Source organism: Hyla sarda, chromosome 5, assembly GCF_029499605.1.
Source record: "Hyla sarda isolate aHylSar1 chromosome 5, aHylSar1.hap1, whole genome shotgun sequence".
Classification (NCBI taxonomy): Eukaryota; Metazoa; Chordata; class Amphibia; order Anura; family Hylidae; genus Hyla; species Hyla sarda.
In genome coordinates, this window is record NC_079193.1 from 283,763,255 (window position 1) to 283,907,433 (window position 144,179).

Genomic DNA, 144,179 nt, shown 5'->3' on the forward strand with positions numbered 1-144,179 from the left:
TTCACGGCAGACCATATAACCTTTGATGAGAAATCTGTGTTTCACCTTAAATTCGCTTTACAATCAAAGTGCACTTTGAGGTGAGGAGATTCCTGCAGCAATTCTTGATAGAGACCATCTGTTTATAGATCATTTTTTCCTGGCTCCGGGCACTAAGCTTTAAATTCTTCTCTGTCTGTACTTGCTATCTAAACCTTAAAACCATAAAGCTCCTTTTGAGCTTAACAGCAGGTTTCTTTATGTTCTTCTATAAAATATATGCACATAGGTACTTTGAATTACTTTGGTTTTACTTGCAAATGTTCAAGGCAGAATTTACAGTTTAAGTGAGAACAATCATTTAGGATGATCTCATCAGTATATGAATGTCATATATATATATATATATATATATATATATATATATGTGTGTATATATACTGATCAGCTCACTGACAGGTGAAGTGTATAACATTATCTTATTACAATGGCACCTGTCAAGGGATGGGATATATCAGGCAGAACGGGAACAGTCAGGTTCTTGTGCTACAAGCAATACAAAAGCCAAGTATATGATCTGACTGACTTTAACCTCTTAAAGGTAAATGGGCTGTGTCCTTAACCCCTTAAGGACGCAGCCCATTTGGGCCTTAAGGACGCAGACAATTTTATTTTTACGTTTTCGATTTTTCCTCCTCGCCTTCAAAAAATCATAACTCTTTTATATTTTCATCCACAGACTAGTATGAGGCTTGTTTTTTGCACGCCCAGTTGTCCGTTGTAATGCCATCACTTATTTTACCATAAAATGTATGGCTTAACGAAGAAAATACTATTTGTGTGGGGAAATTAAAAAGAAAACCGCAATTTTGCTAATTTTGTAAGGTTTCGTTTTCACGCCGTACAATTTACGGTAAAAATTACATGTTTTATTTGTTCTTTGGGTCAATACGATTAAAATGATACCCATGATTACCTACTTTCCTATTACTGTTGTGCTTAAAAAAAATCACAAACTTTTTAACCAAATTAGTACGTTTAAAATCCTCCTATTTTGAAGACCCATAACTTTTTCATTTTTCCGTATAAGCGGTGGTATGAGGGCTCATTTTTGCGCCGTGATCTGTACTTTTTATTGATACCATATTTGCTTATATAAAACGTTTAATACATTTTTTTATAAATTTTTTTGGGAATAAAATGTAGTAAAAAAGCAGCTATTTTGGAATTTTTTTTTAACGTTCACGCCGTTCACCGTACGGTATCATTAACATTTTATTTTAATAGTTCAGATATTTACGGACGCGGCGATACCAAATATGTATATAAAAATTTTTTTAACACATTTTGGGGGTGAAATAGGGAAAATGGGACAATTTACGTTTTTATTACTTTATTTTTTTACTTTTATTTTTACACTTTAATAGTACCCATAGGGGACTATTTATAGCAATCATTCGATTGCTAATCCTGTTCAGTGCTACGTATAGGACATAGCACTGATCAGCGTTATCGGTCATGCAGGAAGGCAGATCAGAGCAGAAGACTCCCGGAAGGTAGCGGAGGCAGGTGAGGGGACCTCAGTCTGCCGTGCTGGACGATCGTATCGCTGCGGCAGCGCTGTGGGCGATGCGATCATCCATTTAAGTGACCGTGATGCTGCAGATGCCGTGATCTGTATTCATCACGGCATCTGAGGGGTTAATGTCGGACATCCGCGGGATCGCGGGTGTCCGCCATTACCGGCAGGTCCCTGGCTGCGATCAACAGCCAGGACCTGCCGCGCATGATCCGGGCATCGCTCCGATGCCCGTGGTTATGCTTAGGACGTAAATGTACGTCCTGGTGCGTTAAGTACCACCTCACCAGGATGTACATTTACGTCCTTTTTTTTTTTTTTTTTTAAATGAACTGGTGCCAGAAAGTTAAACAGATTTGTAAATTAATTCTATTTAGAAATCTTAATCCTTCCAGTACTTATCAGCTGCTATATGCTACAGAGGAACTTCTTTTCTTTTTGAATAATTTATTTTCTCTCTGACCACAGTGCTCTCTGCTGACACCTCTGTCCATGTCAGGAACTGTCCAGAGAAGGGGCAAATCCCATTAGCAAACCTCTCCTGCTCTGGACAGTTCCTGGCATGGAAAAAGGTGTCAGCAGAGAGCACTGTGGTCAAACTGAAATTAAATTCAAAAAGAAGAGAACTTCCACTGGAGCATACAGCAGCTGATAAGTACTGGAAGGATTAAGATTTGTAAATAGAAGTAATTTACAAATCTGTTTAACTTTCTGGCACCAGTTGATTTAAAAAAAAAAATTTCCACTGGAGAACCCTTTTAAGGACACAGCCCATTTGAGACTCAACCCATTAACGTCAATTGACGTAAATGTACGTCATGGTGCGGTTGTCCTTAGTGCACCATGACATACATTTACGCTCTGTAATGACCGCGAGCGCCATACATGTCAGGTCCCGGGTGCTGTCAGCGATCGCGCTGATGTCCGCCATTAACCCCTCAGATGCCGTGATTAACCCCTTAAGGACAATGGACGTACTCCTACGCCCCCGTTTCCGAGTCCTTAAGGACCGAGGACGTAGGAGTACGTCCTGTCCTTTCCCGGCCCCCCGCCGCTAGCCGGAGGGGAGCCGGTGCCCGATGCCTGCTGAAATCGTTCAGCAGGCATCGCGGCATATCGCCCAGGGGGGTCATTATGCCCCCCCATGTCGGCGATGGCCGCAGATCGCTGGACAATTCAGTCCAGCGATCTGCGGCGATTCCGGGTCAATCGGGTCTCCAGTGACCCGGTGACCCGGAATTACTGGCTGATCGGGGCCGTCAGAGACGGCCCCGAACAGCCAGAGCCTGCAGGGGTGAGGTGGCACTGGTGCCACCTCACGATCGCCCTGATTCGTCGGCCGGATTACCGGCCGACCAATCAGGGCGCCTGCTGCGGGTGTCACTCCCGCACCCGCTCCGCCCCTCTTCCGGAGGACGTGAGCGGGTGCGGGACGTGCACCCCTGGTGCTGGGGACCCCGATCCCCGGCGTTAATGTTGGGATCGGGGCCCCAGGAGCGACGACGGCGGCGGCAGCGGGACTGACCTGTGCGGCGTTCAAGCAGCAGGAGGTGAGTGCAAAAAGGGCATGCTGGGAGCTGTAGTTATGCAACAGGAGGAGGCAGACCACCACAACTCCCAGCATGCACTTATGGGCATGCTGGGACTTATGGTTTTGCAACAGCTGGAGGCACATTCTTTCTATGGAAAAGTGTACCTTCAGCTGTTGTGTAACTACAACTCCCAGCTTGCACAAACAGCTAAAGTGCATGCTGGGAGTTGTAGTGGTGCATCTGCTGGTTGCATAACTACAACTCCCAGCATGCCCGTTGGCTGTCGGTGACTGCTGAGAGTTGTAGTTTTGTAACAGCTGAAGGCACACTGAGTTAAGTAGCAAACCAGTGTGTCTCCAGCTGTTGCATAACTACAATCCCCAGCATCCCCAGCCAAAGTAGTATGCCTCCCGCTGTTGCATAACTACAACACCCAGCATGCCCTTCCGCTGTCCGTACATGCTGGGGGTTGTAGCTTTTGCAACAGCTGAAGGCACACTGGTTGCAAAACACTGAGTTTGTTGCCAAACTCGATGTTTCACAACCTGTGTGTCTCCAGCTGTTGCAAAACTACAACTCCCAGCATGCACTGATAGACCGTACATGCTGGGAGTTGTAGTTTTGCAACAGCTGGATGTTCCCCCCCCCCAATGTGAATGTACAGGGTACACTCACATGGGCGGAGGATTACAGTAAGTATCCGGCTGCAAGTTTGAGCTGCAGCAAATTTTCTGCTGCAGCTCAAGCTGCCAGCGAGAAACTACTGTGACTGTACCCTAAAAACACTACACTACACTAACACAAAATAAAATAAAAAGTAAAAAAACACTACATATACACATACCCCTACAATAAAAATGAAAAACGTCTGGTACGCCACCGTTTCCAAAACGGAGCCTCCAGCTGTTGCAAAACTACAACTCCCAGCATGCACTTATAGACCCTACATGCTGGGAGTTGTAGTTTTGCAATAGCTGGATGTTTCTCCCCCCCCCCCAATGTCAACGTACAGGGTACACTCACATGGGCGGAGGATTACAGTAAGTATCCGGCTGCAAGTTTGAGCTGAGGCAAATTTTCTGCCGCTGCTCAAACTGCCAGCGAGAAACTTCTGTGAACCCCCCGCCCGTGTGACTGTACCCTAAAAACACTACACTACACTAACATCAAATTTTGGGATTTTTCACCAAGAAAGGATGCAAGTTACCATGAAATTTTACCACTAAGTTAAAGTAGAATATGTCACGAAAAAACATTCCCGGAATCAGAATGATAACTAAAAGCATTCCAGAGTTATTAATATTTAAAGTGACAGTGGTCAGAATTGCAAAAATCGCTCTGGTCCTTAAGGTGTAAAATGGCCTGGTCCTTAAGGGGTTAATACAGATCACGGCATCTGCGGCAGTGCAGCATCCAGCATGGCGGCCGGAGGTCCCCTCACCTGCCCCCAGCCGTCTCCAAGTGTCTGGTCTGAGATTGAGCAGACCAGAGCAGAAGATCGCCAAAAACACTGATCAGTGCTAGGCCCTATGCATAGCCCTGAACAGTATTGCTATAAATAGTCCTCTATGGGGACATAAAAAGTGTTACAAAAAAAGGAAAAAATTTGAAAAATCCCCTCCCACCAATAAAAATGTTAATCGTCCCTTTTTCCCCATTTTACCCCCAAAAAGCGTAAAAAATAAAGATTAATAAACATATATGGTATTGCCGCATGCGTAAAAGTCCTAACTATCAAAATATATTGTTAATCATCCTGTTAGGTGAATGGCGTAAACATATGAAACGTAAAAAATTTAAATTAAGTCCAAAATTGCTGCTTTTTTTGTCACCTATTTAAAAAAAAAAAAAAAAATTTAGAAAAAGTTAAATATAAGCAAAAGTGTTACTGATAAAAACTACAAATCACAGCGCAAAAAATGAGCCCTCATACCGCTCCATATACGGAAAAATTTGAAAGTTATAGGTGGTCCAAAGGATAGGGGATAAGATGTCTAATCACAAGGGTCCAGCTGCTGGGGACCTCTGCAATCTCGACTGTGGCACCCCAGACATCCGGTGCTCTGCACGAACTTTGCTCCATGCCGGATGACTAGCGATGCGGGGAGGCGGCTCACGACGTCATGATGGCCGTGGCTGTGACATCACGAGTGGGGAATAGCTGTGATGTCACGAGCCTCCATCACTGCCACCCAACGCTCTAAATGAATGCCGGGTGCAGCAGGAAGATCGTGGGGGTCTCCAGCGGTGGGACCCCCGCATTCAGACATTTTATTCCCTATTCTTTGGATAGGTGATAAGATGTCTAGGGGCAGAGTACCCCCTTAAGGACACTGTCAGCTTAATTTTGCATTTTCATTTTCACCTTCTCGCCTTTTAAGAGGCATAGCTCTTTTATATTTCTATACTAAGACCCATATGGGGGCTTTTTTTTTTTTTTTGCGCAACCAATTGTATTTTGTAATTTCCTCACTGATTTTACCATAAAATGTATCGCATAACCAAAAATATTATTTGTGAGAGGAAATTGAAAACAAAATCTATTTTGCTAAATTTGTGAAGTTTCATTTTCGTTTTCTTTATTTATTTATAAGATAAATATGTTTAAAATTGCCCTATTTTGACCATCTTGACCAACTTTCTAATTTTTTGCACCATGATCTGTAGTTTTTATTTGGACCACTTTTGCGTATATATGACTTTTTAATAATTTTTTATTAAATTGTTTTGGAATGTGAGGTGACCAAAAAGCAGCACTTTTTTTTCCTTATGATTACACCATTCACTGCACAGGATTATTAACATTTTATTGTGATAGTTCTACATTTACAGATAACAAATATGTTTATGATTATAATTTTACCGTTTTTTAAATGGGGACAAAGGGGTGATTTAAATTGTGATCCAACATATGTAATGTTTAATTCCACCCTGTTGGAACATCACAAATGAGGGGTGTTTGAGGCTAAACCGAACACAATCTTTCCTGCATGTAGCCAGCACATCCCTGAGACAAGATTTAGTACATGCACCATACACGGGGAGTGTGTCATGCCACCTAGACACCTGTTTGTGCCGTTACCAGTCACCATTTTTCCAATCTCTGAATACAAGTAGAGAGCCAGGGTTAGACTTCCTGTTGTAGACAGGGCAGCAGGTCCTCCGCTGAGTGGCTTTTCTCGCCCAGGCTTAGCAGATGTAATACTGCATGGCCGTGATAGATACCCCAATAGATATCTGACAGGATAGGAGGACACAACACTGATAAGGACAAGGCAGAGAATGTGCTACGTGTGAAAGAGGCCTGACTGCTGCACGGTTGCGAGGGATGTGAGGAGCAGCAGGGGCAACATTTTCGTCACACTGTGCGGCGTCTCAACTATCCCATGTGGCCTTGTAATGCAGCTCCATGTGCCTACATAGAGATATAGATGCAGGGAGATTTAAAAAGCTATCCTGCCACTGTACCAACATCAGAATTATGTTTTTAGTTATAATAAATATGTTTCTCACTTACCAAAAAGCAAGTAGGCCTTTTATTTCCAGGGCTGGATTTTAGTCCCAGTCCAGCCTGTCTGCTTGAGTGATTGGGACCCATAGTCACCAATACATTTAAGTTGTGTTCCTGTCACGATGCCGGCTGGCAGGAGGTGGATCCTCTGTGCCAGAGAGGGATTGGCGTGGACCGTGCTAGTGGACCGGTTCTAAGTCACTACTGGTTTTCACCAGAGCCCGCCGCAAAGCGGGATGGTCTTGCTGCGGCGGTAGTGACCAGGTCGTATCCACTAGCAACGGCTCAACCTCTCTGGCTGCTGAAGATAGGCGCGGTACAAGGGAGTAGACAGAAGCAAGGTCAGACGTAGCAGAAGGTCGGGGGCAGGCGGCAAGGTTCGTAGTCAGGGTGGATAGCAGAAGTTCTGGTACACAGGCTTTGGACACACAAAACGCTTTCACTGGCACAAGGCAACAAGATCCGGCAAGGGAGTGCATGGGAGGAGGTCAGATATAGGCAGGGAGCAGATGGAAGCTAATTAAGCTAATTGGGCCAGGCACCAATCATTGGTGCACTGGCCCTTTAACCCCTTAAGGACCGGAGGTTTTTCCGTTTTTGCATTTTCGTTTTTTGCTCCTTGCCTTTAAAAAATCATAACTCTTTCAAATTTACACCTAAAAATCCATATGATGGCTTATTTTTTGCGCCACCAATTCTACTTTGTAATGACGTCAGTCATTTTGCCCAAAAATCTATGGTGAAGCGGGAAAAAAAATCATTGTGCGACAAAATTGAAAAAAAAAACGCTGTTTTGTAACTTTTGGGGGCTTCCGTTTCTACGTAGTACATTTTTCGGTAAAAATGACACCTTCTCTTTATTCTGTAGGTCCATACGATTAAAATGATACCCTACTTATATAGGTTTGATTTTGTCGGACTTCTGGAAAAAATCATAACTACATGCAGGAAAATTAATACGTTTAAAATTGTCATCTTCTGACCCCTATAACTTTTTTATTTTTCCGTGTATGGGGCGGTATGAGCGCTCATTTTTTGCGCCGTGATCTGAAGTTTTTAACGGTACCATTTTTGTATTGATAGGACTTATTGATCACTTTTTATTCATTTTTAAATGATATAAAAAGTGACCAAAAATGCACTATTTTGGACTTTGGAATTTTTTTGCGCGCACGCCATTGACCGAGCGGTTTAATTAATGATATATTTTTATAATTCGGACATTTCCGCACGCGGTGATACCACATATGTTTATTTTTATTTTTATTTACACTGTGTTTTTTTTATTATTGGAAAAGGGGGGTGATTCAAACTTTTAATAGGGGAGGAGTTAAATGATCTTTATTCACTTTTTTTTTTCACTTTTTTTTTGCAGTGTTATAGGTCCCATAGGGACCTATAACACTGCACACACTGATCTTCTATGTTGATCACTGGTTTCTCATAGGAAACCAGTGATCGACGAATCTGCCGGATGACTGCTCATGCCTGGATCTCAGGCACTGAGCAGTCATTCGGCGATCGGACAGCGAGGAGGCAGGTAGGGGCCCTCCCGCTGTCCTGTCAGCTGTTCGGGATGCCGCGATTAGCCGCGGCTATCCCGAACAGCCCGACTGAGCTAGCCGGGAACTTTCACTTTCACTTTTAGCCGCGCGGCTCAGCTTTGAGCGCGCGGCTAAAGGGTTAATAGCGCGCGGCGCCGCGATCGGCGCTGCGCGCTATTAGAGGCGGGTCCCGGCTTCACTATGACGCCGGGCCCGCCATGATATGACGCGGGGTTACTGTGTAACCCCGCGTTATATCAGAAGAGCAGGACCAAGGACGTACCGGTACGTCCTTGGTCCTTAAGGGGTTAAGTCTCAGGGAGCTGGCGCGCGCGCGCCCTAGAGAGCGGAGCCGCGCGCGCCAGCACATGACAGCAGGGGACAGGAACGGGTAAGTGACCTGGGATGCGATTCGCGAGCGGGCGCGTCCCGCTGTGCGAATCGCATCCCCGACGGCCATGACAGTGCAGCGCTCCCGGTCAGCGGGACCGACCGGGGCGCTGCGGAGAGAGAGACGCCGTACGCGCTCCGGGGAGGAGCGGGGACCCGGAGCGCTAGGCGTAACAGTTCCTACTGTGGTTTTACTGTAATTTGTGTAATTGTGGTAAAACCCAATGATGTAATTATAGGGGTCGCATCTGCAACCCAACCCCTTCACCAGGGGGGTCCGTAGGGCCCTCTCACCACAATAAGACTGCTACCTGTCAGCTCCTCCCTGTATGAATGGAGCACTCCTATTGGCAGCACAGAGGAGTGATTGTAACAGCCGAACATCAGGCTGTGTGTGAGGACCTTTGATGATGCCATTATCATGTGATCAGTCACATGGGTGAGAGGAGCCTGACTGCTGTATTGTGCAGTCCCTGAGGTTCCTGTATTGGAAGATGTGCTAACAAGGTATAGTGCACACTCCTCAATATATACACACATACACTGCAGGTCACACACATCACTATATACATCACACGCACTGCAAGATAGTTACCTCTCTTGAACTACCGTACGTCCTAGGATGCCTCCAGCTGTTGCAAACCTACAATTCACTACAGGATTACGGTATCTACCTCTTATCCAGCAGTCACTCCACTCCATGGAGGTGAGCTTGCATGTCACAGTCATGCCGGTGCATTGGGCCCATCTCCAAATGTTACTACACACAAGGCTGCAGCTGGGTAGTCCTGTTTGTCTGCTCATAGCAGAAGCCACAGCATTTTTTGCACTGGCCAGTGGATTTCCTGCACCATGAACTTCCCCTTTTTTTGGGATAAATAGCCATATTTTAATATATCCTAACTACTAGCCTTCTGATTATATATATTAATAGATTTTAAGAGAAAATAAATAATAAACTAATGAAAAGTGACCCAAATATAAAGTAAGGTAGCACAGACAAAAAATTATTCCCATAGGGATGCAAAGTGCAGAACGACTTCATATTTATGGTAGCTGGAACACAGATACAGTTACTAATAACAGAAGTTAAGCGGCATTCACCCAATGCATAAGAATCTTCAGTTTATTTTCAATTAGGTACATCAAAGCAGACTTTGTACTGGCAGCACATTTACAGCCTGTGGCCTTTTATCCAGCAAGTAGGGGAGACAGTAAGTAGCAATATATATGTATAGATTGCTGCTTAGTGTCGGGCCCCTGAAAAAGTTAAGTGACAATGCACATCATCACCACTTAATTCCTTCCTTGCTGACTTGGCAGACCAAACTGAGGCCTATGGTTGTACAGCCACAGGCCCAGCTTATGAGCAGGAGCCTTTTGCTTTGCAGTAGAAAACCCTGTTTAAAATAGAAAGTCCGGCTCCTATTCATTAAACAGCGGTGCACAAAGTGAAGATGATGGGTCTTACGTTCTGTGGAGTGTAAAACCATTGGAGTTGCTTTGAGCTGTGCTATTTACCGCTGTCTAATATATGGCACGTGAAGGCACGTGGCAAGAAGAATTTAATCTAATAATTCTCTACTAAAGTATTTGAAGTTTCTTCCATTTTATTTTTCTTATGACATTAGAACTGAATATATAGAACTGAATATATACTTTCCCCTTAACCCATTACACTGTGAAAAACAGTAGATTTGTTTCGAGCTAGTAGCATATTTGCTACCCTCCATAAGGTGATTTTAGTACTTACCTGCCAGACAGCAATGGACATGCTTAGGAAAGATCCGTGCTTGTCTTGGAGCTAAACGGCTATGTTTTAAGTAAACCATAGCATTGTGACTATCTTTTTGGGAACTGGCTATTTCCTGTTGGAGTTCACTCTCTTGAACTCCGTCCCAGGACGCCTCCAGCTGTTGCAAACCTACAATTCACTACAGAATGATCTACCTCTTACCCAGCAGTCACTCCACCCATTGAAGCAAAGACAGACCCCCTCTGAACACCTGACTAGTGATGTAACGTCTAGTACCACACTGCAACCTGGGAAAACCCTAAGATGACACTCTCAGGTTATGCTGTTAAAAATAAACATTGGGCCAAAAATCTAAGAAGAATTGCGAGACCACCATGAAACACAGAAACTATATTATTAACTCCACCCACTTTACAACCCCTGTAGCATAGTCAAATAAAAAAAATACTGGAATACTCCTTTAACCTCTTAAGGACCATGGATGTGTATACACGTCCAATGGGCCTTAACCGGGTATGACGCGGGCTCCTGACTCGAGCCTGCGTCTGTTACGCCGAGCGCTCCGGGTCCCCGCTCCTCCCCGGAGCGCTCGCCACATCCTCGCTACTGCAGCGCCCCGGTCAGATCCACTGACCGGGTGCGCTGCGATACCGCCTCCAGCCGGGATGCGATTCACGATGCGGGTGGCGCCCGCTCGCGATGCGCACCCCGGCTCCCGTACCTGACTCGCTCTCCGTCGGTCCTGTCCCGGCGCGCGCGGCCCCGCTCCCTAGGGCGCGCGCGCGCCGGGTCTCTGCGATTTAAAGGGCCACTGCGCCGCTGATTGGCGCAGTTGGTCTAATTAGTGTGTTTCACCTGTGCACTCCCTATGTATACCTCACTTCCCCTGCACTCCCTCGCCGGATCTTGTTGCCATCGTGCCAGTGAAAGCGTTCCCTTGTGTGTTCCTAGCCTGTGTTCCAGACCTCCTGCCGTTGCCCCTGACTACGATCCTTGCTGCCTGCCCCGACCTTCTGCTACATCCGACCTTGCTCTTGTCTACTCCCTTGTACCGCGCCTATCTTCAGCAGTCAGAGAGGTTGAGCCGTTGCTAGTGGATATGACCTGGTTACTACCGCCGCTGCAAGACCATCCCGCTTTGCGGCGGGCTCTGGTGAAAACCAGTAGTAACTTAGAACCGGTCCACTAGCACGGTCCATGCCAATCCCTCTCTGGCACAGAGGATCCACCTCCTGCCAGCCGAATCGTGACAGCGTCATTCCAGCTGGCCCCCATCTGATTCTTGTAGCTGGGGGCCGGCGTTAATAGCCGTCCAGTGGGGTGGATCGCCCCCCCCCCCCCCCCCCCCCCCCGCAGCACGATCCACTGCTGAGGTAACCTGAGGGCTTACCTCTCCTTCCGTGTTGGCTCCGGCTCTCTGAATGATACAGCCTGGCAGGGCCAGGTTTTATCATTCTAGCGCAAAGCACACAGATGAATGGGATTGTATGTTATCCCATTGATCTGTATGATTCCTCCTAAAAGTCCCCTAAGGGGACTAAAAGTGTAAAAAGAAAAAGTTTTAAAAAAGTTTAAAAACACACACATTAACCCCTTCCTTATTAAAAGTTAAAATCACCCCCCTTTTCCCAATTTCCATATAAAAAATATATAAACATAATAAAAATAAACATATGATATCGCCGCATGCGTAAATGTCCGAACCATAAAAATATGTTGTAAATTAAAGTGCATGGTCAATGGCGTATGCGCGAAAAAATTCCAAAGTCCAAAATAGCATATATTTGGTCCCTTTTCATACCATAAAAAAAGGAATAAAATGCGATGAAAAAGTCCGATCAAAATAACAATGGCACAGTTTAAAACTTCAGATCACGATGCAAAAAGTTAGCCCTCGTACCACTGTGAACGCGGAAAAATAAAAAAGTTATAGGCGTCAGAAAAGGACAATTTTACATTTTCCTACATGTAGTTATGATTTTTTCCAAAAGTACGACAAAATCCAACCTATATAAGTAGGGTATCATTTTAATCGTATGGACCTACAGAATAAAGATAGTGTCATTTTTACTGAAAAATGTACGGCGTAGAAACAGAAGCCCCCAAAATTTACAAAATGGTGTTTTTTCTTCAATTTTGTCACACAATGATTTTTTTCCCATTTTGCCGTAGATTTTTGGGTAAAATGACTGATGTCATTACAAAGTAGAATTGGTGGCGCCAAAAATAAGCCGTACAAAAAAGAAAGTTGCAACAGCACTCTAGGTCAACAAAAATTGAGGCTCTTAGCGCACTTTTCGATCAAAATGTTTTAGGTTGTTGTGCTGGCTATTTTTCCTTTTGTTTTTACTTTGTAAGTTGGGGGTGTGGCACCCTCTTTAGCCGTGCACCCCACCCCTCTCAGACTGGAGGTGGTTTAGTCAATGGCTGATCCAACATGTCACACAGTCAGAGGCTATATGCACAGCAGAGGTGAATTATCATCTTAGGGTCCCATCCGATATGAGGCCACCTCCGCGTGGTGGATGGGGGGGACACATTTTGATCAAAAAGTGCGCTAAAAGCCTAAATTTTTTTTACCTAGAGTGCTGTTGCAACTTTCTTTTTTGTACATTTTGTATTTGCCACAGCAGCGGGCACCTGTGTTTTAGGTTGTTGTGCTGGCTATTTTTCCTTTTGTTTTTCCTTTGCAAAAAATAAGCCATCATATGGATTTTTAGGTGCAAAATTGAAAGGGTTATGATTTTTAAAAAGTAAGGAGGAAAAAACGAAAGTGCAAAAACAGAAAAACGCTTGGTCCTTAAGGTTAAAGTCAACAGTCAGCAAATCCGCTGCAGATTCTACATAACTAAATGCACTGAGTGAAATCTGCTGGGGACCTTCTACATGTGAATATACCGTTAAAAAATATTAAACTTTAGAGAATTCTGCTTGAGGAAGAGCAACAAAATACTTTTTTTTCTGTGTGTATTGTGTTAGGCTCCTTTCACACTGCCATTTGTGCCTGGCAGGGTGACGACCGTTAGTAGATAGAGGGAGAAAACTTTGTGTTTGCAGCGTCCTTTTCTCCCGCTATCTTCCGGTGGAATAACGGCTGCAATAACGGATGTCCGAAAATCCCATTAAAGTGAATGGGATCCTCTGTGCCCGTTATGCCTCCCATTGGGCTCCGTTGAATAACTGCCGTTAAAGACAAAAAAAAAGAGAGCCTTAACGTCCGTTTGTGGCGGGCCCCAGCGGCAGTGTGAAAGTAGCCTAATTAATGTTTTTCACAAAAATTTACAGACATTTTATAAAAATTCCTGACTGGTGATCTGGTGCAATATGCGGAAAGTGAAATATGAGACGTCAGGAGATTGAGAGCGTGACATCAGATGGACTATCCGATGTAGCTCTATAGCTGTAAATCATATTGTCACTAGTTATGGAAACAAGGCCTTTGATAACATTTATATACAAAATGTATTAATACATACAACAAGAAACAATGAACAAGGAGGCTCCTGAGGGAAAGAGGTAGAGGAAGCAGGATGAGAGAGAGAGTTTCGGGGAGGGAGGGAACGGGTTGGGTTTAAGTTCCGCCAGCGTACAATGAAAAGTATGTAAAGTAAGTTGGTGTAAGTCTGTTCTGTTCCCTGCAGCAAGTCAAACAGTTAGTTTGGTCTCCACCCGGTCTTGCAGAAGTCCAAACTCAGGAAGTGCCTGCTGGGCATGGTGGGGCACAGCTTCAGTGATGTCGCGCCTGTTGGGGAACCACTACTCTCTCCTGCTTGGAGCTCAGACAATGTGAGCAAAGGGAAAAGATATGATACCCAGCTTTTTAGAGCTTGGAATTTTTTTCAGGGCAGGAGTGGTGTTAGGAGTAGTTAGGGAATATAATCTAAGTTTAGAAAATATGGTTTGATGACAGGTGCTCTTTAATATTGAGTGATACTGTATTTTTATTTATTAATTTTTTGTTTACTTGATCTGGAAAAAATATGCCATTAATTAAAATTAAGAAAAGTAAATTGTTGAGGTATATTCCATAAAGACAGAATGTTTAACTATTCACCTAAAATTGTGTATTTACAATTAAATGAATATCTCCCTAGTTTGGTGACTCTATATTTTTGCCAACTTTTGTAGCTATTATCATATGATTCATTATTAGTAACAGTTATAAATGATTTAATAACTATGAACGTGTTGTCCTCTTACTGATAGATGATCGTTTTATTTTCTATAAGCAAATCTTTAAGTCTGACTAAATAAGCAGTGATACGATTGCTAAATGTCTTCTTGTCACAAACAAATTGGTCTAGACAGGAAAGCAATTTGCCAAAGTATTCTACAGCAGGCTAAAATGGGTTGATACTCAGGGTGTCTTTGACTTTGTAACGCCATGGGTAAAATTGCTGATAATTTGCTGAGAAGCAAGAGAAAAATAATTACATTTGTTTGTGCTATAATAAGTGTTTAGTACCAGACTGATTCTCTATACCAAAGGTTACACAGTTTTCTTCCTTTTAGAGGTGAGATATTTTGCATGCATTTATACATTCTATGTATTCAGTTCTAATGTTTAAGCAACATTTGAGAAATTTTAAATAGCTTAGTAGAGAATTATTAAACACAATTCCTCTTTTTCTCCAATCAATAGGCATTTTCTTCCCCCACATAAATTCATTATTCACCATGAAAACCTACTAAAATCAATCTTAAAGGGGTACTCCACTGAAAAACATTTTTTTTTTTCAATCAACTGTAGGTTTGAGCAGGATAGGTTTGCTATGGGGGGGGGGTGTTCATTCTCTGGACAGTTCCTGACATGGACAGAAGTGTCAGCAGAGAGCACTGTGGTCAGACAGAAAGGAAATTAAAAAAGAAAATAACTTCCTGTGGAGCATAAAGCAGCTAATAAGTACTGGAAGAATTTCGATTTTTAAATAGAAGTAATTAATAAATTTGTTTAACTTTCTGGCACCAGTTGATTTAAAAAAATGTTTTCCAGAGGAGTATCCCTTTAAGGCAAATCTCATCACTGAGGGATCAGTTACATGCATCCCATAAAGGTCTATGGTAAGGGATAGAGATGAGGAGGTGTTAGCTGTGGAGTAAGACAAAAGCAAAGAGAGACACAGAGGCTACAGCAGCTCATAGTAAGTATTATATTTCATCCTGTACTTTACTCACAGCTTACACTACTCAGTACTGCTGCTACTGTTTCTGATAGTGTCCTATAGATATAGAGAAGCAGTCCTCGTGTGTGTGTGTATGTGTGTAGGGGAGACGGTATAACAACTAATCTCCGACCACTAGCTCAGGGACATCTAAAATTAGAGCTGGAGCTTGCAGAGGAGCTAACTGCAATTAAAATTTATATATTGGACAGAAAAAGTGCTACTTCTCATGTACTAACAAAAGACAATTTATCCTGTAAGGTTTGTTGAAAGGTTAAAGGATATATGACATACAAAAAAAGTATCCCCTATCGGCAGGATTGCGAGGGGGGTCCGTGCACCACGCCCCCTCCATATATCTCTATGGGAGAGCTGTTCGGCTATCTACGGCTCCCCAGAGATATATGGAGTGGACAAGAGGCACCATTTCAGGGGAGAGCCGAGGCTCTGTAGAGGAGATCTCCTTTAACCACTTAGGGACCACGGGCATACAGGTACTCCCTGATGCCCTGGTACTTAAGGACCAAGGGTGTACCTGTACGCCCGTGGGAATTTCGGTCCCCACCGCGCACTGGGCGGGGACTGGACTGGGATGCCTGCTGAAATCATTCAGCAGGCATCCCATGACAATGCCCAGGGCAGTCCTGAGACCCCCCATGTCGGTGATCGCTGCAGATCGCCGGTGAATTCACACCGGCGATTTGCGACGATTCCGGGTCATACGGGTCTCCGGTGACCCGGTGACCCAGAAAATAATGGGGATCGGGGTTGTCCAAGACACCCCGGATCCCCCTGAAGGGATAGGAGTGAGGTGGCAGGGGTGCCACCCCTCCAATCCCTGCTATTGGTCGGTCAGAAGCGTCCTACCAATAGCAGATCAGGGACGGGGGGGGGGTTAAAGTTTGGTTTCACTGCTCTGCCTGCCCACTGTAGTCCAGGCAGAACAGGGGAACCAGCAGTGACTTGCCATCAGCAATCGTCGGCGGGCGGCTAACGATGGCGATGCGGCTCCCTGGTGCGGCGATCCTACGGAAGTCGGAGAGTTGTTGCCTAGCAACATCTGGAGGGCTACAGTTTAGAGACCACTATACAGTGAACTCCAAACTGTATCCCTCAAGATGTTGCAAAACTACAATTCCCAGCATGACCAGATAGCTGTTTGCTGTTTGGGCATGCTGGGATTTGCAGTTTTCCAACAGCCCGCTCCCCTGGTTAATAACTTCTGATCGCATCGGGTCTCAGAAGTGAGACTCGGTGCGATCTATCCCTCAGCCCCTGTACTACTACCCCCAACATGTAACAGACTTTGTTCCATGATGGGGGTTGTAGTACAAACACTAATCTAGCCTCCCAGCCTCCTGCAGACTCCCGCAGCCAGGGAACTACTACTCCCATCATGAAAAGAAGTATGTTCCATGATGAGAGTAGCAGTAGACCTGTCTGCAGGAGTCTGTAGACACCTGATACTAACGGATGAAAAACTGATGCAAACGGATGCCACTAAATAGCATCCCTTTGCATCAGTTTGCACCCGTTAATAGAACGGTCCGTTTAGGAGGCAATAATGGCCAAAATCTAGACAGGGACAACAGCTGTACGAACATAGCCTAAACTGTGGCCCCTCAGATCTTGCAAAACTACAACTCCCAGCATGTCCAAACAGCTGTCACGGCATGCTGGGAGTAGTAGTTGCATACCTCCAGCTGTTGCATAACTACATCTCCCAGCATGCCCTTTGGCGATCAGTACATGCTGGGAGTTGGAAGTTGTAGTTATGCAACAGCTGGAGGCACACTGGTTCAAAATACTGAGTTAGGTAACAGAACCTAACTGAAGGTTTTCCAACCAGTGTGCCTCCAGCTGTTGCAAAAGTACAACTCCCAGCATGCACGGTCTGTCAGTACATGCTGGGAGTTATAGTTTTGAAACAGCTGGAGCTTTACCCCCCCCCCCCCCCATGTGAATGTACTGGGTACATTCACACGGGCGGGTTTACAGTGAATATCCTGCTTCAAGTTTGAGCTGCGCCAAATTATCCGCTGCAGCGTAAACTTCTATCGGGAAACTTACCATAAACCTCCACCAGTGCGAAAGTAACCTAAAAACACTACACAACACTATCACATAATAAAGGGTAAAACACCCCCTTACACTGTACATATACACCCCCTTACACTGTCCCCTCCAATAAAAATGAAAAACGTATCGTACGGCAGTGTTTCCAAAACGGAGCCTCCAGCTGTTGCAAAACAACAACTCCCAGCATTTTTGGACAACCACTGACTGTCCAGGCATGCTGGGAGTTTAGCAACAGCTGGATGCACCCTGTTTGGAAATCACTGACGTAGAATACCCCTATGTCCACCCTATGGGGTCACATGTGGGGAGGTCCATTGTTCTGGCACTATGGGGGCTTTTTAAACACACATGGCCTTCAATTCTGGACAAATTTTTTCTCCAAAAGCCCAATAGCGCTCCTTCTCTTCTGAGCATTGTAGTGCACCCGCAGAGCACATTACATCCACACATGTTCTTACTAAAATGGGGTTACAAATTTTGGGGGGCTTTTTTCCTATTTCCTCTTGTGGAAATGAAACATTTAGTGTAACACCAGCATTTTAGTGAAAAATTTTCTTTTTTTATTTTCCCACCCAACTTTAATGAAAATTTGTCAAACACATGTGGGGTGTTAAGAGGGTGTTAAGGCTCCTTTACCCCATGTGTTTTTTTTTTTTTTTGCTGTTCTGGCACAATAGGGGCTTCCTAAATGCAACATGCCCCCCAAAAACCATTTAAGCAAAATTCACTTTCCAAAATCCCATTGTCGCTCCTTCCCTTCTGAGCCCTCTACTGTGCCCGCCGAACACTTGACATGCACATATGAGATATTTCCTCACTCAAGAGAAATTGAGTTACACATTTTGGGCGGCTTTTTTCCTATTACTCTTGTAAAAATTCAAATGCTGGGTCTACAAGAACATGAGAGTGTATAAAATGAAGATTTTTGAATTTTCTCCTTCACTTTGCTGCTATTCATGTGAAACACCTAAAGGGTGAACAAACTTTCTGAATGTCATTTTGAATACTTTGAGGGGTGCAGTTTTTATAATGGGGTCATTTGTGGGGTATTTCTAATATGAAGGCCCTTCAAATCCATTCAAAACTGAACTGGCCCCTGAAAAATTCTGATTTTGAACATTTTGTGACTTTGAAGCCCTCTGATATCTTCCAAAAGTAAAAACATGTCAACATTAAGATGCCGACATAAAGTAGACATATTGTATATGTGAATCTATATAAAATTTATTTTTTTGGAATGTCCATTTTCCTTACAAGCAGAGAGCTTCAAAGTTAGAAAAATGCAAAATTGATGATGCATGTATCGACGAAAATTCACCACTATGTTAAAGTACAATATGTCACGAAAAAACAATCTCGGAATCAAATTCACAAGTAAAAGCATCCCAGAGTTATTAATGCTTAAAGTGACAATGGTCAGATGTGCAAAATATGCTCTGGTCCTTAAAGGGGTTCTCCGGTGCTTAATCACGGGATGCCTGATCACGGGAGTCCCGCCGCTGGGGACCCCCGGGATCCTGCACGCGGCACCCCGTTTGTAATCAGTCCCCGGAGCGTGTTCGCTCCGGGTCTGATTACCGACGACCAGAAGGCCGGTGGCGTGTGACGTCACGCCTCCGCCCCCGTGTGACATCACGCTCCGCCCCTCAATGCAAGCCTACGGGAGGGGGCGTGACAGCTATCACGCCCCCTCCCGTAGGCTTGCATTGAGGGGTGGAGCGTGACATCACACGGGGGCGGAGGCGTGACGTCACACGCCGCCGGCCTTGTGGTTGTCGGTAATCAGACCAGGAGCGAACACGCTCCGGGGACTGATTATAAACGGGGTGTCACGTGCAAGATCCCGGGGGTCCCCAGCGGCGGGACTCCCGCGATCAGGAGAAAATTCCTAAACCCAGGTGTGGATTTTTGAATTTGGGCATTATACCAAAAAAGACTGGAGGTTGTAATAACTGCCAATGGTGCTTTACCTAGGTGCTTAGTAGAGATAAGCGAGAGATAAGCGAGCTGAGCCCAGCAACCCTGGTTTGGTTCAGAACTTTGGGCAAAATGAGGTTCGCCAAACATTAAAACTGGCAATGGTGCTATGGCAGGAGAAGGAATGAAGAACACATGGCGTTTTGGCTCCATGTCAGCTTTAGATGAGGAAGTAGAAACACTGAGATGACATGAGGGTAGCTCAACATACCTTGCAGCAAGCAGCAATATCATACCACTGCAAGTAAGCCAATCATTGTTTGCATACTGCCACCCAGGCCAATCAGGGGACAGCAAAGGGGTAGGTTTAAGAGACTAATATAACGCTGTGCCTTGCATTGCAGCAGCTATCTTGGAGAGAAAGCTGACCAGTGAGCAGTGCACAAAAGTACTCATGGTGGAACTACTGATCCCATTATTTAAAATATATTTGTATTTCTAGCATTGAGAGTAAACATGGAATCGGCCTTCTTTGGCAAGTTACCTGTATTTTCTGGGTTAAATCAAAGACAGAGTATATATAGCTGGTTTTAATATAAATCTGCACTTCTAATATTGAGAATAAAAAAATAAAAATGAATTCATTTAAAAAAAAAATTATTAATAAGCAACGCATTTCAGAAGTTACAGATAACAAACACCTCCTTCATCAGGCATAATAATCCACATAACATGCATTACTTATACACAGTGAAAGATATCTCACCCTTAGCGTTCCTCCGAGTATGCTCTGGTCAGCGCCGCGTGGAAGAAACATGTCACATGATCCGCTATGCGTTCCAGTTATCTGTATTTCATCCTTCCATAGCTTACTTCCTGGATTCCGTCCAGTATCAATATAGTGATACATTCCACCAGTGATGGAATATGATGTCACTGGAACACATAGAGGATCATGTGACCTGGCCCAGACCGGAAGTGGGCATGTCTTCCATGCAGTGTTGACCGGAGCACGCTCAGAGGAATGCTAAGATTGAGATATCTTTCCCTGTGTATAAGTAACGCATGTTATTTGGATCATTATGTCTGATGAAGGAGATGTTTACTATACGTAAACTCTGAAGCAAAAAAAAAAATACCCCAATCAAGGTGATAGGTATTAACAAAACAAACCAATTGCCAATGGCACAAATTACCCTATATCTAACTTGATAAAGCTTTACTGTTACTAGTGTGCATTAAGTAGATGATAGAACATTAAAAAGGGACTTAAATTGCCAGGTGTTTTCACTATTACCAACAGTCAGTGTGTTATTACTGGGGGAGGGCATAACTCCACAGCCAACAATGTGGTTACACTGTCATTTGTTTTATTTAGCAGGCTGCAGTCCTGCATATGCATGTAACACTTTCCGGCAACACTAGACTTTAAAATGATACGGTCACATCTCCCCTAAAGTCTAGTGATGCCAGAAAGTGCTACATACATATGCAATGACTGTTGATAAAAGTGAAAGAACCCAACAATATAAGTTCCTTTTTAATGTCCTTTCTATACATAAACTCCAAAATGCGTTGCATATTAATAAATTATTTTGGAATACATTGTTGGATGTTGGTGACTGGTACTGGCTGGGATTCCTGTGGAGCCCTATGTATACGGATATTGCAAAAACTGGGAGGGGGGTTGTGTATATTTTGTACCAGGGCTGGACTGGGGATGAAAACCAGCCCTGGAAATAATTGCCTACCAACCCCACAGCATTGCGTCAGCCAGATTTACCCCTTTACAGTACACTTTATATCTATCAAGGAAGTATATTGCTAAGGTATTTTTTTGTATACATATATACATAATTTGTCAATTTCCCATGCATTATAATACTGTATACGTCTAAATTAGTCATACATTTACCAAGTAACAATAGTATAAGTAGGAAAGGAAATATTACCATCATACTGTTACTGACCAATTCATGTATACTGAGACCAATATTATCACTAATACCAGTATACAAGGAAGAATATTATCACCATACATATTACCATCATATTGTTACTGACCAAATCCTGTATACTGAGGCCAATATTACCAATAATACCAGTATACAAGGAAAAATATTATCACCATACATATTACCAATATACTGTTACTGACCAAATCCTGTACACTTAGACCAATATTACCCATAATACCAGTAGAAAATATTACCCCATACAGTGACCATATAGTGATAAATATCAGCTCTACACAGGCTCTGCAGACCATAAAGGATTACATACTTCTCTGATCAGAGTCTTTCACTTTCCTTTTTCTTCTCCATCCAGCCCAGACCCTCATAAGGTTTTCTTCCAGCCACAATTCGTCTCCACTGAACCTGTCAGGCAAACATTTTAGACTCTGCACTTTCCCAACTATAGTTCTCTATACAGTAATAATAACCCTCTTAGTGTCCTACATAGTAGAGGGAGTAGATATGTGGGTTCGCATTGAGTAGGTAACCCCCCCCCCCCTCAGTAGGTAGATAGTTCAGTAGGTAGACAGGTCCCTTCATGTGGTTTTCCCATTATGGAGGTCACCCAAAAAGGTAGGTTTCCATGTAGACAGCTTTCCCCTGTAAATAAGATGAATTCCAATAGTAGAATATAGCATACGAAGCACTCACCAGGCGGAATCTTCACAATATATCTGTCTAAACCTCGTGGATTTTGATCCATTCACTCTAATGCTGCAGACTTAAAAGCTTTCACTTCACCTCCATGACAGTCGTTCATATGCTGAATAAACCTGGTGGCGCCTACCCCAGTTCTCAAGGACCAAATATGTTCTCTTTCTATGTGGAATAACGGTCTAATGGTCTTTCCAAAATAAAAATGACAGCATTCACAAACTAGGGTATATACAGCAAAATTAGAACTACACGTTACGGATTGTTTTGCTTTGACTGTAGAACCTCCTAAACATATTTCTTTACCGTTAACATTCAAAGAGCAGCAAGAACAAGTCCCACATTGGAAGTTGCCTATAGGTTTCAATTCAGACAACTAATGCATTTTTTAATTAAAACTATTCACAGAACTTATTCTTTTTAGGTAATCTCTTACTGTTTGGCTTCTTTTATATGTAATGACGCTGTAAATAGTTACTCTCTGTAGTAGTAGAAGCCCCCTTTAGGTAGTAACAGCATAAGTCCCCTTTAGGTAATAATAACGGCAGACTCCTTTAGGTAGTATCAATTGCAGAAGCCCCCTTAAGGTAGTGACAGCAGCAGCCCCCTTTAGGTAGTAACAACAGTAGACCCCTTAAGGTAGTAATAATAGCAGAAGCCACCTTTAGGTAATTAGGTAATAACAGAAGCCCCCCTCCCCTCAGGTATGTAGACAGGCAGACAGTGTTCCCCCTCAACCCCCCCCCCCCGGTATGTAGGTATGTAGACAGGCAGGCAGTCTTCCCCTTAATACCCCCTCCCCCTTCTATATGAGTAGAGCAGGTTTAATGTAGAAATAAAACAAAAACATAAACTCCCCTTACCACAGCTAAGGTAGTGGGGGGAAGAGTCTATACCTACATATTTGAGGCTTTCCTGGCTAAGAGGTGTTAGTGGTGGACTTATACAAATCATTCCAGGCCCTCCACATACACCAGGTGAGTCTGATTCTGCTATAAACCTTATCCTTTGTGTTCTTGGATTGTAGCGCCACCTATTTTTTAGTCATTATTGTGTTTTTGCTTCCTTCGCATCTGTGTTGTTTCAGAGGATAATATGGCTTTGGGGACTGGTTGGCTAATTCTCAGTCATCTAAGGAGGAGGAAGTGTCAGATGATGAAAATGTCCTTCCCAGACATTTCTACCATCTCTATCTTTGTTTCCCCCCTAGTGTTGAGCAGAAGGTTAGTATTAGGCCTGAGAAGTAGTTCTGTGAGGACAGTGAGTTGAAGAGGTATTGAAGGTGGAAACAGTGGCCGAGCATAGCAGTAGCGGACTGTGATGGTTGGTGTGGTGCTGAAATTGTAAGACATCATGGTAGACATGCTGAGGGGGAGCAAGGAGCCCATGATCAGATATCAGAAGTTCATACTGATAGGAGCGGTGGGGACTAAGAGGAGTTTGAGGATGATGATAATGCCAGCAAAAAAAAGAGTCAAGGTAGGGCCAAAACATCAATCAAACGTTCCAGACGTAGGCCAACTGGTCTGATCAGCTCAGGAGCAGGTGGTGGCGATGCTGCTGCATCTGTAGGCTTCAGAAAAAAGCCTTCCAGAGAAGGGGCACAGGTGGTGTAACTATCTCTTTCCTATCTTACCAGAGGCAGAAAACCAATCACAGTGCGTCTTGGTAAAAAAAAGGCAAAGCAAAGCCAGGGTCCAAGTTTAGGAATTTTGGCTCTGCAGCTCTACCACTACAAGGAGCAACATCACAAGGCCTGGCTAGAACTATCACTGCCTGCTGTCTGCTGGCTACAGCTAATACTAACCCACTAATGCCTTCTATCTACTGGCTACCACTAGTCCTCCACTGCCTGCCGACACTGACAGGTGTATTATGTGCATCAATGACCCCATACAACAATGTAGATGAAAAGAAAAAAGTTATGGTTCTTCAAAAGCAAAGGTGGAAAATAAAACTGTTTCCACCAAAAATAGCAGCATCAGCAATCTAATGTTATATATTTAGGTCATTTTGATATCAAACGGTTTTTATTTGCACATTCTTTTAGATTTTTAGTTGAATGCTTCCTTTGTGAATAGGTTTGCATTCACTTTTAAAATGTATAAAAGCTAAATGTTACAATTGTAATGTTAAGGTCCCATTATTTGAAAAATACAGTTAAAGAAAATCTATGATAACGATGAATACTAGTACACTGCAAAAAGAACCTGCTTTAGTTTCCATTGTAAATATTGAACTGTGTGACTAAATGGCTTTTGGTCCAATTTATTCATGAACTGTATATTACTTTTTTTATTCAACAGAATAAACTATCATAAATGTATTTTGCTAGCAAGTATGCTTGGAGATGTAATTGTGAAATATTGATGGGGGTTCTGAGCACATGAAATAGTACTTTTTTTTTTCAATACCAAAATTCCTCTCAGTGGCAGCATCAGTATATACATACATTTAGAGGACTTATAGAAAAAATGTAAGAAGCAATTTGCTCCACTTTTCTTTTGTACAGGTTTAACCCCTTAAGGGCCAAAGATGTACTGGTACGTCCTGAGTCCTTTCCTTTTCTATAACGCGTCATAGCGGGTCAGGCCCGGACTCTAAAAACGTCCGAGACCCGTGGCTCATAGCGCGCGGCATTGATCCTTTTAACCCTTTGGACGCGGTGTTCAAAGTTGAACGCGAAGTGAAAGTAAAACAATGCCGGTTAGCTCAGGGGGCTGTTAGGGATTGCCGCAGGGAAATTGAGGCATCCCGAACAGCTGTGACTCAGCAGGAGGGTCCCTTACCTGCCTCCTCGCTGTCCGATCGCTGAATGACTGCTCAGTGCCTGAGATCCAGGCATGAGCAGTCAAGCGGCAGAATCATTGATCAATTGTTTCCTATGAGAAACCATTGATCAATGTAAAAGTTCAGTGTGTGCAGTGTTATAGCCCCCTATGGGAGCTATAACACTGCAAAAAAAAAAGTGGAAAAAAGTTAATAAAGGTCATTTAACCCCTTCCCTAATAAAAGTTTGAATCACCCTCTTTTCCCATAAAAAAAAAAAAAAAAACTGTGTGAATAAAAATAAACATATGTGGTATCCCCGCGAGCGGAAATGTCTGAATTATAAAAATATATCATTAATTAAACCGCACGGTCAATGGCGTAAGCGCAAAAAATTCCAAATTCCAAAAAAGCCCAAAATAGTGTATTTTTGGTCACTTTTTGTGTCATGAAAAAATGAATAAAAAGCTATCAAAAAGTCCAATCAATACAAATGGTACCGATAAGAACTCCAGATCACGGCGCAAAAAATGAGCCCGCAAACCACCCCATACGTGGAAAAATAAAAAAGTTATAGGTGTCAGAAGATGACAATTTTAAACGTATAAATTTTCCTGCATGTAGTTATGATTTTTTCCAGAAGTACGAAAAAATCAAACCTATATAAGTAGGGTATCATTTTAATCCTATGGACCTACAGAATAAAGAGAAGGTGTAATTTTTACCAAAAAATTTACTGTGTAGAAACGGAAACCCCCAACATTTACAAAATGGTGTTTTTTCTTCAATTTTGTCGCACAATGATTTTTTTCCCGTTTTGTCGTAGATTTTTATGTAAAATGACTGACGTCATTACAAAGTAGAATTTGGTGGCACAAAAAATAAGCCATCATATGGATTTTTAGGTGCAAAATTGAAAGAGTTATGATTTTTTAAAGGTAAGGAGGAAAAAATTAAAGTGCAAAAACGGAAAAAAAAAACCCTGGTTAGAGAGCAGATCTTTTGGATCAATGCAGTACATATGAATGGTTAAAAAAAAAAAACTTTTTCAATATTTTTTTTTAATTTCCCCTCTTTACAATTTCCGACTCATTTTTGTTGTGGCTCTTAAAAAGAGAGGATGGCAAAAATGAAAATGCTAAAAATAAATATGTTATAGGTCATTAAGGGGTTAAACAAGCACTGATCAATGAGATTGCTACCTGTCTAAAAGGGCCTTCAGCTAGATGAGTTTCACTTTAAATCTTTGGATGGGTCACAAATCGAGGAAACACCTCTACGAACAGACATTGGGGCAGATTTATCAAAAGTCTCTAAATGGAAGACTGTCTATGTTGCCCATAGCAACCAATCACCCCACAGCTTTCATTTTTAAACTGCTCCACTATATTAAAACCTTTGTTCTGATTGGATGCTATGGGCAACAATGACAGTTTTTCTTTTAGATAGTTTTGAAAACTGAGTTCCTATGTCTTAGTGGATTCCAATCAAAGTAACAGGTAAATCTCCTTTCTCATAAATTTAAAGGCAATCTGTTTAAAGAAAGTGTATTTGTCACTGGTTATTTATACGTTTTTGAAATCATTAAAGGGAATCTGTCATTAGTGTCACCCAAACTAACCTGTTAGTACAGGCTGGTAGTGAGGGTGACACTGATGACTAAGAGGCTTACCAATCCCTGATCCGTGGTCCCATTGGCCCATTATCTTCTTAGTTCGGGCAGGAGGCTAGGTACACGGGTGGCACTCCAGGAGCACTCTGCTGCTTCTTCACTCTGCCCCACTGCGAGTAGGTTTGGGGAAGCAAAGGACGTCAGCGTGGTTTAGAACAGGACCACGGTTCGGGGATGGGCAAGTATCATTATCATCAATGTCACCCGCACTACCAGCCTGTACAAACAGGTTAGTTTGGGTGACACTAATGACAGATTCCCTTTAATGATTTCAAAAACTTATAAATAACTAGTGACAAATACACTTTCTTTAAATTAGTCAAAAACTGAAATATTAGAGACATTTTTTTGAATGTCTTTATTCTTTAATTAAAGCAATGCCATATTTATTTATTTATTATTTAGTCTTTGTAATCATTTGCTACTACTACTACTACAAATAAAAAAATCTTCACATCGTCATATTTAGACTCCTTTAACTTTTTATTTTTCTGTCTATGAAACTGTGTGAAGGCTTATATTTTTTAGTGATCTGTAGTTTTTTATCAGTTTCAATCTCCTTAATCTCTTTTTTGCGATGTGACATGGCCAAAAATCGGCAAAGGTGTCCACCGTATAATAACAATATATATTAATTGATTGCACAATAGTTTAGATTTATTAAACAAATGGGAACTTAGAATTTTAATTAGGGAATTATTTTTTTTGTATGTTTAGAAACATTTATTTTTTTTTATTTTTAGAAGCAATCTAATATATATTTGATTCTATCTGATATATAATATGATTGCTTGTACAAATCAATGCTATGCTATTGCATTGCATTGATATGTTCAATCACCAGTCTACTAGTACAGCCTGCCTGAGCAGGACCACCATGGCAGGCACAGAGGCACCGAAATTGCTTTGCAGGGAACCTCCCGAACAACTTCTTTGATGTCACAATTGCTATTGGTGATTGCATTTAAGAGGTTAAGTGACTGGCATAAGTGTGGTCGCTGATGCTAGTCACCTGAGGTCACCTGATCTGAGGAAGAGGGGAGTCACCCTCGAAACGCGTAATCTGTATGTTGTTTATTATTTTTTAATAAACTTTCATGTATACAATATTCCAAGGTATACATTGCATCATTTTGTGCACCTGATGACCTAACCGGCAGCGCCTGGATGAATGAGGTCTTTTTCCATTTTCCGTTTGATGACGAGAGTAAGATGTCAGCTGCATATAACAGTTGGCAACTGATTTATAACCCCTTCCTGGCCTGTCACAATAATTTACAGGAGGGAAGGGGTTAAGATACATGAATGACATCATAAACAAAACACCACAAAATATTAATTTCCCCCATTGTTTTAAAAAAGTAGCGAGGCATAACAAAAACCTGACGTGCAGAATAAAGTTAAATAGTTTTTATTATCTTCCCCACTATATTGCAAAAAGGGGGCCAAAAAACTTCAACATTTCTTTCAAAAAACAATCCCCACCCATAAGGGTGAGGATGAAAAATTAAAACAAATAAAATTGTCTGCGCCTTTAACCCCTTAAGGACCCAGCCATTTTACACCTTAGGACCCGGCCATTTTTTGCACATCTGACCACTGTCACTTTAAACATTAATAACTCTGGAATGCTTTTACTGAACATTCTGATTCCAAGATAGTTTTTTCATGACATATTCTACTTTAACATAGTGGTAAAATTGTGTGGTAACTTGCATCCTTTCTTGGTGAAAAATCTCAAAATCAAAATTTGATGAAAACTTTGAAAATTTAGCATTTTTCTAACGTTGAAGCTCTCTGCTTGAAAGGAAAATGGATATTCCAAATATTTTTTTATTTTATTCACATATACAATATGTCTACTTTATGTTTGAATCATAAAATTGACGAGTTTTTACTTTTGGAAGACACCAGAGGGCTTCAAAGTTCAGCAGCAATTTTCCAATTTTTCACAAAATTTTCAAACTCACTATTTTTCAGGGACCAGTTCAGGTTTTAAGTGGATTTGAAGGGTCTTCATATTAGAAATAGTTATTCACCAAAAGATCACTGCAGTGATCCACTAATTCCCTAGTTTCCCATATATTAAAAAGATATAGCTTTATTAATTTGTATTAATTCACACACTAGATTAAAAAGTCAGGGTGTCTCTCTTTCCCTATGTAGAATTATCAATGAGTACTGATGTAGCTCAATTGTAGAGATACTGTATGCACCTGCAGTGTGCCATACAGATAGGAAGGGACACCGCTGTATTTAAAATCAAATAGCAGCCCCCCTCGACATGTTTCACTGTTCACACGGCTTTGTCAAGAGGCAATGGGGCTCTTGACAAAGCCGTGTGAACGGTGAAACATGTCGAGGGGGGCTGCTATTTGATTTTAAACATAGCGGTGTCCCTTCCTATCTGTATGGCACACTGCAGGTGCATACAGTATCTCTACAATTGAGCTACATCAGTACTCATTGATAATTCTACATAGGGAAAGAGAGACACCCTGACTTTTTAATCTAGTGTGTGAATTAATACAAATTAATAAAGCTATATCTTTTTAATATATGGGAAACTAGGGAATTAGTGGATCACTGCGGTGATCTTTTGGTGAATAACTTGGATTAACCCTCCATATATTGGTCTGTTATGGATCATATAAGAAATACCCCATAAAAGACCCCATTATAAAAACTGCACCCCCCCAAAGTATTCAAAATGACATTCAGTCAGCATTTTAACCCTTTAGGTGTTTTACAGGAATAGCAGCAAAGTGAAGGAGAAAATTCACAATCTTCATTTTTTACACTCGCATTTTCTTGTAGACCCAAATTTTGAATTTTTACAAGGGGTAAAAGGAGAAAATGTATACTTGTATTTGTAGCCCAATTTCTCTCGAGTAAGCACATACGTCATATGTCTATGTAAAGTGTTCGGCGGGTGCAGTAGAGGGCTCAGAAGCGAAGGAGCGACAAGGGGATTTTGGAGAGCACGTTTTTCAGAAATGGTTTTTGGGGGGCATGTTGCATTTAGGAAGCCCCTATGGTGCCAGGACAGCAAAATAACCTCCACATGGCATACCATTTTGGAAACTAGACCCCTTGAGGAACGTAACAAGGGGTACAGTGAGCATTTACCCCCACTGGTGTCTGTCAGATCTTTGGAACAGTGGGCTATACAAAATTTTTAATTTGCACAGCCCATTTTTCCAAAGATCTGTCAGACACCAGTGGGGTGTAAATTCTCACTGCACCCCTTATTACATTCCGTGAGGGGTGTAGTTTCCGAAATGGGGTCACATGTGTTTTTTTTTTGCGTTTGTCAAAATCGCTGTAACAATCATCCACCCCTGTGCAAATCACCTCAAATGTACATGGTGCACTCTCCCTTCTGGGCCTTGTTGTGTGCCCCTAGAGCACTTTGCGCCCACATATGGGGTATCTCCGTAGTTGGGAGAAACTGCATTACAAATTTTGGGGGGCTTTTTTCCCTTTTACCTCTTGTCAAAGCTGGAGGCTCCATTTTGGAAACAGTGGCGTACCATACGTTTTTCATTTTTATTGGGGAAGGGGGCTGTGTAGGGGTATATGTATATGTAGTGTTTTTTACTTATTTTATTTTGTGGTAGTGTAGTGTTTTAAGGGTACAGTCACACAGGCGGGGGGATTACAGCGAGTTTCCCGCTGCGAGTTTGAGCTGCGGCGCAAAATTTGCTGCATCGCAAACTTGCAGCCTGATACTCACTGTAAGCCCCCTGCCCATGCGAATGTACCCTGTACATTCACAGGGGGGGGGGAACCTCCAGATGTTGCAAAACTACAACTCCAAGCATGCACGGTCTATCAGTGCATGCTGGTAGTTATAGTTTTGCAACAGCTGGAGGCTGGGAAACACTGAGTTAGGAAACAGACAATGTTTCCCAACCAGTGTGCCTCAAGTTGTTGCAAAACCACAACTCCCAGCATGCTCAGGCAGCCGAAGGGCATATTGAGAGTAGTGGTTACGCAACAGCTGGAGGAGAACAGTTTGGGGACCACTGTGTAGTGGTGTCCAAGCTGTAGCCCTCCAGATGTTGCGAAACTACAACTCCCAGTATGCCAAAACTGTCCAGGCATGCTGGGAGTTGTAGTTCTGCAACATCTGAAGGGCCAGATGTTACAGAACTACAACTCCCAGCATGCCTGGACAGTAAGGGCATGCTGAGGATGTGTAGTTTTGCAACATCTGGAAGGGCATGCCCAGATGCCCAGATGCCAAGGACTGTCTGGGCATGCTGGGAGTTGTAGTATACAGGGTCCCATTACAGCAATGCATGTCGCTTTACGGCAACGTGCATTGCTGTAAAGGGCCCGACCACGGCTGAAGAGGAACTCACCTGTCGCCGCCGCTGTCTTCATCGCCGGGATCCGAGTCTTCAGGGACGAGGTCGCGTCCTCCGGTCTTCCTCCCGTCCTCTCCGGACATGCAGGGGCCGGGCAGGGCGGGAGGAAGTAACCGCCCCCCTCCCCCCCTGCGATTGGTCGGTTAACTATCCGACGGATCGCAGGGGATAGGAGGAGGTGGCAGGCTTGCCACCTTGCTCCTATACTTTAGCATGGTCCTGGCTGTCTGTGACAACCGGGATCATGCAAAATTACCTGGCGGTCGGGTCCCAGAGACCCGATCAGCCCAGTATCGCCGCAGATCGCGGGGGCCATTTCCCTAGCGATTTGCGGTGATCGCCGACATGGGGGGCCTACATGGCCCCCCTCGGCATTTGCCCTGGATGCCTGCTGAAGCATTTCAGCAGGCATCCGCTTCTGATCTCTGCCCGGGGCACGGCAGAGACCGGAGAAACACCAGGATGTACTAGTACGTCCTGGGTCCTTAAAGCCCAGGGTGCCAGGACGTTCTAGTACGTCCTGGGTCCTTAAGGGGGGGTACTCCAGTGGAAAACATTTTTTTTTTTAAATCAACTGGTGCCAGAAAGTTAAACAGATTTGTAAATGACTTCTATTAAAAAATCTTTACCCTTCCAGTACTTTTTAGCAGCTGTATGCTACAGAGGAAATTATTTTCTTTTTGAATTTCTTTTTTGTCTTGTCCACAGTGCTCTCTGCTGACACCTCTGTCCGTGTTAGGAACTGTCCAGAGCAGCATACATTTGCAATGGGAATTTTCTCCTGCTCTGGACAGTTCCTGATATGAGCATGAGGTGTCAACAGAGAGCACTGTGGACAAGACAAAAAAGAAATTCAAAAAGAAAATAATTTCCTCTGTAGCACTCCACCGGAGTACCCTTTTATCGGGTTAAAGTTAGAGAGAAAATGCACAAATATATCTTTCAATTGCCTCGCTTATGTTGTTGACTTCATCCTAATAAATACCTTTATTGGCCCTGCCAATGACCCAGAAAGTTATTTTCTTTTGCGGTTTTTAAATAGCGGAATACTAAAAATCCATATGTCTCTGTGAAAGCTGAAATGAAATACCGAGCGGAATTAATAAAATTCATATTATGTCATGTAAATAAGCATATTCTAGGCTACTTTTAATAACTTCTATTCTATAGTATACTATAAAGATTTTATTGTTTACACCGCTGTTCGAGGTATTCATAAATGCACATGTATTGTTGTTCATAACAAAGCAGGTAATAACAGTAAATGCAGTTTGGAGCTTTAAAGTCAGGAAACTGTAATCTTATGCTGTGCAGTATCAGAGAACTGCCGATGGCTGCAATAGGATCAAGGTCAGAGCTATATCTCAGAACATCATGATGCTTTATGAAAGGGCCATAATAGAAGGCATATTTGCTGAAAGATGTATAAATATATTTAAAAGCTGTCTGTAGGTTGCAGTGTTTTTATGCAGACCCATGTTGGCTGATGGAATCTGAATATTATGTGGGCAGGGTAATGAAGAACATATTGGCAATGAGATGATGGTACCGGAGGTAAGCAAGTACCATATGCTGATTCATTGCAGAAGGAAAAGTATTGAATATTTCTGCTACGTAATAAAGCTAGTACATGAATGTGTAATTTTTTTTCCAGTCTGTCCACCGTGCTCTCTGCTGCCACCTCTGTTCATATCAGCAACTGTCTGGAGCAGGAGAGGTTTGCTATGGGGATTTGCTTCTACACTGGACAGTTCCTGACATGGACAGAGGTGTCAGCAGAGAGCACTGTGGTCAGACTGGAAAAAAACTACACAACTTTCTCTGGAGCGTACAGAAGCTAAAAAGTACAGGAAGGCTCTAAAGGAATGTGGCTCTGTTTAACCCACTCTCCGAGTTTGCCCTTTCTGTCTTAGAGTATGTTTACTCTACAGAATTTCCATTAGCGGAATTGCACTCTGGAAATCCGCTGTGGGAAACTTAACATTGTTGTAAATACGTCTTCCGCAGACCAATTCCACCAATTTACACTACAGAATTTTAGCGGAGGAGAACTCTGCTGCTGAAATTATTCATTCTTTCTTTGGAATTAGGCACACACTGCATTGCAGTAGTCCTCCGAATCCGCAGTAATCTTCTGCATACACGGATCTGAAATGAGAAGAAAAAAAACCACAAAATATTGGTTAGGACATTTTTGGTGCTCTCCGCTCGGGAGAGCACCCATATTGCAATGTCTTCCCAAACAGGGAGCCTCCAATTGTTGCAAAACTACAACTCCCATCAGCCTTTGGCTGTCTGGGCAGGCTTTGAGTCGTAGTTTAGCAACAGCTGGAGTCTCCCTGTCTGGGAGGACACTGGCAGAAGGGTATGTTCACTTTATACAAAACGTACATTGTGAACAGAGCCTCACACCCTTACCAACCTGGCTCCCGTCCGTAGCTCCACCCCCTAATGGCGTCCTTACCAGGTGGCGGAGCTACACTGACACAGCCGGGACTGGAGGATGGGAAGAGGACTTCTTTGTCTTCTGTATACACTACATATACAGCTATCTATAGATAGCTTTATATAGTGTATACCACCCAAAGGGTTATGCTTGATTTTCAGAAAGAGAGGGGGTAGAAAAATTATTGCATAGTAAGTAAATAAAATACTTAAGATTTTGTAGTATCCCCCTATTAGTAAAGTGCTTGATGACCTCCCAAATATAATATGTAAACAGAAAAGACTAAAGTCACTTATACATTTTATAAGAAAATATACACCATTTTATTGATAATCACATTACATAAAAAAAATAGGAAAATATCTACCCAGGAGGGGACAAGAATAAAACAAGGGTGTTACTCAGGTATCCATTAGAAAGTGCCTAGTGCATAATATACTAGAGGACTAACGAGCAGCATATACATAACAAGAAGCACATGTAAACAAGATCTCTGGTGCAAAATAGTGCAAGCAGATGAAGTTAAGAGTATATACTTAGCCATACATGATAATAAAGAAGGCACAGGACACCGGAGCGACACCACCCCAACGCGACGTTTCGGCAAACCTTTGTCGAGGGGTGGCGTCTTTCCAACAGGATATACTATTTATATCCCCACAGACCAATCACCAGTAGCCACGTCATGGTACATAATAAGAAGTGTTGTTTTTACCTGAGTGCAGCGCTCTAGTGGCGCACAGCCGTCATCCCCCGGCGCCATCGACTTCCGGGTACCGCGTCAGAGACCCGGTCAGCTGACCGGATCACATGACGCTGCATACCCGTAGTCGTGTGAACTGGGTGACGGCGCCTGCGCACTAGACTGAACTCAGTACTTCGCAATGCGAAGTTTTTATTATCCCGGAGCCGGCTCCTGTGGCGTATGCGCAATAAAAAAATTAAATAGAATGTCTGTAAAGAACAAAATGTGGAAGTGATGGTGACAAAGTGAAGTGCAAGATGTGAAATGGGGTGATAAGAGGGTGGAGAGTGTGAGGAAAGTGATCAATGTGAGTAGGAAAGTCAGTGAATGGAGATGAATATGATAGTGGTGAAGAATGAGTAAAATATAAATAAGACAACTCCAAATATGGAGTTGTAATATAAAATGAAATAGAACTATTAATTATAGGCAAAATAGTAGATAAACCCCAAATATATAATGAGAAAATATATTGTATATAATGTGAACAATTGTATATAAGCACATCAATGCAAAAATGGTGATAGCACAATAAAATATGGAAAAACATAATAAAAACCAATTTTTTTTTAAAAATATAGAAAATATAAAAAAATATAAAATATAAAAGGGTGTGATTCGGAAGAGATTGTTATATGTGTATGTGCACATGTCAAGTGGCGTGAGAATGGACGAAAGTGGTGTATGAACAAATAAATTGATATCTAGTGTGTGTGAGAAATTATTGTGTGTGCAGAAGTAGAGGCATGCCAATGTCCCCGGGCTGATGGGGGACAAACAATGCTTGTCACCATACAATTTCGAAAAACCCCAAAGGGTTAACCTACACTGTCCAGCAGTGTAAGTTAAATTTTTCCTTGCTGGGCTCAGCAAGAGGTTAAGTGATCCATCAATGTAAGTTCATGCTGGGCAGTAGATAAGTCCCAAAATTCACATCATGACAATCGCAACAGGTGTGACAGGAGTGTGGGGCTGCCGCTCACTCCTGACATGCATTGCGATCTGTCTATTAATGCAGGTACTACAGCTCCCGGCATGGAGCAGAGTGTGCTCCATGTTGGGAGCAGAAGTATCTGCAGTAAGGGACAGATCACAGCAGGTGTCACTCCTGACACCTGCTGAAATCCTACGGTATAAGCAATAGAAGCAGACGGCAGCCCCACTTGTCTAGTCCCCTGCCCGGCACAATACTCTGCTGTGATGTGAGGTTATCTTCACTTCACAGATTTGTATTTGCCACTTAGAGCTGTGAGTGGCCAACACTATCTGGCCAATCACAGCTCTCAGCAGGAAATATGAATCTGTGAAGTGAAGAGAACTTCACATCACAGCAGAGTATAGTGCCAGGCAGTGGAGCAGAGAAGTGCGGCCCTCCTCTGGCTTCTATAGCTAATACCAGAGGATTGCAGCGAGTGTCAGAAGTGACACCTGCTGCGATCTGTCTATTAGTACAGGTACTACTACTCCCATCATGTAACAGTACTACCCAAAAAATATAAAAAAATAAAAAGTTAAGAAAGTTAAAAAACACACACACATTTTATTAAACACATAATTAAAATACATTACTAATAAAAAGTTTAAAAATAAATAATTATAAAAATATGTTATTTTTATAATTAAATTGCCCCTTTCTACATTTTTTTATATTGCTGGCTAGATTTCTCTGCCTGCCCACATAAATTGATCCCTGTTTAACCCCTTAACGACAATGGATGTAAATGTACATCATGGTGCCGTGGTACTTAAAGCACCATGATGTACATTTACGCTCCGCCATAACTGCAAGCAGCGGACCTGTGCTCACATCATGCGTGGCAGGTCTCGGCTGCTATCAGCAGCCAGGGACTCGCAAATGTCCGCCATTAACCCCTCAGATGCCATCACCGAACCCACCCTGGTAACATCAGCCAAAGGCTGTCTGGGAAAGCTGGGAGTTGTAGTTTTGCAACAATTGAAGGCTCCCGGTTTGGGAAGACATTGCAATATGGGCGCTTTCCCCAGCGGAGAGCACCAAAAATGTCCTAACCAATATTTTGTGTTTTTTTTTCTTCTCATTTCAGATCCGTGTATGCAGAAGATTACGGCGGATTCAGAGGACTACTGCGGATGAACTTTTTTTTTTTTCTTTTAATAAAATGGCTAACGAGGGATGTGGGGGAGTGTTTTTTTTCTTATTTCCGATCCATGTATGCAGAAGATTACGACGGATTCAGACGACTACTGTGGATGAACTATTTTTCTTTCTTTTAATAAAATGGCTAACAAAGGCTGTGGGGGAGTGTTTTTTAAAATAAAATAATTTTCCAATGTGTTGTGTTTTTTTTATAGAATTTTCAGGCTTAGTAGTGGAAGCTGTCTAATAGACGGAATCCATTACTAAGCCAGGCTTAGCGTTAGCCCCAAAAACAGCTAGTGCTAACCTCTAATTATTACCCCGGTACCTACCACCACAGGGGTGCTGGGAAGAGCCAGTACCAACAGGCCCAGAACGTCAAAAATGGCGCTCCTGGGCCTAGGCGGTAACAAGCTGGTGTTATTTAGGCTGGGAAGGGCCAGTAACAATGGTCCTAACCCACCCTGGTAACATCAGGCTGTTGCTGCTTGGTTGGTATCTGGCTGTGAATAAAAATACGGGGAAACCTATATGTTTTTTTCCCCCATAAATAAATAAAGCATAGGGTTCCACATATTTTTATTCTCAGCCAGATACCAACCAAGCAGCAACAGCCTGACGTTACAGGGTTGGCTAGGACCATTGTTACTGGGCTAGGGCCATTGTTACTACCCAGCCTAAATAATGCCAGCCTGTTACCGCCTAGGCCCAGGAGTGCAATTTTTGGTGTTACCGGCCTGTTGGTATCAGCTCTTCCGGGCATCCCTGTGGCGGTGGGTAACTTGGTAATAATTGGGGGTTAATGCTAGCTGTTTTTAGGGCTAATGCTAAGCCCAGCTTAGTAATGGATTCCATCAATAAGACGGCTTCCACTACTAAGCCTGAAAATTCAATTTACGACAAAACATTGGAAAAATTATTTTATTTTCAAAAACACTTCCCCACAGCCCTCGATAGCCATTTTTTTTCTCAAGAAAAAACATCCCGTTCATTTGCATTGCTCATCCGAATTCGCCGTAATCCTCTGCATACACGGATCTTAAACGAGCAGAAAAAAAAACACAAAAAAATGGTTAGGACATTTTTGCGCCCATAATGCAATGTCTTCCCAAACAGAAAGCCTCCAATTGTTTCAAAATTACAACTCCCAGCATGCCCAGAAAGCCTTTGGCTGTCTGGGCATGCTGGGTGTTGTTTAGCAACAGCTGGAGTCTCCCTGTCTGGTAGGACACTAGCAGAAGGGTCTGTTCACATTATACACAACGGACAGAGCCTCACACCCTTACCAGCCTGGATCCCATCTATAGCGCTGCCCCTCGATGATGTCATCACTTAGGGTAGAGCTACAGGGACCTGGCAGGGACAGGGAGCGAGGGATCTAAGCGGACCTTGTCTTCTGTATACACTATATACAGCTATCTATAGATAGCTGTATATACTGTATACCGCCCAAAGGGGCTATAGGAGCAGGGAGTCCTGTCAGTCTTCACAGCTCCGTTATAGTATACATGGGTACACTATGCACCCCTGTATACTATACGTCCGGGGGCGATGTCCCCTCCTTTGTGCCACAGGGGACAAATTTGGTGTGTTTCCACACACCAGGAAAAATGCCAGAAAAACTGCCAAAACGCAGGAAAAAGCTGTGGCAGTTTTTCTGACAGTTTTTCCTGGCGTTTTTGCTGGTGGGAAAATACCTCAGTGGAATCCTAGCCGTAGGCTGGGTTCACACCAAGTTTTTGCAATACAGTTCCTGTATCAGGTTTTTGATTTAAAAAAAAAAAAGGATTCCTCAAAACCTGACTAAACTGTATCAAAACATGTGTACAAATTTGAATCCGTATACGGTTGAAAACCATATATGGTTTGAAAAATGATGTCCGGTTGCATCTGTTTTTTAAGAAAAAAATGTATATGTTTTTACTTTTCACTCCATTATGAATAAAGTTCCACTTGTTTGATTAAAATTCCAAGAAAAAACCTGTGCTAAGTCAAAAACTGGATTGGAAAAACTGGATGGAACCGTATGCACATACGGTTCTATACGGTTCCCGTTGACTCCCATGTTAAAAAAAAACGTATACGTTTCAAAACAGTTTTTCATCTGGTCCAAAAACCGTGGTAGGCTATGGTTTTGGGTATGGGAAAAAAACTGACAAAACCGTACAGGATGCAAAACGGACACAACCTGATGCATCTTTTGGCATACGGTTTTCAATGGAGAGTCAATGCATACAGTGTTCAAACGGTTCCATACAGTTTTCAAATTGAAAACGTATACGGGAACTATATTGAAAAAACAAGGTGTGAACCCAGCCTTAGGCCCCTTTCACACTACAAGTATCATCCTGCTTTTTCACTGCCGTCATTTTACAATAACGGATGGAAAAAAAACGGATACAATAACTCATAATAACTGATGATAACTGATGGCGATCATCCGTTATTTTCAATGTTTTTTTTCCGTAAAAAAACTGATTTTGTTCATCTGTTATCATCCGTTATTACCAGTTACATCAGTTTTTTTTTTTATTAGGTCCTGTACTGAGCATGCTCAATACAAAAAACAGATGTTAAAAAACCTGACAATAACTGATGATAACGGATCCGGTTCCCATAGACTTCAATGTTAAATTTTAATGTCACCATTTTTTTTGCCGGACTAGCAAAAAATAACTGACTTTAGTAAAAAAAAAAAAAACAGACATGCCTGATGCAAAAGGATGTTCAAAAAAATCCTGTGAATGGGATTTTTTTGACGGACCTTTTCAGGACTTTTTGCCAGGAATAATAAAGGAGGTTTTTTTACAGGATGATACCTATAGTGTGAAAGGAGCCTAAAGTCAGTTTTTGAACTGTCAATCAATGTGTCCAAAATACAGAAGATATATAATATTTTTTTTTTTCACTATAGTTTTATTCTAAGTTGTCACCACTCAGCACTGGGGTCCTAGCTTCAAATCCCACCAAAGCCGCCCTATGATTGCGTGAATTTACTCCGAGTACTTCTGTTTCCTCCCACACTTGTGAGCTCCAAAGGGGACAGGTACCAATTTAAGTGTACAGCGCTGTGGAATCTGTGTGCGCTATATAAAGAATTATTATTATAGAATTATATTGCCCTTTTCTTCTACAAGTTGGGAACCAAAAAGAACCTTGTCCTCTTCTGATATGATGGTGTTGTAGCATGAACTAGAACAATTAGATAGGTTCCACTTTTTACTATTGAACCCCTATGAATACTAGCTTCTTATATGATCATTATCCTTCTACAGTGGTCTTCATAATGTTTAAATGGTCCCTGTCTTTTTCAAAAACTTCTGAAATGACATAGCAATATTGTCAGGAGTTATGCTGGGTGGGGATCCTGGTGCTGAGACCCTCACAATCCCTAAAACAAATAGGCAACGGCACAGTGATGTACACTTGGCGAATGATGCAGATGGTGTATAAATTGACATAAAATCCATGAAAAGTAGTGATTTCCAAACATTGTGTCTCCAGCTGTTACAAAACTAAAACTCCCAGCCCTTGGCTGCCGGGGCATGCTGGGAGTAGTAGCTTTGCAACAGATGGAGGCGCTCTGTTTGCAAAACACTGCTTTAGTCTGTCTATTCCAGTGGCGTCAAAACTGCGGCCCTCCAGATGTTGCAAAACTACAACTCCCAGCATGCCCAGACAGCCAACGGCTGTCTGGGCATGCTGGGAGTTGTAGTTTTGCAACATCTGGAGTGCTGCAGTTTGGAGACCACTGGTCTATTCCAAGTTTCCTGGCTTCTGGATATCCAGTTAACTATTTGGTCATTAGTGATGAGCGGCAGGGGCCATATTCAAATTCCTTATATTTTGCGAAAATATGGACGAATGGTCTTATGTTTGCGAAATTCGCATATTTGCTATGTTCATTCTCTTTTTTTTTTCAATGCGAAAATTTGTAATAAAATTAGTATAGTGTGCATGTGCAATTATATCACCAAAAAGAAGGGAAGGATCAGTGTCTAGTCTGGAAGTGCTGATATTCCCATAAATATTCGCATAAATTCGCATTAAATAAAAAAAAATGAATATTCGTCATTACGAATATATATCACTATATTCTAAATATTCTAAGTGTCAAAATTCGCGTTATCAATACACATTTCGAATATTCGCGCTCAACACTATTGGTCATTCTATTTTTTGTCATTCTTCTCATCAAGTAATCAAATACTATTTAGGGTACGTTCACACATACGCAGATTTGATGCGCAGGATTTGATGCACAGGATTTTCTGCTGCAGATTTTAATATAAACTAAATGACTGAGCACAGCTTCTAATCGGCAGTTACAAATCCTGCGCATCAAATCAGCGCAGGATCCTGTACGTGTGAACGTACCCTTAACAAGAAAATCAAATGAAATCCCTAAGGCTAAGTTTCTACTTGTTTTTTTTTTTTAAACGCCAAGAAAAACACCAATTCTGCCGCATGGCGTTTTTTTGGCCAAAAAACGATGCGGCCAGATGTTAGCTGTAAATCAATGAGAAATCGCAAAATTCTTTTTCCACTTGGCGTTTTTTAGTTTGGCTTTTTTTTTTTTTATCCTTTTGCCATTTTTTCACTCTTTTTTGGCATTTTTCAGCTTCTTGGCGGTTTTGCTAAATCACAGCATGTTGAGCCACTGGCGTTTTTTCCCCTGAAATCGTGCCGTTTTTCTCCCATCGAAATCTATGGGAGTAAAAAAACGCCAAGAAAAAGGTCATGTGGGTTTTAACTTTGGTGTTTTTTCAGCCGGTTTTTATTCTTTTTTGGACTTTAGCGATCCAAAAAAGGGATGGAGATACCTTTTTTAATAAAATGTTGTAGGGTACCATTAAAAAAATAAAATAAAAAAGATACAGTAGTGATGGAAAAAATAGTATCTAATGAAATTTATCTTTTTTATAACAACATTTTTATTAGTTTTAAAACGGATCAATTTATGTGTGCGGGCAGGGACCTAAAAATGTAGCCGACAATAATAAAAATGTAGTGTGTGTGTGTTTTTCACTTTTTTCTTTATTTTATTTTTTTTAGGTAGTACACACTGTTCCATGATGGGAGCAGTAGTACCGGTGTTAATTGACAGATTGCCCCTTTGCGATCCTCCTGTATAATGTATAGATGTAGCCGGCACTCTTCTTTGGTCCCCTGCACTCACGTATAAATACACCTATTCATATTTCCCGCAGAGAGCTGTGATTGGCCAGATGGTTCCAGCCAATCACAGCTCTCTGTGGGAAATAGGAATGAGTGGCCGCCCGCATCTATACATTATACAGGAGGACCACAGCGGGTGTCAGTAGTGACATCCACTGTGATCTTTCCTTAACTGCAGGTACTACTACTCCCAACATGGAGCACATTCTGCTCCATGCTGGGAGCTGTAGTACCTTCATTAATAGACAGATCGCAACAGGCATCAGAAGTTACACTCGCTGTGATCTGTCTATTAATGCAGGTACTACAGGTACAGGTACTATGTGATCGTCCTTTCTATTGCAGAGATGTGGAGCAGCTTTCTCCTGCACTCCGCATCACTGCACTATACTCCGGCCATCCACTCACTCATTCATAGTTCCCTCAGAGATCTGTGATTGGCTGCAACCATCCGGCCAATCACCACTCTGGGCGGAAAATATGAAAAATTCACATCACTGGCCGGAGTACAGAGCAGAGATACGAGCGCTGTATAGAGCCACTCCACATCTCTGCTATATTATGGACGAGCGCATCGGGTGTCACAGCTGACACCCCGGGCAATATGTCTATTAGTACAAGTACTACTACTACCATCATGGAACAGGCTGGGAGTAGTAGTACTACCTAAAAAATGTAAAAAGTTGAGAAAAAAAGTGAAAGACACACACTTTATTAAAAATGAATAAAAATGTTGTTATAAAATATATAAATTTCGTAAAATAAATTTATTTCCATCACTACTGCATCCCTTTTTTTTTTTTTTGGTACCCAACAAATTTTGGGTACCAAAAAAACTGCCAAGGTGCAATTTCCACAAAAATTAAGAAATGCCAGAAAAAACGCCAGATGCAGCAAATTGCACTGCTGTATTTTCAGGCGTTTTTTCTTGCATTTTTTTCAAACCAAAAAACGCAGGACAAAAGTAGAGTACAAGTAGAAACTTAGCCTAAAGTGACTAAGACTTCATTTATGGGACAGAATTAGAAAGGAACGTCTTTAGTTTTTTTTTTTTTCATTGATCAAAATCTTCTTACTTGACTTCCTTGACAAAGCAGGACTTGGCTCCGTGTTACTGCATCACCAGTGAGAATAGGAAACAGTTAAGATTTGTAATGTCGCTCGGCCTTCGCAATAACGCCCGGAGTGGAAACAGTAACACCATTCCCTTCTCTTTTAGCCCCCCTTTCGAATGATTGGCTTCTCCTGCTTTATCATGTATTTAAAGGTGTTATAATACGTCTTGAGGTACCGAAGGAGGAAGAAAGCAGAACCGTAAAATAAGTGTCAAGGAATTCATTGTCTGTTCTCCACCTGTTGTTATTCTGGTCTCAATCAACCTGCTAGCCAGGCTGGAGCCAGTGGCCATCTGGAAACACTGCTCTGTTTATAAACTTGGCATGAAGCAGCACTCCCAGGCCCTGACCTCCCACACAAATCTGGAAACAATTACAGCAAGATGATAGGCAGGCGGCGAGAACGACTGCAGGGGCGGAAAAGAGAGAGGGAAAGAGACAGTCTACTGCAGCAAGGAATAGGAAGTCAGAGAGGAAGGTAGATGGTCTGAGACCTACAGGCAAGGGACCTGCAAAATAGACAGCGCCGTTTCCACAGCAAGCATGTGTTTATAAACTGCGTGCGAGTTATTTTACGAAAGGCTTCCTCTTCCCTTAATAATAGTTAAAGGTCATGTAGTCAGTAACATAGTCTGAAATTCATCCCCTTTAGTCTCCATAAGAAATACCTGTGTACTGCTAAATCTTATTTTTTTTGGCAACGCAGCGGTTGTGATTCTTCATCCCTTCTTCCTACGCTTATGAATAATATCCCCAAGATTACTCCTTGCCAAGACTGGGTAACACACGTGGGTATGGGAATTTCGTCCTAGATAGAAGTTTTCAGTCTGCATTACCCTTCACATTGTTCTTTTTCTTTCTTTTTTTTTGTGCTGTGATTTGCGCCACATTCCCGGAACCTATAGGCGCTAAGTAAATATATTTATCACTGTTATTGATATAGCAGCAACATAGCACAGCACTGCGCTGAGATCATCATTTACACCACATCATTGTCTCCAGTAAGGCTATTACCCAGTCCAAAACATCCAAGTAAATAGATATAGTATAATAATAATAATCTAAATAATAATAATTATCATCATCATCATTAAAGTAGTCCCTCAAGTTACAATATTAATTATTATCATCATCATTACAGTGGTCTCTCAAGTTACAATATTAATTGGTTCCAGGATGACCATTGTATGTTGAAACCATCGTATGTTGAGACCGGAACTCTATGGAAACCTGGTAATTGGTTCTGAAGCCACCAAAATGTCATCCAAAAATAGGAAAAAGTGAGGATTAAAGAAAACTAAGTAGAAACTAATAGAGATAAAGCAAATCCTTATATATAAAAGTAAGAAAGATCTGCTGGGGGCTGTAAATCACTGTCTATTTCAGTGTTTCCCAAGCAGAGTGCCTCCAGATGTTGCAAAAGCCTTCGGCTGTCCGGGCATGCTGGGAGTTGTAGTTTTGGAACAGCTGGAGGCACCCTCTTTGGGAAACACTGGTCTATGTAGAGGACAGGAGCTTCTTCAGGGTCCTGTACGGAACACGCAGTGGAAAATGGAGCCACTGTCACCTGATGCCCAAAGGAGAAGCTAACCCTGGCAGAGCTTAAGAGTCGTACAGAACATGTAATACCTTCCTGTACTGTAGGGGGCACTACCAGACAGTCAGTCAGTGCATGCACTTTAAGAATACAGGGGTTTTACCAGTGAAATATCCATTCTGATTGGTCGGTTCTTCCAGTCATTGACGCGTTTCGCAGATTCCATAGCATTGTATGTAGAGTCTGGTTTCAAGTTACAATGGTCCAGAAAAGACCATTGTATGTTGAAACTATTGTATGTTGAAGCCATTGTAAGTTGAGGGATCACTGTATTATTATCATTATTTTTCAAATATATACACATATATACAGTAGAGGTATTTTTTTTTACTTCTTTACTATAGAAGTTATGTACTAAATCATGGCAGAAGAACCTTAGAAAAGAATATTTCTGAATATTTTACACTTCTGTTGAATCTGTCTATCTACAGTATCTATCTATCTATCTATCTATCTACAGTATATCTATCTATCTATCTATCTATCTATCTACAGTATATCTATCTATCTATCTATCTATCTATCAAAAGAGTAAACAACAGCACCAGGGATACGCCTCTGTGCATGTGATCATCCAAATCAATACTAATATGCAATGTCCAAAATCACAGCACCAGCCAGGCCATGGATCGTGAAAAAGCTGAAGTCTAAAGTTTCGGCAGCAGTAGCCTTTATCAAGCCTCCATACTCCACTCCACATATTCACTGCAGCAGCTCTGTCAGTTAATGCACGAATTAAAAAAAAAAAAATGCAAGAACAGATCCCACAAGTCATTGAAGCATTTCCCAATGGAGGATGTTTAATGGTGTTACAGTCAGGTGAGTCTGGGAGCCAAGATGGAGATATGGGTGCAGATGATTAGTTAACAGTTCCCTATAGCGTTCACCATTGAAGGATTGTGGCGTGATGACAAAACGATCCTAGGGCATGCCAGGAAAATGGTCCCAGACCACTACACTGCCAGTACTGGCCCGTTGATCCCCAGCGGTGCCTCCATGGGATATGGCTTCATGCTGTTTAATCTAGATGTGGATTTGGCTCTCCATATAGTTCAGCCGGAAACAGGACTCGGCTGGTTAAGCAGGAAACATCAGACAATGTTTTGCCATGTGTCTAAGGTCTATCACCTTTCCTTGGCCCATGCACGTTGTTTAATGTGATGATGCATGGCATTACAGACACCCTTGTTGGTTTTGAGCCACTGAACGCAAAGTATGGCACATTATTATTGTGTCATTATTGTACTGCTGGTCAGTGGTCCACTGTGGTATGTTGTTGCTGGGATATCAAACCTTTCACCTGATGCTCGCCTCTTAGAACAATCGAAAATGGCCAGCCACTGTGGGCTCTTCTGTTGGTTTATCATGGTTCGGGAACAGCCAACAAGTGCCACTGTTAAGAAATATTAGTATAACTTTGGGCTCCAACACTCTGCCCCTGGGCAAAGACACTCAATTTTAACCATGACTGGCAAATTACTCTACAGTAGAGGAGCGGTCATGGCCACCATGTGGTATCTTGTATTGGTCAAGCACCAGCTATTCTTAATGCAGGGAACACACACAGTTGAATTACATCTTTCAAACATAAAAACTCATATTTTTCCTCCTACAGGCTCCATGTCCACTAACTATAGTTATATCACATGCTTAGGATATCTACTTTGCACATTATGCAAGCATTTTTTCCAATAAATGTTTACAAACAGATAACTCCATTTATAATTCACTGTATTAAAGCTCCAGTGGGTCAGAAGTTTTCATAGTTGAATGTGCCCCTGAGTAGCTTGGAAATTTCCAAGAACAATGTCAGTGCTTTAGTATTTGATAGGCTGATTGACATCATTTGAGTTGGTTAGTGATCTACAAATGGCAAGATTTTATGGCCAGATTTTATGTCTAATTGTGGGCCTCTACATGTCTGATACAGGCATTTCAAATACGCAGTTTAAACCCCATAGGACTTTGCAGCCATGATACGCTCAGGTGGTAGAAACATTCTGCCTCCTAGGGATTAAAGGGGTACTTCCCTGGAAAATATTTGTTTTTAAATCAACTATTGCCAGAAAAGTTAAACAGATATGTAAATTACTTTTATTAAAAAAAATTAATCCTTCCAGTACTTATCAGCTGCTGTACGCTCTAGAGGAAGCTCTTTTCTTTTTGAATTTCTTTTCTGTCTGAACACAGTGCTCTCAGCTGACACCTCTGTCCATTTTTGGAACTGTCTGGAACAAGATAAGATTGCTATGGGGATTTGCTCCTATTCTGGACAGTTCCTGACATGGACAGAGGTGTCAGCAGAGAGCACTGTGGTCAGACAGAAAGGAAATTCAAAAAGAAAAGAACTTCCTCTTGAACATACAACAGCTGATAAACATTGGAAGGATTAAGATCTTAAATAGAAGTCATTTACAAATCTGTTTAACTTTCTGGCACCAGTTAAGTTAAAAAAAAATGTTTTCCAGTGGAGAACCCCTTTAATGCACTTCAGTATGAAAAATACACGAAATTCAAAGAACAACATCCTTGCAAAGATGCTGGGGGAAAGAAAAAAAAAACAACAATAAAACAAAAAAAACATCTCCAAAAAATAAAATACATCAATATGAAAAAGAAGCCACAGTTCCAAAATTTCCATAAAAAGCAAGATTGTAATTGCAACAGCATCTAAACCATGAAGCACAGGGGTGGCAGCATCATGTAGACGTCCTTGGAGCAAAGTAGACTGGTGCATCTAAAAGAGCTAATAGACAACCCAAGCATCCTTTCACAGTTGTGGCAAAGTTTCTTAATGCATTACTGTAATTTAAAAAGTGTATGACATAAAAAAGACATGTCCAGAGTTTTGATTGGTAGATATAGGCGGGAGAAGAGCGTGACTGTGTGCTTCACACCCCAGCTTGCCGCTTTGTCTAGCTTACTGTAAGAGATGGACTTCATAGACTTTGACATGTCTGTGTGTCTATTTTTAATGACAGTAACAGTTTAAGGGCAGCAAAATGAATGTAATGGAGTTGTCTTTGCAAAGCAGTAACCTCAGTCCTAAAAAAAAATGATGGGCAGACCTCAAGGGGGTCTACAAACATGACTACAAGCAAACTCTGTGAGGAAGAATGGCCCAAAATTCCACCAACTCCAGAAGCCTGTAGAGGGCTCCAAACTGCTTAACCCAAGTTAGAAAATGTGAAGGCAATGTTACCGAATACCAACCATATGTATGTAAATATCTGAGCCACAGGGAATGCAATGAAAGAGATAAAAGCTGACTCTGTATTTTTAACATGAAATATACTAGTGATCCCAACTGACCTAAGAGAAGTAATATGTACTAGGACTACAATTGTTATTATAAAACATAATATTGTTGTCTACTATAGTCTGCTATCATAGGAAATCAGTGTCAAGACCAATGAACTCTGCCAGCTGGGTTGTCCTTAAGAGCATGTTAGCCCATTAGGCAACTTACATATTCTCAGCAATCTATCTGCAAACTGTGTCAGCCTTAAAGGGAACCAAGCAGCAGATTTTAGCATATATATAATGCTCGACAACTCGTTATATATGCTAAAATCGTTATCCTCACCATCCCCGGGGGACGTTTATGAAGTTATAAAGTCCCCCCAGGACGCCTGGGAAGAAGTCCCCTAGGCGGGGACTTACACTTACTAGCTCCCATCCCTGCGGCCATGGCCCCGCCCCCTCACCTAGATTGAGGGTGCGTGTCACCACTCTGCTCAATCTGCTAAGAGAGTAGAGCGATGACACGAGCCGTCATTCAAGCCGTCGGGGCGGGGCCACGGCCAGAGAAACGAGAGCTAGTAACTTTAAGTCCACGCCCAGGGGACTGTTTGCCAGGCAGCACTGGGGAACTTTTTAACTTCATATCTTCACCATCCCTGGGGGCACAAACGTCCCCCCAGGGATGGTGAGGATAATGATTTTAGCATATATAAAGCATTGTAGAGCATATGCTAAAATTAGCTGATTGGTTCCCTTTAAAGGGGTACTCAACCCCTAGACATCTTATCCCCTATCCCAAGGATAGGGGATAAGATGTCTGATCGCGGGGGTTCTGCCGCTGGCCGGCGTTTGTTTAGAGCATCAGGTGCAGCGCCGGAGACTCGTGATGTCACGGTCACACCCCGCTCGTGATGTCACGGCCACACCCCCTCAATGCAAGTCGATGGGAGGGGGTGTGACATATGTCACACCCCCTCCCATAGACTTGCATTGAGGGGACGTGGCCATGATGTCAGGAGCTGGGGTGGCTGTGATATCACGAGCTTCCACCCCGCATCGCCAGTCATCCGGCATTCGCTTTGTGCACCGGATGTCTGGGGTGCCGCAGCCGAGATCGTGGGGGTTTCCAGCTGCAGGACCCCCGCGATCAGACATCTTATCCCCTATCCTTTGGGTAGGTGATAAGATGTCTAGGGGTGGAGTACCCCTTTAAGAATTTTCACCCACTGTATATCTGCTTCATATACTATTCTGCAGATACCTGTCTGATTTATATAGAAGGATCATATCAAGCGGTGTTAGTGCAGGGATTGCAATTAATGGGCACAATATGTAAGTAATATAGGTTTTAGGTTATTGTTATCCAGCTTCTATTGTGTCACTTCTTATAAAGCAGATATGTACAAAATGAATGTGACATATTGTTCTATTCTATTCTGGTATAATATAAGCTAAAGGCCAAGCTTTACTGAGGAGCGTTCGACAGCTGATATTTTTGAAGTGGCAGAGAGGAAGCACTAGGGCAGTGTCCTTCCTGACTCCATACAGTTTCCTGAGCTGATAGAGTGTAAGTCAGATATATTGCAGCAATTCATTCCCGGCCTCTTCTCCATTGTCTTGTGTCTGATTTTTTCATTTCATGGCTTGTCTGTCTGCTAATGATGTGTTTGTGAAGACGTCTGTCCTCCAACTAAATCCTTTAGGGACAAGGTACTTCTCATTACAGTAGAATGAATCACAGTACACAAGAATCTCCCCGGCCTGTCCTCTAGACTTCATTACACCACAGCCATATGATTATATCTACAAATGTCTTCACATGTGTCCAGCCCAGTAGGCACATACATCATAGACTGCACACATCGGACTTATAGGCACCTATAGCATGCAAGGCTGCGGTTCACCAGTAGTGATGAGCGGCATTGCCCATATTCGAATTCGCGATATTTCACGAATATATAGATGAATATTTGTTCCATATTCGCAAATTTTGCGTATTCGTTAAATTTGCATATGTGAATATTGCATATTCGTGTATTCGAGGAAGAAAACAGTGAGAGGGGTGGACAACTTTACTATTGGTTGCTAGGGATGTTGTTGATAACCTCTGACAAGTGTATTTGCATCATTCTAATTGGCCCACAAGTGAAAAGAAGGAATATGCAAATATTCACATGTCCGCATATGCGGGAAAAAATAGAATATTCGCAATTTCGAACATTAAGCAAATATATTCACGATAAAAATTCGATATGCGAATATTCGCGGCCAACACTATTCACCAGGTCCATTCATACATGAACTGCAATGCATTAAAGGGGTACCACGGTGGAAAACTATTTTTAATTAAATCAACTGGTGCCAGAAAGTTAACCACATTTGTAAATAACTTCTATTATAAGATCTTAATCCTCCCAGTACTTATCAGCTGCTGTCTGCCCCACAAGAAGTTCTTTTCTTTTTGAATTTATTTTCTGTCTGACCACAGTGCTCTCTGCTGACACCTCTGTCCATGTCATTAAACTGTCCAAAGTAGGAGCAAATCCCCATAGCAAATTCTCCTACTACGGACAGTTCCTGACATGGACAGAAGTGTCAGCAGAGAGCACTGTGGTCAGACTGAAAAAAAATAAAAAAAATAAAATAAAATAAAAATTCCTCTGGAGCATACAGCAGCTGATAAGTACTGGAAGGATTAAGATTTTTAAATAGAAGCAATCTACAAATTTGTTTAATTTTCTGGCACCAGTTGATAAAAAAAAAAATAATTGCCACCGGAGTATCCCTTTAAACTTTATTTTGTTTAATCCTTTCTGACATCGGCTACAATGTTAAAGATGCATGCTTTTCTTTCATGGGTGTCCTTTGGTAAATAAATCCGTTCAGATGGAATAAGTCTGTAGTACAATATACTTACCAAAATATTTTAAGATATGTAAGATATGATTTTCCTCCTTGCCTTCAAAAAGCCATAATTCTTTTATTTTTCCATCCACGGCCCATATGAGGACTTGTTTTCTGTGCAACCAATGAAACTTTGTAATTACATCATTCATTTTAGCATAAAATACAAGGTGAATTTGGGTGAATTGAAAAGAAAACAACAAATTTGCAAATTATGGAGGGTTTTGTTTTCTCACTGTACATTTTATGGTAAAAGTGGCATGTTTTTATATTCTTTGGGTCAATAGGATTACATTGATTATTTTGATGCCTTTCTAAGATTGTACTGCTTTTAAAAACGGAGCTGTATGAGGCCTAATATTTTAATAGTTTGGACATTTAGGCATGCGCTGATACCAAATATGTTTATTGTATTTTTTTTAAACTTTTTTGTATAATGAGAAAAAAGTGGAGATCTAAATTTTTATTGGTGTAGGGACTTATTCAATTGCCGCTGCGGCACTGCGCTATCATTACAGCACAGAGCGAGTTCGCTCTGTGTGTAATGACGGGCGATACAGGGGACGGAGCAGCGTGACATCATGACTCCGCCCCTCGTGACCTCACGGCCCGTCCCCTTAATGCAAATCTATGGCAGGGGGCGTGACGACCGCCACGCCCCCTCCCATAGACTTGTATTGAAAGGGGCACGCCATGACGTCACGCTGCTCTGTCCCCTGTATTGCCCATCATTACATGCAGAGCGAACTCGCTCTGTGCTGTAATGATAGCGCAGTGCCGCAACGAGGATACCCCCAGCAGTCCCCAGCAGCGGGACCGTGGCGATCTGACATCTTATCCCCTATCCTTTGGATAGGGGACAAGATGTCTAGGGCCGGAGTACCCCTTTAAGGACCAGGCCCATTTTGGCCTTAAATGGGTACTCCTGTGGAAAACTTTTTTTTTTTTTTTAAATCAACTGGTGTCAGAAAGTTAAACAGATTTGTAAATCACTTCTGTTAAAAAATCTTAATCCTTCCAGTACTTTTTAGGGGCTGTATACTAAAGAGAAATCCAAAAAAGAAATGCATTTCATCTGATGTCATGACCACAGTGCTCTCTGCTGACCTCTGCTGTCCATTTTAGGAACTGTCCAGAGCAGCTTATGTTTGCTATGGGTATTTTCTCCTGCTCTGGACAGTTCCTAAAATGGACAGCAGAGGTCAGCAGAGAGCACTGTGGTCATGACATCAGAGGAAATGCATTTCTGTTTTGGATTTCTCTTTAGTATGCAGCCCCCAAAAAGTACTGGAAGGATTAAGATTTTTTTTTTATAGAAGTGATTTACAAATCTGTTTAACTTTCTGGCACCAGTTGATTTAAAAAAAAAAAAGGACCAGACCAATTTTATTTTTGCATTTTTATTTTTTCATCCTCGCCTTCTAAAAATCATAACTCTTTTATATTTCTATCCACAGACCCATATGAGGGCTTGTTTTTTGCATCACTAATTGTTCTTTGTAAGTACATCACTTATTTTACCATAAAATGTATGGTGCAGCCAAACAAATATTATTTATGTGGGAAAATTGAAAAGAAAACCGCAATTTAGCAAATTTTGGAAGGTTTTGTTTTCACGCTGTACACTTTACGGTAAAAATGACATGTTTTGCTTATTCTTTGGGTCAATACGATTAAAATGATACCCATCTTACATGTTTTTCTATAATTGTACCACTTAAAAAAAATATCAAACTATTTTAACAAAATTAGTATGTTTGAAATTGCCCTATTTTGACCACCTATAACTATCTAATTTTTCCGTATATGGGGCGGCATAAGGACTAATTTTTTGCGCCATGATCTTTAGTTTTTATTGGTACCACTTATGCTTACATTTTCCTTTTTATAAATTTTTTAATAACATTTTTTGGAATAAAATGTGACAAAAAAGCAGCAATTTTTGACGTTTTTTATTTTTTTACGTTTACGCCATTTATCGTACAGGATAATTAACAATATATTTTAATAGTTCAGACTTTTACGCATGCGGCAATACCAAATATGTGTATTCATAATTTTTTATTACGCTTTTTGGGGGGTAAAATGGGAAAAACGGATCAGTGTTATTGGTGATCTTTTGCTCTGGTCTACTCGATCTGAAGGCCCCCGTTAGACGGCCGGAGCCAGGTGAAGAGATCTCCAGCTGCCATCTTGGCTCATTGACCCACGGTCGTGCAGCGAGTGGGCCGATGAGCCGCACAAAGTCGCATAATTCATTAAATGCCGTGATTAATATTGGTCACTAGTGATAAGGGTCAGGGGCCATATTCGAATTTTCAATATTTTGCTAATATATGGACGAACATTCTTCCTATGTTCGTGAAATTTGCATATTCGCAATGTTTGTTTCCCTTTTTTTGCTATGTTCGTTTGCCTTTTTTCCATGCGAAAACTCGTAATGAAATTTGCATAGTGCACATGGGCAATTATATCTTTCACCTAAAAGAAGGGAGGGATCAGAAGTGCCAATATTCATGAATATTTGCATATTCGCATATAAGAAATATTCGCACTCCACACCGACTCACACAGTAAATAATATTGGAGCCTTCTTTGCACCACAAGCTGGAAGCAGGGAGGGATGATCACTTTTTTTTTTTTCTTACACAGTACACATCATTGTTGTGATGTGTACTGTGAAGAAGAAAAAAACAAGAATATTCATCATTACGAATACACTGCTCAAAAAAATAAAGTGAACACTTAAACAACACAATGTAACTCCAAGTCAATCACGCTTCTGTGAAATCACACTGTCCACTCAGGAAGCAACACTGATTGACAATCAATTTCACATGCTGTTGTGCAAATGGAAAAGACAACAGGTGGAAATGATAGAAAAACAGCAATAAAGGAGTGGTTCTGCAGGTGATGACCCCAGACCACTTCTCAGTACCTATACTTCCTGGTTGATGTTTTGGTCACTTTTGAATGCTGGCGGTGTTTTCACTCTAGTGGTAGCTCGAGACGGAGTCTACAACCCACACAAGTTGCTCAGGTAGTGCAGCTCATCCAGGATGGCATATCAATGCAAGCTATTGCAAGAAGGTTTGCTGTGTCTCTCAGCATAGTGTCCAGAGCATGGAGGTGTCACGATTCGGCTGGCAGGAGGTGGATCCTCTGTGCCAGAGAGGGATTGGCGTGGACCGTGCTAGTGGACCGGTTCTAAGCTGCTACTGGTTTTCACCAGAGCCCGCCGCAAAGCGGGATGGTCTTGCAGCGGCGGTAGCAACCAGGTCGTATCCACTAGCAACGGCTCAACCTCTCTGACTGCTGAAGATAGGCGCGGTACAAGGGAGTAGACAAGAGCAAGGTCGGACGTAGCAGAAGGTCGGGGCAGGCAGCAAGGATCGTAGTCAGGGGCAACGGCAGGAGGTCTGGAACACAGGCTAGGAACACACTGGGAAACGCTTTCACTGGCATGATGGCAACAAGATCCGGCGAGGGAGTGCAGGGGAAGTGAGGTATACATAGGGAGTGCACAGGTGAACACACTAATTAGAACAACTGCGCCAATCAGTGGCGCAGTGGCCCTTTAAATCACAGAGACCCGGCGTGCGCGCGCCCTAGGGAGCGGGGCCGCGCGCGCCGGGACAGGACCGACGGAGAGCGAGTCAGGTACGGGAGCCGGGGTGCGCATCGCGAGCGGGCGCCACCCGCATCGCGAATCGCATCCCGGCTGGAGGCGGTATCGCAGCGCACCCGGTCAGTGGATCTGACCGGGGCGCTGCAGTAGCGAGAATGTGGCGAGCGCTCCGGGGAGGAGCGGGGACCCGGAGCGCTCGGCGTAACAGTACCCCCCCCCTTGGGTCTCCCCCTCTTCTTGGAGCCTGAGAACTTGAGGACCAGACTTTTGTCTAGGATGTTGTCCTCAGGTTCCCAGGATCTCTCTTCAGGACCACAGCCCTCCCAATCGACCAAAAAATTTTTTTTCCCTCTGACCGTCTTGGAGGCCAGTATCTCCTTTACGGAGAAGATGTCAGAGGAACCGGAAACAGGAGTGGGAGAAACAAGTTTGGGAGAGAAACGGTTGATGATGAGTGGTTTAAGAAGAGAGACATGAAAGGCATTAGGAATACGAAGAGAAGGAGGAAGAAGGAGTTTGTAAGAGACAGGATTAATCTGGCACAAGACTTTGAAAGGACCAAGATAGCGTGGTCCCAGTTTGTAACTGGGGACACGAAAGCGGACATATTTAGCGGAGAGCCATACCTTGTCTCCGGGAGCAAAGATGGGGGGAGCTCTTCTTTTCTTATCGGCAAACTTTTTCATACGAGATGAAGCCTGTAAAAGAGAATTTTTGGTCTCTTTCCATATGGTGGAAAGATCACGAGTCACTTCATCTACAGCGGGCAAACCAGAGGACAAGGGAATAGGGAGGGGGGGAAGAGGGTGACGGCCGTACACCACGAAAAATGGGGATTTAGCAGAAGATTCAGAGACTCTAAAGTTGTACGAGAATTCGGCCCAAGGTAGAAGATCTGCCCAGTCATCCTGGCGGGAGGAAACAAAATGCCGTAAATAGTCACCCAGGACCTGGTTAATTCTTTCTACTTGCCCATTGGATTGAGGATGATAAGCAGAAGAGAAGTTTAATTTAATCTTGAGTTGTTTACAGAGAGCCCTCCAGAATTTTGACACGAATTGGACGCCTCTATCCGAGACGATCTGCGTGGGCAAACCGTGAAGACGAAAAATGTGTACAAAAAATTGTTTTGCCAACTGAGGCGCTGAAGGAAGACCAGGAAGAGGAATAAAATGTGCCATCTTGGAAAATCGATCAACGACCACCCAAACAACAGTGTTGCCACGGGATGGGGGTAAGTCTGTAATAAAGTCCATACCAATCAGAGACCAAGGCTGTTCGGGGACAGGCAGAGGATGAAGGAGACCAGCAGGCCTCTGGCGAGGAGTCTTATCCTGGGCACAGACAGTACAGGCCCGCACAAAATCAACAACATCCGTCTCCAGAGTCGGCCACCAATAGAAGCGAGAGATGAGTTGCAAAGACTTTTTGATGCCCGCATGGCCAGCGAGGTGGGAGGAGTGACCCCATTTGAGAATCCCGAGACGTTGGCGTGGAGAAACGAAGGTCTTCCCTGGAGGAGTTTGCCTGATGGAGGCTGGAGAAGTGGAGATCAGACAGTCAGGAGGAATGATGTGTTGCGGAGAGACCTCTACTTCCGAAGCATCCGAGGAACGAGAGAGAGCATCGGCCCTAATGTTCTTGTCGGCAGGGCGAAAATGAATTTCAAAGTTAAAACGGGCAAAGAACAAAGACCACCTGGCCTGGCGAGGATTCAGCCGTTGGGCAGACTGGAGATAGGAGAGATTCTTGTGGTCGGTGTAAATGATAACTGGAAATTTTGATCCCTCCAGCAGATGCCTCCATTCCTCAAGTGCCAATTTAATGGCCAGTAGTTCTCGATCCCCGATGGAGTAGTTCCTCTCCGCCGGAGAGAAGGTCCTAGAAAAAAAACCACAAGTAACAGCATGCCCGGAAGAATTTTTTTGTAGAAGGACCGCTCCAGCTCCCACTGAGGAGGCATCAACCTCCAATAGGAAGGGTTTAGATGGGTCAGGTCTGGAGAGCACGGGAGCAGAAGAAAAGGCAGACTTGAGCCGTTTAAATGCGTCTTCCGCTTGGGGAGACCAGGACTTAGGATTGGCATTCTTCTTGGTTAAAGTCACGATAGGAGCCACAATAGTGGAAAAATGTGGAATGAATTGTCTGTAATAATTGGCGAACCCCAAAAAACGTTGGATAGCACGGAGTCCGGAGGGGCGTGGCCAATCTAAGACGGCAGAGAGTTTATCTGGGTCCATTTGTAGTCCCTGGCCAGAGACCAAGTATCCTAGGAAAGGAAGAGATTGACATTCAAACAGACATTTCTCCATTTTGGCATAAAGTTGATTGTCTCGAAGTCTCTGAAGAACCATGCGGACATGCTGGCGATGTTCTTCTAAGTTGGCAGAAAAAATCAGAATATCGTCCAGATACACGACAACACAGGAATATAAGAGATCACGAAAAATGTCATTAACAAAGTCTTGGAAGACGGCAGGGGCGTTGCACAGGCCAAAGGGCATGACCAGATACTCAAAGTGTCCATCTCTGGTGTTAAATGCAGTTTTCCATTCGTCCCCCTCCCTGATGCGGATGAGATTATATGCACCTCTTAAGTCCAGTTTGGTAAAGATGTGGGCACCTTGAAGGCGATCAAAGAGTTCAGAGATAAGAGGAAGGGGGTAGCGGTTCTTTACCGTGATTTTATTAAGTCCGCGGTAATCAATGCAAGGACGTAGGGAGCCATCTTTTTTGGACACAAAGAAAAATCCAGCTCCGGCAGGAGAGGAGGATTTGCGGATAAACCCCTTTTTTAAATTTTCCTGGATGTATTCAGACATAGCAAGAGTCTCTGGGGCGGACAGAGGATAAATTCTGCCCCGGGGTGGAGTAGTGCCCGGGAGGAGGTCAATAGGACAGTCAAAAGGCCTGTGAGGAGGTAAAGTCTCAGCTTGCTTTTTGCAAAATACGTCAGCATAGTCCATATAAGCCTTAGGGAGACCGGTTACAGGGGGAACCACAGGGTCACGGCAGGGAGTACTGGGAACCGGTTTAAGACAGTCCTTGAAACAAGAAGTACCCCAGCTCTTGATCTCTCCTGTGGACCAATCAAGGGTTGGGGAATGGCGTTGAAGCCACGGTAGTCCAAGGAGAATTTCGGAAGTGCAATTGGAGAGGACCAAAAACTCAATTTTTTCGTGATGAGGTCCGATGCACATTAGGAGGGGTTCCGTGCGGTAACGCACGGCACAGTCCAATCTTTCATTGTTAACACAATTGATGTAGAGGGGTCTGGCGAGACTGGTCACTGGGATGTTGAACCTGTTGATGAGAGAGGCCAAAATAAAATTTCCTGCAGATCCGGAATCCAAGAAGGCCTTAGTAGAGAAGGAGAAGGTAGAGGCAGATATCCGCACAGGCACAGTAAGGCGTGGAGAAGCAGAGTTGACATCAAGAACTGTCTCACCCTTGTGCGGAGTCAGCGTACGTCTTTCCAGGCGGGGAGGACGGATAGGACAATCCTTCAGGAAGTGTTCGGTACCGGCACAGTACAGGCAAAGATTCTCCATGCGGCTTCGTGTCCTCTCTTGAGGTGTCAAGCGAGACCGGTCAACTTGCATAGCCTCCACGGCGGGAGGCACAGGAACGGATTGCAGAGGACCAGAGGAGAGAGGAGCCGGGGAGAAAAAACGCCTCGTGCGAACAAAGTCCATATCCTGGCGGAGCTCCTGACGCCTTTCGGAAAAACGCATGTCAATGCGAGTGGCAAGATGAATGAGTTCATGCAGGTTAGCAGGAATTTCTCGTGCGGCCAGAACATCTTTAATGTTGCTGGATAGGCCTTTTTTAAAGGTCGCGCAGAGGGCCTCATTATTCCAGGATAATTCGGAAGCAAGAGTACGGAATTGGATGGCGTACTCGCCAACAGAAGAATTACCCTGGACCAGGTTCAGCAGGGCAGTCTCAGCAGAAGAGGCTCAGGCAGGTTCCTCAAAGACACTTCGAATTTCCGAGAAGAAGGAGTGTACAGAGGCAGTGACGGGGTCATTGCGGTCCCAGAGCGGTGTGGCCCATGACAGAGCTTTCCCAGACAGAAGGCTGACTACGAAAGCCACCTTAGACCTTTCAGTAGGAAACTGGTCCGACATCATCTCCAAGTGCAAGGAACATTGTGAAAGAAAGCCACGGCAAAAGTTAGAGTCCCCATCAAATTTATCCGGCAAGGAAAGTCGTAGGCCGGAAGCGGCCACTCGCTGCGGAGGAGGTGCAGGAGCTGGCGGAGGAGATGATTGCTGAAGCTGTGGTAGTAGCTGCTGTAGCATCACGGTCAGTTGAGACAGCTGGTGGCCTTGTTGCGCTATCTGTTGCGACTGCTGGGCGACCACAGTGGTGAGGTCGGCGACAACTGGCAGTGGAACTTCAGCGGGATCCATGGCCGGATCTACTGTCACGATTCGGCTGGCAGGAGGTGGATCCTCTGTGCCAGAGAGGGATTGGCGTGGACCGTGCTAGTGGACCGGTTCTAAGCTGCTACTGGTTTTCACCAGAGCCCGCCGCAAAGCGGGATGGTCTTGCAGCGGCGGTAGCAACCAGGTCGTATCCACTAGCAACGGCTCAACCTCTCTGACTGCTGAAGATAGGCGCGGTACAAGGGAGTAGACAAGAGCAAGGTCGGACGTAGCAGAAGGTCGGGGCAGGCAGCAAGGATCGTAGTCAGGGGCAACGGCAGGAGGTCTGGAACACAGGCTAGGAACACACTGGGAAACGCTTTCACTGGCACGATGGCAACAAGATCCGGCGAGGGAGTGCAGGGGAAGTGAGGTATACATAGGGAGTGCACAGGTGAACACACTAATTAGAACAACTGCGCCAATCAGTTGCGCAGTGGCCCTTTAAATCGCAGAGACCCGGCGCGCGCGCGCCCTAGGGAGCGGGGCCGCGCGCGCCGGGACAGGACCGACGGAGAGCGAGTCAGGTACGGGAGCCGGGGTGCGCATCGCGAGCGGGCGCCACCCGCATCGCGAATCGCATCCCGGCTGGAGGCGGTATCGCAGCGCACCCGGTCAGTGGATCTGACCGGGGCGCTGCAGTAGCGAGAATGTGGCGAGCGCTCCGGGGAGGAGCGGGGACCCGGAGCGCTCGGCGTAACAGGAGGCACTACCAGGAGACAGCCAGTACATCAGGAGACGTGGAGGAGGGCAACAACCCAGCAGCAGGACCTCTACCTCTGTCTTTGTGCAAGGAGGAGCACTGCCGGAGCCCAGCAAAATTACCTCCAGCAGGCTACAAATGTGCATGTATCCACTGAAACATCAGAAACAAACTCCATGAGGGTGGTATGAGGGCCCGACGTCCACAGGTGGGGGTTGTGCTTACAGCCCAACAACATGCAGGAGGTTTTGCATTTGCCAGAGAACACCAAGATTGGCAAATTCGCCACTGGCACCCTGTGCTCTTTACAGATGAAAGCAGGTTCCCACTGAGCACATGTGACAGACATCACAGAATCTGGAGACGCTGTGGAGAATGTTCTGCTGCCTGCAACATCCTCCAGCATGACCGCTTTGGTCAGCAATGGTGTGGGGTGGCATCTCTTTGGGGTGCCACACAGCCCTCCATGTGCTTGCCAGAGGTAGCCTGACTGCCATTAGGTACCGTGATGAGATCCTCAGACCCCTTGTGAGACCACATGCTGTTGTGGTTGGCTCTGGGTTCCTCCTAATGCAAGACAATGCTAGACCTCATGTGGCTGGAGTGTGTGAGCAGTTCTTGCAAGAGGAAGGCATTGATGCTATGGACTAGCCCACTGGTTCCCCAGACCTGAATCCGATTGAGCACATCTGGGACATCATGTCTTGCTCCATCCACCCACACCACGATGCACCACAGACTGTCCAGGTGTTGGCGGATGCTTTAGTCCAGGTCTGGGAGGACATCCCTCAGGAGACCATCTGCCACCTCATCAGGAGCATGCCCAAGCATTGTAGGGAGGTCATACAGGCACGTGGAGGCCACACACACTACTGAGCCTCATTTTGCCTTGTTTTAAGGACATTACATCAAAGTTGGATCAGCCTGTAGTGTGGTTTTCCGCTTTGATTTTGAGTGTGACTCCATAACCAGACCTCCATGGGATGATAAATTTGATTTCCATTGATAATTTTTGTGTGGTTTTGTTGTCAGCACATAACGTAAAGACCAAAGTATTTCATATGATTAGTTCATTAATTCAGATCTAGGATGTTATCTTAGTGTTGCCTCTATTTTTTTGAGCAGTGTATATATCGATATATAGGGTGGGCCATTAATATAGATACACCTTAATAAAATGGGAATGGTTGGTGATATTAACTTCCTGTTTGTGGCACATTAATATATGTGAGGGGGGAAACTTTCAAGATGGGTGGTGACCATGGCGGCCATTTTGAAGTCGGCCATTTGGATCCAACTTTTGTTTTTTCAATAGGAAGAGGGTCATGTGACACGTCAAACTTATTAGGAATTTCACAAGAAAAACAATGATGTGCTTGGTTTTAACCTAACTTTATTCTTTCATGAGTTATTTACAAGTTTCTGACCACTTATAAAATGTGTTCAATGTGCTGCCCATTGTGTTGGATTGTCAATGCAACCCTCTTCTCCCACTCTTCACACACTGATAGCAACACCGCAGGAGAAATGCTAGCACAGGCTTCCAGTATCCGTAGTGTCAGGTGCTGCACATCTCATATCTTCACAGCATAGACAATTGCCTTCAGATGACCCCAAAGATAGAAGTCTAAGGGGGTCAGATCGGGAGACCTTGGGGGCCATTCAACTGGCCCACGACAACCAATCCACTTTCCAGGAAACTGTTCATCTAGGAATGCTTGGACCTGACAACCATAATGTGGTGGTGCAACATCTTGCTGGAAAAACTCAGGGAACGTGCCAGCTTCAGTGCATAAAGAGGGAAACACATCATCATGTAGCAATTTCACATATCCGGTGGCCTTGTGGTTTCCATTGATGAAGAATGGCCCCTCTATCTTTGTACCCCATATACCACACCATACCATCAATTTTTGTGTTCCAACAGTCTTATAGGAGGGATCTATCCAATGTGGATTAGTGTCAGACCAATAGCAGTGGTTTTGTTTGTCAACTTCACCATTCACATAAAAGTTTGCCTCATCACTGAACAAAATCTTTTGCGTAAATGGAGGGTCCTATTCCAATTTTGTTTTGCCCATTCTGCAGCACCTGAAACTACGGATATTGGAAGCCTGTGCTAGCATTTCTCCTGCGGTGTTGCTATCAGTGTGGGAAGAGTGGGAGAAGAGGGTTGCATTGACAATCCAACACAATGGGCAGCACAGTGAAACCATTTTATAAGTGGTCAGAAACTTGTAAATAACCCATGAAAGAATAAAGTTACGTTAAAACCAAGCACATCATTGTTTTTCTTGTGAAATTCCCAATAAGTTCCCCAAAAGTTGGATTCAAAATGGCTGACTTCAAAATGGCCACCATGGTCACCCCCCCCCCTCACATATACTAATGTGCCACAAACAGGAAGTTAATATAACCAACCATTCCCATTTTATTAAGGTGTATCCATATAAATGGCCCACCCTGTATTCTAAATATTGGCAAAATCGCAAAGTGCCGATATTCTCGGTAAATACTTGCATTCCGAATATTCGTGCTCAACACTATTCTCCACCAGTGATGAGTGGCAAGGGCCATATTTGAATTCGCAATATTCCGCGAATATATGGACGAATATTCGTCCTATGTTTACGAAATTCGCATATTCCCTATGTTCCTTCCATTTTTTTTCATGCAAAAATTTGTAATGAAATTTGCATGGTACGCATGCGCGCTTATATCTTTCACCTAAAAGAAGGGAGGGATCATAAGTGCCGATATTCGCAAATATTTGGATATTCGCATATAGAAAATATTCACGCTCCACACCGACTCACACAGTAAACAATATTGGAGCCTTCTTTGGACCACAAACTGGAAGCAGGGAGGGATGATCACTTTTTTTTTTTTACACAGTACACATCATTGTTGTACTGTGAAGAAAAAAAATAAGAATATTCGTCATTACGAATATATATTTCTATATAAAGTGTCGACATTCGCGGTAAAATTTGCATCATGAATATTCGCGCTCAACACTATTGATCACGGCATCTGAAGGCTTAATGGCAGGCATCAACTCATGCGCTCCGCATGAAGTACCAGGGCATCAGAGTGTACATTTACATCCATTTTACTTAAGGAGTTAAAGCGTACCCGTCAGATCCAACAAAAAAAAAACATTTTTTATATATCACTCAGTACCTAATTCTGACCATGTACATCTAACTTTTATGTGTCTAGCACCTTTATATTTTTTATTACACTTTTAATTTAGTTCCCTAGTCTGAATTCCTCTCAAAGGGAGGGCCTCACTGTGCAGGTCTCCACCCCCTCCCTCAGTATGATGTCTGCTCACATCTCCCCTATCATTAGCAAAACTACAACTCCCAGCTTGTCCTCACTGACAGTAGTGGGACACAAGCTGACAGCGGGAGGATTTTTCCTCAGCTGTCAATCAAGGAAGTGGGTCCATGACATAGGCGATGACACATGGACACAGCAGGATTAGTATGTGTCCAAGCAGGCAGGGGGGGGGGGGGGCAGTTGTCTGACTGGCTTTTTCAGTATGAAATACTGAAAATTTTCTAATGAAAGCAATTGCAAAACCTATTGGTTTTGCATGCTTTACAACATATCAAAAGTTTTTATATCTGACAGTGCCCATTTAAACAATAATAATATTAATATAAATAACAATAATAATAATTATTTTATTTTTATGACACCCACATATTTTGCAGCACTGTACATAGCTTGTAACCACTCAAATTCATCCCTGTCCCCATAGGGGCTCACAATCTAAATTCACCAGTAGGTTTTTGAGTGTGGGAGGAAACAAGCACAAACACACGGAGAACATACAAACTCCTTGCAGAGGTTGTCCATGGTGGGATTTCACCCTAGGACTCCAGAGTTGCAACGGTATTAATCATTGAGCCACCGTGTTGTCCTATATCTGTATTTAGAACAATTCAGACAACCTTGTGTATAGAATAAAAAAACAAAACAAATCCGGCACTGTGCGCCAGACTAACACTGCATAAGTGCGCCACTCTTGGAGACGTGTAATACGCACTGATAACAGTAATAATGTCACTAGTGGAGAATGTGATCCAGTAACGCTTCCTATCGATAATGCATCCCTGCCTTTTAGGAGATAAAGGAAGAATGTCCAGTGGCTACTTACTAATAATTAAATGGGCACTCTATGATTCTAAAACTTGTTATATGTTGTACATAATCTTCATAAATAAAAAATATTTCCTTTTTATAGAAATCCTGGCTTGTAAAAACACTATTGGGGAGATTTATCGAAACCTGTGCAGAGGAAAAGTTGCCCATAGCAATTTTTATTTTGCAGAGGCCTTGCTAAAAAATTCAAGAAGCAATCTGGTTGTTATGGGCAACATATCAACTTTTCCTCTGGACAGGTTTTGATAAATCTCCTCCCAATAAGTTGTCCCCATACCATCCAGAACATAATTCTGCCCGGCTGCAGCATCATCTTTGTTTATGCTGAAGAACAGGCTTGGACAATGTCCAGTAAGTGAGAGTGGGACAAGAACTCCTCTGTGCTCACTCCTGTCCTATCAGAATCCTGGGCTGAAAACAGAATGTAGGGTGTTACAGAGCAGCCTGCAGTGACTGGATGAAAAAACACAGCACAGCAGACTCAGGGAGGACAAAGAGTCATGCAGAGTGAGGACAAGCTCCCTCCTGAGAACAGAATGAAAAACCAAGTTAGCAACAGGAAGAAGGTAACTGTGAGAGAAATATAGGCGCTGGACACATAAACATTATGGCCCTCATTTACTAAGCTAAAACCCAATAGTAAATGTCCAGTTTTTCCAAGTTATGTTATGTGTCCATAGTTGTGTTACAGTGTGCACCAGGAAAATCCAACTAACCCAACATTGCATTGTGAAAATCTGAAAAGGAGGCATGGTCTTTCACAAAGGGGGTGTGAGCATACCAAAAAGGGGCATGGTTTCCCAACCCCACCTATTTACTAGTGAATTCACAGAAAACCCTCTGAATAATTGGTTAGAAATTTCCACCTTGAAAAAGCTGGTCAGAAAATTCTCCCGACTTGTAAATCTGAATCCCCATAGTAAATAGAGGGGAATCCTGCAAGTCTGGAACAACATTTCACAGTAAAAACCCAGCACTTGTAGTAAATGAGACACTATATATGCATGATCAGGATAAGCTACTGAGTAACATAAAGCATTTTTTGTGGAATATGACAGGTACTCTTTAAGGATAGGGTCACACATAAGGATCCGCAGCGTATTTCTCGCTGCAGATCCGCCAGTGACCTAAACCAATTTGTGCCTCCAGCTGTTGCCACCCTCGTTCCCCCGCCTCGCTCGGCCCCTGGCCTGCTCGCAGTGGCAATCTGCCACCACGAACAGCCGCATAGAGGGCCTGCGAGTTGGCAAGTGCACTCTGACATCATGGAGCAGCCGCGATGTCTGAGTACACTACACAGCTATGTCAGAGTGCACTCGCCGACTCGCAGGCCCCCTGTGTGGCTGCTCGTAGTGGCGGATTGATGCTGCAAGCAGGCCAGGGGCAGAGAGAGGCGGGGGAATGGGGTTGGACACCGCTGGAGGCACAAAATGGGTCAGGTACCCTAAAGGAGTACTCCGGTGGAAAACATTTTTGTTTTTAATTAACTGGTGCCAGAAAGTTAAACAGATTTGTAAATTACACTAATTTAAAAAAAATCTTAATCCTTCCAGTGATGTATGCGCTACAGGAAGTTCTTTTCTTTTTTTATTTCTTTTTTGTCTGACCCCAGTGCTCTTTGCTGACACCTCTGTCCGTATCAGGAACTGTCCAGAGCAGGAGAGGTTTGCTATGGGGAGTTTCTCCTGCTCTGGACAGTTCCTGACATGGACAAAGGTGTCAGCAGAGAGCACTGTGGTCAGACAGGAAAAAAAAAAACTTCATGTGGAGCATACGGCAGCTGATAAGTACTGGAAGGATTAAAATTTTTAAATAGAAGTAATATACAAATCTATAGAACAGAAATAGGTAGCCAGTGGTACAATGAAAAGTTCTGTTTATTCAGATCCCATAAAACCGCATGCAAGCGGGACTCAGCCAGGTAACAAACAACCAATGGTCAGCGTGGACGCGTTTCGGGTATGCACCCTTTGTCTCAGCACTTGTGCTGAGACAAAGGGTGCATATCCGAAACGCGTCCACGCTGACCATTGGTTGTTTGTTACCTGGCTGAGTCCCGCTTGCATGCGGTTTTATGGGATCTGAATAAACAGAACTTTTCATCGTACCACTGGCTACCTATTTCTGTTCTATTGCTTATGCTGGAGTCTTCAGCCGTGTTGGGTGTCCTGAGAGCTGACCATACCTATCTTGTTAATATACAAATCTGTTAAACTTTTTGGCACCAGTTGACTTAAATTTTTTTTTCCAGTGGAGTACCTCTTTAAGTATTCTTTTTATAAACAATATGCCTTACACATTAATTTTTACACATAATAATGTTTATCAACTTGTCAGTAGAGATGTGGCAAATTGTTCGCCGGCGAACAGTTCCCGGCGAATTTCGCATGTTCGCATTCGCATCGCCGGGCGAACATATGTGAAGTTCGATCCGCCCCCTATACTTTAACATTGCAGTAAACTTTGACCCTGTGAGTCAGAGTCAGCAGACACATTACAGCCAATCAGCAGCAGTTCCTCCCTTCCAGACCCTCCTACCTCTTGCACGGACGCCATTTTAGCCACATTCAGCATGCTGCAGGCTTAGGAAGTGGAGGGTTAGAGAAGCTGCTCCTGCTGTATAGGGAAAGCGATAGCTAGGTTGCTGCTAGGTGGTGTATTCAGGGTCCAGTTTGCTCCTAAAGCACTAGTGTAACATCTGCTTTAAGGACAGCACCTGCTTTAAGGACAGCAGGATATCAGTCCTGGTTGGGAGGGAACCGCTGGTTAAAAGGGGTACTCCAGAATCAAACTTTAGTTCCTTCAAGCAACTAACTACTACAGTATTCAAAGGGCTGAAAGATATCAGTCCGTGAGTCTTGCAACAGCTGGAGGCACCCTGATTGGGAGGGAACCGCTGGTTAAAAGGAGTACTCTAGAATCAAACTTAAGTTCCTTCAAGCAACTAACTACTACAGTATTCAAAGGGCTGAAAGATATCAGTCCGTGTGTTTTGCAAAAGCTGGAGGCACCCTGGTTGGGGACCACTGCATAAAAGGGGAACTCCGCTGGCAAGTTTTTTTGCTCATTGTCACACTAGTGCAAATCACATTAGGTGTGACAGTTGTGCAAATTAAAAAAAAATACCTTTTTTGGCTGTTAAATAAAATCAGTCGTCACTGTCAGTTCACGTCACAGTTGCCATTTTTTGCCTGCAGGGCAAATTGTGTCACCCTAGTGCAAATCACATTAGGTGTGACAGTTGTGCAAATTAAAAAAAAAATACCTTTTTTGGCTGTTAAATAAAACCAGTCGTCACTGTCAGTTCACGTCACAGTTGCCATTTTTCTTGCCTGCAGGGCAAATTGTGTCACCCTAGTGCAAATCACATTAGGTGTGACACTTGTGTAAATTTAACCCAAAAAAAAAAATGACAGGCAGAGGAAGGCCACCCCGCAGGGGCTGTCGTGGTGCTGGGATTCCCTTTGGCCCTAGAATGGCCAGTGTTCAGAGGCCACGTACCCTGAACCCCCAAAGTTCTGAGGACTTAGTTGACTGGCTATCACAAGACACCCAATCTACTATTAAAGTTTCCGCTTGGAACCTTGACGCACCGTCCTTCTCCTCCTCTAGCTTAGCTTCGGGCACCTCTCATGCTACCACTTGCCCGCCTGCCGCCACCACCAACACTGGCACCACAGCAGCTTTACTTGATTCGTCAGAGGAGTTATTTACAGATCAGTTTGAAGACATGAGTGATGCGCAACCATTATTGCCAGAGGATGTAGTTAACAGGGATATGTCTCAGTCAGGCAGCATTACACACATGGATGTACGGTGTGATGATGATGTCGTACCTGCGGCTGCTTCCTTTCTTGAGGTGTCAGATAGCGGTGAAGGTGTTGATGATGAGTTGACAATGTGTCTGTGGATGCCACGTGGGTGCCCGCTAGAAGAGAAGAAGAGGGGGAAAGTTCAGATGGAGAGACAGAGAGGAGAAGGAGACGAGTTGGAAGCAGGGGGAGGTCGTCGCAAGGAGCTAGTGGCACAGTCAGACAGCATGCATCGGCACCCGGGGTCAGCCAGACGGGACGCCAATCAACGCATGCTGTTGCCACCACCAGAATGCCGTCATCGCAGAGCTCAGAAGTGTGGCATTTTTTTTGTGTGTCTGCCTCTGACAACGGCGAGGCCATTTGCAACCTGTGCCAGAAGAATCTGAGTCTTGGGAAGTCCAACACCCACCTAGGCACAACTGCTTTGCGAAGGCACATGAAGTCACATCACAAACGCCTATGGGATCAACACGTCAGTACAAGCAGCACACAAAGTCAAAGCCGCCATCCTCCTCCTGGTCCAGCATCTTCAGCCAGGTCAACCACTGCTGCCCTCCTTGCCCCCTCTCAACTATCCGCCTCTCCGTCTCTCGCCTTGAGCAGTTCCTGCTCATCTGCCCACAGTTAGCTGTCTGTCAAGGAGATGTTTGAACGCAAGAAGACAATTTCTCAAAGTCACCCCCTAGCCCGGCGTCTGACAGCTAGCTTGTCGGAACTGCTAGCCCGCCAACTTTTACCATACAAGCTGGTGGAGTCTGAGGCCTTTAAAAAAATTTGTAGCCATTGGACACCGCAGTGGAAGGTACCTGGCTGAAATTTTTTTGCACAAAAGGCAATCCCCAACCTTTACTCCATTGTGCAAAAGGAAATTATGGCATGTCTGGCATGGTCCATCTGACAAGGGGGCAAGGGTCCATATGACCACTGATACCTGGTCTGCAAAGCATGGTCAGGGCAGGTATATCACCTACACTGCGCATTGGGTAAACCTGGTGACGGCTGCCAAGCATGGAATGCGTGGCTCTGCAGAGGAGTTGGTGACACCGCCACGACTTGCAGGCAGGCCTGCTGCTACCTCCTCTACTCCTCCTACTCCCTCCTCTTCTATAACCTCCTCGGCCGAGTCCTCTTCCACTGCTGCGTCTTGCTCCACATCACCGGCACCCCCCCAGCTCCACAGGTGCTATTCCACATCCCGGATACGGCAGTGTCACGCCATCTTGGGGTTTACTTGCCTCAAAGTGGAGAGTCACACCGCACCACCGTCCTGCATTATAAAGTCTTCTGGACTTTATGATAATTTAAACTTGAATTTTCAAGAGTACAAACCATTACACAAAGGAACGCTTGTTGCGTGTGATTTTTTTACTTAAATTTTCAAAAGTAAAATACAGAGAGGGATGAACTCTGTTTTTTTATTTGATGAAAAATTTTATTTAGAAAATAATTTCTTTGTTTCTCCATCCTGCATTATAGAGTCTTCTGGACTCTTGGATATGCGCTTGTTCTTATATTTCAGCTATGTGTACATGCCTAATTTTTCTGGCCTCTGGTGCTGTACTTTTTCTGCTGCTGCAATTTTTCTGGCCGCTGCTTTCATCTTGATTTGATGAAAAATTTTATTTTGAAAAGGATTTCTCTGTGATTTTCACTGTCCTGCATCATAGAGTCTTCTGGACTTTCTGATAATTTAAACTTGAATTTTCCAGAGTACTAACCATTACACCAAGGAACGCTTGTTGCGTGTGATTTTTAAACTTAAATTTTCAAAAATAAAATACAGAGAGGGATGAACTCTGTTTTTTTATTTGATGAAAAATTTTATTTAGAGAAGAATTTCTTTGTCTGTTTCTTCGTCCTGCATTGTAGAGTCTTCTGGACTCTTGGATATGCGCTTGTTCTTATTTTTCAGCCATGTGTACATGCCTAATTTTTCAGGTACTCTCTTGCTGACATCTCTGTCCATTTTAGCAACCGTGCATATTAGATGTATGGTAAGGGTAGCATGGTGGCTCAGAGGTTAGCACTGCTGACTTGCAACGCTGGGGCCTTGGGTTCAAATCCCACTATGTGCTGCCTAAAGGGGGGCTCTAACTATGTGCTGCCTAATATGGGGGAATCTATGTGCTGCCTAACATGGGGGAATCTATGTGCTGTCTCAAGGGGGGGATCTAACTATGTGATGCCTAAAGGGGAAGCTCTATGTGCTGCCTAAAGGGGGCTAAAGCACGTTATTCAAAACCATTTAGAAATAATAGGTGATTTATGCCCTTTATGGATTAAAACCAGACTCTGCATCAGCTATGTAATTTTCCAAGGGAGTTTTGCCATGGATCCCCCTCCAGCACGCCACAGTCCAGGTGTTAGACCCCTTGAAACAACTTTTAAATCACTATTGTGGCCAGAAAGAGTCCCTGTGGGTTTTAAATTTCGCCTGCCCATTGAAGTCAATGGCAGTTCGCCCGGTTCGCCGGTTCGCAAACTTTTGCGGAAGTTCGCGGTTCGCGAACCGAAAATTTTATGTTCGCGACATCACTACTTGTCAGGTCAATGTACTTAAATCCTTTTCATTGCCTATGAGATATTAGACCTAGGTTTAAGTTGTATTTTTATTACAGAAGAACCATTCTGAGCTACTGTAACTTCCCAAAAGTAGATGTACATGATATAATGTTAAGTGATGGTAACTAACTATGTGGTAGGGCTCAGCGAGATGATTTATAGATCTGCTGATACTTCTCCATTTCCAGCTGTTTATAGCCAGGATTATTGCCTTAGATCACTTAGTCAGCCTAGCACACTTCCAGCCTAATGCTTTCTGCTGTGAGAATTCAGCCTGGAATCACATGGATTTAAGTCAATCCTATTAATAATACGCTCAGTGCTGGGTTGTTCTTCAAGTCTAAAATGTGGCTTTTTGGTAAGCCCTGGTAAGCCTTTTATGTATATAGTGACTAGACCAAGTGTAATGCAATTTAATTGGTCCCCTATGTTAAAAATATTTCATAATACGTAACCGTCTAAGATTTTTCCTTTTTTGCACAATTTTTCTATTGTTCAGAAATATCTTTGCCCTGAACGTGTTGATTATAAAAGTATGACAAAATACCTTATAACACTATGACTAGGGGATGACTTGTGTCTCAATATAGTTGCAAGGGGACTTACAAATTGCATTGAGACACACAATGTACTGTAGTTTACTCCTCCTTAAAGTCAACAGAAAAATCACAGGATTGCTGTTCTGTAGTTATAGATGCTGTTATCTGAATGCACTCTTTATTTCTTCTGCATTAACATCCCTTAGTAGGATGCCTGTCATGCCACCTAATAAGCCATCAGTCCTGAGTGTTTGATAAAAGTGGTATGCTAAAAATAATAATATCTCTTTCTCTGGATACTCCAATTTTTCTGGTACCTCATATCATTTCAAATGTTAAGGCCTTTTTGAAGCTTTCTACTGCCATCCATAGTGTCTTCTTTTATGAAGCACCACTAAATGTTTCCTCATATAGAAACCAGGCAGGCAACCTCTAGTGATCAGATAACCTCTAGTGATCAGACAGCCCGGCCATGTGTATACAGAACAAATAGATTACTTTTTTTTAACAATTTACTAGCATAACTCGAGGTACGATTAAAGGAGTTACAATTGTTTAGTCTTGAGAAGAGACGTTTAAGGGGGGACATGATAAACGTATATAAGTATATAAATGGCCCATACAAAAAATATGGAGAAAAACTGTTCCAGGTTAAACCCCCTCAAAGGACGAGGGGGTACTCCCTCCATCTGGAGAAGAAAAGGTTTAGTCTAAAGGGGTGACACGCCTTCTTTACCATAAGAACTGTGAATTTATGGAACAGTCTACCTCAGGAACTGGTCACAGCAGGAACAATCAATAGCTTTAAAACAGGGTTAGATACATTCCTGGAACAAAATAACATTAATGCTTATGCAGAATTTTAAAACTACATCCCTTTCCCTTATCCCCTTACACCTGTTACGCCGAGCGCTCCGGGTCCCCGCTCCTCCCCGGAGCGCTCGCTTCACTCTCCCCGCTGCAGCGCTCCGGTCACATCCTCTGACCCGGGGCGCTGCGATTCCGCTGCCAGCCGGGATGCGATTCGCGATGCGGGTAGCGCCCGCTCGCGATGCGCACCCCGGCTCCCGTACCTGACTCGCTCTCCGTCTGTCCTGTCCCGGCGCGCGCGGCCCCGCTCCCTAGGGCGCGCGCGCGCCGGGTCTCTGCGATTTAAAGGGCCACTGCGCCGCTGATTGGCGCAGTGGTTCCAATTAGTGTGTTCACCTGTGCACTTCCCTATATCACCTCACTTCCCCTGCACTCCCTTGCCGGATCTTGTTGCCATTGTGCCAGTGAAAGCGTTCCTTGTGTGTTCCTAGCCTGTGTTCCAGACCTTCTGCCGTTGCCCCTGACTACGATCCTTGCTGCCTGCCCCGACCTTCTGCTACGTCCGACCTTGCTTCTGCCTACTCCCTTGTACCGCGCCTATCTTCAGCAGCCAGAGAGGTGAGCCGTTGCTAGTGGATACGACCTGGTCACTACCGCCGCAGCAAGACCATCCCGCTTTGCGGCGGGCTCTGGTGAAAACCAGTAGTGGCTTAGAACCGGTCCACTAGCACGGTCCACGCCAATCCCTCTCTGGCACAGAGGATCCACCACCTGCCAGCCGGCATCGTGACAGTAGATCCGGCCATGGATCCCGCTGAAGTTCCTCTGCCAGTTGTCGCTGACCTCACCACGGTGGTCGCCCAGCAGTCACAACAGATAGCGCAACAAGGCCAACAGCTGTCTCAACTGACCGTTATGCTACAACAGTTACTACCACAGCTTCAGCAGTCATCTCCTCCGCCAGCTCCTGCACCTCCTCCGCAGCGAGTGGCCGCTCCTGGGCTACGCCTATCCTTGCCGGATAAATTTGATGGGGACTCTAAGTTTTGCCGTGGCTTTCTTTCCCAATGTTCCCTGCATCTGGAGATGATGTCGGACCTGTTTCCCACTGAAAGGTCTAAGGTGGCTTTCGTAGTCAGCCTTCTGTCCGGAAAAGCCCTGTCATGGGCCACACCGCTCTGGGACCGCAATGACCCCGTCACTGCCTCTGTACACTCCTTCTTCTCGGAAATCCGAAGTGTCTTTGAGGAACCTGCCCGAGCCTCTTCTGCTGAGACTGCCCTGTTGAACCTGGTCCAGGGTAATTCTTCCGTTGGCGAGTATGCCGTACAATTCCGTACTCTTGCTTCAGAATTGTCCTGGAATAATGAGGCCCTCTGCGCGACCTTCAAAAAAGGCCTATCCAGCAACATTAAAGATGTTCTGGCCGCACGAGAAATTCCTGCTAATCTACATGAACTTATTCACCTAGCCACTCGCATTGACATGCGTTTTTCCGAAAGGCGTCAGGAACTCCGCCAAGATATGGACTCTGTTCGCACGAGGCGTTTCTTCTCCTCGGCTCCTCTCTCCTCTGGTCCCCTGCAATCTGTTCCTGTGCCTCCCGCCGTGGAGGCTATGCAGGTCGACCGGTCTCGCCTGACACCTCAAGAGAGGACACGACGCCGTATGGAGAACCTCTGCCTGTACTGTGCTAGTACCGAACACTTCCTGAGGGATTGTCCTATCCGTCCTCCCCGCCTGGAAAGACGTACGCTGATTCCGCACAAAGGTGAGACAGTCCTTGATGTCTACTCTGCTTCTCCACGTCTTACTGTGCCTGTGCGGATGTCTGCCTCTGCCTTCTCCTTCTCTACTGTGGCCTTCTTGGACTCTGGATCTGCAGGAAATTTTATTTTGGCCTCTCTCGTCAACAGGTTCAACATCCCGGTGACCAGTCTCGCCAGACCCCTCTACATCAATTGTGTAAATAATGAAAGATTGGACTGTACCATACGTTTCCGCACGGAGCCCCTTCTTATGAGCATCGGATCTCATCACGAGAGGATTGAACTTTTGGTCCTCCCCAATTGCACCTCGGAAATTCTCCTTGGACTTCCCTGGCTTCAACTTCATTCCCCAACCCTGGATTGGTCCACTGGGGAGATCAAGAGTTGGGGGTCCTCTTGTTCCAAGAACTGTCTAAAACCGGTTCCCAGTAACCCTTGCCGTAACTCTGTGGTTCCTCCAGTAACCGGTCTCCCTAAGGCCTATATGGACTTCGCGGATGTTTTCTGCAAAAAACAAGCTGAGACTCTACCTCCTCACAGGCCTTATGATTGTCCTATCGACCTCCTCCCGGGCACTACTCCACCCCGGGGCAGAATTTATCCTCTCTCTGCCCCAGAGACTCTTGCCATGTCTGAATACGTCCAGGAGAATCTAAAAAAGGGCTTTATCCGTAAATCCTCCTCTCCTGCCGGAGCCGGATTTTTCTTTGTGTCCAAAAAAGATGGCTCCCTACGTCCTTGCATTGACTACCGCGGTCTTAATAAAATCACGGTTAAGAACCGCTACCCCTTACCCCTCATCTCTGAACTCTTTGATCGCCTCCAAGGTGCCCACATCTTTACTAAATTGGACTTAAGAGGCGCCTATAACCTCATCCGCATCAGAGAGGGGGATGAGTGGAAAACGGCATTTAACACCAGAGATGGACACTTTGAGTATCTGGTCATGCCCTTTGGCCTGTGCAACGCCCCTGCCGTCTTCCAAGACTTTGTCAATGAAATTTTTCGTGATCTGTTATACTCCTGTGTTGTTGTATATCTGGACGATATCCTAATTTTTTCTGCCAATCTAGAAGAACACCGCCAGCATGTCCGTATGGTTCTTCAGAGACTTCGTGACAATCAACTCTATGCCAAAATTGAGAAATGTCTGTTTGAATGCCAATCTCTTCCTTTTCTAGGATATTTGGTCTCTGGCCACGGACTACAGATGGATCCAGACAAACTCTCTGCCGTCTTAGATTGGCCACGCCCCTCCGGACTCCGTGCTATCCAACGCTTTTTGGGGTTCGCCAATTATTACAGGCAATTTATTCCACATTTTTCTACCATTGTGGCTCCTATCGTGGCTTTAACCAAAAAAAATGCTGATCCCAAGTCCTGGCCTCCTCAAGCAGAAGACGCCTTTAAACGACTCAAGTCTGCCTTTTCTTCGGCTCCCGTCCTCTCCAGACCTGACCCTTCCAAACCCTTCCTATTGGAGGTTGATGCCTCCTCAGTGGGAGCTGGAGCTGTTCTTCTACAAAAGAATTCTTCCGGGCATGCTGTCACTTGTGGTTTTTTCTCTAGGACCTTCTCTCCAGCGGAGAGGAACTACTCCATCGGGGATCGAGAGCTTCTAGCCATTAAATTAGCACTTGAGGAATGGAGGCATCTGCTGGAGGGATCAAGTTTTCCTGTTATTATCTACACCGACCACAAGAACCTCTCCTACCTCCAGTCTGCCCAACGGCTGAATCCTCGCCAGGCCCGGTGGTCTCTGTTCTTTGCCCGATTTAATTTTGAGATTCACTTTCGTCCTGCCGATAAGAACATTAGGGCCGATGCTCTCTCTCGTTCCTCGGATGCCTCAGAAGTTGAACTCTCTCCGCAACACATCATTCCACCTGACTGCCTGATCTCCACTTCTCCTGCCTCCATCAGGCAGACTCCTCCAGGAAAGACCTTTGTTTCTCCACGCCAACGCCTCGGAATCCTCAAATGGGGTCACTCCTCCCATCTCGCAGGTCATGCGGGCATCAAGAAATCTGTGCAACTCATCTCCCGCTTCTATTGGTGGCCGACTCTGGAGACGGATGTTGTGGACTTTGTGCGAGCCTGCACTATCTGTGCCCGGGATAAGACTCCTCGCCAGAAGCCCGCTGGTTTTCTTCATCCTCTGCCTGTCCCCGAACAGCCTTGGTCTCTGATTGGTATGGATTTTATTACTGATTTACCCCCTTCCCGTGGCAACACTGTTATTTGGGTGGTCGTTGATCGATTCTCCAAAATGGCACATTTCATCCCTCTTCCTGGTCTTCCTTCTGCGCCTCAGTTGGCTAAACAATTTTTTGTACACATTTTTCGTCTTCACGGGTTGCCTACGCAGATTGTCTCGGATAGAGGCGTCCAATTCGTGTCTAAATTCTGGAGGGCTCTCTGTAAACAACTCAAGATTAAATTAAATTTTTCTTCTGCATATCATCCCCAGTCCAATGGACAAGTAGAAAGAATTAACCAGATCTTGGGTGATTATTTGCGACATTTTGTTTCCTCCCGCCAGGATGACTGGGCAGATCTCCTCCCATGGGCCGAATTCTCGTATAACTTCAGGGTCTCTGAATCTTCCTCCAAATCCCCATTTTTCGTGGTGTACGGCCGTCACCCCCTTCCCCCCCTCCCTACTCCCTTGCCCTCTGGTCTGCCCGCTGTGGATGAAATTTCTCGTGACCTTTCCATCATATGGAGAGAGACCCAAGATTCTCTCTTACAGGCTTCATCACGCATGAAGAAGTTCGCGGATAAGAAAAGAAGAGCTCCTCCCGTTTTTTCCCCTGGAGACAAGGTATGGCTCTCCGCTAAATATGTCCGCTTCCGTGTCCCTAGCTACAAGTTGGGACCACGCTATCTTGGTCCTTTCAAAATTTTGTGTCAAATTAATCCTGTCTCTTATGAACTTCTTCTTCCTCCTTCTCTTCGTATCCCTAATGCCTTTCACGTCTCTCTTCTCAAACCACTCATCCTCAACCGTTTTTCTCCCAAATCTGTTCCTCCCACTCCTGTTTCCGGCTCCTCGGACATCTTCTCTGTCAAAGAAATCTTAGCTTCCAAAAAGGTCAGAGGGAAAACTTTTTTTTTAGTGGACTGGGAGGGTTGTGGTCCTGAAGAGAGATCCTGGGAACCTGAGGACAACATCCTAGACAAAAGTCTGCTCCTCAGGTTCTCAGGCTCTAAGAAGAGGGGGAGACCCAAGGGGGGGGGGTACTGTTACGCCGAGCGCTCCGGGTCCCCGCTCCTCCCCGGAGCGCTCTCTTCACTCTCCCCGCTGCAGCGCTCCGGTCACATCCTCTGACCCGGGGCGCTGCGATTCCGCTGCCAGCCGGGATGCGATTCGCGATGCGGGTAGCGCCCGCTCGCGATGCGCACCCCGGCTCCCGTACCTGACTCGCTCTCCGTCTGTCCTGTCCCGGCGCGCGCGGCCCCGCTCCCTAGGGCGCGCGCGCGCCGGGTCTCTGCGATTTAAAGGGCCACTGCGCCGCTGATTGGCGCAGTGGTTCCAATTAGTGTGTTCACCTGTGCACTTCCCTATATCACCTCACTTCCCCTGCACTCCCTTGCCGGATCTTGTTGCCATTGTGCCAGTGAAAGCGTTCCTTGTGTGTTCCTAGCCTGTGTTCCAGACCTTCTGCCGTTGCCCCTGACTACGATCCTTGCTGCCTGCCCCGACCTTCTGCTACGTCCGACCTTGCTTCTGCCTACTCCCTTGTACCGCGCCTATCTTCAGCAGCCAGAGAGGTGAGCCGTTGCTAGTGGATACGACCTGGTCACTACCGCCGCAGCAAGACCATCCCGCTTTGCGGCGGGCTCTGGTGAAAACCAGTAGTGGCTTAGAACCGGTCCACTAGCACGGTCCACGCCAATCCCTCTCTGGCACAGAGGATCCACCACCTGCCAGCCGGCATCGTGACAACACCCTTCCCTTCAATTCCCTGGTTGAACTTTATGGACGTATGTCTTTTTTCAACCATACTAACTATGTAACTATGTAACTCATTTTCTACTTATCTGGCTTTTTGAGTAGATGATAAATTATGGGGTTGATCATAATTTCTCCAATTTTTTTTGAGAATGGCTTTGGAATTACAAAAGCCATTCTCTTTTACCAAATTCTCTTTTCTGTATAGTAATAAGCATGTTTCAATGGAGCAATGTTACTCTTCTGAACACGTTTCTAATTCCTATTTTTTCTTTCTATTTTTTTTAAACAAAGTTCCCTTCCTCACAAATAAATGCCATACTGTGGCCCTGTACACATTTGCTTTATATCTGCTCCTTGAGTCCAATCATGTTCTATGTACAATTTCCTCACATAGCTAAAACCCACATCAGTTGACATTTTGTAATCTTACAATTGATTGTCTTCTACATGAAAGAAAAATAACACTTTGATGAAAGCCATTGCCAGTAAAACAGACACCTCACTGATTCTGCAGAAACCCCCTCATGCAAGAATACTATGCCAGCCGCCATGAATGAAAACAGGAAATTGTGAGCCTCAGAGTTGCAGCTGGTTGAATTATGAGGACTGAGCTTCCTATGGAGAAGAGAGCAACTGTTTGGAATTCTAATGTAGAATTGTTGCCAATATTTGTATAAAAAATTCACAGGATTGTGTTTTGCTGGGCTGGTATATCAACTCATCCAATGTGCTTTCTAGCAAAGCCAAAAACAGGGACTATTTTATGGTTAAATGCTTAAAGGGGCTGTGAGATCATGACAGACGTATATTGGAATAGGGTTCTAAGTAGAGTTTCACTAACAAAGAGCAACTCTCTGATCTGATGAAGTCAGCCGGTCCATCTAGTGCATGGCTGGCCAGTCCCTTCAATGACGTGCATGTCAATGTTCCGTTATTTTTTTTCCCTCTGCCACTATATGTACAGTAAAAAGTTAAGGCATGTCCTACCTTTCCCCAGAAATTGTCAGGGGTTTCTAAAGCAATCAGCGACTATGTTTTTTTGACGGCTTGTCTTTAAAGAACAAAACCTTTTGAGTGAGTTCCCTTGTTGTCGTAAACCATGCTGTAAACAAATATAAGTAGTTTTCATGTTTATTAGTATTAATGGCCATGTGGATTCCAAGTATAAGGCATGTATACAACAAGGATACTTGAAAAATTGTGCAACAATCAGTATTAAAGGGGTTCTCCGCTGCTCAGCATTTTGAACAAACTGTTCCGAACGCTGGAGCCAGAATCGGGAGCTCGTGACATCATAGCCCCGCCCCCTCATGACATCAGATCCTGCCCCCTCAATGCAAGTCTATGGGAGGGGGCGTGGCGTCACTAGCTCCCGGCGCCGGCTCCAACATTCGGAACAGTTTATTCCAAACGCTGAGCAGCGGAGTGTCAAACCATGCCGTTGTGGCTTATAGCAGCATTGCTCACTTTTTTTTACCCTCAAAAAGTGAGATTTCAAGTAGATAAAGAATAGTTAATGGTTACAATGTAGAACCTTTCTGTTACTCTGCTGAAACAGCCTTCAAATCTACACAAACGTTTCAAAAAATATATCTAAAATATAAGCTGTTCTGTCAGGTCTAACCACTAAGTATAGTCCCCCATGGGATAAACGCAGTGGGCCTATTTACATAGCTCAGCCAAAACTCCTAATATCCGCACCATATATAGTTCACTGTAATAACTCTAAATTTTCTTGGCTTTATTGCATTAGTTCAGTTACTCAACATTTTAAAAGTTGGAATTAGTGCATCTGTTTGTCTCCAAGTATGAGTGATTTGGGAGTTTCAGAATTAACTATGAGAATTTTATGTGCGTTATAAGAACTTGAATAGTTTCCATGCCCCTAGTACATTATGAGTTCCCTGTCACAATATTGAGGAATGGATGGAAACAGCAACTAATAGTTCCTGCTGTCAATAAATTAGAAATATATGTATCCGAATTAAACCAAGAACACATGGAAAGACAAAAAAATACAGTGTATAGATACACATGCTGACAAGCTGAATTATAGATGCGATTCCTTGCTATTTATAGGCTTGTCAACGTGTGTCAACAAGACAGGTCGATGGAGTCGTGGTGGATGAGAAATATTGGTGCTACGTATGCAGACATGTAAGGTATGCATGTCAAATGCTGCATCTACATAATATTACATGCAGCAGCATTTTATTAAGATAGATGGTACTACCGTATATACCAGGGTTTATGTAAATATTATTTTAGCACGATAGATAGATGAAGTCTCTAATAGTACGTCAAACACTTGACCTTTCTACAATTATAAAGCACTAATATAAAGGATTAATGGCTCTATAAAATGAAATCTCATTAAGAGGACAAGTTGCGTTACTGGAGTTGAACAAGTGTAATTTCCAAGTAAAAAAAACAAAACAGAAGAAGAAAAAGAGAAAGTGATGGTTGGTCCCCCAAGTAAAAAAAAAAAAAAACAGAGGAAGAAAAAGAGAAAGTGATGGTTGGTCCCCAAAGGAACCGCAACAGGAATGATTAATTAAATTATAGCTGTCATTTTTCTATGGTAGGTTAGGGAATAAAGCATGTATAAACCAGGTAAAAAACAAACAAACATAAAAGCAAACGTTTATGTCTACTTTGTACATTCATTTATAGGTTATGCATGGAAATATAACTACAAGCAAATACAGTACACTGATGAAAATAAAATCTTGCCTGATGGAGGTACAATATACAAGTGTTCTCGAAAGATTGGAAAAGAGGACTTTGGGGGAGATTTATCAAAACCTGGGCAGAGGAAAAGTTTACCAGTTGCCCATAGCAATCAATCAGATTGCTTCTTTTATTTTTCAGAGGCCTTTTTAAAAATTAAAGAAGCAATTTAATTGGTTGCTATGGGCAACTGATTGCCTTGACTTGAAATTTTGATAACTGTCCCCCATATCTTTATAAGCAGAAGTTAAAAAAAAGATAATGAGGAAAATACAGACTATGATACAGATCGCGATTTGTAATGGCATCCACACGGAATCAGAAAGAAGAGATCCAGAATTTCTCCTAAATCAATGGAATATTAGACAAGTGACTAAGAATCTGATTCTAATGACCACAATATACATACAAGATCGGGATTATATGACTAAGGGCGGTTCACGCCTGAAATGCATCATTATGCCTTCTCTTGACCTGTGTTTGTGATTTTATACAATAAATTGGGACTTTCTGCAATTTCCACGCTGGCTACTCCTTCTTCTCTACAAGTCTTGATGTTGCCGTGCACTTGCCGTGTCGTGGATGGGACGCACAGCTGGTGAGCTGATCTACTCATTTCTTTACTTTATCTGACTCTGTAGGCACAGGTGGTAAGTCCCTCTCTGGAACTTTAGAAGAAAGATTTGAAGGCGCATTTGGTGGCTTCTAAATGCCGGTATGCATCTATCACTGCGGACAGCTATTAACCCTTTAGATTGCTGCTGTGAAGGTTGACAGTGATGCCTATAGGGTTTTTTAATGGTCCCTGGTGGTTTAATGGTGCACAATCACCCTTTAGGCTTGAACAAACAGAGTGATATTAGAATTTAGTGACCTAGTGACGCAAATAAAGATTTTTTTTCTCTACTATACTGCATTGTGTTTAGGCTCTTGGTTTGACAATCTTATTCTTAAAGACTGTCAGTGTAGTTACAGATAGGGACAGGCATATTTTCAATGAAATCTCTATTAGGTGTCATTATGTGTTATTCTGACACAGTCTGCTCTATAGGGGAAGAGTATTGTTGTTTTGTCAGGATGGGAAGAAGCACATGTGTGTGTCTCTGTGTGTGCGAGTGTGAAACAACTGTCACCCTTAGTATCTGCCATGGCATTATAATAAATTACAATTGCAAGCAAAGCCCCATTTGGTGAGTGTTGCATTTATTCATCTCGTATTGCAAATATATTACAGTGATTCCGCTGAGTTACAACCTGTATTATAGTCGTATACATAATATTTTAGGGCTGAAATCTCTAATGATTTCTTACTGGCTCAATTTCTGCACAGAGCTAAGTTGTAAAGAGCTGTAATAGGCTTCTATGCATGAGGCCTTGGGTTAAGAACACATTACATTATTGCCAAACAGTAGCTGTATACTTTTAAGATTTTTTTACTGAATGTATATATATATTTTTTAAAGAAACATGATACTTTTTCATTGTGTCCTATTGTTTAAAAACAGTTTAAGTCTGTTGTATTTCTGTAACAGATAGTAATAATAATGATAATAATAAAAATATAACCAATGTTTATATAGCACCAACATATTTCACAGCAATTTAGAACAATGAGTGTAGTGGTATAATCTGGGCTATAGGGTTCCTCATTGGTGATCTATGGTAGTGAAAAGCTTTGTTTTCCAATTATTTTTCATTTATTTTAAAGGCTATGGATGTCTTCAAAAAGCATTTTCATTTTACTTTGTACATATTATGGTAAAAAATATCTTTTCATCCTAAGTTTTTAATACATTTTTTTCTTTTTGCTTCTTCAACTTCTATGCTGCTGTATAAGCTTTATTTTCTGTGTACACTTGCCATAGCATTGATTGGCTCGCCCTCAGATGGCTTTACATACATTATCTGCTCATCTCATTCTCCAGCCTATGTAAGCTGTACTCCAGGGTTTCTTTCCTCCCTGTCCTCAATCATAGTTGTAACTCACACCCCTTCCCTGCTTTCATCCCTAACACTGAGAGAGTAGACAGTCTATCTGTTTGTCATGGGGCCAAAGGTGTTACTATACCAGGGGAACCAATGATATCCTTCTCCTCTTCACATGGTGGATGGGGATGAGCGCACCAAAGGTGCGCATGATGCGAGAAGGAACCCACATTTACTATTGTGCGCATGCCTGTAATGTGCACGGATTTGTGCAAATATAATTTTTATTTAGAAAGCTAGAAAACAACATAAAAATAAAAAAATAAAATTAGTGCAAATGTGTCCAGACTCATGAATCTGTCCTGGTTAATTATAAAAAAAATATTTTTATGGAGGTCATTGAGATAAGTAATACAATTCAGAATGGTTATATCCAATAGGGATCTCTTTTGTTTACTGACTCTCTTTCTTTGAAAATATTGAAAGACTAGCACAGCCAAATTCTACAGGCTGTTACCTTGCAACAAGGACTATTCAGAACAATAAGAACAAACCGCTTTATACAAGTGCACCTCTGAGCTATACAGCTAACACCATAACTATCCATCTCATGAAAACAAATTAACTATTAAAAATCATTGCTGACAACCGTTTAATAAAGTGTCATAGCAAGATGCACACGTTAAAGTTATCAGTATGATCTAACAGCCGGGGTCAAGTCCTCTGAGGAACACCATTAATTACAGGGAATGAATGAACCTTCTTGTCATTTTCTCCATTGTCACTGGATCCTTTAGGTCCCGTTACATTTCCATCAGTAACAATAAGTAGGTGAGAGCAAAATATTGTGATACAATATCATTAAGTAAAAGCATGTTCTGAAATATGATGAAAACTTATAGTGAAATCTGATAAGGTGCATCAGGCATCAGGAAAATATAGAGTGCCACTTGAAACTCCACAGCAGTTGAAAAAGAAAATCTTCATGCTTCTAGTCACTCATAGGCGCCAGGAAGGGATGCAGAAATGATCTTCTATGAATCATATTTTCCCTTTTTCTGTATTGCTGGCAAATATTCAATGTCCTTTTCCTACTTGGAAGAAAGAAATGACAGAAAACTACATGGACTTGGCCAACTGGAAACTGCTAACATGACTTTCTCATCTCCCATCACTTTCTTCAGGAATCTAATTTAGTAGGATTTCTACATCCGATTCACTTTGTGGAATTAGTGTAGGGTATTAATGCTATGTGCGTCACTCCGATTGCAGTGATACATTATCCAATTACCTGAAGAACTGCTCAAGGCTGAGAAACCATAGAAAAAGGAAAGTGGCTGCTATTTGGATGATAATCTACACTATTAGCTAAAAAATCTGACTCTGTATAGAACAAAAAAGGCATGGGAATATTCTCATAGCACAATAAATCTATACCTTCAGTGTACTTCCAGGTAAAGAAAACCACATGATTGAGAATTTTATCGTTGGGGTTTTGGGCCCTAGAGTTCCTCACCATTTGCTAAAACAGAGGTAAAGAGGTAGTCCGGTACGCAGGGTTTCTGGCCTTTGGGCTGATCAGATCCTAAAGGAATTCCATAATGTGGCACTCCAAACAAAGGAAAAGCAGTAACGACGGCAACACTTCGGACCACAGTGAACAGAACGCTCAGGGACAACTGCTGACTGACCCAGTTCCCGGAGCACAGGGTGCAGTAATACTAGATCCAAATTGGCACAGTAAAAGAAAGAACCGCACTCACCAATCCAGGGAACAGGAGAAGCTTTAATCTGGAATGTACACAACATACAGCATTCATGCAGGTAAGTTTCCAAACAGCAGTGGGTCAGGGTAGCAGGCGAGTGGATCACAGGTGTAGGGACATGTGCAAAGGGCAACAAATCGTTTCACTTCATTAGTGACGCTTCATCCGGCGTCTCTGAGGGGGACATTCCAAAGGTTGATTTACAAGTGCATATGTGGGGTAACCCCTAGCAACAGATAAACCTTTCGTGCGAAAATACATGCAAGAAACAAACAGAATTTCAATGCATAGTTAAAAACAAAAAAAGTTTTTTATAAAAACTGGGAAAGATCGCTTTGCTCGTTTAACATCAAGGCGCCAGTGGCATCCAACCGAATAATCCACTTTGCTTCCTGTTGTAACAAGCGATGTCGCGATCTATCCCAGCCTTAGGATATACACTTTCAAGACCCATACATTTTAATTCAGCAGGGCTACTGCTATGACCTTCCTTTATATGGGAAAAGAAACATGTTGCTCCTTTCTCTGTCCTAAAGGTGTAAAAATGTTCTTGTATTCGGTGGAAGAGAGGTCTTTTTGTTTTTCCCACATAGAATCTTCCTCATGGACAGCAGATACAGTAGACTATGTGGGTACTTCTACATGTAATTCATTGATTTACTTGGACCTCATATCCCCCCACACAGAAATTACGTATGCCTAGATTATGCTGACAAAATGAACAGCTCTTGCAGGGAAAATTTCCTAGAGGAATAGTGTCATATAATCAATTAGTAGACTTCTTCTGGACTAAGTTCTTTTTCTTCTTTTTAATGTAGTCACATATCGTACCTGTTCTTTTAAAAGTTACAATTGGCTTATGGAGAGCGACAGCACTGAGATCTGGATGGTTCTTGATCATAAACCAATGTTTATGTATGGAATTTCTGACAACATGATTTAGAGGTGTATTCCTAAAAACAAACATGAATCACAATTGCTTCGCCTGCAACTTTTACTGATGAGCAAATCACCCCTATCAAGTTTTTTGGCTTTATCTAAGGCTGCAACAATAATCCCTCTAGGATAACCTCTTTGTATTAGTATGTGTTTCAAATCTCCAGCTTGTTGTAAAAATTTATTAAAATCACTGTTAACTCTTCTAAGCCGAACCATTTAGCTATAGGAAATGGTATTTTTGATGTGTGGCAAGTGTGAGCTTCTATAATGTAGCACAGAATTTTTGGCTATTTCTTTTTTGTAACCTGATGTAGAGATTATACCACATTATTCCGACATAGCTTGTACACCTGCGTCATGAGGGATGCGGGTGTACAGGCTCTCGACATCTACTGAAGCTAGATGGAGACCATCTTGCCAGACAAAACCATCCAGCACTGATATGAGATCATTGGTATCACGCAAGAAGGAAGGGATCCCCGGGAAGAGAGGGGAAAGGAGGGAAGGCCATTCTAAGTAGCTAGATAGGTACTGGGTCGCCGAGCTGATCCCTGCAACGGTTGGTCGACCCTTTGGTACTATATACTAACTGGCTGGAAGAGGGTTACTAGGGAGCAAGCATTTGGCTGTTTTTTCTGTCAATGTTCAAATCTCCACGCAATTTATCAAGTGCGCAATTTATCAAGAACTCTTTTTGTATGCACACTTCTCATAAGTTTCAGCGTTAGAGAGATGGTTGTTCACTTCCGAGTCATGATCAGCTTTTGGCCACAGGACAACAGCTCCTCCTTTATCGGATTTGCAAATGATTTCTTCAGGCTGGTTGACTAGCCGATCTAATGCAGTTTTTTCTGGGTTAGTTAGATTGAGGGTAGCATTAGGGTAAATTAAAGATTTTACATCATTAAGGACTGCTCTTTGAAATAGATCCAACAAGCTCCCTGCAGGGATGGGAGGACTCTATCCTCTTGTAATTCATTTAGAGTCTGTACACACAGATCCTCCTCCCTATTAAAATCTTGAACGATCCTGAACCCTAAAGAGCTAATTTTATGTGGGACTTCACCTTGTTTTGATATAGGGGTATCTGTAGATTTCTTAGCCCCTGCGGAAAAACTTTTGCAATTCATTTTTCATATTGCTTTATAGAAATCAACCTTTAAAGTGCTCTAACAAAGCCCTCATTAAAGGGGTATTCCAGGATTTTTTTTTATTTGACTATGCTACAGGGGCTGTAAAGTTAGTGTAGTTCATAATATAGTGTCTTTACATGTGTGTGACGATTTTCTCACAATTCTTCACCCCGATATTTATTTTTAACAGCATACAAAATGACTGTTGTCTTAGATTTTTTTCAAGTTGCAATGCAGCTGAGACCTGACTCACTAGTCAGCTGATGACAGGGAGCCTGTCTGCTTCAATGGGTGGAGCAATCGCTTGGTGGGAGAGAGCGCAATCTGCAACTAATGCAACAGCTGTAGGCACCCTGAATGAAAACCACAGGTCTTTTGAATGGATGCAGCTCATTTATGTTTCAATGGGTGGGGTGGCTGATGTGTGGAAGGGAGGAAAATAGAATTATGGGATTTGTAGTCAAAAAAAGAAAACTAAAACAGGAAATACCAGTTCACAAAAATCTAGCCACAGTGTTATGGTAATCTCCTGACATAGCCATTTAGCCCCAAGACAAGCGCAGACCCTTCCTAAGCATGTCCATTACTGTCAGGTACATACTAAAATCACCTTATGGTGGATAACCCCTTTAAGCCCATCATTTAGTACCCTAGAAAGTACTGCAATACAATCTGAAGAATAAGTGTTGATAAGTGTTTGAGTGGCTATAGCTATTCCCTTGAAAATGTAGAAATGATCCATAAGGCTGAAAACAATTCTAAAAAGGAACAGTTTATTATAATAAATAATAGCAAGGTATCAGCATGCAGAGAAGTGCAGATTTTTTTTGAGACAAATAATAAAGACATAGTCCCATCAGGGGGCAAACATATCTTTTTTTATAGTTATGCATCTTGTCTTTAAGTAGGATTACGTTTTTACTATTGGCATTTTCTGTTCTAAATGTTAAATGTTTTTTTTCCAGTAAGACAAGGCCCAATTTTCTTTACCAGATCATCTATTTTTTGGCTATAAGGCTGGGTTCATGTTATAGTTGTGCCATCTGTGGCACATATACTTTGTCAACCTGTCAAGATGGTAATGCCAACATATATTTGTATAAACAACAAGGGACACCATCACTTTAATGACCCAAATGTAGTCAGCTAGTGAATGTAGTTAATTTAGGTAATTTTCCAAAGTATACATGTATTGACTCCTACTTGAAAGGGTATTACTTCAAGTTTTTATGTCTAAGTAAAAACATGTATATGTGCAGGAAAGGACACAAGCGTAGTCATTAGTTTACTGTGTTAGGGCCATTAGAGTTCATGGGACCTGGGCCTGTCTGTGCACAGACAGTTGGCATCCTAATTTGACATTTTTGTTTGCTGACATTTATTGCCCAGATTTGAGGATCCCAATCCCATGGTAGTCAGCTGATACTGTGTTTGTTTCCCCCAAATGGTTGTATTAGTGAGAACCCAGTGGGACTGTTTCTCAGTATGTCTCCACTTTCATGGCAGAATTGTTCCTGTGGTTCAGTCCAAAGTCCAAGGTATATTTTCTGTAACATGTAGATGTGGTTGCAGAAACCTCATTTTCATATAGAGGATGCAGATTGTCATTTAAATTAATTTAGACTATGATGCAAAAATTGTAATTTCTATGTCAGTCATGAATGTGGCTTAAAGAGTACCTCTCATGATATTGTAAAATTTTATAATCCTCCCAGTTCACTGCCCGATCATGATAAACCACCCCCTGCCTTTATTTTTATAATTTTTTAGTTTTCTACCTTGATATTGCTCTGTATTTTCTGCTCAATCTCCAGTTATCCAGCAGGAGTGACATCATCTGAGGCCATACAGAGGAGAACTTCATCCCTCACTCTGCTACACACAGCCCAGAGCAGTTCAGTGTGTGAGATGAGCCATGATTGGATAAGACTGCACACACCCCCCTCAGCATTTTCTGATTTTTGACTTCTGCCAGGCCAGCAGGAGTCCAAAGTTTGTGCAAAAAATGGGGGAAAATGTGCTCTTGATAAGTAGGGAGACACCTAGTGTCAGCTTTTTTTAAACACAAATAAGACATAGAAAACTTAATTTAATAAACTTAACTTAATTGAAGGACGGACCCATTTTTTTTACCTTAATGACCAGGCTCTTTTTTTTATTTTTTTATTTGACTGGGTCTCTTTAAAGGGGTATTCCGGTGTGAACTAACTTTTAACTATCCTGCCCATTATGAATAATTAAGCTAGTTTTACATTTACTTGCTATACCACTCTGCCATGATCGTCTTCTTTTTCTTCATTATATGGTCCCCCAAGTCTAGCGTTTCCTTTCAGGTCCTGGTGACGTTCTTCTCACAATCCTTTGTGGCTCGAGGCAGCAGCTGGACGTTTGCGGTCCATCTGTATTTCCTGACGTGCTGGCATCCCGTGATTTCGGCAATCTGTGCAGGGAACACAGGGAACTCTGGCACGTCAGGATGAACAGATGGACCACAAATGTCATCAGGGGGCTGGCTTGTGAGGAAATCCAAGAAATAGCCAAGCCCCCTGATACCAGCTGCCACCTCGAGCCGCAAAGTATTGTGAGATGAACGTCACCAGGACCTGAAAGGAAACGCTAGACCTGGGGGACCATATAATGAAGAAAAAGAAGATGATCTACGGCAGAGCAGATCCTGCCTCTGATCTCCTGCGCTGCCCGCGGCACTGCAGGAGATCACTAGGACGTATGCATACGTCCCATAATGCGAACGTGTCAAATGCTGGGATGTATGCATATGTCTTATAGCGGGAAGGGGTTAAACAAAGTACATTAGAAAGATTTTTTATTTACCATAAGGAGTACAATAGCAAAAATCGGTTTTAATGAGAGTGCCCATTTATATTACTGTGTAACAGGTCATAAGGGGGGATCAGTTTTACTTTACTTTACATTATTTGTGTCAATACCGAAAATCGAAACCTATATAAAAAGTTTAGGGACCTAGCCATCCTTTCAACTCCAAACTCAAGAAATCTTTTCAAGTACATCTTTAGTGTGGATTGTTTAAAAGAACTGATACAGAATCCTGAAATGCCTTATATATTGTCAAGCTCTCATGCTACAGACTATTCAATGAACTTATATTCACAGTAAAAGTGTTTGCAAACAAATATGTATTATGCTTCAGAGCAAGTCTCTAAATCGCTGTCAGGATGATCGATGTCGGCAGTGAAAAAAGGAATATATCCTGTTTGTAACATGGTTTTGAGAATTCAAATACTGTAGTATATTTACAAATATAAAAGTTTTCAAAAGACCATCAAAGAGTGTTATCATATCCAGCCAAGAGATGGAATATAAAATAGGATAATGTTACGTGATGGAAATGCACATAGTGTGGATCTCATGGTAACATTTTCTTTGTGTCCTTGCTGCACAAGTTGCACTATATTCTGTGGTATCCCGGTACCGTATTACATACGTTACCTTGTGGTGAGGTCCCCAAAGTCAGAGTCCCTAGGAACAGTGGGGGTCCTCTTCCTTAGTTAACCCCTCATCACCCCTCAGTTAGCTAGAATTAATGTAAATATCAATGTAAAGATGTATATTTAATATTATTACCTTGTTCGCGTCGCAGGACCTGCGGGTCATGTGACCTAGTTCAGAACTCTATGGTTTGCTGAAGGACCTTAGGTGGTTCTAGTCAGGTGATCACCCGCAATCAATTATAACGGTGAGTGACAGCTTATATGGACCAATCCAAAACGGCTAGCCCCTGCCCATATAAGGGAGCTGCGCCATTTTGTCTCTCTTGGGTTGCTGACTCTGGACGAGGTAGGACCTGCGCAGCTTTCAAGACAATTTCTAGGCCAAAGCCTTGCGGCATAGGCTTGCATTTCCCCGCTATCTCCGAAAGATCTCTGGACCTAATCTAACCCTTAAATCCAGCGGATCTATGCAAATTCAATCCTAATCTTAAGAGAACTTTCCGGTCCTAGGCAACTGTCAGTCACTGCTGTGCTGTCTATATAGACTCTGTTATCTGGACTGTTACCGATACTGCATGTACAGAAAATCTTCAGTAAAGTTCCTGCAAGTTTTAAGTTCAGCACTGCTGTGGACAATCCATTTATTTTTACACTCACCTATTGCTCTTGGGAAGGGTGGCGATAGGCCCATCATCACTACAGAGTTTTAGCCCTCACCCGGGCGTCACGAGTGACAAGGGTTAACAGCGCCCTTTATAATGTTGAACAACAACACCCCAACTACCCTACACCCCCCCAAAAGGCTTTATCGCCCAAGTCTACCACAATTCAATTATGACCAAAGCAGCTACTTGCTAATGTTGGAAAAGACCTCCTCATCTTTTAATGTGAACATTGTTGTCATAAGCAGCAATTCTCTGTAATGTGCACCATTTCTGGGACAATCTGTTTCTCCTGCTGCCAGTTGTCCAGATTGTTCGTCAAACTTTCTTTTGCTCCTCCTCAATTTTAATGAGTTAAAGCTATAAAAATCACCTTCATTACATATGGTTTTTCACATGGCTTTTTCAGGCATTTTCTTTTTAAAGGGGTACTCCACTGCCCCAGCATTTGGAACATTTTTTTTCGAGCAGTGCGTGCGCGCTGAGGGGATTGTGACATCACAGCCACGCCCCCCGTGACACCACACCATGCCCCCTCAATGCAAGTCTATGGGATGGGGTGCTCCCATAGACTTGCATTGAGGGGGTTTGGCATTACGAGGGGCATGACCATGACATCACGACCCCCACAGCACACACCCAGCATTCGGAACAAAATGTTTTGAACGCTGTGACAGTGGAGTGCCCCTTTAAAGCTTCCACTGATTTCAATGTGAGCTTACAATGAAACTACTCTAAGGATATTGTCCTACATAGCGTATACACAGTGTATTTTGCTATATATCTGCTGCTGCATATTTTCCTACTCAATGAGATCAATGGGTGACAAAATCAGCTGCAGATAATGCTCAGCAAAATATGCTGCGTATACGCTACGCGGAACTGTGCCCTGAAAAAGTAATGTCACTGCTTTTCAGCGCTGATTTCATGGTTTTTGAGAATTTCCCATTGAAATCAATGGAAGCTGGAATCCAGGTGATTTAAAGGAATTTGTAGGTATTTGGGAGCTTTTTTGCCTGTGTGAAGAGGATACCTAATACAAACTAATTTTCAACATTGACTTATTACATAGTAACAAACCTATTAACAATTCAAACAGTGGAAATGAGGGTAGTGCGCACAATACCCTATTATTTGTGAAGATGTAAAGGTTAAATGAAAAGGCAAAAAGTGCTTATAATGTCCAATGGTCCAGCAATCTTTTTAAAATAAGGTTGTGCACATAAAGGGGGGTGAGCCATTCACCAGCCAGTCTGTGTATGTGTATATGTGAAATGCATTAGGCTATGTTTCTGCACAGAATTCTGCATAAAAATTATGCATTCATTTATAGCCGATTCACTTCAATGGAATTTCTGCAGTGGAAAATCTCTGTGTGGACATTTCGCAGACTGCGGCGTTGGCATAACATGCCGACGTAGGACCGCACGGAAATGGGCCATCACATAGAAGGCAATGCATTCCGTGCGTAGACTGCAGAAAGAATGGGCAGGTTCATACTTTCAGCGGACAGTGGAAATTCCACAGTGTGCACAGCGCATGAAAATCCCATTGAATACAATAGGACTTTGATGCTGCAGAATCTCCTTGTAAAATTCCATTGTGGAATTCCAAACATAAATTCCGAAGTATGAAAATGGCCTAAGGCTGGGTTCATACTGCGGAATCTCCGGGCAGAATTTCTGCCGGAGATCGAGCCAATGGCACTAGGGCCGTGCAGACTGCAGTGCCGTCGCCATAGATGGCAATGCATTTCTGAGCAGATCTCCCAAAAGATCGACCCAGAAATGCATTGCCATCAATGGGGGCAGCAAAGCAGTCCACTCTGTCCTAGCGCCGCCTGCTGTATCTCCTGCGGAAATTCCGCCCAGAAATTCTGCAGTGTGAATCCAGCCTTAGGTTAAGTTTCCACTTGTTTTTTTCCTGGCAGTTTTTGGAAAACTGCCACTGCATTTTTTGATCCAAAGCCGGAAGTGTATTCAAAAGGAATAGGACATATAAAGGAAGGAATTATACTTCTCCTCCCTTATGGATCCATTTCTGATTTTGGCTCAAAAACTGCAGTGGCAGTATTCCAAAAACTGCCAGAAAAAAAACAAGTGGAAACTTAGCCTAAGAGTGCAAGGAGTGTAGGAGATGAGGTTCCACAGAATAAAGTTTAGGGGATGTTTGAAGAGGTGGATGGTAATAATGAATCTAATCTAGTCTGGGTTATGGTATTCTAGAGGATTCATGAAAGACAAGAAAATCTTAGAAACGTAAGTGGAGGGTTTGTATTATGGTGGATATTAGGCCTGGCAGAATGTAGAACTTGGGAAAGGTGGTATCTAAAGATTAGGCAGGAGATATAGGGAGGGGTAGTTTTGTTAATTAAAATATTGGCCCTGATTTACTATTGTAAACTTGACATCTTTTGAAAAAAACGTTGGGAAAGGGTGTGTGGCCCTGACACTGAGGAAAACCCTACAGTTCAGAGCATGTGTAAAAAAAAAAAAAGCAAAATGTAGGGAAAAGTGCAAAATGTAGGGAAACCTTAGTAAGAACAGTGGAAAAATTGTAGGGAATTAAAACCCACAAAGAAAACTACACAACACTCTTAGTAAATCAGGGCCATTATGTCCAAATGGTATTCTGAAGTAAACAGGCAACCAGTGCAGTTGGAGTGGAAGATGAGCTTTTCTTCTGCATTCAGGATAGGTTGGAGAGGGGAGAATTTAGTGTGGGGAACACCAAACAGTAGTCCGAACAAGAATGAACCAGAGTAATAGGCCTCATTCACATAGCAGTATTTTCAATCCGGCAGAAAAATTTAGCTCAACAATTCTGTTGCAGCAGACTCCCATTGTTTTCAGTTGGATTCTGCTGCACCATGCAAATAGCGGAATGTCTGTGGCAGAAACATCTGCTGCGAAATTCCAATTTTGGACTCTGCAAAAAAAATTTAGGATGAGGCCTAAGAGTGGCATATGTTGTCACAGTAGAAAAAGGGTGGATTCTGGAGATGTCTTTGAGATGCAATATACATGACCATTCAAGTGAATTAATAGAGAGAGTAAAAGAAAGATCTGAGCCAAATATAACTCCAATATAGCAATCATGCTGACTAGGAGTTATAATGGCACCATACACTGAAATGGAAACATCAGATTTAGGTAGGTGTGAGCCTGTGGAAACAATAAAGTGCACAGTGATAAAAGAAGTATGGCAGCTCTTCCACGGTGCCTGTTCTTGGGTGTATGATGAGTAGACCACCAGAAGGTAAAGCAGCAGCAGCTGTAAGCAGAGTTTGAAAGGAATTCATCATGAGTTAGGGTGTGTTCACACTTGCTTATTTTCTGCTGCATATCTGCTTTGTATTCAATAATTGCAACTAAAATCCTGAATGTGTGAACACACCCTTGATTTCCAGGGGATGTGTTGATCTAGGGTTAATTTAGCCTGTTATGCTGTTTATAAACTAAGTTTAACATTTGCCAGTGTGAATTTATTATGAAACTCAATAAGGATCAGACAGTTTGATAAAACAAACAAAAACAATGTCAGATCATTTCGATAGAGATAGAATAGATTAACCGCCAATGGATTAAAACTTTTAGCACGTAAAATGAAGGTTCAGTCAAGAGATGGTTAAACAACAGAAACGGAATTGGCCTGTATGAAAAGTGGGATGGATGTTGCATCAATGTCATGCACCAAAACTTATGAGAAGATGACTCTTCAGGTGCCGTTTACCCTCATGCCACCTATTTGTGAATTAATGTTGTGCTCAGTGAGAATCCTAGGGTCAGAAAACCACATTAAGGGTACGTTCACACGTGTGGATTTTCACAGCGTATTTCGCTGCGGATCCACCGCTGAAGGACCTCTATATGCTGCCTTTACATGTCCCTGCTCGGAGCAGCAATACGCCGCTCCGAGAAGACACACTGTGATGTGCGAGTCGCCGCTCATACGCGGTGTACTCGCACACAAAAAAAAAAGGATGCAGTAGTGATGGAATTTTTTTTTATTTAACAACATTTATATATTTTATAACAACATTTTTATTAATTGTTAATAAAGTGTGTGTTTCACTTTGTTTCTCAATTTTTTACATTTACATAATAAAACAAACTCAAACAGAAAATAGCCAGTTCACAAAAGGATAGTCTCAGCTTTATGCTAATCTCACAATATAGCCATTTAGCCCCACGACAAGCGTGTATCCTTCCTAAGCATGTCCATTACTGTCTGGCAGGTATGTACTAAAATCCCCTTATGGTGGATAAACCCTTTAAAGGGGTACTCTACTGGAACACATTTTTTTTTTTGCGTAGAAGGAGAGGAAGTTCCAGCTCACCACACCCGGACAGTTGGAGCAACAGATCTACGACACCGGACTGTGTCGGCCACAAGCGAATAAGAAAAGAAGAAGAGACGATCCGGCTCTGCAGATAAAAACTGGGTTTTTATTGGCACCCACCACAGGAAATATAGACAAAGGTAACGTATTTCAAGCGCCAAACACTGCGCTCTTAGTCATACAACTTGTTGCGAATAATCACAGGATTTTATAGGTGGGGCAATCCCAGGCTCCCACAGGTCATGTGAGGGCATGGGAATTAACCCCTTCCTTAACAATTAAATCCAAAACACATAAAAAGATAAATAATTGTTTCATTATATATAAGTATAAAAGATAACCAGATCAATATGAAAAAGCACATGAATACAGAAATAGCGGAAAAGACAACCTCCTTAAATGAAAGAAGTACAGTTAGAAAAATGCTGACATTGATAAAAGAACGCATGGTATGAACAGGCACCAGGGCCAAAACGGCCATACTAAATAAAGTTAAATTAAATAAATCAATAATGTAAAATAACATCCTGGCGTCTGTTCATACCATGCGGAACACGGCTGGCTAGTTTCAAAATCCAAAAGATTTCTCGATTCAAGAGTTTTTGTTTGTGATTACCACCTCGCCTAGGAAGGTGGACTTGTTCTATTGCAGTGCATCTCAGGGATGAAAAACTCCCTGAATGAAAATATGCACAGTGTTTCGACACAGCTGAGACGTTCCGAGAATTAAAATAAGGAATGTCTGTTAGATGTTTTTGGAGTCTGGTTTTTAACGAATTAGTAGTGCAGCCAACTTATTGCATATGGAAGGCTATGCAGGACACCAGGTATACCACAAATGTTGTGTTACAATTGATATACTGTTTAAGCTCGAAGGTATTATTAGCTCCACCGAGTTCGAATCATCGGACTCAGCGTCTGAACAAGGTGAGGCTAATGAAAATCCAAATCCACCTGCCAGTGGTAATACTCCATTACTCCAAGTTCACATGCTGCGGTTCCATTATGTCCATCAAATTCAAAAAAAGATGCGCGGGCCGCAAACATAGGAAACGCAAGACGCAGTCCACGACACCGCAACGAAAAGAAGAATGAATGACTTTACCTATTTATAATTTGTCAGCCAAGATTCTTACTAATTCTCAAATTTCAGTTTTGTCACTTGGACTCTACTTTTCCCCGACCACACATTTTGATTTATTTCAGACAATGGTTGATATCAATAGATTTGTGAGGGGCATCACAATACGTCGTCATTTTCATATGATTTCTGATATTGAAGCTGTGTCTGATATTGATCACTTGTCTGACTAATTTTTATCCCATAGCATCAAGGACTTCTGTCCTTGATCTTTTCCAGGATGCTGTGGAACATGATCTGGACTTATTATCACAGTCATCTGTGCAGTCACGATCCAATGTGACACGTGCTGAGAAACTTGCCCTTGACAGCCTGTCCACTGCCGATGACTTGGTGGTGAGGCAGGCTGACAAGGGCGGCGCAGTTGTCATTTTGGATAAAGGACTTTATAGAAAAATTAACCTTGATATGTTGTCTGATTTTAAATACTTACACTATGTTAAAGTCCGATCCAACTATGCACTTTAAACGCCAATTGTCGGAGCTTGTGCACTTGGGAAGAGAACACCGAAAGAAGCAAATTTTATTCTAGTGGAACATCCCATAATTCCCATTTTCATTTTCTTCCCAAAGTGCATAAGCTCATGTTTCCTCCACCTTGCCGACCCATTGTGGCCGGCATTGGGTCTTTAAATTAAAACCTGTGCTTTTGGGTTGACACTCTGCTTCAACCCCTGGTCCCCTCCATACCTGGCTATATCCAGGACACTAAGCATTTATTATCTAATCTAGATTCACTTACATGGGAGGGTGATTACTCCTGGGTCTCAGCAGATGTCACCACCTTATATTCAGTCATTCCTCATGATCTTGCCATTCTGGTGGTTTATTTCTGTCTATTCTTCTTACTCTCCTTCTCTCTGTCACTTCTTGGAACTTCCTGTCACTTATCTTCTTTATCACAGTTATTTCATGTTTGATGGGGCTTTTTTTCTACAGATCACTGGTGCTTCTATGGGGGCCAAATTCTCCCCTTCTTTAGCTAAGATTTATATGTCTTGGAGGGAGGCTAATTATCTGTTCACACTCGACAACACCTTTTCGTCACAACTCATTTGGTACGGTCACTACATAGATGACCTCATTTTCATCTGGATGTCGGGGGTGGCGACCGTACCAGATCTCACATCTTATCTTAATTCCAGCACCTGCAATCTTTGTTTCACTGTCACTCATCACTCTCACTCTGTTTCTTTTCTTGATCTGAATATTCGGGGTGACATCTCTAATAAAAAGGTCTATACCAATACCTTTCGCAAAAGTATGGCTGTCAATTCCATCTTGTATGCCCGTTCATGTCACCCACCTCATGTTATCAAAAACCTGTTGGTGGGTGAGATGATCCCTGCACGTAGAAATTGTACTACAAAGGAGGACTTTCTTCAGGAAGCCGAGACCATTCATTCTCGTCTTAGTGCTCGTGGCTATCCAAAGTGGCCATTGGACAGGGCTGCAAAAATTGCCCTTTCCAAGAGCCGCACCGATCTGTTGAACAGCTCCCTTAAACCTAAATTCAGACAGGGATCTTCACCAGTTGTTTTTTCTACTGTTTACAGTGTAGAACTTAGAAGTATTTTCAACATTGTGAGACAACACATGGACATGATTCTAAATGACCCCCATTTCAGGTCTATAAATGAAGTAGGATATAAGTGTGTGGCCAGGAGGGCCCCTACAGTGGGCCAAATTGTGTCACCTAGCTTGTTCTTATCTACTCGCCCTCAGGTGCCCTCCTGGCTTACACACACTGGTTCCTATAAATGTGGTCATGCACGTTGCATATGTTGCTCAGTTATGCAGGTCACCAAGTATTTTACGTCATATACCAATAATAATACCTTTGAGATTAAACAGTATATCAATTGTAACACAACATTTGTGGTATACCTGGTGTCCTGCATAGCCTTCCATATGCAATATGTTGGCTGCACTACTAATTCGTTAAAAACCAGACTCCGAAAACATCTATCAGACATTCCGCATTTTAATTCTCGGAACGTCTCAGCTGTGTCGAAACGCTGTGCATATTTTCATTCAGGGAGTTTTTCATCCCTGAGATGCACTGCAATAGAACAAGTCCACCTTCCTAGGCGAGGTGGTAATCACAAACAAAAACTCTTGAATTGAGAAGTCTTTTGGATTTTGAAACTAGCCACCCATGTTCCGCATAGTATGAACAGACGCCAGGATGTTATTTTACATTATTGATTTATTTAATTTAACTTTATTTAGTATGGCCGTTTTGGCCCTGGTGTCTGTTCATACCATGCATTCTTTTATCATTGTCAGCATTTTTCTAACTTTACTTCTTTCATGGAGGTTGTCTTTTCCGCTATTTCTGTATTCATGTGCTTTTTCATATTGATCTGGTTATCTTTTATACTTATATATAATGAAACAATTATTTATCTTTTTATGTGTTTTGGATTTACTTGTTAAGGAAGGGGTTAATTCCCACGCCCTCACATGACCTGTGGGAGCCTGGGATTGCCCCACCTATAAAATCCTGTGATTATTCGCAACAAGTTGTATGACTAAGAGCGCAGTGTTTGGCGCTGGAAACGCGTTACCTTTGTCTTTATTTCCTGTGGTGGGTGCCAATAAAAACCCAGTTTTTATCTGCAGAGCCGGATCGTCTCTTCTTCTTTTCTTATTCACATTTTTTTTTAAATCAACTGGTGTCAGAAAGTTAGACAGATTTGTAAATTACTTCTTCTAAATCCTAACCCTTCCTGTAATTATCAGCTGCTGTTATGATCAGCAGGAAGTTCTTAACTTTTTGAATTTCTTTTCTGCCTGACCACAGTGCTCTCTGCTGACACCTCTGTCCATTTTAGGAACTGTCCAGAGAAGGATAGGTTTTCTATGGGGATTTGCTCCTACTCTGGACAGTTCCTAAAATGGACAGAGGTGTCAGCAGAGAGCATTGTGGTCAGGCAGAAAGGAAATTCAAAAAGTAAAGAACTTTCTGTGGATCAAAACAGCAGCTGATAAGTACTGGAAGGATTAAGATTTTTTTTAATAGAAGTAGTTTACAAATCTAACCTTGTAGTAGATGTGAACTGGCACTACTTTCACTTCTCATTCCCTATATATATTCAGCAGCATAGGGAGTCCATAATACAGGTGTGGGGATAAATGACGCACAATATGGTGGTGCTAATCGTGATAGTCCAATGAAATTGGTAAATCAACTTGTAAGTAGAATAGAAGACAATTGCACTCACCAATCTTCGTTTATGTGCTTTATTTCTTCAGAACAAGGGGTACAGTTTGCGGGTGCAGGAGTGAGCAACACGTGTTTCACGATATTCAGCGCATCGTCTGGCTCTACTTACCTGTCACCACACCTCTCCTTATATATCCGCCTACTATGCTCACCTGTTACCTAATTGCGCATGGTCCAACTGATCCCTGGAATCTCAGGGCATCTCCATAATGTCTTCGCTCTCGACATCACGTGATCTGGCTCTCGTGACAGCTGACCCGCCCATCCGGGGTGGGAATAATCCCATTCCAGGGTCGGCAATGCCACCGCCACTAAGGTGCTGAACACATGATCCGGAATTAAACCACTATACACAGACCAGTATACTATACATGACCTGTATGCAATATAGGAAGTTATATGTAGTGTTGAGCGGCATAGGCCATATTCGAATTCGCGAATATTCGCGAATATATGGACGAATATTCGTCATATATTCGCGAATATTCCCATATTCGTAATATTCGCGGTTTATTTTCGCATACGCGAAAATTTGCGCATGCGAAAATTACCATATGCGAAAATTTGCATTTACAAAATTAGCATACGTGAAAATTCGCACACCAGTCTCACACAGTAGTATGAGAGCCTTCTTTACCCCACACAAGCTGGAAGAAGAAAGGGATGATCACTGTGATGTGTACTGTGAAAGAAAAAAAAACGAAAAAAAAAACGAATATTCGTAATTACGAATATATAGCACTATATTCGCGAATATTCGCGAATTTGCTAATATGCGATATTCGTGAATAAAATTCGAATTGCGAATATTCGCGAGCAACACTAGTTATATGCAGGACCATATGGCGGTGGAGATCAGCTGTACACAGGAACTGTATACCATATAAGTGATTATAGTTACATTTGGGGACACACAATGACGTCTTTTCTGATCAGCGGCGTCCTCTTTCCTTTTCTTCTCCATCCGGATCAGACCGCCATGTCAATCTCTTACCATCTGCAAGACAAACATGTTAGACTGCATTTTTCCTACATTTTTTTCTACACAAACTTTCCATCTATAGGCCCACAAACTGTAATAATGCCCTTCTTGGTGTCCTGCACAGTAACAGGACAGGTAGGTAGGTAGGCAGATCAGGAAGCCAGATATTTAGGTAAGTTGCTAGCTAGGTAGTTAGGCAGCCATGTATGAAGGTCAGGTATGTAGGTAGGTAGCAAGATATGTATATAGGTAGTTAGGCAGCTAGGTATATAGGTAGTTAGATAGCCAGGTATGTAGGTAAGTAGTTAGGCATACAGATACAAAGTAGGCAGGGAGTTAGTCAATTAGGTAGCCAGCACCCCCCTCCACCCAGTGGCGGATCCAGAGTCTAATGTTAGTGGACAGAGAATAAGGTGTTGCTTACGGAAGTTACAGGTAGGTAATGCCCCCACGTGGTAGTGGCCCCAGAGTAGGCAGCAGAGTTCCCTCCTTTAGGTATTAGTGTTGAACGGCATAGGCCATATTCGAATTTGCGATATTTTGCAAATATATGGACGAATATTCGTCATATATTCGCTAAATTTGCATATTTGTAATATTCACGTTTATTTTCGCATATGCGAAAATTCGCATATGATGAAAAATTAGCATAAGCAAAAATTTGCATATGCGAAAATTAGCATATACATATTTTCCCATATGCGAAAATTCAGACACCAGTCTCAAACAGTAGTATTAGAGCCTTCTTTACACCACACAAGCTGGAAGCAGAGAGAGATGATCACTGTGATGTGTACTATGAAAAATAAAAAATATATATTCGTAATTACGAATATATAGTGCTATATTCGCGAATTCGCAAATATGCGATATTCGCAAATAAAATTTGCATTGCGAATATTCGCGAGCAACACTATTAGGTATAGGCAGCAAAGTTCCCCCACAGTGGATGTAGACAGCAGAGTTCCCCCACAGTGGGTGTAGGCAGCAGAATTCCCCCACAGCGGGTGTAGGCAGCAGAGTTCCTTCACAGTACATGTAGGCTAGTGATGAGCAGCAGGGGCCATATACGAATTTCGCGATATTTCGCGAATATATGGATGAACATTCGTCTTATACTCGCAAATTTCGCATATTTGCCATGTCCGTTCCCTTTTTTCCATTCAAAAATTTGTAATGAAATTCGCGATTGTGCATGCGCGATTATATCTTTAACCTAAAAGAAGGGAGAGACCATTGTCCTCTGGAAGTGCCGATATTCACAAATATTTGCATATACAAAATATTTGCGCTCCACACTGACTCACACAGTAAATAATATTGGAGCCTTCTTTGGACCAAAAGCTGGAAGCAGGGAGGGATGATCACTTTTTTTTTTATAATTGTTGTGATGTGTACTGTGAAGAAAAAAAAGAAAACACGAATATTCGTCATTACGAATATATATCGCTATATTCTAAATATCCGCAAAATCACGAAGTGCCGATATTTGCAGTGAAAATGCGAGTTTCAAATATTCACATTCAACACTAGTGTAGGCAGCAGAGTTCCCCCACAGTAGGTGTAGGCAGCAGGGTCCCCCCACAGTAGGTGTGTTACGCCGAGCGCTCCGGGTCCCCGCTCCTCCCCGGAGCGCTCGCTTCACTCCCTCCGCTGCAGCGCTCCGGTCACGTCCTCTGACCCGGGGCGCTGCGATCCTGCTGCCAGCCGGGATGCGATTCGCGATGCGGGTAGCGCCCGCTCGCGATGCGCACCCCGGCTCCCCTACCTGACTCGCTCCCCGTCTGTTCTGTCCCGGCGCGCGCGGCCCCGCTCCCTAGGGCGCGCGCGCGCCGGGTCTCTGCGATTTAAAGGGCCACTGCGCCGCTGATTGGCGCAGTGGTTCCAATTAGGGTTTTCACCTGTGCACTTCCCTATATTACCTCACTTCCCTTGCACTCCCTTGCCGGATCTTGTTGCCTTAGTGCCAGTGAAAGCGTTCCTTGTGTGTTCCTTGCCTGTGTTTCCAGACCTTCTGCCGTTGCCCCTGACTACGATCCTTGCTGCCTGCCCCGACCTTCTGCTACGTCCGACCTTGCTTCTGCCTACTCCCTTGTACCGCGCCTATCTTCAGCAGCCAGAGAGGTGAGCCGTTGCTAGTGGATACGACCTGGTCACTACCGCCGCAGCAAGACCATCCCGCTTTGCGGCGGGCTCTGGTGAAAACCAGTAGTGGCTTAGAACCGGTCCACTAGCACGGTCCACGCCAATCCCTCTCTGGCACAGAGGGTCCACTACCTGCCAGCCGGCATCGTGACAGTAGATCCGGCCATGGATCCCGCTGAAGTTCCTCTGCCAGTTGTCGCTGACCTCACCACGGTGGTCGCCCAGCAGTCACAACAGATAGCGCAACAAGGCCAACAGCTGTCTCAACTGACCGTTATGCTACAACAGTTGCTACCACAGCTTCAGCAGTCATCTCCTCCGCCAGCTCCTGCACCTCCTCCGCAGCGAGTGGCCGCTCCTGGGATACGCTTATCCTTGCCGGATAAATTTGATGGGGACTCTAAGTTTTGCCGTGGCTTTCTTTCCCAATGTTCCCTGCATCTGGAGATGATGTCGGACCTGTTTCCCACTGAAAGGTCTAAGGTGGCTTTCGTAGTCAGTCTTCTGTCCGGAAAAGCCCTGTCATGGGCCACACCGCTCTGGGACCGCAATGACCCCGTCACTGCCTCTGTACACTCCTTCTTCTCGGAAATCCGAAGTGTCTTTGAGGAACCTGCCCGAGCCTCTTCTGCTGAGACTGCCCTGTTGAACCTGGTCCAGGGTAATTCTTCCGTTGGCGAGTATGCCGTACAATTCCGTACACTTGCTTCAGAATTGTCCTGGAATAATGAGGCCCTCTGCGCGACCTTCAAAAAAGGCCTATCCAGCAACATTAAAGATGTTCTGGCCGCACGAGAAATTCCTGCTAATCTACATGAACTTATTCACCTAGCCACTCGCATTGACATGCGTTTTTCTGAAAGGCGTCAGGAACTCCGCCAAGATATGGACTCTGTTCGCACGAGGCGTTTCGTCTCCTCGGCTCCTCTCTCCTCTGGTCCCCTGCAATCTGTTCCTGTGCCTCCCGCCGTGGAGGCTATGCAGGTCGACCGGTCTCGCCTGACACCTCAAGAGAGGACACGACGCCGTATGGAGAACCTCTGCCTGTACTGTGCTAGTACCGAACACTTCCTGAGGGATTGTCCTATCCGTCCTCCCCGCCTGGAAAGACGTACGCTGACTCCGCACAAAGGTGAGACAGTCCTTGATGTCTACTCTGCTTCTCCACGTCTTACTGTGCCTGTGCGGATGTCTGCCTCTGCCTTCTCCTTCTCTACAGTGGCCTTCTTGGACTCTGGATCTGCAGGAAATTTTATTTTGGCCTCTCTCGTCAACAGGTTCAACATCCCAGTGACCAGTCTCGCCAGACCCCTCTACATCAATTGTGTAAATAATGAAAGATTGGACTGTACCATACGTTTCCGCACGGAGCCCCTTCTTATGAGCATCGGATCTCATCATGAGAGGATTGAACTTTTGGTCCTCCCCAATTGCACCTCGGAGATTCTTCTTGGACTTCCCTGGCTTCAACTTCATTCCCCAACCCTGGATTGGTCCACTGGGGAGATCAAGAGTTGGGGGTCCTCTTGTTCCAAGAACTGTCTAAAACCGGTTCCCAGTAACCCTTGCCGTAACTCTGTGGTTCCTCCAGTAACCGGTCTCCCTAAGGCCTATATGGACTTCGCGGATGTTTTCTGCAAAAAACAAGCTGAGACTCTACCTCCTCACAGGCCTTATGATTGCCCTATCGACCTCCTCCCGGGTACTACTCCACCCCGGGGCAGAATTTATCCTCTCTCTGCCCCAGAGACTCTTGCCATGTCCGAATACGTCCAGGAGAATCTAAAAAAGGGCTTTATCCGTAAATCCTCCTCTCCTGCCGGAGCCGGATTTTTCTTTGTGTCCAAAAAAGATGGCTCCCTACGTCCTTGCATTGACTACCGCGGTCTTAATAAAATCACGGTTAAGAACCGCTACCCCTTACCCCTCATCTCTGAACTCTTTGATCGCCTCCAAGGTGCCCACATCTTCACTAAATTGGACTTAAGAGGCGCCTATAACCTCATCCGCATCAGAGAGGGGGACGAGTGGAAAACGGCATTTAACACCAGAGATGGACACTTTGAGTATCTGGTCATGCCCTTTGGACTGTGCAATGCCCCTGCCGTCTTCCAAGACTTTGTCAATGAAATTTTTCGTGATCTGTTATACTCCTGTGTTGTGGTATATCTGGACGATATCCTAATTTTTTCTGCCAATCTAGAAGAACACCGCCAGCATGTCCGTATGGTTCTTCAGAGACTTCGTGACAACCAACTCTATGCCAAAATTGAGAAATGTCTGTTTGAATGCCAATCTCTTCCTTTTCTAGGATATTTGGTCTCTGGCCAGGGACTACAGATGGATCCAGACAAACTCTCTGCCGTCTTAAATTGGCCACGCCCCTCCGGACTCCGTGCTATCCAACGCTTTTTGGGGTTCGCCAATTATTACAGGCAATTTATTCCACATTTTTCTACCATTGTGGCTCCTATCGTGGCTTTAACCAAGAAAAATGCTGATCCCAAGTCCTGGCCTCCTCAAGCAGAAGACTCCTTTAAACGACTCAAGTCTGCCTTTTCTTCGGCTCCCGTGCTCTCCAGACCTGACCCTTCCAAACCCTTCCTATTGGAGGTTGATGCCTCCTCAGTAGGAGCTGGAGCTGTTCTTCTACAAAAAAATCCTTCCGGGCATGCTGTCACTTGTGGTTTTTTCTCTAGGACCTTCTCTCCAGCGGAGAGGAACTACTCCATCGGGGATCGAGAGCTTCTAGCCATTAAATTAGCACTTGAGGAATGGAGGCATCTGCTGGAGGGATCAAGATTTCCTGTTATTATCTACACCGACCACAAGAACCTCTCCTACCTCCAGTCGGCCCAACGGCTGAATCCTCGCCAGGCCCGGTGGTCTCTGTTCTTTGCCCGATTTAATTTTGAGATTCACTTTCGTCCTGCCGATAAGAACATTAGGGCCGATGCTCTCTCTCGTTCCTCGGATGCCTCAGAAGTTGATCTCCCTCCGCAACACATCATTCCACCTGACTGCCTGATCTCCACTTCTCCTGCCTCCATCAGGCAGACTCCTCCAGGAAAGACCTTTGTTTCTCCACGCCAACGCCTCGGAATCCTCAAATGGGGTCACTCCTCCCATCTCGCAGGTCATGCGGGCATCAAGAAATCTGTGCAACTCATCTCCCGCTTCTATTGGTGGCCGACTCTGGAGACGGATGTTGGGGACTTTGTGCGAGCCTGCACTATCTGTGCCCGGGATAAGACTCCTCGCCAGAAGCCCGCTGGTTTTCTTCATCCTCTGCCTGTCCCCGAACAGCCTTGGTCTCTGATTGGTATGGATTTTATTACTGATTTACCCCCTTCCCGTGGCAACACCGTTATTTGGGTGGTCGTTGATCGATTCTCCAAAATGGCACATTTCATCCCTCTTCCTGGTCTTCCTTCTGCGCCTCAGTTGGCTAAACAATTTTTTGTACACATTTTTCGTCTTCACGGGTTGCCTACGCAGATTGTCTCGGATAGAGGGGTCCAATTCGTGTCTAAATTCTGGAGGGCTCTCTGTAAACAACTCAAGATTAAATTAAATTTTTCCTCTGCATATCATCCCCAGTCCAATGGACAAGTAGAAAGAATTAACCAGATCCTGGGTGATTATTTGCGACATTTTGTTTCCTCCCGCCAGGATGACTGGGCAGATCTCCTTCCATGGGCCGAATTTTCGTATAACTTCAGGGTCTCTGAATCTTCCTCCAAATCCCCATTTTTCGTGGTGTACGGCCGTCACCCTCTTCCCCCCCTCCCTACCCCCTTGCCCTCTGGTCTGCCCGCTGTGGATGAAATTTCTCGTGACCTTTCCATTATATGGAGAGAGACCCAAAATTCTCTCTTACAGGCTTCTTCACGCATGAAGAGGTTCGCGGATAAGAAAAGAAGAGCTCCCCCCGTTTTTTCCCCTGGAGACAAGGTATGGCTCTCCGCTAAATATGTCCGCTTCCGTGTCCCTAGCTACAAGTTGGGACCACGCTATCTTGGTCCTTTCAAAATTTTGTGTCAAATTAATCCTGTCTCTTATAAACTTCTTCTTCCTCCTTCTCTTCGTATCCCTAATGCCTTTCACGTCTCTCTTCTCAAACCACTCATCCTCAACCGTTTTTCTCCCAAATCTGTTCCTCCCACTCCTGTTTCCGGCTCCTCGGACGTCTTCTCGGTCAAGGAAATTTTGGCTGCCAAAAAGGTCAGAGGGAAAAATTTTTTTTTAGTAGACTGGGAGGGTTGTGGTCCTGAAGAGAGATCCTGGGAACCTGAGGACAACATCCTTGACAAAAGTCTGCTCCTCAGGTTCTCAGGCTCCAAGAAGAGGGGGAGACCCAAGGGGGGGGGTACTGTTACGCCGAGCGCTCCGGGTCCCCGCTCCTCCCCGGAGCGCTCGCTTCACTCCCTCCGCTGCAGCGCTCCGGTCACGTCCTCTGACCCGGGGCGCTGCGATCCTGCTGCCAGCCGGGATGCGATTCGCGATGCGGGTAGCGCCCGCTCGCGATGCGCACCCCGGCTCCCCTACCTGACTCGCTCCCCGTCTGTTCTGTCCCGGCGCGCGCGGCCCCGCTCCCTAGGGCGCGCGCGCGCCGGGTCTCTGCGATTTAAAGGGCCACTGCGCCGCTGATTGGCGCAGTGGTTCCAATTAGGGTTTTCACCTGTGCACTTCCCTATATTACCTCACTTCCCTTGCACTCCCTTGCCGGATCTTGTTGCCTTAGTGCCAGTGAAAGCGTTCCTTGTGTGTTCCTTGCCTGTGTTTCCAGACCTTCTGCCGTTGCCCCTGACTACGATCCTTGCTGCCTGCCCCGACCTTCTGCTACGTCCGACCTTGCTTCTGCCTACTCCCTTGTACCGCGCCTATCTTCAGCAGCCAGAGAGGTGAGCCGTTGCTAGTGGATACGACCTGGTCACTACCGCCGCAGCAAGACCATCCCGCTTTGCGGCGGGCTCTGGTGAAAACCAGTAGTGGCTTAGAACCGGTCCACTAGCACGGTCCACGCCAATCCCTCTCTGGCACAGAGGGTCCACTACCTGCCAGCCGGCATCGTGACAAGGTGTAGGCAGCAGGGTCCCCCAACAGTAGGTGTAGGCAGTAGAGTTCCCCCGACAGTAGGTGTAGGCAGCAGGGTCCCCCCCACAGTAGGTGTGGGCAGCAGGATCCCATCCACAGTAGGTGTAGGCAGCAGGATCCCCCCACAGTAGGTGTAAGCGGCAAAGTTTTTCCCCCTCCCCCGGGTAGGTGTAGGCAGCAGGGTTTTTCTCCCTAGCCCCCCCCCCTTTCCAGTAGGTGTAGGCAGCAGAGTTAGAGTCTCCTGCAATAGGTGTAGACAGCAGAGTTTTTCCCCCTCCCAATAGGTGTAAGCAGCAGAGTTAGAATCCCCCAGTATGTGTAAACATTAGAGTTAGAGTCCCCTCCCCAGTAGGTGCAGGCAGCAGAGTTTTTCACCTTAGCCCCTCTCTCTAGTAGGTGTTGGCAGCAGAGTTAGAGTCCCCCCCCCCAGTAGGTGTTGACAGCAGAGTTAGAGTCCCCCTAGTAGGTGTAGACAGCAGAGTTTTCCCCCCTCACCCTAGTGGGTGTAGGAAGAAGAGTTTTTTCCCCTCCCGAAGCAGAGTTCCCTCACATTAGGTGTAGGCAGCAGAGTCCCCCCACAGTAGGTGTAGGCATCAGGATCCCCCCACAGTAGGTGTAGGTGGAAAAGTTTTCCCCCCTCCCCCCAGTAGGTGTAGGCAGCAGAGTTAGAGTCCCCTGTAGCAGGTGTAGACAGCAGAGTTTTCCCCCTCTACCCAGTAGGTGTAGGCCGCAGAGTTAGAATCCCCCCAGTATGTGTAAACAGAGTTAGAGTCCCCTCCCCAGTAGGTACAGGCAGCAGAGCTTTTTGCCTTAGCCCCCTTTCTAGTAGGTGTAGGAAGCAGAGTTTTTCCCTCTCCCCCCAGTAGGTGTAGGCAGCAGAGTTAGAATCCCCCCCAGTATGTGTAAACAGTAGAGTTAGAGTCCCCTCCCCAGTAGGTACAGGCAGCAGAGTTTTTTGCCTTAGCCCCCCTTTCTAGTAGGTGTTGGCAGCAGAGTTAGAGTCCCCCCAGTAGGTGTAGGAAGCAGAGTTTTTCCCCCTCCCCCAGCAGAGTTCCCTCACAGTAGGTGTAGGCAGCAAAGTCCCCCCACGGTAGGTATAGGCTGCAGGGTCCCTCCACAGTAGGTGTAGGCAGCAGGGTCCCCCCACAGTAGGTGTAGGCAGCAGAGTTCCCCATAGTAGGTATAGGAAGCAGAGTTCCCCCACGGTAGGTGAAGGCTGCAGGTCCCCCCCCCCCCCACAGTAGGTGTAGGCAGCAGGGTTTCTCCCACAGTAGGTGTAGGAAGCAGAGTTTTTCTCCTTAGCCCCCCCCCTTTCTAGTAGGTTTAGGCAACAGAGTTAGAGTCCCCCCATTAGGTGTAGACAGCAGAGTTAGAGTTTCCCCCCCCAGTAGGTGCAGGCAGTAGAGTTAGAGTCCCCCCATCAGTAGATAAAGACAGCAGAGTAAGAGTTCCCCCAGTAGGTGTAGACAGCAGAGTTATAGTCTCTCCCCCCAGTAGGTGCAGGCAGCAGAGTTTTTCCCCTTAGCCCCCTTTTCTAGTAGGTGTTGTCAGCAGAGTTAGAGTTCCCCCCAGTAGGTGTAGACAGCAGAGGTAGAGTCTTCCCAGTAGGTGCAGACAGCAGAGTTTTCCCCCCTCCCCACAGCAGAGTTCCCTCACATTAGGTGTAGGCAGCAGAGTCCCCCCATAGTATGTGTAGGCAGAAGAGTTCCCCCATAGTGGGTGTAGGCAGGAGAGTTCCTCAACAGTGGGTGTAGGCAGCAAAGTTCCCCCATATTGGGTGTAGGCAGCAGAGTTCCCTCACAGTAGGTGTAGGCAGCAGAGTTCCCCGACAGAAGGTGCAGGCAGCAGAGTCCCCAACAGTAGGTGTAGGCAGCAGGGTCCCCCCACAGTAGGTGTAGGCAGCAGAGCCCCCACATTAGGTGTAGGCAGCAAAGTTCCCCCAAAGTAGGTGTAGGCAGCAGGGTTCCCCCACAGTAGGTGTAGGCAGCAGGGTCCCCCCACAGTAGGAGTAGGCCATAGGGTCCCCCACAGAAGGAGTAGGAAGCAGGGTCCCCCCACAGTAGGTGTAGGCAGCAGGGTCCCCCCACAGTAGGAGTAGGCAGCAGGATCCCCCCACAGTAGGTGTAGGCAGCAAAGCCCTTCCCCAGTAGGTGCAGGCAGCAGAGTTTTTCTCCGTAGCCCCCCCTTTCCAGTAGTTGTAAGAAGCAGAGTTTTTCCCCCTCCCCCCAGTAGCTCAAGACAGCAGATTTAAAGTCCCCCCAGTAGGTGTAAAAGGCAAAGTTAGTGTCCCTCCAGTAGGTGTAGACAGCAGAGTTTGAGTCCCCTCTCCCACCCCCCAGTAGGTGCAGGCAGCAGAGTTTTTCCCCTTAACCCCCCCCCCTTTCTAGTAGGTGTAGGCAGCTGAGATGTAGTCCCCCCAGTAGGTGTAGACAGCAGAGTTCCCCCCCCCTCCCCAGTAGCTGTAGGCAGCACAGTTTTCCCCCTCCCCCAGTAGGAGTAGGCAGCAGAGTTTTTCCCCTCCCCCCCAGTAGGTGTGGACAGCAGAGTTAGAGCCCCCCCAGTAGGTGAAGGCAGCAGTTAGAGTGCCCCCAGTAGGTGTAGGCAGCAGAGTTGGAGTCCCCCCAGTAGGTGTAGACAGCAGAGTTTTTCCCCGTTCCCCAGTAGGTGTAGGCAGCAGAGTTTTTCCCCCTCCCCCCACCTTTCCTAGGTTGAAATAAAATAAATTATGCTTACCTGATGTCCCACGCAGCGAACTCCTCCTCCGGAGCGCAGCAGGGACCCGCGTCTTCTTTACTCCACAGTGCAGGCGCCGATGAGTGACGTAGTCAGGGCCTGCACTGTGTGCTTCATGGAGGAGGAGGTCAAGTCTCCTATGTGTAGGCCGCAGATGCGTCTCACACAGAAGGGACGCCTTCTCCTGTATGTGCGTCTACCACACATACAGTAGAAGGCAGCGCTGGCTACTCACTAGCGGTGGCAGCGGCGGGTCCTTCACCCGGCTGGGCCCGCTGACCGCGTCCGATCGGATGGCTGGTCAGTCTGCCCCTGGCTACATGTCCTCAAATCTATATGGTCTATTTTTAAGCTTTACTTCTTCACAGTTTCTTGATATTCTGTTCTTCCTAAATATATGCGACATGTTGATGCCGGACTTTGGTATTGCAGACATGCCTGCCAGGGTAAGGCAAATGACTTTTCTAAAATAAACAAGAGGAAGCAAGTGTTTAACCTGCAAAATGTTCCTGAACTGTGCTGGAAGCTTGTTTATTAACATGTGCTAAGCCCTTCAGAACAATATTTTCATGACATGATACTGACTGACAGCAGCTTCTTAACCTTTTACTCTTTTGCTGTTGTGCTTTTTATAATTCTCTGGAGTGCTAAATCCAGGTAAAAGTATTTAACGAGTCTGGGTAAGCACATTTAACAAAACCCCTTTCTGCAAATGGATTCACCATGATGTCCTTACTGTGGCCTTCTAGTCCTAACAGGACATAATGGTATATCCAGTAGATAGCATAGCCGCTAGAATTATTCCAGCACCATCGGCAGCAGGTCCTAACTGTAATATATTAGTGACATTACTGCAATGGACGGCATCAGAGGAATTTTTTTTTACCTCAGCTGTTAAACCCCATAGAAAATCAATAGTGACACCCTCTCTTACTCTGCCTCAGCTGCCAAATGTGTAATAAAATGTAGAATGAACACTGGTCTCAGCAGTTTAACTGCGAAGATGCTGTGTCAGTGCTGACCACTGCATCTATAGAGTTGACAGGGAGAGGGGGCTACCTTTGTCTTCCTCCGGTTTCCATGACAGGAACAAGCCAGACCATGACCCATGGGTCTGCCAGCCACAGAAGCAAATGACTGCTCCGTGCCTGAGATCAAGGCAGGAGCAGTCGTGCGCCGAAAACACTGACCAATGCTATACTATGGCATAGCATTGATCAGTGTGGGTAATCAGTGTAATTCATTTTATAGTCCCCTATTGGAGCTATAACATTGCAAAAAAAATATATAATAATAATAATAAAGATGATTTATCCCCTCCCTAATAAAAGTTTAAATCACCCACCTTTTCCCATTTAAAAATAAATGTGTAAATAAAAATAAATATAAACATATGTGGTATCACCACGTGCATAAATGTCTGAACTATAAAAATATATCATTAATTAACCCCTTAAGGACCAAGGACGTACCGGTACGTCATTGGTCCTTCTCTTCTGATATAACGCGGGGTTACACAGTAACCCCGCGTCATATCATGGCGGGCCCGGCGTCATAGTGAAGCCGGGACCCGCCTCTAATAGCGCGCAGCGCCGATCGCGGCGCCGCGCGCTATTAACCCTTTAGCCGCGCGCTCAAAGCTGAGCCGCGCGGCTAAAAGTGAAAGTGAAAGTTCCCGGCTAGCTCAGTCGGGCTGTTCGGGATAGCCGCGGCTAATCGCGGCATCCCGAACAGCTGACAGGACAGCGGGAGGGCCCCTTCCTGCCTCCTCGCTGTCCGATCGCCGAATGACTGCTCAGTGCCTGAGATCCAGGCATGAGCAGTCATGCGGCAGAATCGTTGATCACTGGTTTCTTATGAGAAACCAGTGATCAACATAGAAGATCAGTGTGTGCAGTGTTATAGGTCCCTATGGGGCCTATAACACTGCAAAAAAAAAGTGAAAAAAAAAAGTGAATAAAGATCATTTAACTCCTCCCCTATTAAAAGTTTGAATCACCCCCCTTTTCCAATAAAAAAAAAACACAGTGTAAATAAAAATAAAAATAAACATATGTGGTATCACCGCGTGCGGAAATGTCCGAATTATAAAAATATATCATTAATTAAACCGCTCGGTCAATGGCGTGCGCGCAAAAAAATTCCAAAGTCCAAAATAGTGCATTTTTGGTCACTTTTTATATCATTTAAAAATGAATAAAAAGTGATCAATAAGTCCTATCAATGCAAAAATGGTACCGTTAAAAACTTCAGATCACGGCGCAAAAAATGAGCTCTCATACCGCCCCATACACGGAAAAATAAAAAAGTTATAGGGGTCAGAAGATGACAATTTTAAACGTATTAATTTTCCTGCATGTAGTTATGATTTTTTCCAAAAGTCCGACAAAATCAAACCTACATAAGTAGGGTATCATTTTAATCGTATGGACCTACAGAATACATATCAGGTGTCATTTTTACCGAAAAATGTACTACGTAGAAATGGAAGCCCCCAAAAGTTACAAAACAGCGGTTTTTTTTCAATTTTGTCGCACAATGATTTTTTTTCCCGCTTCACCATAGATTTTTGGGCAAAATGACTGACGTCATTACAAAGTAGAATTGGTGGCGCAAAAAATAAGCCATCATATGGATTTTTAGGTGTAAATTTGAAAGAGTTATGATTTTTTAAAGGCAAGGAGCAAAAAACGAAAATGCAAAAACGGAAAAACCTCCGGTCCTTAAGGGGTTAAATCACACGATCAATGGTGTACACGTAAAAAAAATTCCAAAGTCCAAAATAGCGTATTTTTGGTCACTTTTTATGCCATAAAAATTTTAATAAAAAGCGATTAAAATAAAAATGATAACGATAAAAACTTTAGATCATGGCGAAAAAAATGAGCCCTCATACATCCCCATGTATGGAAAAATAAAAAAGTTATAGGGGTCAGAAGAGGACATTTTTAAATGTATTCATTTACGTGCATGTAGTAATGATTTTTTTTCCAGATTTAAGACAAAATCAAACCTATATAAGTAGGGTATCATTTTAATCGTATGGACCTACAGAATAAAGAGCAGGTGTCATTTTTACTGAAAAATGCACTGTGCAGAAACAGAAGCCCCCAAAACTTACAAAATGTCTTTTTTTTCCAACTTTGTGGCACTATTATTTTTTGGGGGTTTAGCCATAAATTTTTGGGTAAAATGACTGATGCCATTACAAAGTAGAATCGGTGGCGCCATCATATGAGTCTGTAGGTGCAACATTTAAAGGGTTATGATTTTTATAAGGTGAGGAGGAAAAAACTAAAGGGCAAAAACAGAAAAACTGTCACGATTCGGCTGGCTGGAGGTGGATCCTCTGTGCCAGAGAGGGATTGGCGTGGACCGTGTTGGTGGACCGGTTCTAAGTTGCTACTGGTATTCACCAGAGCCCGCCGCAAAGCGGGATGGTCTTGCAGCGGCAGTAGCAACCAGGTCGTATCCACCAGCAACGGCTCAACCTCTCTGACTGCTGAAGATAAGCGCGGTACAAGGGAGTAGACAAGAGCAAGGTCGGACGTAGCAGAAGGTCAGGGCAGGCAGCAAGGATCGTAGTCAGGGGCAACGGCAGGAGGTCTGGAACACAGGCTAGGAACACACAAGGAAACGCTTTCACTGGCACAATGGCAACAAGATCCGGCGAGGGAGTGCAGGGGAAGTGAGGTATAAGTAGGGAGTGCACAGGTGAACATACTGATTAAGCCTGCTGCGCCAATCAGTGGCGCAGTGGCCCTTTAAATTGCAGAGACCCGGCGCGCGCGCCCTAAGGAGCGGGGCCACGCGCGCCGGGACAAGACAGACGGGGAACGGGTCAGGTACGGGAGCCGGGATGCGCATCGCGAGCGGGCGCCTCCCGCATCACGAATCGCATCCCGGCTGGGAGAGATATTGCAGCGCACCCGGTCAGCAGGTCTGACCGGGGCGCTGCGAATGAGAGGATGCTGCGAGCGCTCCGGGGAGGAGCGGGGACCCGGAGCGCTCGGCGTAACAAAAACCATGCATCCTTAAGGGGTTAAGAGCTTTGTGTAACACAGTTGATGCAGGATTAGAGTCTGATGGGACAGCAACAGAAATGAAGTTATCAACAGGATGAGAATCTATGCAGGCTAGAAAAAGGTAGAAAGGTTGATGGAAAAGTGAAGAGACAAGTTGGGGAAAAAGTCTTTATGGTGGTCCATGAACAGATAATTATCAGGTTGGTCTCAATTGGAAAGGCAAGACCAAGCCCATAAGCAGGATTTGAAGTATGGGTGGTGATGGTGTTTGACATCAGATATAAGATAGTGGCTCTTCTGATTAAGGAGCTGATAAACAGTTTGATACATTTCTAGCACCAACAGTAGATGGTTATTTATGTTCTAATAGTTACTGTGCTTCTTTTTGGAGCTGCCGTCTTCATCATCTTAATGTTTGCAACTTACAACCTATTTGCATTTGAGCAAATATTGAGTTCAGACAGTACAAATAAATGGCATATTTAGTGAAGACATAGTGAAGTAAGTATTTATGTAAGATGACACCTTGTTTCGTTAACAGACGGCAATAACTGAAAGTTGGAGAAAAGTTGTATGGTTTAACCGGGAAGTGATTAACCACAAAGGAAGTGGTTCCCTGCCACAGGGACAAATAATCAAATCACGGGTCTGCAAGTCCTGCAATAACTAACAAACAGAGCTCCACAATGACAGGATTCATGGTCCCAAATAAATAAAAACATCAGTAAACCTTGCACCAAGTAAAAACTTGTCATCAGTCTTTTTGAAACACATAGCGTACATTCAAATATTCATGAAAGCCTCTTCTGTCAAATTAGTCAATGTCAATATATCATTTTTTTAGTTATTTATTTTTGTGTTTTGAAAATACTAGGTGATAACAAATATGGCCACCCACATAGATTTTAAAGATAATGTTATCCCTCTTTCATGTGTTCCTGAATGGCAAACTTCTGCATAAACTATAATGGTTATCATCAGAAGCAGGTGTTAATGGGAACATACAGCAGCAATGTCAGGGGGATTGGAGATAAGTCCATTCCATCTATATAACTCCTTAGCCTTTCATTAGAAACCGCAACATACCTGAGGTTCAACAGAGTGGCTGTCATGCCCTCAGCATACTTGTCACATGACGGCAGGGTGCCAATGGGCTCATATTGCAGACACAAACCTAATACAGACCCTCAGGTCTATCATCTTTGTACACTAATTCCTGCCAAGCTCATAGAAGTTTAAACCCACAATATGAAAAAAAAACATTCCAAAAAATGTTTAAAGGGATAATCCAGGTAACTAAAATTTCCCCCTATCCACAGGAGGTCAGGCACTTATCCCCTATCCGCAGGATAGGGCATACGTTTTCATTACCCAGAGTACCCCTTCAATAAAAACCGTGAAAAATTATTTCTCATATCTATGGTGAAAACAAAAAACGATGGAGACGGCGCATTTCCTAGCAGTTCTAGTTTCAGCATAATTGGTCGACATCGGCAGCCTGTGGAATGTTGACCCGGAAATTTTCTACTGGGACATTCCACCATATGAACATACCCTTAGACTGCAGAGTGCAGTAAGTGGCAGTGATAACACCCCTGAGGAAGTCACCTCAAGGTGACGATACGCGTGGGGTTCAGGAGGACACCCGTTAGTGAAACCCATTATTACTGCCTTTTTCTTGCATTTTCCCAGCCCTGTGTCCAGGATTGTCTCTATCCTCTATCTGGTCAGGTTGTATATCTACATATTGTACATTGACAGTAGGGCTGTGGTTAGTTTATTATCACTTATAACTCTAATATAGTATTTTTTTCTTACCTAAGTACAAAGGCAGGATTGTACACTTATTTAAAGGGTGTCCTGGGTGGGGTCCCCTGGGCTCCCCCCTGTTGTGGGTGGGCATGTTTTGTGCCGTTTTAAATGTTTTTATGGGATCTATTTGATTGGTATCTTTGTCTATGTTTTTTGTAACTAATAAAGATTTGTTGAACTAGTCGGGTGTGCGCTATATGGTGTGCTTTTTTGGTTTTTGTATCAGTAAGTGGCAGTGGGCATGGCTAATCTCAAGGTGTTGCTTGTCTCCTCATACAGCCAGTGCCTCATCTCAACAACAGGATCTCTGCAGCAGCATGTAATTCAGCTCCTGCTCTTTTATCAACGGGTTTAGTCAGGTTTTCTTTACTATAATTGTTGCAAAATTGTCGCAACTACATGATTTTTCGTGCAACATTTTGACTGGAAAGCGAGAAAAGCAAGTTTTCCAAAAATTAACTACGTAGTAATAATTTTAAAATGGACTACGGTAGTCAGGTATTTATTAACTGCGACAGTCACAACTGCGCATGTTTGAGCTGGAGTAAATTTAGTAAATTTTTAACCCTGTTGTGACTTTTTTTGCGCAGTTGCGACTGTTGCAGTTAATAAATACCTGACTACCCGTAGTCCATTTTAAAATTATTACTACGTAGTTAATTTTTGGAAAACTTGCTTTTCTCGCTTTCCAGTCAAAATGTCGCACGAAAAATCGCGTAGTCGTAGTTGCGACAATTTTGCGACATTTATAGTAAAGAAAACCTGACTAAACCCGTTGATAAATGTCCATATATGTTCTCAAATAGCTTCTTGCAAAGGTAGTTACATACTTAGGAGGGTATAAAAAGGGTATTCCCAACTCAGACAGTAATTATATACTGTTCTTTTCTATCTGCAGTGGTTTAGAGTTGACTATTGTACTTTTAATTAACAGCAAAAATGAATTACTTTTCATTTTAGGGTCTAAATGATTAAAGGGGCTTTCTGGCACTTGTATAAAAATGAATATGGAGCTGGTTGCTCGTAAAAACAAAGCAATACTGCCCTGGTCCCCTGCCATTTCCATAAGGTTCTATTCAGTGTTCTAATCTTCTGTCTTCATCCTGCTTCTGAGACGATCACTCGGGACAGAACTTTCCCGCTTTAGTTTCAGGTAGCTTATTTGCCCGAGATGAATTTGCTCTTAGTCTAACCACATTTCTGAGTTAATTTAATTTATTTATATTGGGCAGACATATCCCACAGTGCTATATAGAGATCACAATAACCCTGTCCCTGTTGGGATTTGCCATCTAACCTAGTTACCTAGAATTGTCTTTGGAGTGTAGAGGAAATCCAGTATGATCATGGGGAAAACATACAAATTCTATGCAGATATTTCCTTCATTTGATTGAAACCCAGGTCCCCAACGCTGCAACAGTGCTAACCAATAAGCCCATAGAACAAAAGAAGAATGAGAGGAGGCACTCACGGTTTCAAGGTACAGTAGTTTTCTTTTATTCACGGTGCATGCTTGGAGGACGCCAAGGTGGAAGCACAGGTGCAGTGACAATTGTTTCACGCTCCTTCTGGGAGTTTAACCAATAAGCCAACATGCTACCAAAGTAACTTTATTAAAGCAGTCAAGGGTTTACAGTGTCCTTAATTGTCTATTCACACGTACAGTATTCTGCGCAGAATTGATGCGCAGGATTTTCTGCTGCAGATTTCAATGTAAACTGAATGACTGAGCACAGCTTGAAATCCTGTGCATCAAATCTGCACTTCAAATCTGCGCAGAATACTGTATGTGTGAATAGACCCTAAATGTCAAAGTACGGCAGTGTCAAATACAACTCAGGCCTCTACTGTAGAAAACTCACTAGATATTTGCCATGATCCTCCATTATTATGTAGGAGATGGGATATGCTAACTACTAGTCACTCAAACCCATTGCTTTCTTTCAATCAAGTATAGATCTGAGTAAATTTGAACAAATTGTTATTTAAAATTGATATACTAAGGTGTATACGCAAATAGAACATTTAGAACGGTGTGTTTGTAGATTTTAAAAGCTAATTTTTTTTAAATCACTCTACCCTTCAAAGTGTCCACGATGTCTTTATCATTTGCTCCATTGCTATCATTTGTTGTAGGATAGACAACAATGCAGTATAGGCCATGAAATTTGGTGAAAGCCTAGAACAGACCACAGGAAGGAGTGTGGAGCTATGGACATGACATATGAGAAAGGTTCTTGGCTCAGCTTGAGTATTTTATAGCTCAAACTAAGTGTTACTGCATCTTGTCATTACATCAATTTGTTCCTGTGCTTTTGGACTTCGTACGTCTGGCACTGAAATGCTGGCTCTCTACATTTTCCTATGTTTAATTCTTAGTTTATATGTTTCTCATGTAAGAATACAGTTATTGGAAACATTACATATATATATATATATATATATATATATATATATATATATATACTTTAGAAAGTTTTTTCACTTAAAGGGGTACTTCGGCGCTAAGACATCTTATCCCCTATCCACTTGCCGTAGAACACCAGGTTTTTATGGCGCTGCGGCACAGGAGGGTTATGAAGCAAGCTCAGGTGCTGAGCTCGCATCATACCCACACGGTCCCGGCTGCTATCAGCAGCAAGGACCCGTGGCTAATGCCGGACATCGCCGTTCCGGCAGATGTCCGGCATTAACTCTTTAGACGCGGCAATCAAAGTTGATAGCCGCATCTAAAAGTGAAAGTAAAACCATCCCGGCAGCTCAGTCGGGCTAATCGGGACATCGCGATAAAATCGCGATGTCCCGATCAGCTGGGACGCAGCAGGAGGGTGCCTTACCTTCCTCCTGTGCATCCGAATGGCAATTGATTGCTGCAAGCCTGAAATCCAGACTTGAGCAATCAACCGCCGATAACACTGATCAATGCAAAGTTATGTTTTTGCAGTGATCTGTGGAAAAGATCAGTGTGTGCTCCTATGGGAGCTATAACATTGCAAAAAAAAAAGTGGGGGAAAAAAGTGAATAAAGATCATTTAACCCCTTACCTAATAAAAGTTTGAATCACCCCCCTTTTCCCATTAAAAAAAACTGTGTAAATAAAAATAAAAATAAACATATGTGGTATCGCCGTGTGCGTAATTGTCCAAACTATAAAAATATATCATTAATTAAACTGCACGGTCAATGTCGTGCACAAAAAAAATTCCAAAGTCCAAAATAGCATATTTTTGGTCACTTTTTATAATATAAAAATATTAATAAAATGCGATCAAAAAGTCTTATCAAAACAAGAATGGTACCAATAAAAACTTCAGATCACGGCGCAAAAAAATTAGCCCTCATACCACCCCGTACATGGAACAATAAAAAAGTTATAGGGGTCAGAAGAGGACAATTTTAAACGTATACATTTTCCTGCATGTAGTTATGATTTGTTTCCGAAGTAATACAAAATCAAACCTATATAAGTAGGGTATCATTTTAATCGTATGGACCTAAAGAATAAAGATAAAGTGTTATTCTTAATTAAAAATGTACTGCGTAGAAACAGAAGCCCCCAAAATTTACAAAATGGTGTTTTTTCTTCCATTTTGTCTCACAATGATTTTTATTTTTTTTTTGCCATAGATTTTTGGGTAAAATGACTAATGTCACTGCAAAGTAGAATTGGTGACGCAAAAAATAATCCATCATATGGATTTTTAGGTGCAAAATTGAAAGGGTTATGATTTTTAAAAAGTAATGAGGAAAAAACGAAAATGCAAAAACTGAAAAACGCTATGTCCTTAAGGGGTTAAAAAGACCCCCTCATATCTAGACCTTTTTTTGTGTGCATAATTTTCCTTACATTATAGCCTATAAAGGCTACCCTTGTATAAGGAGACCACCCTTTTATGTGACCAAAAACCAGGGGACCAGAAATCAGACGAAGAACCATGCTGGGGACAAGAAATAATATGGGAATAAAAACATGAGAGCAGAAACAAGACAGGAATCCATGCTGTGGGCTATACATAGGATGGGAAGCCATGCTGGGTGTCACGATGCCGGCTGGCAGGTAGTGGATCCTCTGTGCCGGAGAGGGATTGGCGTGGACCGTGCTAGTGGATCGGTTCTAAGTCACTACTGGTTTTCACCAGAGCCCGCCGCAAAGCGGGATGGTCTTGCTGCGGCGGTAGTGACCAGGTCGTATCCACTAGCAACGGCTCACCTCTCTGGCTGCTGAAGATAGGCGCGGTACAAGGGAGTAAACAGAAGCAAGGTCGGACGTAGCAGAAGGTCGGGGCAGGCAGCAAGGATCGTAGTCAGGGGCAACGGCAGGAGGTCTGGAACACAGGCTAGGAACACACAAGGAAACGCTTTCACTGGCACGATGGCAACAAGATCCGGCAAGGAAGTGCAGGGGAAGTGAGGTGATATAGGGAAGTGCACAGGTGATCAGACTAATTGGAACCACTGCGCCAATCAGCGGCGCAGTGGCCCTTTAAATCGCAAAGACCCGGCGCGCGCGCGCCCTAAGGAGCGGGGCCGCGCGCGCCGGGACAGGACCGACGGGGAGCGAGTCAGGTACGGGAGCCGGGGTGCGCATCGCGAGCGGGCGCTACCCGCATCGCGAATCGCATCCCGGCTGGAGGCGGTATCGCAGCGCCCCGGGTCAGTGGATCTGACCGGAGCGCTGCAGTGAGGAGAGTGTAGCGAGCGCTCCGGGGAGGAGCGGGGACCCGGAGCGCTCGGCGTAACAGTACCCCCCCTTGGGTCTCCCCCTCTTCTTAGAGCCTGAGAACCTGAGGAGCAGACTTTTGTCTAGGATATTGTCCTCAGGTTCCCAGGATCTCTCTTCTGGACCACAACCCTCCCAATCCACTAAAAAAAAGGTTTTCCCTCTGACCTTTTTGGATGCCAGAATCTCTTTGACGGAGAAGATGTCCGAGGAGCCGGAAACAGGAGTGGGAGGAACAGATTTGGGAGAGAAACGGTTGATGATGAGTGGTTTAAGAAGAGAAACGTGAAAGGCATTAGGAATACGAAGAGAAGGAGGAAGAAGAAGTTTGTAAGAGACAGGATTAATCTGGCACAAAATTTTGAAAGGACCAAGATAGCGTGGTCCCAACTTGTAGCTAGGGACACGGAAGCGGACATATTTAGCGGAGAGCCATACCTTGTCTCCAGGGGAAAAAATGGGAGGAGCTCTTCTTTTCTTATCCGCGAACTTCTTCATGCGTGATGAAGCCTGTAAGAGAGAATTTTGGGTCTCTCTCCATATGATGGAAAGGTCACGAGAAATTTCATCCACAGCGGGCAGACCAGAGGGCAAGGGGGTAGGGAGGGGGGGAAGAGGGTGACGGCCGTACACCACGAAAAATGGGGATTTGGAGGAAGATTCAGAGACTCTGAAGTTATACGAGAATTCGGCCCATGGAAGGAGATCTGCCCAGTCATCCTGGCGGGAGGAAACAAAATGTCGTAAATAATCACCCAAGACCTGGTTAATTCTTTCTACTTGTCCATTGGATTGAGGATGATATGCAGAAGAAAAATTTAATTTAATCTTGAGTTGTTTACAGAGAGCCCTCCAGAATTTAGACACGAATTGGACGCCTCTATCCGAGACGATCTGCGTAGGCAACCCGTGAAGACGAAAAATGTGTACAAAAAATTGTTTAGCCAACTGAGGCGCTGAAGGAAGACCAGGAAGAGGGATGAAATGTGCCATTTTGGAGAATCGATCAACGACCACCCAAATAACAGTGTTGCCACGGGAAGGGGGTAAATCAGTAATAAAATCCATACCAATCAGAGACCAAGGCTGTTCGGGGACAGGCAGGGGATGAAGAAAACCAGCGGGCTTCTGGCGAGGAGTCTTATCCCGGGCACAGATAGTGCAGGCTCGCACAAAGTCCACAACATCCGTCTCCAGAGTCGGCCACCAATAGAAGCGAGAGATGAGTTGCACAGATTTCTTGATGCCCACATGACCTGCGAGATGGGAGGAGTGACCCCATTTGAGGATTCCGAGGCGTTGGCGTGGAGAAACAAAGGTCTTTCCTGGAGGAGTTTGCCTGATGGAGGCTGGAGAAGTGGAAATCAGGCAGTCAGGAGGAATGATGTGTTGCGGAGAGAGTTCAACTTCCGAAGCATCCGAGGAACGAGAGAGAGCATCGGCCCTAATGTTCTTATCGGCAGGCCGAAAGTGAATTTCAAAATTAAATCGGGCAAAGAACAGAGACCACCGGGCCTGGCGAGGATTCAGCCGTTGGGCAGACTGGAGGTAGGAGAGGTTCTTGTGATCGGTGTAAATAATAACTGGAAATCTTGATCCCTCCAGCAGATGCCTCCATTCCTCAAGTGCTAATTTGATGGCTAGAAGCTCTCGATCCCCGATGGAGTAGTTTCTCTCCGCCGGAGAGAAGGTCCTAGAAAAAAACCCACAAGTGACAGCATGCCCGGAAGAATTTTTTTGTAGAAGAACAGCTCCAGCTCCCACTGAGGAGGCATCAACCTCCAATAGGAAGGGTTTGGAAGGGTCAGGTCTGGAGAGCACGGGAGCCGAAGAAAAGGCAGACTTGAGCCGTTTAAAGGCGTCTTCCGCTTGAGGAGGCCAAGACTTGGGATCGGCATTTTTTTTGGTTAAAGCCACGATAGGAGCCACAACGGTAGAAAAATGTGGAATAAATTGCCTGTAATAATTGGCGAACCCCAAAAAGCGTTGGATGGCACGGAGTCCGGAGGGGCGTGGCCAATCTAAGACGGCAGAGAGTTTGTCTGGATCCATTTGTAGTCCCTGGCCAGAGACCAAGTATCCTAGGAAAGGAAGAGATTGGCATTCAAACAGACATTTCTCAATTTTGGCATAGAGTTGATTGTCACGAAGTCTCTGAAGAACCATACGGACATGCTGGCGGTGTTCTTCTAGATTGGCAGAAAAAATCAGGATATCGTCCAGATATACAACAACACAGGAGTATAAAAGATCACGAAAAATTTCATTAACAAAGTCTTGGAAGACGGCAGGGGCGTTGCACAGGCCAAAGGGCATGACCAGATACTCAAAGTGTCCATCTCTGGTGTTAAATGCCGTTTTCCATTCATCCCCCTCTCTGATGCGGATGAGATTATAGGCACCTCTTAAGTCCAGTTTGGTAAAGATGTGGGCACCTTGGAGGCGATCAAAGAGTTCAGAGATGAGGGGTAGGGGGTAGCGGTTCTTAACCGTGATTTTATTAAGACCGCGGTAGTCAATGCAAGGACGTAGGGAGCCATCTTTTTTGGACACAAAGAAAAATCCGGCTCCGGCAGGAGAGGAGGATTTACGGATAAAGCCCTTTTTTAAATTTTCCTGGACGTATTCAGACATGGCAAGAGTCTCTGGGGCGGACAGAGGATAAATTCTGCCCCGGGGTGGAGTAGTGCCCGGGAGGAGGTCGATAGGACAATCATAAGGCCTGTGAGGAGGTAGAGTCTCAGCTTGTTTTTTGCAAAAAACATCCGCAAAGTCCATATAGGCCTTAGGAAGACCGGTTACTGGAGGAACCACAGAGTCACGGCAAGGGTTACTGGGAACCGGTTTTAGACAGTCCTTGGAACAAGAGGGCCCCCAACTCTTGATCTCCCCAGTGGACCAATCCAGGGTTGGGGAATGAAGTTGAAGCCAGGGAAGTCCAAGGAGAATTTCAGAAGTGCAATTGGGGAGGACCAAAAGTTCAATCCTCTCGTGATGAGATCCGATGCACATTAGAACGGGCTCCGTGCGGAAACGTATGGTACAGTCCAATCTTTCATTGTTTACACAATTGATGTAGAGGGGTCTGGCGAGACTGGTCACTGGGATGTTGAACCTGTTGACGAGAGAGGCCAAAATAAAATTTCCTGCAGATCCAGAGTCCAAGAAGGCCATAGTAGAGAAGGAGAAGGCAGAGGCAGACATCCGCACAGGCACAGTAAGACGTGGAGAAGCAGAGTAGACATCAAGGACTGTCTCACCTTTGTGCGGAGTCAGCGTACGTCTTTCCAGGCGGGGAGGACGGATAGGACAATCCCTCAGGAAGTGTTCGGTACTAGCACAGTACAGGCAGAGATTCTCCATGCGGCGTCGTGTCCTCTCTTGAGGCGTCAGACGAGACCGGTCGACCTGCATAGCCTCCACGGCGGGAGGCACAGGAACGGATTGCAGGGGACCAGAGGAGAGAGGAGCCGAGGAGAAGAAACGCCTCGTGCGAACAGAGTCCATATCCTGGCGGAGCTCCTGACGCCTTTCGGAAAAACGCATGTCAATGCGAGTGGCTAGGTGAATGAGTTCATGTAGATTAGCAGGGATTTCTCGTGCGGCCAGAACATCTTTAATGTTGCTGGATAGGCCTTTTTTAAAGGTCGCGCAGAGGGCCTCATTATTCCAGGATAATTCTGAAGCAAGAGTACGGAATTGTACGGCATACTCGCCAACGGAAGAATTACCCTGGACCAGGTTCAACAGGGCAGTCTCAGCAGAAGAGGCTCGGGCAGGTTCCTCAAAGACACTTCGGATTTCCGAGAAGAAGGAGTGTACAGAGGCAGTGACGGGGTCATTGCGGTCCCAGAGCGGTGTGGCCCAAGACAGGGCTTTTCCAGACAGAAGGCTGACTACGAAAGCCACCTTAGACCTTTCAGTGGGAAACTGGTCCGACATCATCTCCAAGTGCAGGGAACATTGGGAAAGAAAGCCACGGCAAAACTTAGAGTCCCCATCAAATTTATCCGGCAAGGATAGGCGTAGACCAGAAGCGGCCACTCGCTGCGGAGGAGGTGCAGGAGCTGGCGGAGGAGATGATTGCTGAAGCTGTGGTAGTAACTGCTGTAGCATAACGGTCAGTTGAGACAGCTGTTGGCCTTGTTGCGCTATCTGTTGTGACTGCTGGGCGACCACCGTGGTGAGGTCAGCGACAACTGGCAGAGGAACTTCAGCGGGATCCATGGCCGGATCTACTGTCACGATGCCGGCTGGCAGGTAGTGGATCCTCTGTGCCGAAGAGGGATTGGCGTGGACCGTGCTAGTGGATCGGTTCTAAGTCACTACTGGTTTTCACCAGAGCCCGCCGCAAAGCGGGATGGTCTTGCTGCGGCGGTAGTGACCAGGTCGTATCCACTAGCAACGGCTCACCTCTCTGGCTGCTGAAGATAGGCGCGGTACAAGGGAGTAAACAGAAGCAAGGTCGGACGTAGCAGAAGGTCGGGGCAGGCAGCAAGGATCGTAGTCAGGGGCAACGGCAGGAGGTCTGGAACACAGGCTAGGAACACACAAGGAAACGCTTTCACTGGCACGATGGCAACAAGATCCGGCAAGGAAGTGCAGGGGAAGTGAGGTGATATAGGGAAGTGCACAGGTGATCAGACTAATTGGAACCACTGCGCCAATCAGCGGCGCAGTGGCCCTTTAAATCGCAAAGACCCGGCGCGCGCGCGCCCTAAGGAGCGGGGCCGCGCGCGCCGGGACAGGACCGACGGGGAGCGAGTCAGGTACGGGAGCCGGGGTGCGCATCGCGAGCGGGCGCTACCCGCATCGCGAATCGCATCCCGGCTGGAGGCGGTATCGCAGCGCCCCGGGTCAGTGGATCTGACCGGAGCGCTGCAGTGAGGAGAGTGTAGCGAGCGCTCCGGGGAGGAGCGGGGACCCGGAGCGCTCGGCGTAACACTGGGGACCAGAAAGAAGGGAGGAAGTATTCTAGGGGCCAGGAATTCTAGGGGCCACAGAATAAAGAATACATGTCATTATTACCGTAAAGTGTATAGTGAAAACAAAATCCTCCAAAATGTGCAAAATTGTGGTTTTCATTGAAATTTCCTCCCTAAAATTTTTTTTGGGGGGGTTCACCGTACATTTTATGGTAAAATGAGAGGTTTCATTACAAAGTAAAATTGGTCATGCAAAAAACAAGCCCTTATATGGGTCTGTAGATGGATTTTAGAAGGCGAAGAGTAAAATACTAAAACTCAAAAATAAAATTGGCCTGGTCCTTAACCCCTTAAGGACCAAGCTAATTAAGCCTGTATGCCCCTCAAAGACCAGGCCTGTTTTTTCAAATCTGGGATGTATGTCTTTATTTGAGAATAACTCTGGTAATGTTTTGCCAATGAAAACAATTCTGACATTGTTTTTTTGTCGCAAGTTGTACTACATGAAAATAGTAAAAGTTAATCGATATATTGTATTTTTTTATTTACAATACCAGAAACCGTGAACTTTTTGAAAAAAATATTTTTTGTTATTTTGACGTTAATAGGTTGCATATATTTATACATAATGTTTATTTTTTTTTATTAAAAATTATAATTTCATATGTCTACTTTATTTTCTTAATTTTTTATTATTCTTCACATTTTAGATGTATTAGAGGCCTAACAAATTTACTTGACACTTGAAAATTTGAAAAGTACATCTTATTTTTATGTGCTAAGCAAGGATTGCAGCAACTGAGAAGTAGTAGAACATGGGAACCCCCCCCCCCCCAAATGACCCCATTTTAAAAACTAGAACCCTCAAGGTATTCGCTAGGGGGTAAAGTGAGTATTTTAATACCATAGTTTTTTGGCAGGAATTATTACAAAGTCAGTTTTAAAAATCGAAACTAGCTTTTTTTCACAAATGCATCATTTGTGGGACATATTTTTTGTACATCACTTCTGATATTGAAAGAAATGCACCCTATATTTTATTTAGCTGCTTGTCCCACGTTCGGAAATACCCCCGCTTAGGCCATATATAGTTCCTTGGCTGCGTGGTAGGACTCAGAAGGAGAGGAGCACCATTTGGCTTTCAGGGCAGAACAGTACCCCCACCCCCACAAATGACCCCATTTATATACCGCACCCCTACAAGTTATTGGCTGGACCAGGGACCTCTCTGATTGGTCCTTGGTAGGCTAGCAGTATAACGCGTCTGTCTGTGACAGTTAAGGCTCCTGATGGATATATCTGCCATGTTGTGGGAATAAGCTCAGTGTGTCTGCTCATGACTGCTGGCGGGAAATCCGCCGCTATGAGTGGACACACAAAGCTACCCAGCCGCAGCAGGGAGCTCATTACCGTGACTGCTGCATAATGTGTAGGATCACATGGTGGACATCCGCAGCATATTAAATGCCGCCAATGCGATCCTACACATTATGCATTTTTTTTTATTAGAGTCAGTTAATAAATGTATTTTTATTAAAAAAAATTTTTTTTTTACACTTTTTTTTACACTTTATTACATTTTTATTTATTTTTACACTTTTATTTTATTTATTTATTTATTTTTACACTTTTTAATGCTTTGGAATACTTAGTATTCCAAAGCATTGCAGTAAGATGCTGCCTGCCAGTTTTCACTAGCAGGCAGCATATCAAGACGTACCTCTGGCACCCAGGGCAGACGTGGGTGTCTTTGTAGGACCCCCGGCTGCCCAGGTATGCAGCAGCACCCCGTAATGCTCCGGGGTGCTGCAGGAGAGACAGAGGGAGCCCCCTCCCTCTGCCAGAACTCCTTACAGCGCGCGGTCACTCCTGACCGCGGCTGTAAGGGTTAAACGGTTCCATACGGTCCATACGGTTAAAATGATACCCTACTTATATAGGTTTGATTTTGTCGTACTTCTGGAAAAAATCATAACTACATGCAGGAAGATTTATACGTTTACAATTGTCATCTTCTGACCCCTATAACTTTTTATTTTTCAGCGTACGAGGTTGGTATGAGGGCTCATTTTTTGCAACGTGATCTGAAGTTTTCAGTGGTACCATTTTTGTATTGATCGGACTTTTTGATCGCTTTTTATACATTTTTTTTTTATAAAAAGTGGCCAAACTACGCTAATTTGGACTTTGGAATTGTTTTTTGCGCGTACGCCATTAACCGTGCGGTTTAATTAACAATATATTTTTATAATTCAGACATTTCCACACACGGCAATACCACATACGGGGCTATAACACTGCACACACTGATCTTTTACATTGATCAATGGTTTCTCATAGGAAACCATTGATCAATGATTCTGCCGCTTGACTGCTCATGCCTGGGTCTCAGGCACTGAGCAGTCATTCGGCAATTGGACAGTGAGGAGGAAGGTAGGGGACACTCCTGCTGTCCTATAGCTGTTCGGGAAGCCGCTGTGGCCCCACGTTATAGACCGGGAGCAGACTCAGGGCTACAGGTACGCCCTAAGTCCTTAAAGAGTAGCTCCCACCATCCACCATCCTATTTTTTTTTCTTTCCCTGCCTATTGCCCATCTATCCCTAACCACCTCCCTGCTTTTAATTATTCTTTTTACTATATTAAAAGTGGCTTTTTGTCTGCCCTGTAGTGTGTTCACTACCAGGCAGACTTCCCCAACAGGCGTGATGTCACTGATGCCTGCTGGGGGGGCCGACTTCCCCTATACAGGGTGCCTCCAGCTGTTTCACCACTACAACTCCCAGTTTGCCCTGACATCTATTGGCTGTCAGGGCATGCTGGGAGTTGTAGTGGTGAAACAACTTGAGGCACCCTGTGCTGAAAACAATCTTGTAATGTAACAGTCACGGCACCCCACTCCCCCCATAACCCCCCCCCCCCAGTTTCTTATAAGACCACGGCCGCAGCGCAAACCGGTGACGGCAGCGGGCGATGATCAGCGGCGGCAGCGGGCGATGATCGGCGTAAGAAGAGGACGGCGACGCAGCTTCCTGGATCCAACGGAAGCTGGTGAGTTACTTAGCAACATCTGGAGGGCTACAGTCTGAGACCACTATAGTGGTCTCTAAACTGTAACCCTCCAGATGTTGCAAAACTACAACTCCCAGCATGCCCAGAGAGCTGTTTAGGCTTGCTGGGAGTTGCAGTTTTGCAACAGCTGGAGGTCTACAGTTTGAGACCACTGCAAAGTGATCTCTATACTGTGCACCTCCAGATCTTGCAAAACTACAACTCCCAGCATGCCCAGACAGCAGTTTGCTGTCTGGGCATGCTGGGAGTTGTAGTTTTGCAACATCTGGAGGTCCACAGTTTGGAGACCACTGTGCAGTGGTCTCTAAACTATAGCTCTCCAGATGTTGCAAAACTGCAACTCCCAGCATGCCTAAAATTTTGGGATTTTTCACCAAGAAAGGATGCAAGTTACCACAAAATTTTACCACTATGTTAAAGTAGAATATGTCACGAAAAAACAATCTCGGAATCAGATTGATAACTAAAAGCATTCCAGAGTTATTAATGTTTAAAGTGAGAGTGGTCAGATATGCAAAAAACGCTCTGGTCCTAAGGTGTAAAATGGGCTGGTCCTTAAGGGGTTAAGCCAAGGGCCTAGCCCTATATATATTGCCCCTCAAGGCTGAGACATTTTGAAATACATATTTATATATTATTTACAGTTCTCCATTATAAGATGCATAACTGCTGTAAAAAGGAAAGTACGTAAGAAGTATTGACGTAAATAACCTTGGCACCTAATTTAAAGCGGTGCTACCATATTGTTAGGATTCGGCAGGCTGGAGGTGGATCCTCTGTGTCAGCGAGGAATTGGCGTGGACCGTACCGGTGGACCGATTCTAAGTTGCTACTGGTATTCACCAGAGCCCGCCGCAAAGCGGGATGGTCTTGCTGCGGCGGTAGCAACCAGGTTGTATCCACCGGTAACGGCTCAACCTTGCTGACTGCTGAGAGTGGCGTGGGACAGGAGGACTAGACAGAGGCGTGGTCAGACGTAGCAGAAGGTCAAGGCAGGCGGCAAGGTTTGTAGTCAAGGGTAACGGCAGAAGGTCTGGTAACACTGGTAAGGCAATCACAGGAACGCTTTCACTAGGCACAATTCAACAAGATCCGGCCATTCAGGGAAGGGGAAGTGAGGTAATATAGGCCTGGAGCAGGTGAGCTAATTACACTGATTGGGCCAGGCACCAATTAGCGGTGCACTGGCCCTTTAAAACTTTGAGAGCTGGCGCGCACGCGCCCTAGAGAGCGGTGCCGCGTGCGCCAGGACGTGACAGCCGGGGTCCAGGACAGGTAAGTAGATTGGGATGCGATCCGCGAGCGGGCGCGTCCCGCTATGCGAATCGCATCCCCGCCGGCAGTGTCGGTGCAGCGCTCCTGGTCAGCGGGTCTGACCGGGGCGCTGCAGAGAGGAGAACGCCGTGAGCGCTCCGGGGAGGAGTAGGGACCCGGAGCGCTCGGCGTAACAGTACCCCCCCTTAGGTCTCCCCCTCTTTTTGTCTGTTTGTCTCTTCATACGAGACGAGACCATTGGGAGCGACTCTTGATGATGATAGAGAAGTCCTGGGTAACTTCATCAATGGCAGGCAATCCAGAAGAAGTGGGAATGGGGAGGGCGGGCAGAGGGTGAAGCTTGCGACGGGGCAGAGTGTTACCAGGAAGGGGGCTATGAGGAGGCAAAATCTCAGCTTGCTTTTTGCCGAAAATATCCTGGTAAGCCTTGGGAGGGGCCGGTATGGGTGGAACCTCAGGAGTTAGACAAGTGGAAGCAGATGTAAGGCATCGTTTGTGACAAGAAGGACCCCAATTTTTGATCTCCCCGGTGGTCCAGTCAAGGGTGGAAAAATTACGTTGGAGCCATGGCAGACCGAGGAGGACTTCAGAGGTGCAGTTGGGCAGAACAAAAAATTCATTTTTTTCGTGATGCAGTGCAATGCTCCTAAGCAGAGGTTCTGTGCAGTAACGCACAGTGCAGTCCAATTTTACTCCATTGACAGAAGAAATGTAGAGCGGCTTGACGAGACGGGTCACTGGGATGCTGAACCTATTAACGAAAGAGGCCAAAATAAAATTTCCTGCGGAACCAGAGTCCAAGAAGGCCACAGCTGAGAAGGAAGAGTTGGCAGAAGGAGAAATCCGCACGGGCACAGTGAGACGTGGAGAAGCAGACTTCACACCAAGAGATGCCACTCCCACTTGAGTTGGGTGCGTGCGTTTCCCAGACGCGGAGGACAAATAGGGCAGTCCACTAGGAAATGTTCGGTACTAGCGCAGTACAGGCATAAATTTTTATCTCTGCGACGAGACCTCTCTTCATGGGTCAGGCGAGACCGATCCACTTGCATAGCCTCCTCGGCGGGAGGCACAGGGGTAGATTGCAAAGGATTCCGGGAGAGAGGTGCCCAGAGATCAAGGTCCTTTTCCTGGCGGAGCTCCTGGTGTCTTTCAGAAAAACGCTTGTCGATGCGGGTGGCCAAATGGATAAGTTCAGACAGGTTAGCAGGAATTTCTCCTGCGGCCAGTACATCTTTGATGTTGCTGGATAAGCCTTTCTTGAAGGTCGCGCAGAGGGCCTCGTTGTTCCAGGCTAGCTCAGAGGCGAGGGTACGAAACTGAATGGCGTATTCGCCTACAGACGAACTTCCTTGGACTAGGTTCAGCAAAGCAGACTCGGCAGAGGAGGCCCGGGCTGGCTCCTCGAAGACACTACGGACTTCAGCGAAGAAGGACTGGACAGTGGCTGTGGCAGGATCATTGCGGTCCTAGAGCGGTGTGGCCCATGACAAGGCCTTTCCAGACCGAAGACTAACTACGAAAGCCACCTTAGACCGTTCTGTGGGAAATTGGTCCGACAACATCTCCAAGTGTAGGGAACATTGAGACAGGAAACCACGGCAGAGTTTAGAGTCCCCATCAAATTTGTCCGGCAGAGACAAGCAGAGGCTAGGAGCGGCCACTCAATGCGGAGGAGATGCAGGAGCTGGCGGAGGAGATGGTTGCTGTAGTTGTGGCAGAAGTTGCTGTAGCATGGTGGTCAACTGCGACAATTTCTGTCCTTGTTGGGCGATCTGTTGTCCTTGTTGCGCTTGTCCTTGTTGAGATTGCTGGGCGACCACCGTGGTAAGGTCAGCGACAACTGGCAGCGGGACCTCAGCGGGATCCATGGCCGGATCTACTGTTAGGATTCGGCAGGCTGCAGGTGGATCCTCTGTGTCAGCGAGGGATTGGCGTGGACCGTACAGGTGGACCGGTTCTAAGTTGCTACTGGTATTCACCAGAGCCCGCCACAAAGCGGGATGGTCTTGCTGCGGCGGTAGCAACCAGGTCGTATCCACCAGTAACGGCTCAACCTCGCTGACTGCTGAGAGTGGCATGGGACAGGAGGACTAGACAGAGGCGAGGTCAGACGTAGCAGAAGGTCAAGGCAGGCGGCAAGGTTCGTAGTCAAGGGTAACGGCAGAAGGTCTGGTAACACTGGTAAGGCAATCACAGGAACGCTTTCACTAGGCACAAGGCAACAAGATCCGGCCATGCAGGGAAGGGGAAGTGAGGTAATATAGGCCTGGAGCAGGTGAGCTAATTACACTGATTGGGCCAGGCACTGGCCCTTTAAAACTCAGAGAGCTAGCGCGCGCGCACCCTAGAGAGGGGAGCCACGCGCACCAGGACATGACAGCCGGGGACCGGGACAGGTAAGTAGATTGGGATGCGATCCGCGAGCAGGCGCGTCCCGCTATGCAAATCGCATCCCCGCCGGCAGTGTCAGTGCAGCGCTCCTGGTCAGCGGGTCTGACTGGGGCGCTGCAGAGAGGAGAACGCCGCGAGCGCTCCGGGGAGGAGCCGGGACCCGGAGCGCTCGGCGTAACACATATGAAAAAAGTTATGATCAGTCAGTGCCTTAATATTGAGACCCAACCGATTGCTAGAATGAGCTGGGAGACTTACTATAGAACTCGTCTCTTGCAACATGATGGGAAGAGCAGGAAGCTAGGAAGAAAACTCTCAGCCGAGAGTTTCTCCTGGCTCGTTCTAGTGATTGGTGGTGGTGGTGGTTGGGGTTGGAGCACCCAGACCCCCACCAATGAAAACGTTTGACATATCTGCATGGGAAAAAAAAATTATGATTTTAATAAATGATCACAGGGTATATTGTAAAGTTCTGCTAAATCTGTTGTTATCTCATAAAGAAATATTATTATTATTATAATCAAGCAAAGGTATAATGTCAAATGTTGAAAGGAATCAAGAAAAGAATAAAAAAAGCTAGCAACCATATATCAATTGCACACCACAGATATTCAATATGTTCCAAAATATAAATCTTTATTAGTCATAAAGCAGACAGATAAGTACACAGACTTAAAAACAATTAAAAACAAGATCCAGAGCGGAGGAATATAATCCTGCACGCCCACCCTGCAGTAGGTACAAATGACCCTGAGATGTTAATCAGTCCCGCCACAATCAATCCCAAAAACAATCTATGCAGCAATAAACAGAACAGCTGACAAAGATTGTGAAATCACTTAACAGCCTATCCACAAATGAATTCAAAGTGTCACAGTGCCTGCAATAAACCTGTCAATGAAATGTAAGGTGCATAACTACAACCTGATAAAGTGCAATATGTCCGTCCAGTCCAAAAAATAGTGAGGGATGGCTGTCATACTGAGTGCTGTAATGCTGCTACCGGGACTCTGTACATCAAAGGCAGGGAGAAGCTGACCCAAATGTTGAAAGGAGACTTTGTATGATATTGTGGTTTGCTGGTCCTACGAATTTCACTACACACAATAACATCCTCAGGAAGCGGTTGGACCCCCAGGGATCATATTTTCTACCTGTCCTGTGGATTTGATAAACACTCTCCAGGAACATCATTGGCAATACATTATCATATTTGGAGAAAATATTAATTCATGAGCAACAATCTACCAAGATTATTACAGTGTAACAGTAATCGCTTCAGTAATATTTCCCTTTGACCATTTGACTTTGCTTCATTATTACAGAGGATGGAGGTGAATCTTAACATGCTGTCAGACATGCTTAACATCATTTACCTCATCAACATAATTTGACAACCCTAATAAAATGAGTTATAGGAGTGAATAATAGCCAACCCAACCCTTTGTGGCATTGTTATTCTTTTGCTTCAGTCATTGTGAAAAAGTGTCTGGTGTAGTTCCCATGCCACTGGTTTATCTACTGAATGGGAAGTCCCAGGGATTATTTCATTGTTTTGTAACATTACAGGTGCACAGCAATTTTCCTGAGAATATAAACTTTCAAATCTAAAGCTTAGGAATTCAACTCTGCCTTTGTTCTCTAAACAAAGATAACAAAGTGTCGCCACTAGAGGGGTGCACACTTATACACTGTGCCGGGCAGGAAAGCATTTGTCCTGTCTCCATCGAGTTAATGCTTTATTCAGACAAGCTTAACTGCAACATAAAACAGGTACATGTTTATAAAGTAACATTATAAATCATTTAACATTCAAACGGAATAATAGAGGTGTAAGTAATTATAGGTATTAACTACTGAGCAGTAAGAGACACAACAACAGCATGTACACAATCAGAAATACTTCCTACCAAATAATTGCCTACCTACACACAAAATGAGTTATAGTTTTTTTTACATATCCTTTTTTATTTATTTACTAGTTGAGTACCCGGCGTTGCCTGGTATTTCCTTCCTAATACTTGTTGGGGAGGAAAATCAACAAAGGAGGAAGCTTTTGACTTCATATCCCATCCTCATATATTGTTCTCATATCCCAACCCCATATCCTGTCTCCATATCTTGTCCCCATATCCCGTCCTCATATCTCATCCTTATATCCCAACCTCGTATCCTGTCATCATATCTCGACCTCATATTCCGACCTCCTGTCTCGTCCTCATATCTCGACCTCATATCCCGTCCTCCTATCCCGTCTTCATATCTTGACCTCATATCCCGGCCTCATATACCATCCTTATATCCATCCTCATATCCCATCCTCATATCCCGACCTCATATCCCATCCTTATGTCCCATCCTCATATCCTGTCCTCAGGTGGGACTGATGTGTGATGAAGATATTGTAAGCTGAAAATAGAAGTGGACGTGGCTTTGTGGGTCTGGGCATAATTTACCAGCCAGACCGATGCACAAAAAGGGTAGTTAATAAAAGGGGTTTGGCTTAAAAGCAGGAGTGTCTTTGTGAGATGGGGTGTGGCTTGCAAGCCGGATTGACACATTCACCAGTAGATGCAGAGCGGAGCTTGTGGAGGAAGGTACTGGAAGTCCCATATACTTGCAATGGACTTGAAACAAAAATCCATCTTTTATATAAGGGTGTAGGTAAGGGTTAATTTAACTATCATATCTTTCTATTTGACATATGAGTAATATTTGTATCAGGAATTATTGAAATATCTTCAGCTATACTAAAGTTATGTGGGAACGTACATTTCCCATTGATTTGCATGGGACTTTAAACAAAACCCCAACCCTCACAAATGGGGATAGTTAAGGGTTAAATTAACTATCCTATATTTTAAGTGGACATATAAGTAACATGTGACCAAGTATTATCAAAATATCTCCAGCCGTTTGGAAGTTATGCAGTAACATATATTTCCCATAGACTTGTATGGGACTTTAAACAAAAACCCAGACCCTGGCAAATGGGGGTGGGTAAGGGTTAAATCACCTATCCTATGTTTGTTGTTGACATATAACGTTTCATATTAATATCTTTAGCCGTTTGGACATGATGCTAGAACATACACACACACATTGGGGGAGATTTATCAAAACCCGTCCAGAGGAAAAGTTGCTGAGTTGCCCATAGCAACCAATCAGATCACTTCTTTAATTTTTTAAAAGGCCTGTGAAAAATGAAAGAAGCTATCTGATTGGTTACTATGGGCAACTGGACAACATTTTCTCTGCACAGGTTTTGATAAATCTCCCCCTTTGAGTTATATATATATATTAAAAAAGCAATAGTAAGCAACAATTTCAACAATCCAATTGCAAATTACCGATTAAACAACTATATTGTAAACATATAGGGCAGCAAAGCAATCGAATGGGGAGAAACAACACTTGGGCCATGCACCCCTCCCTGAAGAAGACCCCAAGCAATCAAAACTTTGGGCATGTCCTTGGGAAATGTCGTCATTTTATATGACGGGTACACTTTAAAGGCATATGGATGTATTCCCTTTATTAACTAGAAGGTAAAGCAGTCACGAGAGTATCTTTCATTCTGCAGGACTGAGTGCCCCCATACTTTACATTCATTTCAGATCCACTGACTTCTTTTATCATTGGAAGACTTTTCAAATGAATTATATCTAAACCAGACAAATGCTTTATTTGTCACATGACTGAATGCACCTGCAAACTGACACCTGTGCAAGGAAAGATATCATAAAATGGTTGGCACATATCCTGGTGTTGGAAACATTTGTTGTATCAAATATTGCAGTTTATAGCCACAAGCGGTTACAATGTAGAAGGCATACTGTGACAGTTACATGTATCATAAATTCTTTAACCCAGTGTTTTCCAAACAGTGTGACTCCAGCTGTTGCAAAACTACAACTTCCAGTATGCTCGGACATCCTTTGGCTGCCCGGGCATGCTGGGAGTTGTTGTTTTGCAACATTGCTTTAACCCCATCCTGCAATTTGATGTAGTTGTACATTAAATTTGGAGAACCTTGCACATTTAACATACAGTTATGGTATTAAGTATGGTTTTAGTGTAGTAGGGAAAGGCCAATGATTTTGAAGTCCTGAATAACCTATTTAGGTAGAGGAGCATTATCTATATCTCTATCTATCTATGCAGTTGAAGCCACCCCTAGTTTTATTAAACCTATTGTTTTCATAGCCTTAGAGCAGGGGTCCTCAAACTTTATTAACGGGGGCCCGTTCACGGTCCCTCAGACCGTTGGAGGGCCGGACTATAGATAAAAAACATGAACAACTTCCTATGCACACTTATATATCTTATTAGTGAACTATCCCTTTAAGTATGCAGCACAGTTCCCCACACATTAGGTTGGCAGTATAGATCCCCCACATTAGGTTGTAGTTCCCCAACACTAGGGTTGGCAGTACAGTTCCCCCACATTAGGTGAAGTACAGTTCCCCAACACTAGGGTTGGCAGTACAGTTCCCCCACATTAGATGCAGTACAGTTCCCCCACATTAGGTACAGTACAGTTCCCCCACATTAGGTGCAGTACAGCTCCCCCACATTAGGTGCAGTATACTTCCCCCACATTAGGTGCAGTATAGTTCCCTAACATTAGGTGCAGTATAGTTCCCCCACATTAGGTGCAGTATAGTTCCCCCACATTAGGTGCAGTATACTTCCCCCACATTAGGTGCAGTATACTTCCCCCACATTAGGTGCAGTATACTTCCCCCACATTAGGTGCAGTATACTTCCCCCACATTAGGTGCAGTATAGTTCCCCCACATTAGGTGCAGTATAGTTCCCCCACATTAGGTACAGTATAGTTCCCCCACATTAGGTGCAGTATAGTTCCCCCACATTAGGTGAAGTATAGTTCCCCCAAGTTAGGTGCAGTATAGCTCCCCACATTAGGTGCAGTATGTTCCCGCACAGACATACAGCCTCCAGCCATACAGTGTATGGCTGGAGGCTGTATGCCTGTGTTCTGCCCCACTTCAGTGCTCCGACCACCTCTCCTCCGGTCCGGATATAGCTGTAAGTCCCGGGACCGAAGGAGCGGGGGTCGGAGCACCGAAGCTGATGTGCCGCTGGTAACACTTACCTAGCTGGCCAGCGCATGTCCTCATTGCTGCTCCGCTCCTCCGCGCTTCGTTGCTATGGGCGCACACACGGTGTCAGTGACGTCCCTGCGTGCGCCACCTTCCCAGTGACCCCTGCATTTTTAAAGTAAACACGGGGCCTCCGAGAGCGCATCCCTGTGTCCCGAAAACATCTTTCGGGACACAGGGATGTCCCAGGCAGCGGCGGGCCGGATTAATGTCCTCGGTGGGCCGCATGTGGCCCGTGGGCCGTAGTTTGACGACCCCTGCCTTAGAGTGTCAGTCAGACATGTCAAATGTTGTTGATGGCATCAAGCCTTAAAGGGGTACTGACCCCTAGACATCTTATCCCCTATCCAAAGGATAGGGGATAAGATGTCTGATCGAGGGGGTCCTGCAACTGGGAACCCCCACGGTCTCTTCTGCAGCACCCCCTGTTATCTGCTGCACTGAGTAAAGTTCGCTCCGTGCCTGATGATGGGCGATGCACATGACATCACAGACCTGCCCCCTTGTAATGTCACGGCCCCACCCCCTCGATGCAAGTCTATACATAGACTTGCATTGAGGGAGCGGGATGTGACATAACGAGGGGGTGGGGCTGTGACATCACAATACTCCGGCCCCTCTAGCCTGGTGGAGTAACCCCTTTGGTCTAGGGGTGAAGTACCCCTTTAATCCTGAGACCCGCTGCAATCCTGAGTTATTAGCGGGGGAAGTGGAGACATTGCGCTCCGCTTCCAGACAGGCGAAAGATCCATCCATATCTCTGCATAGAAGATTGAAGAGGTCAAAAGTCATTTTTAATGACAGTAATGCAAAGGGGGAACCACATTATTCCCTTATTTACTTATTTAAATTCAATAGAAATTAATAGAAAAATAATTTGGGAAAATTTTTTAGTAGGCGAAAAGTGTGTATTTTTCAGGTTTACCCTAGGTTACATGGCAGTAAAGGATAACCTTTTGTATTACAGACAAGGCTGGATAAGTTCCATTCACTTATGGATATGTTCATATGTCCTGGACTTTTTAGCATGTTTGAGATTTAGAGGGGTTTGAAGTCACCATTTCTAGAGGCCGTTCTATGATTTCCTTTATTAATTGGCAGCACTTAATGAATTCATTATCTTGTTGAGTTTGTTACCTCATCACAGGGCCAACTCATTTACCAAGGCTCTCTTATATACAGCCTGTGAGTAAGCCTGAATGATCCATGCACAGATGTGCGCGAGGCAATGGCAGTGTTTTCATACACTTAAATCGCGTCTAAACACTGACTGCACTTTTCATAAACAACCCAGAAAATTTTATAGAAAAATTTATCATCTGCTGCTGCTGTTTTAAGTCTCAGTTTCAATGTTCTTTTCACCAAAATAAACATACAAATGTTTGTGCAAACATACTTTACATGTACATTGAGGAGATACATTTACCTCTCAGTTTGCTGTAATATTTATGTTTTTGGGAAAAACAAGTTTATGCAGTTGTTGTTTATTATCACTGTCTTACTAATAAATACATGTTCAACATTAAGAAGGTAAAATGGACATTCCTGTCAATATATATATATATATATATATATATATATATATATATATATATAGTGGGAGATTAGTCCTGTAGAGCCAGGCAAATAGTGACAAAACAGTAGTCAGAAAAAGTGAGACAGATGTATAGTTCAAAGAGGGTTTTTCATGTCTTTATTTTTCTAGCACAAAACAAAATACAGCCTTTAATTTTAGACAAACAAATACACAATAGATCCTGCTTGTCCAGTACTAGCTACACAGAAATCTTCCCTATCTATACAGGTGGCTTACTACCAGCCACTCAACAAAACAATGGTTTACTCACACCAGGAAAATGTGTCCTTTGAAGCTGTACACTTCCATGAGAGTTTTCTCCCAATCTCAGCCTGCAAACTGTGTTATATCTTGTTTTAAAACCCAGTAACCAGCTATCTCCTGAACCTGTGCTGATCCAGGCCACACTAAAAACCTGGACTGGCCCAGGTGAGTGCAATGCAGTGAAGTCATTGGGGGAGATTTATCAAAACCTGTGCAGAGGAAAAGTTGCTGAGTTGCCCATAGCAACCAATCAGATCGCTGCTTTCATTTTGCAGAGGCCTTTTCAAAAGTGAAAGAAGAAATCTGATTGGTTGCTATGGGCAACTCAGCAACTTTTCCTCTGGACAGGTTTTGATGAATCTCCCTCATTGTGCCTGCCTGCATCATGTTATGTAAATGGACTTCTCTAAAACCCCTTTAAACTAAAGTCATCAGTAATAGCTAGGTACTGTAGATTGACAGGAAAATGAAAAAGTAATTGCACTGTCCTGAAGGCCCACAACATGGGATTCTTATGGGGTTAATACATTTCCCTCCAGTACACACAAAACGAATGGACACTTGGCACTGCCCACGTTAAGTGTGTCTTAGTACAGAGCTATAGAAAGGACACACTAACTGGCCGGGGACACAAGGACCCATGGTGCTAATTTGTTCATATAGTAGGTAAAATATGCTTGATAGAGACAAAAGACGAGTGCACTCACTGGATTCGTCCAATGTCTGCTTGTTTATTTGTGAGGTATAGTAGATATCACATAACAAAAGACCAGCATTTCTCCCCCGTGTGCAGAGTTAGTAGGGACGCTTTTAAAAGCAACTCATTCACTGTAGTGGGATAACATCACCGGGGGCCTGAGGAAACGCCAACAGGTGTGAAACGGCCCCTGTCGCCCAGGTAAGATGTCCCTGCCAACTCTGCTCTGCACACGGGGAGAAATGCTGGTCTTTTCTTATGTGATGTCTACTATACTTCACGAATAAATCAAGCAGACATTGGACGAATCCAGTGAGTGCACCGTCTCTATCAAGCACATTTTGTCTCTATCAAGCACATTTCTCTTGAGACTTGATATTTATATCTACATGCAGCTTTTGTATGAAAAACACTGTAATGGTGTCTATTGAAATTGTCATATAACAAAAGTCCATGTGCAGCACCAGCCATAAAGGAACTTCTTCATCCAATCATAAAAAAATATAGAGTTATTTTAAAGGACAATCATGGAATCCTCAACAGCCAGACCTGTCCCTGGAAATTAAGGAGACTTGACAACTGTGCACTTGTGAGGAACATAAAAAAGTTTCCTCCGCACATCCATTTACAGCCGCCAGTGATATAAAACAGACTGTGGCTCTCAAGTTAATTCAGAGCAGTGTGAGTAACATCAAAAGCATGGAAGAGAATGACAGAAATTCCATAACCCTATTCTTGTCTCCGAGAGTGATGAGGCTATGATTTTGTGGTAAAAGAAAATTCCAAAAAATGCAATTGTTTGGCTTCTAGACAAACCAACTCCTAAAGATTTCGCCCTGAGACAGGCTGGTGCTTTTTGGGAACAAAAATAAAGTGGAAACAATAGACTTGTCAACTCATGCATATTTTGAGTAAATTACTATTGTTTTAAAATGGAAGAACAAGTACCATAAAAGGAGTTTGGGCAATCGCCAAAAACTAATACTGTCTAATATCTCTAGGCAAAATGTACTTTATCTGGGATTACGATTAACTTTAATACTCAGACAGTGTATTGCTTTCATTCTCCACCATATAATGCAGCATGAATGGGTCCAAGAAACACATCGTAAAATAAATATCATTAGTTTTTTCCCTGCAGGTGACTTGATGCCTGGTCCCATTAGTTCCAAAATGAAGTAGCGTCTGCACGATGATCTATATGGTTTATTGAAGAACATTGGAGGAGATTCATCAATACTTGTGCAAAGGAAAAGTTGCCCAATTGCCCATAGCAACCAATTAGATTGCTTCTTTCATTTTGTGAGGCCTTGTTAAAAATGAAAGAAGTGAGCTGATTGGTTGCTATGGATAACTGGGCAACTTTTCCTCTGGACACGTTTTGATAAATCTACCCCATTGTCATTGAAATTTTGCGTTAAATTGGAAATATTGCCCTTTAGAAGAAATATATACATTTATTACAAACTCATAGCAACTTATCCTATGCAATGTATCATACAGAAAAATCATTTTGATAGTGATTAATACTTGTGGATCATTAAACTATTTTGTTGTCTCTTGTCCATGCAACTGTCTCATGGGTGACCGATTTATGTGGATCAGTTGATCATACTGTTCAGCTCAGAGCTTGTTTGGAATGGGTGACCATAATTGGATAGCCACTCTTTAAAGGGGTACTCCACCCCTAGACATCTTATCTGCTATCCAAAGGATAGGGGATAAGATGTCTGATCGCTGGGGTCCCACCGCTGGGGACCCCCGCAATATTGCATGCGGCACCCACCTGTTTCTTGTCCGGAAGTGCTGGAGGGTCTGGGTCGCGACCACAGGAAGGGAAGTCCGTGACATCACGACTCCACTCCCGTGTGACATCTCGCCCTGTCCCCTCAATGCAAGTCTATGAGAGGGGGCGTGGCGGCTGCCACGCCCCCTCCCATAGACTTGCATTGAGGGGAGGGGGCGTGATGTCACACGGGGGCGGAGTCGTGACGTCACGGACTTCCGTTCCCGTGTTCGCGACCCAGACCCTCCAGTGCTTCCTGACAAGAAACAGGTGGGTGCCGCATGCAATATTGCGGGGGTCCCCAGCGGCGGGACCCCCGCGATCAGGGATAAGATGTCTAGGGGTGGAGTACCCCTTTAAAGAGTTACTTTTGAGATGTCACTCTGAGGCCCCCACTGATCCCTGTCTTGGTGTTCATTGCATGAGATGGCTCCATTATAGTTTAAGGAGCCCATCATCATCAAAATGACAGACTGAGTGATGGTGAGTGCAGCGCACAGTCACATGCTTCTCCCAGTTATATCTAGTGATAGAGAGGTTCTTAAAACTGAGACTAAAACTGATCAAACGTTTTGACATTAGAGATGTCGCAAATTGTTCGCCGGCGAACTTAGCATGTTCGCATCGCCGGGCGAACATACCTGAAGTTCGATTCGCCCCCTATACTTTAACATTGCAGTAAACTTTGACCCTGTGAGTCAGAGTCAGCAGACACATTACAGCCAATCAGCAGCAGTCCCTCCCTTCCAGACCCTCCTACCTCTTGCACCGATGCCATTTTGCCTTCATTCAACATGCTGCAGGCTTAGAAAGTGGAGGGACAGAGAAGCTGCTCCTGCTGTAATAGGGAAAGCCATAGCTAGGTTGCTGCTAGGTGGTGTATTCAGGGTCCAGTTTACTCCTAAAGCACTAGTCTAACATCTGCTTTAAGGACAGCACCCAAAAAAGCCCTTTTTAGGGCTCAAATATCAGTCCGTATGTCTTGCAACAGCTGGAGGCACCCTGGTTGGGAGGGAACCGCTGGTTAAAAGGGGTACTCCAGTGTAAAACTTAAGTTCCTTCAAGCAACTAACTACAGTATTAAAAGGGCTATAAGTTCAGTCCGTGTGTCTTGCAACAGCTGGAGGCACCCTGGTTGGGAGGGAACCGCTGGTTAAAAGATGTACTCCGGTGTAAAACTTAACTTCCTTCAAGCAACTAACTACAGTATTAAAAGGACTATAAGTTCAGTCCGTGTGTCTTGCAACTGCTGGAGGCACCCTGGTTGGGGACCTCTGCTTAAAAGGGGAACTCTGCTGGCAACCTTTTTTGCTCATTGTCACACTAGCGCAAATCACATTTGGCGTGACAGTTGTTCAAATAAAAAAAATTAAAAAAAACACCTTTTTTGGCTGTGAAATAAAACCAGTGCTGCCTAAAGGGGGGCTCTAACTATGTGCTGCCTAAAGGGGGGCTCTAACTATGTGCTGCCTAATATGGGGGAATCTATGTGCTGCCTAAAGGGGGGATCTAAATATGTGCTGCCTAAAGGGGGCTCTATATGCTGCCTAAAGGGGGTCTCTAACTATGTGCTGCCTAAAGGGGGCTCTAACTATGTGCTGCCTAATATGGGGGAATCTATGTGCTGCCTAAAGGAGGGGATCTAAATATGTGCTGCCTAAAGGGGGCTCTATGTGCTGCCTAAAGGGAGGCTCCAACTATGTGCTGCCTAATATGGGGGAATCTATGTGCTACCTAAAGGGGGGCTCTATGTGCTGCCTAAAGGGGGACTCTAACTATGTGCTGCCTAACATGGGGGAATCTATGTGCTGCCTAAAGGGGGATCTAACTATGTGATGCCTAAAGGGAAGGATCTAACTATGTGATGCCTAAAGGGGGGATCTAACTATGTGCTGTAAAGGGGGCTCTACCTATGTGCTGCCTAAAGGGGGGCTCTAACTATGTGCTGCCTAATATGGGGGAATCTATGTGCTGCCAAAAGGGGGGAATCTAACTATGTGGTGCCTAAAGAGGGGGCTCTATGTGCTGCCTAAAGGGGGCTAAAGCACGTTATTCCAAAGAATTTAGGAATAATAGGTGATTTATGCCCTTTATGGATTAAAACCAGACTCTGCATCAACTATGTAATTTTCCATGGGAGTTTTGCCATGGATCCCCCCTCCAGCACGCCACAGTCCAGATGTTAGTCCCCTTGAGTCCCTGTGGGTGTTAAAATTTGCCTGCCCATTGAAGTCAATGGCGGTTCGCCTGGTTCGCGAACATTTGCGGAAGTTCGCGTTCGCGAAACGAAAATGTTATGTTTGCGACATCACTATTTGACATGTCTGGATGATATGTCAAAAGTTTTTCTGAACAGTAATGCCTTAAAGATCCCAGGCTTTTGCATTGTGGTGCCGTTTATAGCGTATGTTCTGTGCTTTAGACCCAGTATACTTTACATTTCTCAGTTACCTGTTCTAGCCTACCTTTGTTTATAGAGTATTTTTTTGGGGTTCATTATTGTGTAGTGCTTGTTTCTGTTATTTGGACCCCCTTTGGCATCAGAAACCTCTGCACCCACTATAGCTAATACCTTGATCACCTTCCTAATAATACTAATTGTATCATCCTCACAGTAGCTACCATTGTACTAGACATATTGTGGGGCTCATACTGCAGAAACATATTAAGTTGACATCTTCTCCTTTGACTGTGTGGGCAGCCAGAAATCTACAAGTCAATTATCTATCATTCCTTGATGCATATGCCTTCTTCTTCCTGTGTCAATTTCTGTCATTAGAGTACAGGAGATGAATGTCACAAGGATAACAAAAAATCTTGCCCATTGCACTCAGCGAATGGCACCACCAGTGGCAATGTGTTCACCATCCTTTTTGAACATTTTGAATTATTACTGTTAGTTTGGAAAAAAATTTACAAGATTAAATTATAATATATAGGGAACAAACAAATAAGGCCACCGGACCATGACCACATATCACTGCATAACTGCACAATGACTGGATAATACCACCATACTGTTAGTGAATAAGGACCAATCCCTATACAGAGCTACAATGGCAATCTATAGACCATATAAGTGATTGCAGTGCAGTTATTTTCAGCAAATACCGGTGATGTCTTCTCTGATTAGAATAACCCTCCGGGGGAAAACCCCTTTAGGGAATAGAAGCCCTATTACTAGGACTCACTAAAATATAACTTTTATTGTGGTGATTAAAATATTAATAGTAAAGCAGCAAACAAAATAAAAAAACACATGTGAGGGGTTTAAAACTCTCAGTGACCTCTCCAAGTGGATATGCTCATAAATAGCTGTTATCACCAGCTCTTATATTTCTATAGATGGTGGGTAGTGATGTCGCTTTTTGTGATTTCTCACACCATTTGGTATTTAGTAACTGTGAGCACTGTGGTCTCTCACACCATTCCTTGCCTCAGTATATAAGCGAAAATCTCTATATCCCATTCTATATACAACTGTTGCATCCTTTTTGTTTAAGATCCCACTTATTACTTATTAGAGAAGTCACTGCCTTAAACCTATCA